The sequence below is a fragment of the Canis lupus genome, chromosome 8 (genome assembly GCF_003254725.2).
Source record: "Canis lupus dingo isolate Sandy chromosome 8, ASM325472v2, whole genome shotgun sequence".
NCBI lineage: Eukaryota > Metazoa > Chordata > Mammalia > Carnivora > Canidae > Canis > Canis lupus.
The window spans coordinates 72,031,009-72,172,699 of record NC_064250.1 but is presented as its reverse complement, the minus strand read 5'-3'; positions in this window follow the sequence as shown (position 1 = coordinate 72,172,699).

Below are 141,691 nucleotides of genomic sequence, written 5' to 3'. Positions count from 1 at the left end.
GAGCAAATGATGGGCCAACACGCCTTTGTCTTTAATGTGGAAAAATGACGCAAAGGGGAGCAGCGGGGCGACGCGGGCCGAGGGATGGGCGGTGGCCGCCCTGTGGCTCCCACGCTGCTCTGACTAGTGCTGCCCCGATGAGCCACGTCTCTGTCTGTGCAAGCTACGTCCCACGGAGAACACATGTGCAACCCCACGCGACCACGGTCTCGGAGAGCCAAGTGCACAGCCGCGCTGCAATCGGCTCGTTCACGGAGCAGAGCGTGGGAGAAGCGCGGGCAGGACGCAGGCCGGAGCCGGGCGCGGGATACTTTGCCACCTCTGGGCCCTCCCTGCTAGGCCACAGAAGCAGCCGCGGACCGCCCGGCCTACCTTCCGCCTCCTCACCTCCAAAGACACTTTCTTCCACGCGCCCGAGGTGTCCACGCCCACGGTCACTACCAGCACCTCGACGTCTGTCTCTCAGGCAGACACCGGCTCTGACCGCCCCCGCCAGGAAGCCTGCCCACTCTCTCAGGTACATCCTGTGGCCTCCACTCTTCAGGAGTATTTCCAGAATCTCACCCCTGCTCACCACCCCGACCTTCGTCCCTGGGTCCTGGACTAAATCAGTAGTGCCCTCACTGGGGCAGTCCTGTTCGATCCACGCTGCGCTCAGCAGCCAGAGCGACCCTTTCATGAGATCCAAACCTCATGCCTCCCCACTCAGAAGTGGAATAAAATCCATGCTGTTCAACACTTCACAGAACCCGAGAGATCAGGCCTCCCACGCCCCCGCAGGACAACAGAGCATCCGCCACTCACCGCACCAGCCACACGGGTCTCCTTGTGCTTCACACGTGCTGAGCTCCTGCCACTCCAGGGCCTTTGCACTTGCTGTTTTCCCCGCCCTATGTCCTTCTCTAGACTTTTTTTTTTTTAAAGACTTCTCTAGACTTTCACAAGCTGCCCTCCTTCTCTAGTCTTTGTTCAAATAGCACCTCCCAAGAGAGAGCTCCTCTCAAATCGCAGCTCCCAAATCCTGAGCAGCTCCTGTCTCCCCACCACTCTACATTCTTGCCTTGCTTCGTTTTTCTTCATCCTGCTCATCGATACCAAAAAATCTGTTCTATTCTATTCTCTTGTTTTCCTTTCCTTTCCTTTCCTTTCCTTTCCTTTCCTTTCCTTTCCTTTCCTTTCCTTTCCTTTCCTTTCCTTTCCTTTCCTTTCCTCTCCTCTCCTCTCCTCTCCTCTCCTCTCCTCTCCTCTCCTCTCCTCTCCTTTCCTTTCCTTTCCTTCCTTTCCTCTTCACACCACTTTGCTCTATGTGGAGACTGTCACCTGCCCCCAGAGCTGTCTCAGATACACAGTTAACAAGAATACACATTTGAGAGAAGAGACAAAAAAAAGGGAGACTATCAATAGTGTGATATGCTGGAAGCTTCCGTGTGATTCTCCAGGCCTACTTACCCCTCTCCACCCTCCCCGGGCCCCCGGAGGCTGACCTGCCTGGACCACGTCAGTGACCCCTGTGTCCTTGGCTAGTGTGAGGTGTGGCCCCACCCCGGCTGGACAACACTGAGCTACTTGGAGCTTGAAATTCTCAGACTCCAAGGCCCTAAATGCTTCCTAAGCCGCCAATTCTGAGAAGTTAGTTGGCAGGTTGTTTCCAGCTAATTTGCAAAGATTTTAGACGTTAATCCCATTTTTTCCACTAGGAATAAGCAAGCTTTTAAATTAGCTTTGCCTTTTGGGGTGGTGACGTTTATTAATCATTTTAGCTTAAGTGCCATTTCCTAGAGTTAGTGGAGGGAACCTGGGATGCGGAATTTACCAGAAGAGTTCAGAGGCCAGGGATTCCAGGGAACCTTCAAGGACATCTGCTTGCCTTATTTCCAGGTATGACCCTTCCTCGCCCGGCCAAATATGAGAGGATAAGATCAGTGCAGGGGAAAGCACCAGCAGGTCACAGGACCAGCCTCTGGCTCTGCCCCTGCCTGGCTGCGGAGCATCTGACACATGTGATTAAAGCCACCTGCAACCCAGGCCCACCTGTGACCTGACCCACCTGTGACCTTGGCCCACCTGTGATCTTGGCCCACTCGTGACCTGACCCACCTGTGACTTTGGCTTACCTGTGACCCGGCCTATTTATGACCTGAGGGACCACCTTCCCCTTTGCTGTCAGGACCAGTCAACCAAGTCCCAGGTCCCCTCCCCTGCAGGGTGAGGGGTATGAGGTGGACAATGCTCACAGCACCTGGGGGTCTGAAGGCACACCCCAGAGCTGGAGGGGGTGGCAAAGGCCCAGAGGGCTAACCAAGAGCCCCAGCAGAGCCGGAGGGTAGGAAGAGGGGTGTGGGAAGATCTCCCAGGGAGGCCACGGAGGGGTTATTGTGAAAGGGGGTCTCTGAAGACCCTCCATACACCCAGGAAGGAGGAGTCTGAGTTTGGGAAGGGCACTTGGCCCTGGCCCTGTCGTCAGTCACAGTGTCTCAGGCTCAGCACAGGTGGGGGCTGGGATCGGGAGCCTATGTCCCAGCCTCAATCCCCCACCCCCCCTCTATATAGGGACAACCACCCCTCAAGGCTTCTCGGGGATTGCAACAGCCCCAAAGCCCCCACCACTTGTGGCTGGAGCTCAGGGTTCGCAAGCATGGCTGAGGTCACATCCTGGGCCCAGAGCAGACTTCCAGCTCGGGAGTTCCCGTTGGGGCAGCCGAAGTCTGGTCCTGACCCCGGGCTCTAGACTGGACGGGCCTCTCTGGAGCCTCAAGTCTTCAGGCCCAGGCACCTCTGCAGTTGCTCAGGATGCCAGCGTGGGGCGTGGAGGGTGCCCCAGGCTCCGCTGACTGTCTGGTCCTCCTGCAGAGCGCCCGCCTCCAAGGGGGGGACCCAGCCGGGAGGGGCGAGGTGGGCGAGGTGGGCAGGGCAGCCCGGGCTCTTCCCACAGCAGAACAATGCGCCTGTAGCCCTCGTTCCTCCCCTGCTGGGCCAGCCATGGGGGAAGGTGACACTGGGCGCTGTGCTGGCACCCAGGTCCAGCCGGGCAGGAGGGAAACAGGATGTGGGCCCGATTCACTCTGCTGCAAGCTGTGGACGCACTGGGATCTGCGGCGTTCAGCAGGGCTGGAAATCCAGGCTAGGCCAGCTGTGGGCTTCAAGGGTCCTGTAGGTCAGCCAAGGCGGCTGTGAGGTGGGGGGCACCCAAGACCCCCCCTGCCCCCGGTGCCCCCCCCAGCCCCACACTGGCTCCTGTCTGCTTGCCCAGACTAACCACTCGGCTGCAGGCCTGGAAGCTTCTGGCGTCCAGCTTACAGGGGCTAGGAGCAGGAGGGGGCTGGGGAAGGCCGCCTTGGTCAGGGGGTCAGAGCTCTGGGGCAGAGATGGACCTTACTCGGATCTGCTTCTGGCCCAGGTCGCATTCCCAGGGCTCCCCATGGCCCGACTGCACCCCTAGAGGACCTCATGGCCTGGGTCACACCCCCAGAATTCCCCCATGGCCCAGGCAGTACCCCAGCATCCCCAGACCACCTGGTCTTTATTGAGGAGCACTGTGTCCCCGCTTGCCCCAGCCTCCTCTCACACCCAGCAGTGAACCCACCCCCACCTTCTCCTCAGGAGCCCCTCAACACCCCAGGGACTTTGCACGGCTGCCTCTAGAGCCTTCTCTGCTTGCGGGCCCTGCTCCGGGTCACTGGTTTCTGGAGACTGTCTGAGCCCTGCCCGCTAGGGTTCATGCAGCCCTGCCCCTCAGAGCACATGTCTGCAAGAGACCCTGCTCACCCTCCCCTTTAGCCTGTGACCACCTCCCCTTCCATCGTTGCCTGGGTGCCCAGCGCAGAATGAGGGTGAATGTGGGGCACAACCCTCTCACTCCCAGCGGGACCTGGCTGCCAGCCGTGGGCAGGAGGGGAGCCTGGGCAGGGCCGGGGCCCTGCTGGGGGGAGCGGGCGGGTGAGAAGCCTTCAGGGGAACAGGGAGAGATGGGACAGGGAGAGATGGCCATGCAGCTGGCAAGTGGCAGCCGTGGCGCGCAGGAGGAAAGGCCCCTCCAACCCTCGCCCTTCCGCGCAGCATGAGGCTGGGTCTGCAGGGTCTCCTCAGCAGTGTAGGCTCTCACGTCGTGGACAGAGCCCTGGGACCAGGGACCCCAGTGCCCTGAATCCCAGCTGGCCCAGCCCAGAGGAGACCCTCACAGGCACCGGGCCTGAGCATCCCTTTCAGGGCAAGGTGTCTGCTCATACAGAGCTTTCCAGAAAAAGGCTGCAGGGCTGCAGTGACCATGACGACGGCCACACCAGGTCGCCCTGAACCCCGCCAGAGCTCCCTCTTCCCACAAACCTCCCAGAGGTGAGCTCACAGCCCAGGCCCCATGTAGCCTCCTGGAGCATGGCACAGGTGCCCTGACAGATCCAGCCAGGGCCGAGGTGCCAGGCCCAACCACAGCCTGAGCAACCCGGCATCCAGGGGGTGACCCCTCAGATGGGGATCCCAGGAGGACCGCTGCTGGCATGCATGGAGGGTGGGGTCCACCTCTCTCTGGCCACCCCCGATTCACCTGCAGTGTGAGAGGAGGCTGGGAGGGGGCCGGGCCGGGTGTCAGGCCAGGCGTGAGGTGCGGCAGCTGCATGGCTGCTGGCGGGCCGTCCCCCAGTGGGGTACAGCCGGCCTGCGCCCGGGACCGGGGCGGCCAGGAGCCTGCCCGAGCTCAATCCTAGGTGTGGACAGCCCTGCATGCAGGCGACCCTCGGTGGGCGCCAGCGACGGTCCTCAGAGCCTGGAGTGCCTGGTGCCTGGACGCTGCAAGCCTGGTTGTCGCTAATTTATTGCAAATTGTTTGGGAAAGCCAGTTTAATTAAAATCTAAATGAGCCTCCCAGGAGGGCCCGCTCCCCTGGCCCCAGCCGGTATTAATGAGGAGAGACAGGCGTCTCAGGATTGGAACGGCTTTCATGTTTTTGTGATCCCGAAGCCCCTGAGATAATACAATTTATTCATGGAATTCACACTCCAGTGGTGTAAATAAATGGCGGGCTGGGGCACACAGAGAATCTTGCAGAATCCCAAACCGGAACCGGGCAATGATGCAGGGGCAGCTCGTCCGATGGTGAGCCAGGGCGCAGGGGAGCCGCTGAGCGGGGGGCAGGCCCTGGCTGGGGGGCTGCTCGGGTGCGGCTGCTTTCCGGAGGTGCAAGGTCTGCAGAAGCTTCGGGCCAAGGAGCCAGGGCCCTCCCAGTGCCCCGGGACAGAGGTAGCCCGTGGACGTGGTGCTTTCCCTGCCGGGTGCCCTGGGCAGCCTCAGGTCCGCCACCCGCCGTAGGAGACCCCAGCGTTGGCTTGTGGTCCCAGCTCCAGAGCGGACGTGGCCCTGAGGATGCACAGCCCCCACGACACCCTGGCGGTCAGGGCATGGCCAGGGGAGCCAGGGTGGACCGTTCCTGGGACAGACAGCCGGGCACCGGGCACGGGCGCCAGGAGCCTCCGCTGTCAACTGGGCAAAGTCTCCTGGCTGGAGGCCCTGACGCGCTCTTGCACAAGCACCGTAGGGGTCACTTCATCGTTAACGGTGCCTGACTCTTTCCCAGGCTGAGGGCTTCCGCAGGCGGTGCCGGGTATGACGTGCCTCTGCCTCGCTCACCCCCCGACCCCCGTCAGAGCTGCAGCAGAGCAGAAGCACGGACGGACAGGTGCACGGGACACTGGCTGGCTGGGTCCCAAGGCTGGGGAATCTCTACGAGCCCCAGAGGCCCGGCCCCCTTGTTTTCTCCTCGGCCCCAGATGATTTAAAAGCTGCAGCTCCTGAGAAGAAGAAACCAGGCCACCAGCTCCCTCTTAAAACCTCCTCAGCAGCTCCAAGTTTCCGGGGGCTCCTCAGCGCTGGAACAAGATGTCATTTCTGCGTGTGGCGGAGCGTGGCGTGTCCATCACCGTCCCGGTGGCAGCCACACCCCGGCCCGGCCCAGCCCGCTCCCCTCCCCGGGCCCCCCCAGGCCGGCTGCACCTGTCACCGTGCCGTGGCTGCGGTGAAACACACTTCGGCGCTTTTATCGAGGCCTCTCCAGTGTTATGATAAATAATTGAAACTAAACCACATGTGTCAAAGTAGATGAAGCTCTCGCAGAGAGGAATGAATGTGCGCAGCTTGAGCCATCTTTCTCCGGAGACGCCATAAAACAAGGACATAAGTGAGGACAAGGTCTGGCTCCCGTGCTGCAAAAGGATGTGGGGGGGCAGCCCCGGAGCAGACGCCTGCCCCATCCCGGAGACGACAGACAGGCCCCTGCTTCCCCTTTCCTCGCCTGGAAGACGGGGCGCTGCGGATCTGCTGGTGGCCGCCGGGCGCACAGGACGCACGCCAAGCGCACAGCTGGCTTGTCTCCCGTCGGAGCCGGGACCCGATCTCAGGACCGGCCAGGCCCGCTGTGGCCGCCGAGCATCTTGGCGTGGTGGCCCGGGAGCCGCCTCCGTGGGAGAGGGCCCGCACCCTGCGCAGCCGTGGGGGCGGCCGTGGGGGCGGCCGGGGGGCAGCGCGGTGGGCGGGCGCGTGTGAGGCTTTGATTCACACTCGCCGCCGGGTGTCCAGGTGCCCCTCCGTGGTAAGCACACTCACCTGATTTTGTATGCGAGATTGAACAACTTAACGGCCGGAGCGAGTCGGATGACAAGACTTTAATTGTTATTTTTCTCCTCCGGCCCAGGAGAGGAATACGCGGCGTCCGGAGGAGTATTTCGTCAACCGGGAACGGCGGCAATTCACGAGTCCTGCGCACATTTGCTTTCCGAGCTCCCCACGGGAGACAGCAGCGCCCTCCCGCCTCCGGGCAGGGGTGTCACCGTCTCCAGGCGCCCCGAGGCCTTCCGGGGCGTGCCCGGGGCGCTCAGAGGGGAAGCTGACGGGGGACCCCGGCCGGGCACCCCACTCGGCGCGCCTCCCGGCTCCTCGTGCCCGGATCCGTTTCAAGTCACACACGCTCGCCCAGGCTGGCACCAGGGGTCCACAGAGCCGCCACCGCCGCGTGCCAGGGCGGCCCGCTGACCCGAGGACGCAGGGCCCCGGCGGAGGGCAGGGGCCCCCGGAGCCAGTACCTGGCGCCCTGAGGACTGAGCCCCCCTCTGTGAGAGCGGTTCTGTCCGGCAGAGGCAGAAATCCTGGTGTGGGGATGGGAAGGGCAGCACAAGAACAATGGTCATGGGGGGTTAGCCAAGGACCCCACCTCGCCGCGGGACAGGCGTGCGGCCCAGCCCCTGGGAGGCCGCACATGGGGGGGTCAATCCCGCCTCCCTCTCCAGCTCCCCGGGTTCCGAGGAGCCCCCCCACTCCGCGCTCCCCCTGTTCCTGCAGGATGTGTTCAAAGGACTCTGTGAGGTTAGGATTTCCCTTTTAAGAAATCGCTCAGGGCGGCAGGTTCCCGGGAAGAGCTGCCCAGCTGACACCTCTCATTAGTCACCTCCTGGGGGGCCTCCTGTCCTAAGTGGAGGGGGACATGCACATGCAGGGGTGGGGGGCTGGGACCACCCTGAGGCCAGGTGGCCTCACCTCCACTCCTCCGGCTGTGCACTGGGCGCTGGCCTCGGGGAGGGACACGTTTGTACAAATGCGGACACCGAGTGTGGCGAGCTGCATGGGAGCTTAGAAACTCCTCCCCCCACACCTGACGTGCTCCCCGCCCCCAACCTGGCTCCCCCCAAGCCCCAGCCAGGCCCTGGCCCCGGAGGGTCAGCAGAAGGCATGAGCACCCAGTTGCTCAGAGAGAAACGAGAAGAACCAGGCTCAGACCTCAGGGCTCCCAGTTGAGCAGGGCTCACACACAGACGTGCCTATTTGTGCACACGCACAGATACACATGCAGCTCATGCACCAATATGCACACGTGGACATGTTCACAGTCACGCTTATACAACCTTGCACACACACATGCGTGCAAGGCACCCATACACGTGTGTGCACATACATGCAGAGGTGTACCCTCTCTCACGCATGTGCACTCTGGCACACATGTGAAGTGTGTGCACACACTCCTGCACAAAGCAGCACAGAGTACCCACTTGCACAAACCCTCAGGCATGCACACGCATGCACAGGCATGCACACACCAAGAGCAGAGCAAGCCAGGCCGGGTTGGAGCCCACACAGGGTGGTCCAGCGAGCAAAGGACACTCCAGAGAAGGACGGAGGTGCCCGTCTGAGGTCGTGTCTCCTGGGCGGCTCCTCACAGCGCCTGGACCTGCCCGGGCGGTGGGGGGGGGGGGGGGGCAGGACGGGAACCGCAATGCTGCGGGCGCAGGGGGAGGACCGAGGGCTGGTGGGCAGGAGGCCAGGCCGGCGGGGCGCGCATGCAGCTGGTGGCCAGCCGGAGCCAGGCCGGGCGAGCAGCCAGGGGGCCGGGCACTCACCCAGCGCCCCCTCCACTGAGTGTAGACCCTCAAACACTGACGCAGAATGAGAGGGGAGGGCAGGCGCTCCTGAAGGGGGAAGGGCTGAGCTGCAGATGAAAGTTCTTTGAGGAGGGGGGTGTCATGCTAGCAAAGGAAATATTGAAATGAAATCATTTCCCAGGGTTGGGGGAACTTTCCGCCCTAATTAAATAGCCAAGACTCTTGCGGCCTGCTGTCAGAGAAACGCGCCAGGGGGAGGGGAGGAAGCAGATGCTGCCCTTGGAAGAGGGGGATTAGCAGGCTGCTGCCCTTTGATGCCCACCCCCCCGGCTCCCAGGGGCCGAGGGAGGCAGTCATCGCGCACTAATTAGGGCCGGAGCCTGCCACCTCCTGTCCTTAGGCACAAATCCATATTCACGTGCTGGGGCGAAGAGGCTTTCCCGGGACGGGGCATGGAGAGAGAGGAGCCCCCCCATGCACATCCCTCCCACTCCTGGGCCACCAGCTCCAGCATTGGTGCCCCCCTCACACTCTCTCCTGCAGAGGAAGGCCCACGGTGGGGAGGAGGGGAGGGGGACGGGGTGGGGGGCGGCGAGAGAGGAGGCCAGTGCAGACCCAGGAAGGGCTGAGCCCAGGAGGGAGGCTGCAGAGCTGCAGGTGTGGCCTGCAGGGGCCGGGAGCTGAGTGCTCTCCCCTCTGGCACCCATGTAGGGGTGCTTTGCACCAGGCACAGCTTGGGGAGGCCGCCCACCCCTCCCCGGGCCTGCACTCGGCCTCAGGCAGCGCGGGACAGTCATGCCGGCTTCCTGCACACCGATCGGTGCCCTTGAGCGAGTCAGGCTTGGAAGTTAGGGCTGGACGTACCGGGAGTCAAAGAGGCAGGACGGGATTTCCAGACCCGGTCAGAGCATGGAGAGGGGGGCGTGTTTACAGCAGGTCTGGTCGCAGTGAGTGGGAGCTACGAAGGGAAGCAGGTGTGCAGGGAGCAGAGAAGCCTCTCCCCCCACCTCTGATGCCAGAGCCCTGACCCCAGACACAGGGCGAAAGCTGGGTAGCCAGGACCCCACAAACCCACTCTGAGAACAAGAGGCTGTGGCAGGGGCCGAAAACGACTCTTCCTGCCACACGGATGGGACGAGGGCTCAGACATGGGCCTCCCATGCTCGGCTTCTCGCCCTCGTGGGATCCGAGATCCCAGAACCCCAAGCGAGCCATTCCCAGACCTCCAATATCAGAGCTGCTTTGGGGCCCAAGTCCTCATAGGGTCCTCATATCCTACACACAAAGGCACAGAGACCTCTGGGCCATTGGCCCAAGGTGGCACAGCTGGGCCGTGGGGCTAGTAGCCCCCCATTCCTCACGCTGGGCGCCAAAGCCCCAGAGCCCCCCGCCCCATCCCTCCGTGAGCCTCTGACATGGACACACATGCTCTGAGGCTGGCCCTGGGCCTGGCCTCCCCGTCCCCACTCCCCTCGGACATGAGAGGGTGACACAGGCTCTGAACTCAGCAATAGGAGCCGCCATATGCATGGACCACGTGCTGCAGGGAGGGAGACAGCGGCGCCCGCCAGCCGGGGCCTGTTTCCGTGCTCCTCACCCTGTGGCCAGCTTGAGCGTGCCCGCATGTGTGACCCGACCCCTGGGCACAGAGGTTCCCAGCCGGGCGGGGAACCAGTTCCCAGCGTCTGGTGTCATCTCTCCCTTTGAAGAATCTCCTTTAGCTCCTGTGTTGGTGAAAAATTCTTTTTGTTCTCTTTAAGTGAAAATATCTTTCACCTTCATTCTTGAAGAATAATTTTTCTGTTTATAGGATTTTTTTTCCCTTTTAATACATTAGTAATATTCTCCACTGCCTCTGGCTCTCTTCGTTTCTCATGAGAAGTGAGCGTTTACTCAAATTATCGCTCCCCTGAGTGTCGTGTTGCTTCTCTATGGCTGCTTTCAAAATTTTCTCTTCGTCTTGCAGTTTGACTATAATGGGCTTTGGCACAGTTTCCCTGCACTCGGATTGAGCGGGGCTTTCTGAGCTCTTGAAATCTGTAAATTGGTGTCTCTCGTCAAATTCAGGTATTTTAAAACCACAATTTCTCTAAAAAATAATTCAAAGGTAAACATTTCTGTTCCCTTTTCCCTCTCCTCTCCTCGCACTCCGATATCACACGTCAGACTTCACGTGTTATTCTATGGGTCCCAGAAGCGTTCTGTTTCTTTTTTTTTTTTTTTTTAATTTTTTTTTTTTATTTATTTATGATAGTCACAGAGAGAGAGAGAGAGGCAGAGACACAGGCAGAGGGAGAAGCAGGCTCCATGCACCCGGAGCCCGACGTGGGATTTGATCCCGGGTCTCCAGGATCACGCCCCGGGCCAAAGGCAGGCGCCAAACCGCTGCGCCACCCAGGGATCCCGCGTTCTGTTTCTTATTGGGTTTTTTTTTCTTCCCTATTCTTCAAATTGAATGCTTTCTATCGACGTCTCTTCAAGTTCACTACCCCAAGTTTCTATTGCTCTTTCCATTCTGGCGTTAAGCCCATCCTGGAGCTTTTCATTTCGGATTTACATTTTTCACTTCTAGAATTTCCACTTAGCTCTTTCTTATAATTTCTATTTTCTACTGCAATACCCAATCATTTTATTCATCATGAATGTATTTTTCTTTTGTTTCATGGGGCCTCATCATAACGGCAGCTTTGAAAGCCTTCTCTGCCCAGTGCAACATCCTGGGCTTCTCAGGGTTGGTCTTCATGGATTTTTTTTTTATTTCTATTTATTTATTTATTTCGAGAATGGGCTGCATTTTCCCCTCTCTTCCTGTCCAGTCCTTTTGGATTACATCCTGGAAGTTGGAGCGTTCCCTTGTAGAGCCTCAGGATTGAAGGGCATTGGTTTCTGTTGTTCTAACAGGCAGTTCATCTGGTGTGATTCAAACTGAAAAATGTGCCTCTGGGGTGGCTCCCGCATCTAGGCTTGGTTTCCAGCCGCGGCTGGCTGTTCGGGGTCCGCCCCGCCTGAGCGTGGTTCAGGAGCCGTCCGTCTACCCCTTTCTGGGATCATCCCTCACCTTTCTGTGGCTGACGTTGTCCTCCACTCGGTTCTCTGGTTTTCAAGCCATGAACACTGCACACGTTCCGTTGGGCTTTGGGTGGTGTTGGTGACCTGCGTGGTGCAGACTTGAGGCTGCCCTCGGGCTGGAAGCTGTGAGAAAGCGAGTTCTGGCACCTTCTCCTGCAGGTTGACTCCCGTCCTGAGTCTGCCCAGATCCCACTGTTCTCCTGTGACTTCAGCTACGTGCTCTACTATGGCTTTGGCCCAACGTTCGTACTTGTTATCTCTGGAAGAGTCGGCCTCCTAGGAGCTTACTTGGCTGCTTCCCGAGTCAGAACCGTGGGGCTTGTTTTAAGTCGTTGTCAGTGATTGTGCACAGAAGGCTGTGCCCTGGGCTACTTTAGTCGTACAGGGATGGTGGCCCTTCCAGAAACTCTACTGAATGCCTTGGGTGTTGCCACGGCTGAGTCGCATCCCCCGCAAAATCTGGAGGTGGAAGCCGTGAGCCCCGGTGTGGCCGGATCTGGGGACAAGGCCTCTAGGAGGCAATGGAGCCATAAGACTGGGGCGGCCTTACAGGAAAGGGAAGCCCACGTTTCCTCCCCCGCCCCCGCTCCCACGCGTGAGGACCTAGCGAGAAGTCCGGCCATCGGCAAACCGCGGAGAGAGCCCTCACCAGAACCGGCCGCCCCAGCACCCAGAGGTGGGGCTCCAGCCTGCAGAGCTACGAGGAGCCAAGGCCTGTGCTGCACACAGTCCGGGCGGTTCCTCGCCGGCAGCCCGAGCTGGTTAGCACGAGCGTGCACAAGTTTCCTCTCTCTGGCTGCTCAGAACTCCGGAACGTGCCCGGGCAGATTTCTAGAGTGCTCCACGGACCTGAGGCTCTCTTTCCGCACATCATCCCAGGCTCCCGGCCTCCCCAAAGCCCAGGCCGCACTCCTCGCCTCAGCAGACTGCTGGGCGCCCCCCGCCCCGGGCGTGCACTTACCGGGCTCCCCTCCCGTCTCCCTCTGCTACACCGCCCGGTGTGCAAGGTCTGGAGACAGTCATTCGCGCTTTGTTTGGTTCCGTGATTGTTTGCACGAGGCGAAGTGCCCGCGGCCTCATCCGTCAGGGTCACAGCAGGCGTCACACGTGCCTTCTCCGAGCCCCACACACAAAGCAGAGACGGGAAGTGAGGCTCACTGTGTAGAGAGGGCCCGCCCGCAGCCTAACCCCGGGGGGGCAGAAGACACCCCTCCTCGCTCCGGGTGCCCCCAGCCCAGCCTCAAAGGCAGACGCTATTTTGACTTCCGCCGCGGACTCCCGGGTCATCCCTTGTTCCCAGCCATTGAAAACTGCTCCGAACCGTCGCATCCGTGCCTTCCGGGAGAAAACCACGTGTGGGGATCCCTGGTGGCTCAGCGGTTTGGCGCCTGCCTTCGGCCCAGGCCGTGATCCTGGAGACCCGAGATCGAGTCCCACGTCGGGCTCCCTGCGTGGAGCCTGCTTCTCCCTCTTCTGTGTCTCTGCCTCTCTCTCTGTGTGTCTCTCATGAATACATAAATAAAATCATTAAAAAAAAAAAGTAAAAGAAAACCACGTGTGTATGTTCCCGTTGTCCATACCCAAGGGGGACACACAGGATCATACAACGTGCGTGTGTTCGGCCTTCACGGACGTGTGTGGCCCCACGTCGCACCCCGATTCGCCACCCCTCAGCCCTTCCTCTTTCCCATGGGCCGTTCAGGGGGAGGTGACGCCGTGTTGTGTTATGACCACGTCCCTGCTGACCCGTGAAATCGGGCGTTTCATTGTTTCATGTGCTGAGCGGGCATTTGGGCATCGCTTCCGTGAAATGCCGGTTTAAGTAGTTGGCCTACTTTTTTAGCACTTTTGTCTCACCCCCTTTTTTAGAAAATATTGAGGTGCTGGAGGATTTTACGTGGTCATGTCTTTCGTCGGATCTCTGGAGCACAGATACCCCGCCCCTTAGTCGTACCCCTGGTGAGAGGAGCTCTTCATTTTAACGCGGGCAAACCCATCCGTTACCTGCTTCATGGGCTGTGCTATTTCTGTCCCGTTCGGATTTTCTTGTTGAATCCTAAACCACGTCCACATTGAAACGATTCTGAATTACGATTTTTCCTTGCCGTGTGCTTCCTGCCCTTTGTTTCCGCAGCCATTTGACAGGCAGGTCTTTTATTTCTCCGTATAAATCATTGATAAGAACGTTCGACAGCGCAGGCCTGATGTCAGAGCCCTGTGGGAACCCGCCCGTGCCCTGCCTCCGGGTGACACCGGGCCATTAGCTAACTCCCTTTGTCTATAATTCTCTGTAACAGGCAAAATGCACCTAATGGTTCATCTGGGATGTGCTTCCCATTTCATCCTCAAGGATAACACGGCAGACTTGGCAAACGCCTGCTAAAATCACAACAATAACGGGTCCCCGTCCGCCGGGCTAAGGACCATGACAAGAAAAGAAAATGAGGTTAGTCTCACACGGTCGCCTCTTGGAAAACCCGTGTAGTCCGAGGGCAGAGCCCAGGGGGGCCTTCCCGCGCCGTGAACGGGCTGGAATTTCCTCTCTTCCCCGGGACCAACCGGCTCTGGGCTCCGAGGTCTGATATTTTAAGAAATCGGCAGCGCCCTTCGAACCACAGAGCAGACGCCCCCACTGCAGAGGCCGGTTGCCTGGTAACCACGTCGGATGGCGTCAGCGCCACCAGCAGAGTCAGGCACCGGCCCACCACGGGCCCTGAGGGTCCCAGTGGGGGGGTCCGCCCTGGCAGAGAAGGGAGGGGTCCCTGCGGAGGCCGGCGCAGGCCAGGGCAAGGCCCCGGGAGGCCCCAGGCTGTGATCTGAGTCCACACTGGCAGAGGCCCGGAGGAGGGGTGTGGGCGGAGGAGGCACAGGGCACCTGGCTGGGCACCGGGGGTGGAGGAGGGACCTCGGCCCTAAGGAGGACCCCGGAGAACGGAAGGGGGCCCCAGGGAAGGACCCCCCAGCTGGCAAAGGAGAGATGCTCTGAACAGCAGAGCGGGTGACACTGAGCACCCCAGTTCCCAGGAGAGAGCCCCTGAGGCCTTCTGGGTCACGTGGCTCTTGTTCGTGTCCTGATCGCCCTCCCAAGGGCCGGGCCTGGGAGATGAAGAGGGGGTCCCTGTACTGGGAGTGCCGAGCACGTCCTGAACCCCCAGCTGTGGGGTGCCCGAGGCAGCCCTGCGTCCTAACGGGAGGGCGGGACGCAGGAGGGCCGTGGTGCACGGGGAGAGAAACGGGACAGGGCCTCGCAGGTCGGAAGGGCACCCGGGGCAGTGGGACACGTCGTGGCGGGGTGCTGGGGAGCTGGTCTCTGCTGCTGCCACAGAAGGTGCGGGGGGATGTGAGTGGGGCCCCGCCAGCAGCTCTGCAGACAGACGTCCGGGCAGACACATGGCCAGGCCCGCGAGGCACGTAGGTGACACGGAGGCCGATAGGAGACACCTTGTGAGCAGGGCCGCCGGCCCCCATCCTGCACACGGGGACCTGGGTGGCACCAGACCGGGCCAGGCTCAGAATCCTGCAGATTCTCCACTTACATCCGGCAATTTACTGACCAGACAAACCAGAGGGGGTAACGGACACAGGAGAGCGCGTCCCCCATCACCAGGGCCTCCCCCCTGCTTCGCCCACGCCCCCTCCTTCCAGGGTCCCACTGTGCCCTGTCCCCTGTCCTGTAAGGGGATCTCCATCCCCTCCTGTGCCCTGTCCCCCATCCTGTAAGGGGGCCTCCATCCCCTCCCGGTCCCTGTCCCCCATCCTGTAAGGGGATCTCCATCCCCTCCTGTGCCCTGTCCCCCGTCCTATAAGGGGGACCCCCATCCCCTCCCGCTCCCTGTCCTCCATCCTGTAAGGGGGCCCCCATCCCCTCCTGTGCTCTGTCCCCCATCCTGTAAGGCAGTTCCCATTCCCCCTGCACCCAGTCCCCCGTCCTATAAAGGGTCCCCATACCCCCCGTGCCCTGTCCCTCCATCCTGTAAGGGTGTCCCCATCCCCTCCTGTGCCCTGTCCCCCATCATGTAAGGGGGTCCCTGTCTCCCTTGCCCCTGGTGAGCTCCTGGAGGACTGAGCTCTGCTCTGTGCCCCTGAGTCCCAGCCACCCCCATAATTGCTAGTGGTTTTCGGGTGCTGAGGAGGCACGAGTTTGGGATGGGCTCTGACAGGGTCTGGACATGCAATAGCCCCCCAGGCCCCGCCATGCATGGCCATGTGCGCACACTGGGAATTGGGGCTCCCTGCACCCGCGGTGTCCAGCCAGTCCCAGGCCCTGACGTGCCCTTGGCCCCCCTGAGCTGGCTGTGACCGCCAGCATGGCCTCCCGTCACCCCTGCCCTGTCCAGCCTCCTGGGAACTGTGGGACACAGTCTGAGAGTCGCCCGCACCCCCTCTCTGCGAGGCCTGAGTCTGCGCCCTCTGCCTGGCCTCCCGCGCCCACCCACTGCCGCCCCACAGGGCGGGCGCCCTGACCACTCCCAGCACCCTGAGCCGAGACTCCGCTGGGTCCTGCGTCTGCACACCCTCTTCTCAGTTCTTCTACTTCAGGGGTGCCAAGCCGTGGCCCCAAAGACACCCCGTCCCAGTCCCTGCCCCAGGATTGCGGGATCCTACGAGGGTCCAGGATCCGCGGGGTGGGCCCTCGGGAGGCAGGCGGAAGGGGTGAGGCCCGAAGCAGCGGTGCGCGGCAGGGCTGGGGCCGCCACGCCGCGGGCTCTGAGGAGGGACGGTGGGCCTCGGGCCCGGGACGCACGCGGCCTCCCGAAGCCAGAAAAGGTTGGAAATGACTCCCCGGGGGCTTCGAGAAGGAACCGCACCAACATCCTGATCTTAGCCCCGCCAGACCCCGTCTGACCTCCGACCGGACAGCAGGGCCGTAATCCGAGAGGGCGGCTCTAAGGCTGAAAGTTTGTGGCAACTCGTTAGGGAGGCTGCGGAACCTCACACAGGACGACCCAGTGTCCCCCCGTCACTGTGCTCCCAGGCCCGTGCGGGGCCACCCCTCGTCCCGTCCCGCGGAATCCTCGGGAGGCCGCGGGGCCACCGGGTTTCCTGCCGGGGCCGCTGCTCCCCACGCAGCCCTTAATTGACGGCAGCAAAACAAACATTTGCTTTGGTGATGTGCGCCGAGTTAGATGCTCAGCGTTATTTTAATTAAGCCTTGTGACGGATGACTCTCAATAAAGCAGCTGTTCTGGAGTATCCAGGTATATAAATAAAAATAACATTAGGAGGGGGGCCGGGCTCGCCGAGCTGCTGCGCACATGGCGGGAGCCACCCTCCGAGAGAGGGATCCATCCGGGCTGCCAGCGCGTGTGCGGGGTGGGGCCGTGTGCAGGTGTGGGGGTCATGTGCAGGTGTGGGGGCCCCTCTGAGGATTAGGGCCGCGTGCAGGTGTGGGGGTCATGTGCAGGTGTGGGGGCCCCTCTGAGGATTAGGGCCGCGTGCAGGTGTGGGGGTCATGTGCAGGTGTGGGGGCCCCTCTGAGGATTAGGGCCGCGTGCAGGTGTGGGGGTCATGTGCAGGTGTGGGGGCCCCTCTGAGGATTAGGGCCGCGTGCAGGTGTGGGGGTTATGTGCAGGTGTGGGGGCCCCTCTGAGGATTAGGGCCGTGTGCAGGTGTGGGGGTGCATGTGCATGTGCGGGGGCCCCTCTGAGGATTAGGGCCGCGTGCAGGTGTAGGGGTCATGTGCAGGTGTGGGGGCCCCTGTAAGGATCGGGGCCGCGTGCAGGTGTGGGGGTGCATGTGCAGGTGTGGGGGCCCCTGTAAGGATCGGGGCCACATGCAGGTGTGGGGGTACATGTGCAGGTGTGGGGGCCCCTGTAAGGATCGGGGCCACGTGCAGGATGGTGGGGGGAGATCAGAGGAGACTGGATAGGAGGGTGCAGGGCCACCCGTCCTCCTCAGGTGGCTCAGAGCCCCCGGCCCAGCGACAGCCCCGCCGTGGATGGGCCCAGAGGGTCTGAGAGCAGGACGCGGCCCGCAGCGGAGAGGACGGTGTCTCCGCTCACCAGGCCCTGGGCCTGCCTACCCGTGGACTCCGGCCGGGCTGGGCCTGCAGAGACCAGGCAAGGGGACAGGGGAGCGGCCAGCCCGCGACGGGACGGCTGAGCCCAAGGCTGCATGCAGCCAGGTGTGCGCTCGGGCCCCCACGGGCAGGGGCCCCAGCACGCACGTCAGTACCAGTCGCCCACCCACCCGCTGTGGAGAAGCCCCTCCCCGAGGCCACCCTCCCCGCCTCCTGTGGGGAGGGGCTTGGTAGTGCAGGGCTCAGGGATGCCCTGAGGGAGGCGATGGAGGGCTGAGCAGGCCTGGGCCCTGCCGCCCTGTGGGGGTGTCCCGGGTAGGGGGGTGCAGCCAGGCTGTGCCCCAGGATATCCTGGTAGGTGACCCCTGCAGAGACAGGCAATGGTGGGGCCACCGAGGGAGGCAGCTGGGGGGGTGGGGAATCCACACCCTGACCCCACCCTGTGGCCCATTCTCTCTGACGGGCAGACCTCGTGGTCACCATCCCCTCCCGGCCAGCAGAACCCACTCATATGGGGGACCCGTGCCCAGCTCAGAACGAGGCTGAGATCTAAGCCAGTCGGAGGAATCTGTTGTCTTTGCTGTGGACAGGCCCAGACCAGCTGCGTGACCTTGGCTGGACCAACCACAGGATGTGTCTTGAGATCTCCCCCCGCCGCCCATGACAAAATCAATTAGAAAGAGCCCCCCACAGCCTCACCCTTCATCCCTTCCTGCTTTGGATGCTGTCCTGTGAGGATGTGATGCCTGGAGCTGTGGCAGCCAGCTTGTGGCCATGAGGTGACAAGCCAGGGGACACATAGCCAAGGTCCAGGGGTGGTCGGGGAAGGGAGAGAAGGAGCCTGGGTCCTTGATGGCATCTCGGCCTCCTTCCCAGCGCTGGTGCCGCCCACCTCCCAACTTGCTGTTCCAGGAGCACCCTGGTTTCCCATCGCTGCTGTAAGAAATACCACCAGTGTGTGAGCCTAAACCACAGGAATTGTGCCGCCCTCGAGGGCAGAAATCTGAGATGGGTCCCCGGGGCGGAGATGACGGAGTCCACAAGGCTGCGCAGAGGCTCTGGGTGAAGTGTGCCTCACTCTGGGCTCGTCCCCTGCCCTCCAGCCAATCCCCTCCGCCTCCCTCTTCTAAGGACACCGGTGACTGCATGTAAGTCCCGCCTGAGTACCCCAGGACTGCGCCCCCGTCCCAAGCTCCTCCACGTGATGGCATCTGCGGAGTCCCCTCCTCCGTGTCAGGCCACGGCTCCCAGGGATCAGGACCTGGCCGTCTCCGGGGACCCCAGCGGCTGCAGGGAGCCCACACTCGCCCTGCCCAGGGCCCTGGGCTCCCCCGCCGCGCGCTGCACGGTCTGAGCTCCTCCGCCGCGGCCTGGATCAGGGCGTATGGGGAGCAAGAAAAAGGAGATGCAGGAAACAGAAGGTCCCGTGAAGCAAGAGTGTGGCCCGAGGCCCTGAGACCTGCTCTGGACTCGTGGGTGACCCGCCCGCAGCGAGGTCGGGGGATCGGAGGGCGCACGGGGCCCTGTGTGGCTCTGGGCCCCCCACCTCCCCACCCCCCACCCCTGCAGCCCGGGAGCAGCGGGGCTCGGAGGCGGGCTGGGGCCAGCCGTGTCCCGGGGGCCGCAGGGAAGCCCGGGGCCCCCCGCCTGCACTGCACATGCTCACCCGCGTCCCGCCACCGCCAGCGGCCCCGCAGCCCGTCCTTAATTACCTCCCGCCCGTTAACTGCAAAAATAATGATTTGCAAAATTGGGCGGAAGTTATACTGAGTGGTTTGGCGGCTGGATGTGACGCCGTGGCCGTCCCTGCTCGCACAGAACCGCAGATGAGCCGGGGTGTCCGCTCACTAGTTGATCGCAAGCCCTTTAACCCGGGGTCTCGCCGGAACCCCTGCGACGCGCGAACCTCGAGAGACGGGCCGGCCACGCGGCCCTGTGGGGCCCCTCACAGTTCCCGATGGCAGGTGGGTCCTGCAGCCGGCGCCCCAGGCCGCGGGTGCTGCTGATAACCGGGGCTGATGGGTCCTGGCCCTGCTGGGCCCGTGGGTCCCGGAGCCGCTGCCCTGTCCACTAACTGGGGGACTTGGAAGGACAGACGTGCGCTCCCTGACGCTCTAGAGGCAGGAATGCGAGGTGCAGACGCTGCGCCTGGGCTCCAGGACAGAGGCTCTCCTGCCTCCGCTGGCCTCCGCTGGCCCCAGGAGTCCTGGGCTTGTGGCCACCTCGCTCCAACCTCTCTGTCCTGACGCGCTGCCTCTGCTGCATGCGTGACTCTCATAAGGAGGCTTGTCATTGGATTTAGCGCCTGCATGACCTCAGCTGGGGGTCCTTACCTTTTTTTTTTTAAGATTTTACTTATTTATTCATGAGAGACACAGGGAGAGAGAGAGACAGGCCGAGGGAGAAGCAGGCTCCATGCAGGGAGCCCGACGTGGGACTCGATTCCGGGTCTCCAGGATCACGTCCGGGGAATGAAGGCAGGCGCTGAACCGCTGGGCCACCCGGGCTGTCCAGGGGGGTCCTTACCTTAACCACACCTACAGGGACCCTCTGTCCAGATAAAGCCACATTCACAGGCTCCGCGTGTTGAGTTGCGCGGACACTGACGTCTGGGGCCACGGCTGAACCCAGTGCAGGAGAGGTGCAGGGAACAGTCGGGGAACGAACAAATGAGTGGACAGGAAGGGACCGGCAGGGTCCCCTGCTGGCCTTGGATTTCTGAGGCTCCGTGATTAAAGACAAAAGAAAAGTTAGTCCCACACTATGGGCGGAGAAACTGAGGCTCCTTGAAGGGAAGGTCCTGCTCATGGTCACTCTGCAAACAGAGGTGCAGGCAGGGCCAGGACAGGGTGCCCCACCCCGCAGGCGGGCCCTGTTCCCTCACCGCGGCCATGGGGCCCAGCTCGGGTCTGCCACAGAAGGTGAATCCCCCTGCCCGCAGCTCGACCCTGACCCGGAGGTGCCTGGCTGGGCCACCCCCAGCTTCCTGACCCACAGAACAGCTTCTCCAGCCGCTAAGTTTGGGGCAGTGTGTCACGGTGCAAGGCCGCAGGCCGCATGTCCCTCAGGCAGGCCCGGGCCCCAGGGCCACAGGGCACGCTCAGGTCACTGGGGGAGCCGGAAGCCAGGACGCGCCCCCCCTCCCCCCGGGTGCCCGTCCTGCTTGGTGAGACCCGGGGCCCTGCTCTTGCAGCGTCTGCATCCCGGCACAGGGGGGTGGCTGTCCCTCCTGCCACCCACCACGCCCCTGCCAGGAGCCCTCGCTGAGAGGCCAGCACAGGCTGCCCCCACTTCGGCCGATGGTCACCCGTTTCGTGGTCACGGGGTCCCCCGCACAACCGCGCGCCTCTGTCCATGCCGCACGGCCCAGCGCTGCGCCTCTGCACACCAGCGTGCCCCCCCCACATGTCCCTTTGTCCCTGACACATCGCTGCTCATCCTGGTCCTGGGTCCGAACCAGGCACCGTCACGGTTCAGCTCATAAACTCATCTTGCAAACCCGACGCTCAGGGCCTTGGGGGAGGGAGCGCCGAGCCCAGCGGGAGCCCGGCCCCTCCGGGCAGGGGCCCCGAGCCCCAGGGGGGAGGACTTGCAGAGCAAGTGCTCCCAGGGCCGCCTGCCGCAGGACGGGGCCGCGAGCAGAGGCCCCTGGCCACGCTGCCACACACCTGGGCGGCCCGACAGCGGGGGCCCGGCGGCCTGCTCGGGGCTGCTTCCGGGGGAATGAGCCCTGCTCCTTAGGAATGAAGTGTGGGGGACAGAAGGCCGCCTGCGGACTGTGCGGCGCGGGGGACGCTCTGCAGGCTGATCATCTGTGTGATGACATCTGCCTGCGCTAAGAGCTGTGCTTGTCACCTTAGCCGGCCCAGGGGAAGCAAACCCCTGTCACCCCTGTCGCCGCTGGAGTCAGCTTCTCCTGCTGCTAGGGCCCTGGGCAGGGGTGCTGGGGGGCAGGGGCGCGGGGGCAGGCATGGCTCGGGGAATAACACAGCCCCGTCCCACACAAGGGGGCCACCCACCCCCCTGGGGTTCCTGTTGCCCCACCCAGGTCCCCGCCGTCCAGGGAGCCGGGCCTTCCCCAGGCAGACGCGGCCTGTGCTGGGCACCTGCTGCTGGGCACCCGTCACCCCCGCTGAGCGGCCAGGAACAGCTCCTGCTCCTGCCTCGCGGCGTCCATGCTCAGGACCCAGGGTGTCTGGGGCGGGGGTAGACGCGTGTCCCCCACCCAGGGCCTCTCGGGCTGCAGCCGGGTGTCCCTGGGGCTGTGGCAGCTGAGGGTTTGGTGGGGCACCTGCTTCCAGGCCCCCTGCCCCTCCTCCTGGTGGCCTCAGCCCCCCCCCACCAGACCACTGGCCAGAGACATGTGTTCCTTGTCACGTGGGCCTCTCCACGGGGCTGCCTCATGTCACGGGGGTCGGGGGTCCGAGAGACAGAGAGACACAGACACAGAGACAGGGAGACACAGAGGGAACACGCCCAGATGGAAGCCACACGCTGGAAGTTGGCCTCAGAAGTGACATCCCGCAACCTCTGCCCTGTTCTGTGCTCTGGGAGCGAGCATTCAGGTCCTGCCCACACCTGGGGGGAGGGATGACACCAAGTTGAAGCCCCGGGAGGTGGGGTCACGGGGGCCTCTCCTGGGGACCGTCTATCCCGGACCTCGGCACCTCCTTCCCAGGGAAGCCCCCTGTCCGTGGGCAGGCGCCCTGCACCTGCTGTGGAGGGAGGCCCCCCGGCTCTGCCACGGGCCACGGGCCACGCGGGCCCCACCGTTGGCCTGTCCCTCCCACCGCCTCTCCGGACAGACGGACGGTGCTGAGTGCTCTCTCCAGCAGCCCCGGGGGAGGGAGTTCAGCAACCAGCACCAGAGGCAGAGCCAGAAGTGGGACCTGTCAACCCAACCCAGGGTCACCCGGCCCCCAAGTGACCCCGACAGTCAGATGACCAGGCCAGAGGAGGCCTGCCAGGTCCCTGAGACCCACACCCTCCCCTGGGACGCCACGAGGGGAACAGGGTGACCAGGCCTGGCCGCTGCCTCTGCCGCACAGGGGAGGGGGCTGGGCCCCTGTTGAGGCCCCTGTTGAGGCACCGGGCCTCCAAGAGGCGGGCCGGGGGCTGGGAGGCAGGGGGAGCCCGCGTCTGCCTTGCCCCTGCCTGTCCCTCAGCGTCTGCAAGGCCAACAGTACCGGGATCCTCAACGCTCCAGCTAGGCCTTCCCCCCACCCGGACTGGGAGAGCCCCCCAGACCCGGGTCACCGTCCTTCAGGGACGCAGAGCCTGTCCACGTGGTATGGCGCAGTGGGACGGGGGCACTGAAAGGTGCCTGCCCCGGGGCTGACGGGGGCGATGGGGACTGCCCTTGACCCTGGTCCTGCCCCTCTGGTCCGGTGAGTCCCAAAGCTCCGAGGCTGAGCAGGTCCCTGATGCAGCAGGGCCCGTTTATGCAGGGCCTTACCCATCGGGGCCTCCCCCACTGGGGCTGGGGGCAAGTTAGCCCTTCCCCGAAGGGTGGGAGCCGCAGTGCCTGGCGTTCCTGGCACCCCCACACCCCGACCCCTGACCTGACCCCTGGGTACCGCTGACGTTCCCAAGGCCTGGCCTGTGGGCCCGGAGACACTGGGCTCCGTGGACCTAGGGTGGTTCCCTAATCATTTAGGACCGTGTCGGCTCCTCGAGCTTGGCTCCTCTGGCGCACACTCACGCGTGAACACACACGCACACTCACACGCGTGTTCTGCGGTTGGCGTGGGGAGGAGGCGGCGGAGGCTGGCCCCTGGGCGGCCGGCGGTCCCTCACCCGCTGACCGGCTGACCAGGCGGCCGGGCCATGCGGGGCCCCTCGCCCTGGGGAGTTTCAGCGCTCGCCATGGGTTCCGGGGCTGCCAGTGCGCTCAGGTTTGGGGAGCGGGCGTGAGCTTCCCAGGGAGGGAGGGCGATTGTCTGCCCTTCAACCTCTGCAGGTCACCTCGAGGGGAGCACGGCAGGGTCACCAGCAGCCTGGGACCACCAAGGGACAAGGGGCTACAGCAGAGGGCGGTGCTAGGCCGGCAGGGTGCAGGGCTTCCCCTGGGGTCCCCCCACCCCTCCACCCGCGGGCCTCCCTGCCCTCCTGCCCCCATGCAGGCCAAGAGCCCCGCCCTGCCCTGAGGTCCAGAGACTCACTGTCTCCCCAGTTGTGGGGCCAGAGAAGGAAGAAGAGGGTCCGTGGAAAGTGCGGGGCAGGGCAGAGGCCAGGCGCTTTAGGGGTGGCCACCAGCAGGGACGCGGGGCCGGCAGTGTCACCGCCAAGGAGCATGGGCTCTTGCAGAAGGAAGCAGCCAGACAGGAAAGGGCTCATCAGGTGGCGCTGCTGACCCGGCCCCACTGTCCTCGGGCGCCGCACGTGCTCGAGTCACGCCTCCTGTGTCTCCATCACATCTCGGGTGACAATGGGATGTCCTGCGTAGGCTGGCCGGGCTCTGTGCTGGGCTTAGGGAGGACCGCTGTCGGGGAGATTTATGAACACTTGGCGGCCAGCAGCCACGCGCCTCTCCCACCTGTGTGTCTCCTGAGGGCACCCCGCTCACCTCGAGGCTGTCTCTGGGAAGGTGCCTCGTGGGAGGGGGGCACCCAGGAGCCCCACTGACTTTGTTCAGTGCTCCCAGAGGTGGCAAGAGGGCAACGGCATCTGCCACCCACGGGGCCTCTCGGGATCCCCACCAGGGGTCTGAGGCAGAGCTGGAGCCTGGCAGAGATTCTCAGAAGTAACGGAGGAGTTGGGGGGGGCAGGCCCTTGAGGGAGGAAACTGAGGTCCCCCATGGGAATCTGTCCTGGCCAGAAGGGCTGATAGGTCACGGCGTCCAACAGAAGAAGCAGGGACGGTGGGGCCACCGGCCTGGGGGCCCAGGAGGCCTGAGGATCGCGCATGCAGGATGCTGTGCTCCCTCGGGGCCTGGGCACCCCCTCCCCGGGCCCCAGGCCACCTTGTCCTGCTCTCTTACAGGGTCCACTCCCGAGTCAGTGCTCTGGGAACGAGCAGGGGTCGAGGACAGAAATGGCGCGTGGTGAGTGCGCATGAGAAAAGCTGACGGTCTGGACAAAGGCACCCCGTCGTGAAGAACGAGCCCCCCATCACCACGGCCACGGCCACGACTCCAGGGCGGCTGTCTGCTCTGCAGAGCCAGCCCGCCCCTCGGCTCCAGGGCGCAGACGGGTCGGCTTCTCCTCCCTGGCGCCTGGACGTGCGCCCTAGCTTGACCAGCCTGGTTCCCCGCGGGGCGGCGGGTGGGAGATGCCCACACCCACTTCCAGCCTCCGCTCACGGCCTGTTATTCCCGGTCCTTTACTTTTTTAAGTAAACTGAAGAATTTCCTTGTCATGTCATGCAGGGTAGGGGAGAGGGAGAGAAATCTACTGGGATTTCGGGATCTTGAGTAGCTATTGTGTTGAAACAGGAGAACGATTTCTGGGAAACCTAAGTCTTGAAAATACTGTCTTGCGATCCATGACCATCATTTTCACGGTCTTAAATTTTTAAAAATTTCTCTCAATAATACCATAAAGGCTTTTGAGTAGAGGTTCTGTCCTCGTCGTGTTAGGTTCGTCCTAGATACTCAGCGTTTCTGGGGCTGTTACAAATAATATCTTCAAGGCTCTTCCTACCTGTGGAAGCGACCGTAGAACTACCACCGAACGCTGCGCCCCGCTGCTCACGCAACAGCCTCGCTGACTCCTGCGGGTCCCTCACCAGAACCACGTCATAGTTACTATGCGCCCAACCGTTCACTCTGCAAATAGATGGCAGTTCTGCGTCTTCCTTTTCAGATCCTTCACCTTTTCTGCTAAATTCTTGCAGACCCAGGAGGACCTGTGGACTGGGGAGGACCTAAGGAACCAGGAGGACCTGAGGACCCAGGGAGGATCTGAGGACCCGGGAGGACATGCAGACCCAGGAGGATCGACACAACCAGGGAGGACCCACAGACCCAGCAGGATCCACAGACTCAGAAGGACCTGAGGACCTGGGAGGACTTGGGGACCTGAGGAGGACCTGTGGACTGGGGAGGACTTGAGGACCCAGGAGGATCTACAGACCCAGGAGGATCTACACAACCAGGGAGGATCTGCAGGCCCGGGAGGACCTGCAGACCCAGGAGGACCCACAGACCCAAGAGGACCTGAGGACCTGGGAGGACTTGGGGACCTGAGGAGGATCCATGCACTGGGGAAGACTTGAGGACCCAGGAGGATCTACAGACCCAGGAGGACCTACAGAACCAGGGAGCATCTGCAGACCCGGGAGGACCTGCAGACCTGGGAGGACCCACAGACCCGGGAGGACCTGAGGAACTGGGAGGACTTGGGGACCTGAGGAAGATCTGTGGACTGGGGAGGATTTGAGGACCCAGGTGGACTCACAGACCCAGGAGAACCCACAGACTCGGGAGGACCTGAGGACCGGGAGGACTTGCAGACCCGAGGAGGATCTGCGAACCCAGGAGGACCCGAGGACCTGTGGACCTGGGAGGACCTGGGGGGAGGATCTGAGACCCAGGAGGACCTGAGGACCTGGGAGGACCTGCAGATCCAGGTCGGCACGCCCCCCTTCCTTGCTCCTACTCACCTTCAGTGTCCAGCTTTTGCGTGCTTTGTAAAAACATCCATCATCATAGCAAACATTTCCCCTGTATTCCAAGTTTACTGATGAGTATTTTTATTATAAAGGAATGTTGAATTTTACCATTTTTGATGTGTCTTTTGAGATGATGGCATAGTTCCCTGTTCATGCATCTTTACAGGTAACTGCACAGATGGGCTTTTGGACCCTGAGATAAACAGGACGAGGGCATGACACTGAGCCTTCCTAAAAGTTGTAATGCTTTACTTAAGATACTTGCGTCTGTATTTATTGGTGAGATTTTCCTTTCTTTGCTTTCCTTGCAGGTTTTTGCGTTAAGGTCACATTCACCTGATCAAGTAAGTCGGGAAGAGCTCCCTCTTTTCCTGCCATCTGGGGAGCCTCTGGGCATTGGCATCAGCTTTTGCTCAAGCGTCAGGTAAAACTTGCGAGTGGCACCATCTGGGCCTGGAATCTTCTTCAAGGGAAGCTGTTAAACAATAAATCCAATTTCTTTATGGTCAAAGGTCAAGACTTTTAGGGTGTATTTCTTCCATGTTAGTTTTGTGAGCTGGATTTCTCAAGAAATTGTCCATTTTATCAGGCGTCGTGTCATGAAGCAATTTCTGTCACTAAGTCAGTCGAATATCTCTCCGGTCTGTAGGGAGACGCGATCTTCCCAGTCAGATGCACCGGAGTGTGTGTGGGGGAGGGGAGGGGGCTTCATAAATCCTCTCCAAGATCAAAGGTTGGTGTCATCGATCCCTTTGTTGCATATTTTTCTGTTCCATTAATTTATGCTCCTATTTTTATTATGTCCCTCCTTCGGTCTTTGTTCTGCTTTTCCTAATTTACGGAGTTGGATGCTTGGCTCATCGATGACGCGCGCCCTTGACAGGGGGGTCAGCTCCCTAATTCAGGGTCTGGTGAGAGGCGGGGCGTCTTCTGGCCTCGCTGTGCAGTCGGACCATGTTTGCCGCACGACTGCCTCATCCCAGCCTCGCTCCACGGCCCCAACAATCCCTCCCCCTCCCCATGGCATCGGTCCCCAAAGGCATAGCTCGCCACGGGGACACAGTCGGGCGACTGTCCAGCCTGAGGCCTCTCCCGCTCCAGCCGCCACGGGCTCAGCAGCCAGTGACTTGGAAGAGCGGCAGGCGGGAGCTGGCTGTGGGGAGGAAAGGGCGGAAGTGCCCTCTGGGCCCCTCTGCATGGGAAGAGAGGGACGCCGCCTGTGCAGGAGTCGGGCGGCCCCTGGCAGAGACCGTGGGTCTGCTGCACCCACGCACCGCGCACTCCCGGGTGGAGGACGTGCCCCGCAGCAGCAGGAGCCAGTGTGGCTTCACGGCTGAGCCTCCCACCCAGGCGGCCACAGCCCTGCATGGCCCAGCGGCATGGTCAACACTCACTCCTTCCTACGTCCCGTCCTCAAAGTCCTCCTGGAGCCGGCTCCGGCCCTGCCAGCATCCCACGGAATTGTCCCCAGACGCGCCCCTGGACAGAGCCGCAGAATGAGGCCCGCGTGACCCGCCGCATCTCCTAACGGGACCCCCCTTCCTCAGTTGGCTGCAGAGAGAGGAAGGGACTGGACGTGACCCAGAGGGAAGGCGGGGGCCGGCGGGGAGGTCCCTGCGCCCCGACCCACGCCCCCAGCTCAGCTCCCCTCACCAGAGAGCCCCCCACCCCAGCCGGCCGACTCCCCGAGGCACAGCTAGGACTCCTCTGTCCCCCGCACCAGGTGCACTCCTCTGTCCCCCGCACCAGGTGCAGCCGGATCCTGCCTCCCTGCCCCCGGGCCCCACAACAATTGAGCCCAGTAAGTAATTGCTCTGCACTCACTTTTATTGCCCGCGTTCTGCACCATGAAGTCTGGCCTTATAAAACACCCGGCAATTCCTCCGGAGGACAAGATCCCACCTGTGAGAAGCGGGAGCACAGATGGCCGGGGCACCGCAACAGGGTCGGGAGCGGGGCGGGGGGGGGGGTCCCCGCACAGTAGCTTCCCCTTGGGAGGCAGCGGTCTCCAGGCGAGGCCGGGATCTGCAGGATGCCCCCAGGGTCCAGGGCACGACCCCTGACTTCCTGGCCGGCCTCTAGGCCTCTCCTGGCTCTGGGCTTCCCGCGGGCGTCCGGGGGCTCAGACAAGCTGCCGGGTGTCTCTGAGCCTGCTCCCTCTTTGCACCAATCTGGGGACTGACGGGGGCACGATGCCCGCCCAGCCTCTGGGAGCGCGACGCCGTCTGGAGGGCCGAGCAGGTCCCTTAGGGGGCCGCGCGTTCTCCCGTGATTGGTGATTGCCGTGGAAGCCGGCTATCCTGTGAGAGCCAGTCCGTCCCAAAACTCGGCCTTCAGCCCCGGCCAATGTCTCCTGGAAGCCAGAAGCCCCAGCAGAGGTCACAGCCTTCTTCAGAGCTCCTGATATAGGGCCAGCCCCAGAAAACGGCAGGAACCCTCTGGCCTCGGAGCCCGTCTCCTGCACACGGCCCTGCGAATCCCAGAGGGCTTCCCAGAGGGGGCAGAGGCCCCGCTGACAAGCTTCGGCCCAGCGAGGGCGTGCGGGCTTCCAATCCTACAGCCTGGACACACAGGAGGCTGGTCTGCAAGGCCCCGCTCCCCTCCGAGGCAGCCCGGCGACCACCCCAGGCCCCAGAGCCCACGGCACGGCCGCTGTCCGGCTCCACCTCAGGCGAGGACACAGGCTTTCCTTCTTCACAAGGCACTTCTCAAGGGGCTTCTGGTCCCAGAGGCCCAGGGGCTGGGACCCCTCCCCCGCCGACCCCGTCTGCCCCCGTGGACACCCAGGCCCTCTGGTTCTGAGCAACGTGAAGAAGCCCCACCCTGTGGCCCCCTGAGAACCGGGTGTGACAGCTGGTCCCGGGCTGGTCCCCAGAGCTTGCTCCGGGCGGGGGCCCCTGGGACAGCCGAGAAGCCTCGGAGTTCAGGGAAACAGGGGCACGCACGGAAGGCCCTCCCCAGACCGAGACTGTTAGGCCCTCGTCCTGGCTGGGATGCGGCTCTCCCTCAGGAGCAGCTCAGGTCGCGGGAAGGGCCGAGGAAAGGCCGAGAGTCCATCAACCCAGACGGCCGGCGGCCTGGGGTGGGCCGGGGCCAGGAGGGGCTATGGCCCAGGCAGCCAGGAGGCCCGGACAGCTCCTCCCTGACCCCTGGGGGACGGGGCGGATCCTCTCCCAGCCCCGCACCTCAGTTTCCCCCTCTGCACATTGAAGGGCCCCGTTCATGGTTTCAGGGTACATCATGGAAAAGCCCCATGTTTTCCCAAGAAGCCTGAATTGCCGCCGAGACAGGTGGAGCCCTAGAGGGGAGAAGGTGGGAAGGAGCCTGGGGCCCCGTGCTCATCCCTCGGGGACCTGGGGACCCCGACCCTCAGAAGCGGTGCAGTAAGGGTGGGGCTGACACTACTCAGGCCCCCACCCCACTGACCTACTGACGTCCCGCGCCGGGCACTGCAGGCGCCCCCCCAACACCATGCAGGGAGGCAGACTGAGAGCCATCTCCCGGCCCCGGGGATGTGGGGCTCGGAGCTGGACGGAGGGCACCCTGCCCGGGAAGCCCGGGGAAGCTCAGCTGGTCCGGGGCGCCTGGGCAGTGACCCACGGTGACCTCTTGGCTGAACTGCGGGGAGTGTGGGGTGGAGGCAGCACCAGTACAGGGCAGGCCGGATGGGACAGGGCCCTGGGACCCCAGCTCAGGGTCCGGCCGGGGGTCCCCCCACCCCTGCCCCCGGGCCCCTGTGGTTGGAAATGCCATATTTCCCAGGATAACTGCCATTGTCTGGAGCCCTGGAAGGCATTGGGGCCGGAGCGTGGGGAGCTGGGCATGTGCCCCCCGGCCTCCTGCCACGTGAAGGGGCCCTGGGCCATGGGGGCTGCTGGGACGGGCACAGCAGGCCTCCAGCCCAGCCCCAGCACTGCCAGCTCCCATCTCCCAGGCCCAGGGGGACGCAGGGTCCCTGTCACCGCTCTCCCGGGCCAGTGAGCAGGGGACACCTCACTCCTCCGGGGGTCCCTGTCGCCCCCTCCCCTGCAGAGCCCAGCAGGAGTCTGATGCAGGCCAGGGGCACCCCGAGGCCTCGAAGCAAAGTGAGTTTCCAGCCAGAGCAGGAACACACGCATTCACGACATGGCCCTGGACGAAAGGCCCCCAGCACCCCTTGCGGGCACGCACCTGCCGAAGCTGCCGCCCCTGCCTGGCCCTGCCACCGGCCAAGGGCCCCTGGGGTGGGTGAGGCAGAGATGACACCCCTGTCCCAAGGAGAGGCTGCTGGGCCCAGGTCAGGCAGGGAGCAGGGGAGGGATGGTCCCCAGAAGGAGGGGGCCAGAGCCTGTGACCCCCAGCTGCTCCTGCCCCTCGCCCTCCTGCCGGTGCCTCTTTGGGGGGCCCCTGAGCCCTCAGAGCCCCTGTACTTCATTGGTGTAATGCAGATGCTCACCTGCGGCCCCCAGGGGCATTGGGAACCCCGTGGAGGTCACCATCCCCCCCACTCCATCACGGGGCTCCGGGGGCGGGACCGCTGCCCCAACCCGAAGCTAGAAGCTCCTCGCGCCTCCCAGCCCTCGCTGCAGCCAGGGGCCCTGTGCCCCCTCCAGGTGGCCCCGCCAGCCCCGACCCAGTGCCCTCGTCCCACCCCGGCCACTCGGCGGCTCTGCAGCTAGTCCAGCGCACAGGCAGCCGTACTGCGCGCCCACGCCATCCTCCACGCGGATCTCGTCTGGGAGCCCGCTCCGGGGACACCGGGGACTGGTGTCAACGGCTGTGAGCTGTCAAAAGCCTCCTCCCGCAGCTGTTTGCAGAGCCAGTGTCCTCACCGGCACATCCAGACTCCGCCGACGCCTTGGCACCCCCAGTACCCCCAGAGGCCCCAGGGGAGGCTCCTTCCTGCCTCCCCCAGCTCCCAGGAGCTCCAGGCTTGGCCTCCGTCCTCACGCGGCTTCTTCCAGGCGTGTCCTTTCTGTCTCTCATATGGACACCAATGTCTGGATTTGGGGTCCACCCCGATCGTCCAGGACGATCTCATTTTGTGATTCTTAACTTTTTTTTTAAGATTTTATTTTATTTACTCATGAGAGACACAGAGAGCGGCAGAGACACAGGCAGAGGGAGAAGCAGGCTCCAGGCAGGGAGCCCGACGTGGGACTCGATCCCAGGACCTGGGAATCACTCCCTGAGCCGAAGGCAGACGCTCGACCACTGAGCCACCCAGGCGTCCTGTGATTCTTAACTTAATTGCATCTACAAATATGCTTTTTTCCAATAGGGTCTCATCCATAAGTACCAGGGCTTAGGGGGTGGACATCTTGAGGGACCACAGACAACCCACAGTGACATCTGGGGACCAGCTGTGCTGGGTGGGACCCGGGGCCCGGCCTGTGGGCGGCACATGGCTGCCTGCCGGCCTTGGAGGGCGTCTCTAGGGAGGCTGGTGGCAGAGGATGCTCCCCAGACGGCATCTGGCAAGGCCTGTATTGCTGCCCTGGAACACCCCGAGACTGTGCAGCACCCAGGGGGTGCCTGGCCATGTCCTGCATCCCCGGAGCTGTGGGGCCGCCCTGCTGCACACCCCGCAGGCCACGGGAGACCTCGCTGTGCAGCCGGGAGACTGAGTCAGGAATGCCTTCCACGTGAGCTTCCCGGCAGGAGGAATGGGTGTCTGCAGACAGGCCCGGCCGGGACAGCTGCTGGGGGCCGTTCCCTCCCCACAGGGCTGAGGACCGGGGGGGGGGGGGGGGGGGGCTGGCGGGACGGGAGGAGGAGGGGAGCATAAAGCCCTCCCGTGGGGTGTGACCATGCAGCCGGGGCCCAAGGACCCCCTCCTCTGAGTGCTCCCCCTTCCATCCTCCCCCTGGGCTATGGTGTCGGCACAGCTGGGGAGCAGGGCTCCCCTTCAGGGCTGGGGGGCTGCAGTCCTGTTTTGTGCACACACACACCCTTGCGGCTCACCCCGACCTCCAGAGGCCTTGTGCCCCGGCCCTCCAGCCCCCACAACCACAGCGGGGGGGCCGGGGAGGAGGCAGCAGGTGGACGGGGAGCAAGAGGAAGGGGCTTCTCTCCTGGGCGGCGTCCAGGGGGGCCGGAGCTGCAGCCCAGGCAGGGAGGGAGGCAGAGGGCCTGGCAGCAGCCAGAGAATGTGCTGGAACCATGCCACGCCAAGCCCATCTATTGTCCCCGAGCAGGGACCGCATGCAATTGGGACCATTGTAACAGCTTTCTCTCTGTGATGATAAAATGCGCTTTTAGCAAAAAGCTCTAAATTATGTTTGAGTAATGTCTTTCTTTTCTTTTTTTTTTAAAGTGGAAATGGGAGAAAACAAAGTATGAGGAAGAAAGAAGCCTTTTCCAGCTGCCGCTCCCCAAGATGGTGGCGGCCTTGGCGACTGTGGCCACGCGGCCCTGGTGCCACCCGTGCCGCCCGGGGAGTGGGTGCAGGCTCCAGGGGGAAGGGCCCACCCGGCCGCCCGCACCTGCTGCCCCACGGCCGACGGCGGTGACCGCGGTGACCGCAGGCGGAGCCCAGCTCACCTCTGGGACGGGGGGCAGGAGCGTGGCTGCCGCACCTGCCGGGTCCCAGCATCCGCTCCCCAGGGTCGGGGGCCGTGGGGGGCTGGAGCTCTCACTCCCTGCATGACTCTGTGTGACCCCTGGGCTGCAGTCTGTGGGGCCACTGAGTCAGGGCTGGCGAGGAGGGGTGCAGAGTGGGTGGGGGTGAGGATGAGATTGGGGGGGACTGGCCCTCCAGGTTGGTGGCCTGAGCTGCGTGGCATGAGGGCACCGGGCTGGTCAGGTAGGTGGCCTGAACACCCATGGCGGGAACCTTGGTCCTCAGCTCCTTTCTGGGGCTTCCCCGAGTGGGCCTCAGTGAGGGGGCTGCAGCCTCAAGCGTCCCCCAGGCCAGCTTGGTCCCAGCATGCGTGAGCCCCGTGCCGGTGGGGGCACCTCGCTCGTTCTGGTGGCCATCTGGGCCACAGGTCCCCAAGCCCATGGACACCGGGACAGGCCCAAGGAGGATTTCCCAACCCAGACAGCTGAGGTGGGTAGGGGGCCAGTGAGGCGCAGGAGCTCCAGCACCCCACCCCCACCGCCCAGGATCCCCCTCCCAGCCCACCCAGGGGAGCCAGGCGCTGGGCCCCGCTGCAGTCACCTGCTGCCTCATGGTCCCAGACAGTCCGCTCGTGGGCACCCCCCCACCTCCCCTCAGCCCTCCTGGGTCTTGTGGCTTCCACATTCTCGTGGATAATATCTTAGCGGCTCCCCCGCCAGCAGGGGTTCATTAGTGAGCAGCGCGTGGCAGTAGCAGTGCATTTCCTGGGTACTGAATGTCACGACCAGGGCCCGCACAGCGTCGGGACCAGGCAGGCCGACTCCTGGGTAGACCAGGCCACCACTGTGCGGCGGCGGGGATGGAGCCCAGGGACCGGGCCACCGCCTCCCGGCACAGAGGACCAGTGGTGTTGTGGGGAGCGGCGGCAGCGCGGTCCACAGCAGGGCCGACAGCTGGCCGCAGGGTCTTAGCACCGCTGATGCCCCGTGTGCCGCGCCAGGGCCCGCTGTCCTGTCCCCTGTCCTGTGCACAGACCCCCCCCCATCCCCCCAGGTCCTACACGCCCACCCACCCTCCAGCCTGTCTCCCCGCCTCCCTTCCACCATCTGGTCCTACAGCCCACCTGCTCTGTGAGCTTTGAGAAACCAGACTGGATGTCAAGCCCCCACCTTAACCCTGACCAACCACCTCCCCGGTACTCCAGCCACCAACTTCACACCTGTCCCCCAGCACCCAGAGCACCCAGGCTGTGTCCTGCCTCTGTGCACACGCCCTCACGCTGCCCTCTGCCTGGAAAACCAGTCACTCGAACAAGTCATCTCTGATCCCTCCCGAGGACCTTCAGGTTTATGGTGTTGGGACCTCCTGACACTGGGTGCGTCCCTTTCAGCCCTCCGGGCCAGAGACATAAACTGAGGCTCAGAGAGATGGAGTGAGTCGGCTGAGAGTGATGCCAGCAGCCAATCCCGCAGCTAAATGGGGTCCTCCCAGGCTGGCGCCGCCCGGAGCCTCCTGCAGGGCTTTCCACCGGCCGGCCGTGTGCTGTCTGGCATCCTCCCCACCGGGCTCTGAGTGCTCTGGAAGTTCACTGCCGTTCCCAGGTGAGGGCTGGATCTGGCGCTGCCCCGAGTCACTCTGCAGAGCACAGGAATCCGCAGAGATAGGGACGAGTGCGCGCTTTTGCTATTGGGGCAGCAATATTGGCCGGGGACCCTGACCAATGGGTCTGCTGGGAGGAAGGGTCCTGCAGCTACACCTGCACCGTGCATGCCCTTCCCCAGCCCAGCACCTCCCAGCCCCACCCTCACCTTCACCTGCCAAGTCCCCAAGCCACTTGTTCATGCTTAGGACCCCCTGGCTGTCCCAATTCCTGCCTGCTCAAGAGCCACTGACCATGGGCTGCCCGTGCAGGCACCTGGGGCCCAGAGCTGCCCAGGTTGGGAGTAGCTGGCTGGGTCCCCCCACCCGACACCCAAGCACACGGACCTGGAAAGTGCCACCCTTATTGGTTTCCTGGTGGGGGCTCGGAAGGGGCAAAGGCCTGCCCTCCATCCCGTAGAGCGCCTGGGAAGCACAGAGCAGTCCAGAGCACACGGGGCTTTGGGAAACAGGGCAGAGTCGGGGTGGAAGCATATGGTGGCTTCTCTGCCTAGAGGAATGGGGTCTGATGTGCCTGACCCTGGAGTCTGCACGGGCTTAGTGACTTGAAACCAGCAGAAATGTAAAGCCTGTTTCTCAGAGACCGGTTTCCCCCTAACCAGCAGCTGTGTCTTTCCAGACCCACTAACAAACCCACTAGCTGTCTCTGCAGCGGCCTGGCCCCAAGGTCACCCACGTGGCTGCAGCCTGAGAACAGAGAAGGCCCTGTGGTCCTTCCCAGGGACGAAGAGCCTGGCCCACCCAGGCACGCCCACAGCCCCCTCCCAGTCCTGGGAAAATATCCTGGTGGCTGGGGCAGGGCTTTGCCTCATCCTGGTGTCAGCCCTCCACCCGGAGTGAACACCTTGCTTCGTATGCGTGCTCCATCAGTTCCTCACACATAGTCATAAATTCCCCGACCCTTTCATCAACATGTGTGTCACCTCAATCCCAGTTAACATCACATGGACCCCAGAAAAACCATCCCCACTGAGCCCTTTCCAAAATTCTGACCCACAAAGGAGTAAAGTTAAATGGGTTTTTTTAAGCCACTACATTTGAGAGCATTTATTACCTGAAATGGAAAAGTAGAACTGCATGGTAGCTGGAACAGAAACTCCAAGCAGGGGTTACTGGTTGGGAGGCCCAGTGGTCGGGGGTCTATAAGGGCATCCTGTCAAGCACACAGATGGTGAGGCCTCGAGAATGGATCTTGCTGGAGACCGGAGGAGGGCTGGGTGACCCTTTGCTGTGGTCACATAACAAAGAGAACATGCAGCTTGGGAGCAGCAGGTCTGGCCAGTGAAGCTTCCAGGCAACAGTCGGCAGAGCCCTCGGCTTCACTAGCTGCCTACGGGGAGGTACAGAGAGAGAGACGTGCTAAATCAGGAGCGGTGAGGCCTGAGCAGAGTGCAGAGGAAATGTTAAGCATCCAGGACTGGCTGCACTCAAAAATAAAACTCCGCCAAGATTCTCACTGTGAAAACACGATGCTGGCAAAGACATGTGGCTGTCGCCTGGGGCCACCAGACATTTTTTTTCAGACCTTAGGAAGTTTCAGGCTGGTGTCTTGGCTACTCTCCCAGCTAAACAAAGGAACCTCTACAGACCTCGAGGATATGCCCCAGCCCTCCGGGCCAGACTCTGAGGCCTCTGGGAATGGAGAGGCCACGTCCCCCAGCAGGCGACCCAGGCCAGGAAAGTCTTGCCTTAGGAGGCAATGTGGACTGCCTTTTGTCCCATTGAGCTGATTATCAACTAATCCACCCAGAACCCTCAATGCTTCTAGAGAAGTTTTACCATCTGGGGCCACAGGGGACCCAACCTGCATGGGCAAGATGCAGGTGAGCAGCAAACTGGGAAAGAAGAGTGGCCCAGAGGCACACCGGGGCCCCAGAGGGTGAAGTGGAGCAGGAGCCGGCTATGCAGGCCAGGCTGGATTTTGGGATTGCTAGGGGCAGACTGGGTGCTTTCCCATTTTCTGCTGTGCTGAGTGGGTGTGTTCATTCTGGTGACCCCACCCTGGGCACTGGTTGGGAGGTGGTGGTCAGATAAACTAGGTTCCAATTCAGGTGTTCAGGTCAGAGCATTGCACTAGGGAAGGCCAAACCTGGGACCCTATATGCACATGGAATGGACTCCATGAGGTGCTCCTGGACTTTAAGCAACCCAAAATGAAGTGGGACCAGTGGGGTCTGGTGTGTTTTGCATATGGAAGGAATATTCACGGTTGCGTCCACTAGGCAGACCGTAGGGGATCAAAGTTGCGTGAAGCTCCTTTGCTTGCCCCTCACTGACAACGGGTGTTTAATCCAGCCAAGCTTGCATTTGTGCTGGCCTGGGTGGCAGCTGGACCACAGCGCCACAGGCATGATGTGCAGGGACCTCCTGAGACTGAGTCATGAGACGTCTTGGAGCCCTGCCTTCCTCACCAGATCCCTCGCCTTGGAGAAGCCAGCTGCCATGTAGGAAGTTTGACTTTCTTATCATAAACCTGTTGGAAGAAGCCCAAGCCTCATGGAGGAGCCACAGAAGGGGAGACTCCCTGTGGGGGCAGGTCGGAGGCTTCAGGTGTGGGTGGGCAGAAGGCATCTTGGAGGTAGAATGTCCAGCCTCAGTCACCCCAGCTGACACGAGCTAGCTGACTGGCAGATGAACCATCCTAGGCCAGCCGGCCCCTGGCTGACCATGGACACGTGAGTGAGCCCAGCTGAGATCAGTCAGGCCAGACCAGATGAGGAGCACCCACAGAATCATGAACAACATGGATGGTTATAAACCACAAGAGTATGGGTAGTTTCTTTTCTTTCTTTCTTTTTCTTTTCTTTTTTTTTTTTTTTTTTTTACTTATTTATTCATGAGAGACACAGAGAGAGAGGCAGAAACACAGGCAGAGGGAGAAGCAGGCTCCATGCAGGGAGCCTGATGTGGGACTCGATCCCAGGTCTCCAGGATCAGGCCCTGGGCTGAAGACGGCGCTAAACTGCTGAGCCACCCAGGCTGCCCTATGGGTAGTTTCTTATACAGTAAAAGTGACCTGGTGGTGAATTTTATGGTACATGAATTAAATCTCAACAATTGTTGAAAGACTGTATGAGACAGTGTCTGCCTGTCAAGGGTGTGCGTTCCGGCCTTCAGACCACCAAGGTGGACAGAGCCAGAAGGTCATGTCCTGCCCACAACCACCTCTAAGGAGAGATATCAACAGACCTTCATCTGGGCCATGTGGCAGGTTGGATATGCAAAGACCCAAAGTGATGTCACATTATTAAGCATACTTTAGTATGTGAGAAATTAAGGGAAACAATCAGAAGTCAGGAAAACAGAATTGTGAGATGGAAATTGAGCACAGGCACTGGTGTTTGATCCAAGGGGACCCACTGGGCCTGGATGGTCTTCACCCTGGGTTACAGCGAGCTCGTGTGTATGTATCCAGATGGGGGAGTGGGCAAAGGAGACAGAGCCCACAGCCCCAGCAGGATGGAGGCTGACCCAGCAGTCTTCTTCGTAAAACCAGGATCCCAAGATCAACTTTCACAGTGGACAGTCCCTAGTTTATCCTCATGCCAGGTTGGGAATGTCACCCTCCTAAGACCCAGGTGACATGCTTGACTTGGCGTGAAGTCTCCATGGAGAGGAAAGGGGAAAATTCTTAGCCATCATCCCTCATTCATGAGGATTTGAGAGCTGGAATCCACACCAAACAATAATTTATGTAAAGTGGTCCTGGGTTGGTGATATCCCCAGACACTTAACAATAACAACAATAACAACAACAACAACAACAACAACAACAAAACTCAAATCCTTTCTGAGAAAACCATACTTTGAACACAAACATCAAAGAATTTCTCTAACTAGACTCCAGTGAATATAAGCTCACAAATAAAACTCAAAAATATCCAAGAAATTTGGCAACATGAGTAAGCCTCAGCAGAAGAGCAAACAGCAGAAGCAGATCTAACAGGGCATGAGGTTTTGGAATTTATCAGATGTGAAATGTTTTAAAGTGTGATCAATACTTTTGAGAGAAGTTCTCAGGAAAACCGAAGACACAAATCTGTGAAAAAGGAAAGTAAAAATGGCCAAGCAGGGCTGAAAAAAAAAAGAACTCCTAGAAATAAAAATTATTGCAATTAAAAATTCAAGAGAAGGGTGCAATGGCAGATTAGATGCAGCCAAAGAGAGAATTACTAAATCAGAAGATAGATCAGAAGGAATCACGGAATGTGGCTCAGAGAGAGAAGAGGCAGAAACCAGAAGCCCTGAAAGGACACGGAGCATCTCCAGCCTCACAGGTGTTTCCCTCTGCTGTGAGCCATCTACTGATGAGGCATACGTCGTTTCTGTTTAGTGGTTTTTATTTCCAGAGTATTCTTTCCACTCTTTGGCATTTCTGTCTCTGCACTTACATTACTCATCATTTTTTACATGTTGTCTTCTTCCATTAGAGACCTTAATCGTATTAATCATAGTTATTTTAAATTCTCTGTCTGGGGGCACCTGCCTTCAGCTCGGGTCATGATCCTAGGGTTCTGGGATTTAGCCCCACATCGGTTCCTGGCTCAGCTGGGAGTCTGCTTGTCCCTCTGTCCTTCCTTCTCTAATTCTCTCTCTCTCTCTCTCTGTATCTCTTTCTGTCTCTCTCAAATAAATAAATAAAATCTTTAAAAACAAATTTCCTGTCTGATCGTTCAAACATCTATGTTATATTTGAGTCTGTTACTGATGGTCACATTGTCTCTTCAGACAGTGTGTCTCTTATCTTTTGGCATGCCTTGTTTTTTGCTGGAAACCCAACATGGTAAATTGGTTAGTGGGAACTGAGGTAACCAGGACTTTAGAGTGAAATTTGGTGTTGGTAGAGCTGGGAGTTGGCCTGTGTCTAATGTTTGCCATGGCTGAGGGGCCAAAGGCTTCCAATTCCGCTAGGGTCCTTGTTTTTACCTCCCCTGTTCCCTCTGGTTTTCTCCTCCTTGGAGAGAGCCTGTGCCTTTCCCAGCATCCACCGTGACATTGGGGAGCCCTGTCAGGGGAAAGGGAACACTCTAGACCCTTCCAGCTAAATGTCAGTCTTTTCCTGGGCCTGTGACCCTGGGCTGTGACCTTCACAGTGTTTCCCATGACTCCTACTCCTCTGCTACAATGTTCTCCATCTATGTCCTCGAAGTCCTGGCCATTGCTTGCTATTTGTTTGTTTTTCTCCTGAAGTGGAAGAGGGTGGGGAGCTGGAGGGGAGCAATCCCTTCTCCTGGGCTGGGGTAAGGTTGAAACTTGTACTCTGGCAAAGCCTTATTCCTGGGAGGATGGGCCTTTGTTACAGGGAAGGCTCTCGGCACATTTCACATGATGTCTGCTCTCCACCGACTGCCAAAGATGCTGGGGCTTTTCTCAGATCTGCATGTGAGAACCCAGTCGAGGACCCACAAAAATGTGGGGGACTCCCTAGGACTGCCGGGCCCTGTGAGCCTGAGTTTCCATTCAAGTGTTTTAGGAGTTTATGGTTCTAGTGCTTTGGCTCTGGGTGAGGAGTTCTCAGACTTGCTCTTCTTCTTCTTCTTTTTTTTTTTTTAAAGATTGTATTCATTTATTCATGGGGGACAGAGAGAGAGAGAGAGGCAGAGACACAGGCAGAGGGAGAAGCAGGCGTGGAACTCGATCCTGGGACTCCAGGATCACACCCTGGGCCTCAGGCAGGCACCAAACCACTGAGCACCCCAGGGATCCCCACAGACTTGCTCTTCTGTATTTCCCTCTGTCTCCAGATTTGGAAGTGGGGGTTTGCTTTGCATCCTCCATGTTTCTAGTGGGTCTGAGGAAAGTCAAATTTTCATCTGTCTGCCTTTTTCTTATTACAAGGACAGAAGTGACAGCTTCCAAGCTCTTTACTTGTTGAACCTGAAACTGGGAGTCCTGATGACTTCTTTATTTTTATTATTTTGTCCAGAGGGTATCTACTGTGGGGTCAGTCCAATTGATGTTTAGCTGGATGATGGAAGTGGATCTGATCAATAACTATTTAAAGTGTCAACTTCTCTCCACTCAAAAGAAGATCAAGGCTGGCCTCCTCTGGTTCCCCACCAGAGAATGGGCCACGTACAGCCTGGATGGCTTATGCTGGAGCCTGTCATGCAGCCGCTCTGAAGAGCAGGTGTGTTCCTTGTCCTGTCAATGGAGAAACCGCAGCTGGGGAGGTGCGTGATGGGCTTCACTGCAATCCCCACTCGAAACGCTCTGTGCTGCCCTCGGGATAAAGCCAGGCTTAACCCCTTACTGTGGCTCCAATGGCACTGGGTGCTCCTCCTTTTGCAAACCTCTCACTCCCTTTTCCTCAGTCTGGTGTCTGTGAGCCACGTGCTGTCTGGTAGGGACCAGAAGGAGCCAGCCCTGTGATAGGAGACCCTACAGGGAGTTGCTGTTACACTCCAAGAGAGGAGAGGGAGGCCAGGCCCATGAATCCTCAGGTGGTCACTCAGTGCAGTGACCATAGGCCTGCAAGTCTTCTCTTCCAGTTCCCCATCCTTTGTCTTTGTATCTTGCTCCTTTTTTTAGAACGTACTCTTGGGTTAAGCTCATTGCTGCCAACCTCCTCTGTTAGGGACATAATGCTTCCCTGCACCGGTGTTTGATTCCAGTGGGAACTACAGTCCTCTTCACCCACCACAGCCTCCCCTCAAAGTTCCACCATCCCCTATACCCTCGATCATGCCTTCAGGTGTCCTGCACTGAAACCACAAACCTCCTAATGGCACATTTCCTGAGTGGGGGCAGGTCATAAATGTCTTTCCTTTGCCTTCATGGCCAAGCTGCACCCTTTGGGGTTTGGAACTCAGTCTTGGGCTCCCTATGGGTAGATGCAGCTTGGCTTCACCATGTCCACCCACGCTGGTGGTGGTCCCTTGAGCTGAAATATAACTTCCAGAATGCAATTTGCAATATGCAGTGAGAATTGCTCTCATAGGGTTCTTATATCAGCAAATCTCAATTCATAGGAACCATGAAAAAACCTCCACTGAATGAAGCAAGTTTGCCACTGAGGTGCCCCATGCTGCAAGTCCTGCAACCTTCTAGCATGCCAAGTTTCCAAGGGGCAGAAAGTGTACCCCAAAGATCCAGATCATCCTACAAAGAGGAAACCCAGGCCCAGAGAGGGGAGGCTCTAGTTTGAGGTCACACAGTAAGCCCACCAGCAGAACCTGTCTTAACACCATCTCTCCATCCTCCTCTTTGAGGCTGCGAGGCCAAGCCAGTTCCCCTCTTCAAGCCTCAGCTGATTCTTCTGGAAAGTAGATGTCAGGATAATGGTGAGCTGGAATGAGAGGATGCAAGAAAGGGCCTGCCAGCATGCGTGCTCTCCCTTGGCTTCATTCAGCAGTGTGCTTCTATTCTCTCTCCTTTTGACATGGAGTGACAGACTTGGAGGTGTGGGTACCCTGACACCTGACACGTTGCCTGGCAACAACAGGCAGTGAGCTCCCCACCCCCCACAGGTGGCAGAGTGCCTCTCGTTGGGAAAAGGGTGCTTTACTGATCTGGGGGCAAGTGACCGCCGTGGGCATGCCTGCCACAGGCTTGCCCAGCCTACACTTGCCTTTCCTGACAATTGTGCCCGGGGGGCTGCCATGGCCCATTGGTGAGCCAATGGGCCTCGCCAGGGCTGCTCACCCCAACTCCCTGCTTCGTTAGGCAGCTGCTGAGCAGCCATGTGGTCTGCCCCAGCATATTGACACAAATAGCCTTATTGCCTAGCTAATTAGAGCCCAAAGGCTCAGCCATAGCACCCCCACCCCCGGCACTCTTGGTGCGTAATCACTTGAGCAAGCGCTTTGAAGGGAGAGCCTGTAGTACATCTTGTAGCAATTGCCCAGGCAAATTTCAAACCAGCTTTCATCCCTTCCTCAGAGAGAGGCCTCGTGCCCGGGCTGCCCCTCCTGCCAGGGCTGAGCCCACTGTGCCATGGGTCTCTATGACACCACAGGTTCAGCACCTCCTGGGTGGACAGCGCCAGGTGATTCCGCTCTCTGAACCCGGGGGGACCTGCCTCGTGGGGTGCTTACACCTTTCTCACAGGCCTGGGTGTGGTGGGAGCATGCATCCCAAGCACCTGGCAGCGGGGTACACTGTCTGAGAGCAGGTACAGGAGACCGCTCACTGAGAGGTCCAGGAAGTAAGCCCTGAAGGGCAGAGCATGGGGCCGGCAGAGGCAGCATTGGAGACACCCACACGAAGCCTCAGACTTCTCATCAGGGAAGTGAGCACAACGATTGTTCCCCTTTCCGCCTGTGCAGCAGAGCAACATAGGAGCACCACCCCAAGCCGACTGGGTCTCGGGGGACCCAGCGGGCCTTTGTAAAACTTGACTTTACCTGACCTGAATTTTGGATCCCCTCAGCTCTGACAGTGTTCAATAAATAACTCCATGCTGCATGAGTGATGGCAAACCCCAGAACGGCTTTAATTTTGCAGAGCGATAAATTAAATGCAATGTCTGCCACGTGTGCACGATTAAACTCTTTTTATAGCGTTTCATGTTGCTTTACGACTGGTCCACTGCACCTCTCGGAATCTTTGGCAGAGTCTTCTGCAAGCAGGCAGCTCTTCCAGACCTGGACCCTGGTCATGTTGATGGCGAGGCTTCTGCAGAGTCTAGTTCTCTGAAACCAGAGCTGGACCAGCGAATTTTGCAAACTCCCCACCCCCCACTGCTGCACCCACCCACCTCCCACCCCCCTACCCCCAACCCGAACTGGGGATATACCATTAGCTCCTCCAGCCTACAGGTGGTGCTGCAGGCAACTGCCACAGGCTCCATCTGATGTCCCCATCATGTTATTCCTACCTTGTACTTTTCCTGTGCTTTTTTTCTTCCTTCTCCACTCTGCCCTTTGTGAAAATTAAACTTTTTTTTTCTTCCTCTACTGGTTTGAAAGTTATACATGCTACCTACTTAATCAAGTCTAACATGCTGATCTGCAGAGCCAGTAGTTAACCAAAGGACGAACACTGTATGAATCTACTCACACGTGGTCCCAGAGGTGTCCAGTTCAGGGGCAGAAAGTAGGTCTGAGGGAGGGAGCCTGGGGGGGGCGGGAGGCTAGTGTTTAACAGGGACAGCGTTTCAGGTAGGAAGCATGAAAATGTTCTGGAGACGGTCGGGGGTGAGGGCTGCACAACAGTGTGAACGTGCTCAATGCCACTGAACTATACACCTAAAATTGGTTAAAATGCGGGGCGCCTGGGTGGTGCAGTTGGTTAAGCAACCAACTCTTGGTTTTGTCTCGGGTCATGATTTCAGGGTCATAAGATAGAGCCCTGCATTGGGCTCTGCACTAAACATGCAGTCAGCCTCAGTTTCTCTCTCCCTCTCTCTCTGCCCCTCCCACTCCTCTCAAATAAATAAATAAATCTTTTTAAAAAATGGTTAACATGGGGCAGCCCGGATGGCTCAGCGGTTTAGCGTTGCCTTCAGCCCAGGAGGTGATCCTGAAGACCTGGGATCGAGTACCACGTCGGGCTCCCTGCATGGAGCCTGCTTCTCCCTCTGCCTGTGTCTCTGCCTCTCTCTCTCTCTCTCTCTCTCTCTCTCTCTCTCTCTCTCACTGTTTCTCTCATGAATAAATAAATAAAATCTTTTAAAAAAATGGTTAACATGACAAGTTTGATGTTATGTATATTTTACCACAATAAAAAAAGTTGGGATGCCTGAATGGCTCAGTGGTTGAGCGTCTGCCTTTGGCTCAGGGCGTGATCCCAGGATCCATTACTGAGTCCCACATCAGGCTCCTTGCATGGAACTTGCTTCTCCCTCTGCCTATATGTCTGCCTCTCTCTGTCTTTCATGAATAAGTAAATAAAATATTTTTTAAAATAACATAATAAAATAAGTTAACTGAAGTTCCCAGCCAATTCAGTAAAGAAAGGGAGATAAATACATAAGAGATGAAAAGAATAAAAAAAATCACTGTTTGGGATCCCTGGGTGGCGCAGTGGTTTGGCGCCTGCCTTTGGCCCAGGGCGCGATCCTGGAGACCCGGGATCGAATCCCACATCGGGCTCCCGGTGCATGGAGCCTGCTTCTCCCTCTGTCTGTGTCTCTGCCTCTCTCTCTCTCTGTGACTATCATAAATAAATTTAAAAAAAATTTTTAAAAAAAATCACTGTTTGTAGAAAATATGATTGTCCAAGAATAAACAAAAACAAACAAATATATATACATATATATATTTAATAAGAAATTTTAACATATTTGCTGGATACAGAATCACCATCCCAAATCCAATTGCATTTCCATACATCAATATCAACCAAACCAGTCAAAAAATATAAAATTTTAAATGCCTTTTTTTAAAATGCCTTTTATGTTAATAACAAATATATGTAAAAGTACCTAGGAATAAAACTAAAAAGTATGTAAATTTATGGGGGAAATTGTTAAAATTTTATTTAAATGCATTAAAGAAAACTTAAGTGAAAGGAAAGGCCGTGGATTTCATAAAGATGTCAATTTTCCCAAAACTGATTTAAAAATTTAATACAATTAGAACAAAAATCCCAATAATCTTTTCATAGAATTTGACACACCGATTTTAAATGTTATATATGAGCAAGTGACCAAGATGAGCCAAGAAAGTCCTAGAGAAGAGAAGTAAGCTGGAGGACTTGCCCCACCAAGCACCAATAATTATGATAAAGCTTAAGTCATAGGGCCATTTAGTATAAATACTGGGATGAATGAAGAGAACAATAAAAGAGAACAATACAGTTAAAATTCATATTTATGAAACCTTGAAGTATACTTTATGATAGAGTAAACAATGCAGATTGGTGTGAAAAAGATGGAATTTTCAATAAGATGCTAGGAAATTACCTATCCATATTAAAAAATATTGAATATTAATCCTCACCTCACACCATACAGAGAAATAAATCTCATATGATTAAAGGCAAAAAGTTAAAAGCATAGTTTAAAAGACCATAAAATTAAAAAATAAAAATAATAAAAAATAAATAAAAAATAAAAGACCATAAAATCTAAAATGATTTCCCAAACAAGACACACAAGAATAAGCCACAAAGGAAAATATTGACAAATTCAACTACATCAAAATTAAGAAATTCAATTCATTAAAAGAATCATAAAGAAAGTGAACAGAAGAGTCACAGAATAGGATAAAATATTTGCAATCCAATTGATGTGAGATAGCATATAAAATATATAAAGAATTCCTACAAATCCATAATAGAAGGCAAATGGTTCTATACAAAAAATAGGCAGGACCCATGAACAAACATTTCACAGACGAGGAAACATAGAGCTCATTAATGTTTTGGGGGGGGAAAAAAGTCCAACCTCACTATGTCAAGGATATACCTCCTAAGAATCTTGTGGGGAATTTGGGTTCAGATCACAGACTGGGTGTATGCATCCAATTATTTTCTCCCCAAACTCCCACTAAAACTATATATATAAGACTTTTTAATGACATAAACCATGAAGGATGAGATGAACCGAACAGGACACCAAAACAAGATTCTGGAAGTTGAAAAGTATATGAACAAGTGGTAACTGCCTTAGCAGGCTGCAGAAAGATAAACCCTAGGCTGGCAAGGGAAAAGCTGAATTAACCTGATTTGTTCCCAAAGAATATTCAAAGACTTGGGAAGTGGTAGTAACAGGGTTCTCTGTGGCTGGGGATTCAAGAGCGGAGGCAGATCAAGCAAAGGAGTTGCCAGAGTAAAAAACTTAAGGAATTGACATCACAGCCATTAGAGAAATACAAATTAAGATCACAAGGAGGTATCATTGTATACCCAACAGATCATCTGAAACAGAAAATAACGACATCACCAAATACAGGCAAGGTGCAGAAAACTGGGTCTCTCCAACATTGCTGGTAGGAGTGTAAACTGGTAAAACCACTCTGGAAATTAGTAACATAAATTGTTTTTCTTAAAAAAAAAAAAAAGAAAGAAAAAGAAAAGAAGGGATGTCTGGATGGCTCAGTGGTTGAGCTTCTGCCTTCAGCTCAGGGCATGATCCTGGAGTTCTGGGATCAAGTCCCACCTCGACTCCCCACGAGGAGCCTGCTTCTCCCTCTGCCAGTGTCTCTGCCTCTCTCTGTGTGTCTCTCATGAATAAATAAATAAAGTCTTAAAAAAAAAAGAAAGAAAGAAAGAAAAGAAGAGGAAGCACTTATCCTATGACCCAGCAATTGCCCCCTGGGCATTTGTCCCAGATAAGTGAAAACTTATGTCTGTGCAAAACAATATGTGCATAGTTGTTCATAGCAGCTTTATTTATAATACTCAAAAGTTGGAACAAACCAAATGTCCTCTGATAGATGAGTGATTAAACAAACTCATCCACCCATACCATGGAATACTACCAGGCAATAAAAAGAAACAAACTATTGACACATGCAACAACTTGGATGGCTCCTAATTATGCTGGATTTTTAAAATGGCCAACCTCAAAGGTCACTTACTTTATTATTCTTTTTATCTAGTATTCTAAAAATGACAAAATCGTATAGAAGAAAAACAAAATGGTGCTTTCCAGGGTTAGGAATGATGATGGGGAGGTGGGGAGAGGAGGTAATTTTGACCTTAAAGATGTAGCATGACAGAGGTCTTTGTGATGATAGGATCGTTTTGTATCTTGATTCTAGTGCAATGATGGGCATGTTCAAAGATCAGGAAATGGCTCCAGCCTTGAGAACAGCAACACAGAAGCAAAAAAAACAACAGACTGATGCCTTCATAATGCTAAAGGAAATTGATTTCCAACTCACATTTCCATACCCAAACCATCAATCAACCATGAGGGTGGAATTAAATTGTTTTCAGACATGTGCATCTAAAACAATTTACCTCCTGTGTGTCTTTTCTCAATGAATCATAGGTGGATGTGCTCCATAAAAACAAGGGAATAAACAAGGAAGACACAGGACCCAGAAAACAAAAGAGAAGTAAAAGGGTTCTCAGGGATCATGAGGAAAGGAGAGCCCAAGCACACCGGGCAACCAGTCCAGATCAGAGGAGCATTTCCAGGAGACTAGAAACTTGATTTCTACTGATGGACCACCTTTTTAACCAAAAGAGAATGGTTCCTACCAAAACAAGAAAGTAAACCGGTGAAAAGGAAGGTATGGATAGGATTCAGAAAACAGGATTCACACCCAGGAGAGAGGCAAGACATCAGCAGAAGTGAATCCCAAGGTGACAGCATCCATCTCAGAAGATGGCCAGTCCAGATCAAAGGAGAAAGAGACCTAGTCAGAGGGTCTCCAAGAACAAGTGATGTGGGAAAGTGCACAGAAAGAATATTGGAAAGTGTAGGAAGAATTAGTAATGGGTGAGAAAATATTAAGCAAATTAAAAATCAAGGCAACAAATAACTTTAGGAAACACAAAGGGTAAGAAAGGAAACAATAGGAGTGTACCCTAATGCTAAGTTAAGCTGTGAAAATTCTACAGATATAATGTGATCTGTACCAAAATATTTTATTTTATTTAACCAAAAATTGTAATATAAATATATTGGGAGAGTAGAAAGGTGAAGGAAGGGGATGGGAGACTTCAAGGCCTTAATCCTCATCTGCTATAATAGGAAATCTTTTTTTTAATATTTTATTTATTCATGAGAGAAAGAGAGGCAGAGACACAGGTAGAGGGAGAAGCAGGCTCCATGCAGGGAGCCTGTCGTGGGACTCGATCCCTGGATTCCAGGATCACACTGTAGGCTGAAGGCAGACACTAAACCGCTAAGCCACCCAGGGATCACCCTAATAGGAAATCTTAAAAATTTGTCTTATATAGAAACAAACTGATTAATCAAAAGGTAGCATATATATGTATATATTCTATTTAGAAATATATGGATGTAAATGCAGGAAAAAAGTTTTAAAAGCTAATAATGATTGATTTTGGAGGGAGACTGGAGGGATCAGGGGAACAGGGAATTAAGAAGCTACTGTGTTTTCACACAAGCCTTTTAGTACTATGAGTTTGGTGTTTTGTTTATTACTATAAATGTGTTTAATAATTTATTAAATTATTCATTCATTGTATTGAATTTAACTTGTATTTATTTGTTAATTGAAAACAAAACAATAAGATGCCATCTTACTACAACTGAATGTGAACACATTTAACAGCAACCCAGTTTCAGGTACCAGAAAGGATGTGGGGGCAGCAGAAACTCTTGGCCATAGTGGTCAGAGTTTGGTTACTTTGGAAAATACTTAACCACACCTAGTAAAGGTGAGTTGCATGTAATCCGTGAACCAACAGCTCCCCGCCTGGGTGCATCTCTAGAGCACTACTACCCAAACTTTCTTACATCATGGCAAAAAATTAAAAAAAAAAAAATCACGGTATGCGTGTGGTACAGGGAGTAGATGGGCAAGACCGCTCCAGGATGTCAAGGTCAGCCAGGAATCCAGGGTCCAGGCTGCCCCAGCCACGGCCTGGATGCTCAGGTGCAGACGGACTCTGTTACTCAGCCACACCAGCACCCCAATCCCGGCACTCCAGCGGGCTCCTCCGCAGAAGGGCTCCCACATGTGCACCTGGGCATCTATCCCAGCGTGTTACAGCAGCATTGTGACAGCAAAAAGCCTGGCGACAACATAAATGTTCGTCAACAATAGAACTGATAAACAAATTGTGATATATTCACACAACAGAATACCGAGCGACAGTAAAGACTAATGAAGGGCGCCATACGCATTAAAATGGATAGAGCTCATGCACATCACGTTAAACAGAAGTGAGACGCAGGCGCTGTATATAAAGCAAGGCTCTATTTACATAAAGTCCAGAGAACAGCTAAAACTAACGAAGATATTATTCGGGACTACGAATAGAAGTGGCAAGATGATAAAGAAGTGCAAGGGAAGGATTCATATAAATGCGGGTTTGCGTGACCAGGCAAGTGGGGGATTCGGGGGGCGGGGGGGAGGACGGTGGGGAAAAGAATGTGGTTGCAAATGAGCAACCCGTGCTCACAAATAAATTTTATTCTTTAATCTGAGTGGCGGCTACACAGAAGTTCACATCATTGTCGTTGTCGTCATTTTGTTAGTATTCTTTACGCTCCGGACGCGTGCGCACCGTACATCAAACACTGGCCAGAGAACGGGATAGTCAGCAGTTTGCTGCACTCTCCCACAGCACGGGACCGAGCGCCCACCTCCCGGTTACATGGAATTGTTTCCAGGCACCTCATTCCACGTTGTCTCTCCAGCCCCCCCATTGGACATTATCATCTTTGTTCCATATTGCCGACGCCCACGTGCTGTTTGCTCACCATTCCTTCTCTTACTTTGGGACTTCCTTCTGGATAGCTTCCTCCCTCCTGAAGGGGGGTCTGTGGCCGACAAGGTTTTTCTGCTTTTATTCATCCTAGGTCTTAAAAATATTTTTTTTCCCCAGGAGTAGGATTCTAGGGCACATGTAGACACTGCATTTCCTAGTTCCATTTGCGATGCTGTCCAGCCAAGTTCCTCTTGGAATGAAATGTGACTCCCAGGAAGTGTTCTTATTGGAGAAGGGGGGGGCACGTCACCCCCTTCCTTGTCACTTCTTCCTCCGTGTTGGTTGGTTGGTTGGTTGGTTGGAATGCGGTGCAATGGCTGGAGCATCCGCAGCCCTCTTGGACCACGCCGTGACCTTGGGAAGGAGTCAAACACAGTGGAGCAAGACAGGAGAATCCGGGGTTCCTGACACAGGGTGCACCACGGTAGTCCTGGGTGGACCCTTCGGGACTTCACAAATGTAAAGACAAACATACTTACATCACATGAATTTAAGATTATTTGGGGGCTTTCTGTTATATCCTAATTTGGTATTGGAGTGAGATAGACCAGAACATTTTCTAGAATCAAAGCAGAACAACAAAGGGTCACTATTGGGCCCCCTCCTTCAGCTGTGTACCCTACATTTATTGGCTATTCAGTCTTCAGAGAACTGCTACAAGGAGAGCACATGTCCCTCCTTTAGTAAGAGGGAAAACCGAGGCTCACGGAGGGTCTGTGGCTTGCCTGGCAACTGCACACGGCGTGCCCTGGGTTGTACATGGACAGCTCTCTCTGTTCCTCTCCAAACAGATCCTTTCTTCCATGTTCCAGAAGTCCAGGGTCTCAGTGAAGGTGGTGGACACCAGGACATCAGTGAGACGCCATGGGGTGTATGAGGGGGTGTCTCCCTCTGAGGTCCTGGCATCTGGTTGCAAGGTCACCAACACCCAGAGCTAGGCCGGTTCTGGCCTCAGGACCCCCGACTCAGTCTCAGGGTGACCCCAGTCTGAGCTCCTCATTCCTCAGGCCTGGATCGGGGGATGAGGTCCACAGCGTGTGACCACTTCTGGCTGGCAGCACGGGCCCCGGGAGCCGGCCTGGGGGACGGGAAGAGGGCGCAGAGGGTGGAGCCTGCAGAGCAAGGTGAGGTGGGGGGTGGCTCCTTCAACACTGTGCTCCCCGAGGTGTGACCTCACCTACCTGTCTGTCCTGGGGCCTCTGTCCTCCCTTCTGCCCTGCAGGGATGGGGCAGGGCTATTGTCACCTTCCCAGGGCTTCTCCTGCCCCGAGGTGTCCTGGCCTAAGCCAGGCTCGCCTCTGTGCCAGGAAGAAGAACCAGGCACGCAGGAGCCCAGGGCTGTGACCCGTGACCTGGGGAGCCCAGGGCTGTGACCCATGACCCAGGGAGCCCAGGGCTGTGAGTTGTGACCCTCAAGATCCTCTCTGAGCTGTGTTCCAGGGAGCCCAAGGCTGTGAGCTATGACCCCCAAGATCCCAGGACTGTGAGCTGTGACCTGGGGAGCCCAAGGCTGTGAGCTGTGTCCCGGGGAATCCTAGGAGGGCCAGGGCACTGGGCTCTCACCAACACACCAACTGACTGGCTAATGTGGGGCAAATCCTTGAGGACTCTGAGCCTGTTTCCTGGTGTCGGGACATACCCCAGACCGCAAAGTACCCCGTGGGGAAGCCCCGGGTTAGTACCCAGGACTCTGTACGGGGCAGGACTGAGTCAGGAAGCTCCCCCGGAAGTGCCCATTGTGGAACACAAGATGCCCATGGCCAGGTCTTGGAGGGCATGGGAGGGACCCCGGGGCTGGGTGACGGCCTGAGCCCGGGGCCGGAGGCGGGACAGACTACGTGGCAGGGAAGCCAGGCTGGGGCCGCGCATGTGTGCTGGGGGCCACCGACTGGCATGGCGATGAGGTAGCCCACGGGGAGGAGGAATGGGGTTGGGGAAACTGAGGCAGCCAGCCTGGGTCGGCCCCTGATGCCACCGGGCGCCCAGACACAGTCCTGCGTCCCTCCTCCGCCTCAGATGTCGCGCGGCCCGGCCTCGGCTGCCCAGTCGCTGTGAACACCGCACAGCTTTTGTTCCAGGATCTATTTTTTTCCCTCAGATTGATATTAGAGTCGCTTCACGCAGTGCTCTCCAGCGTCAGCGAAATAAAGATGCAAATAAATCCCCTGACCCGGCTCCTGGGGCCGCCAAAGAACGCCCGGCCTCCCGCCACCCTCGCCGCTCCTGGTGGCTTTGAATTTTAAATTTCATTTTCCCATCGCTTTTCAATAAATGCTTTTCCCCGTGATGTCTCGAGTCCTGACCTTATAATGCCCGAGTTAAAAGGCAGTGTCTTGTTTCCAGCTGCAGATAATTTACTTTTGAATGGTCCAATTACACGGCAGCCGCGCTGTGCCTGGCCGCCCGGCCGTCGCCACTTGCCCGGGAGATAATGGTGTCGCGGGCGACAGTTCTGTGGGCTCACCCGGGCCGTGGTCGGGGCGGCCGCCGCGGGCAGCACAAGGCTCTGTGGAAGGGGCCCTGCCGTGTCCCACGGCCGTGGGGCTGAGCAGCCCCAGAGAGGCAGGCGGCCTTGGCTGTGGGACCTCGGCTGCAGGGCCTCGGCTGGGGACCTCGGCTGCGGGGACCTCAGCTGCGGGGACCTTGGCTGGGGACCTCGGCTGGGGACCTTGGCTTCGGGGACCTCTGCTGCGGGGCCTCGGCTGCGGGGACCTCGGTGCGGGACCTCGGCTGCAGGACCTCGGCTGTGGGGCCTTGGCCCGGGCGCCCGCAGCCCTGTTCTGACTCCGGCCTGGGAGCCGCCCGCCCAGGAGATGCTCGAGGAGGCGTGAAATACAGCCTGATGTTTTGGAACGAAGTGTAAAATCCGCCCAATCACTGGCGCGGATTCATTACCATCGTAACAAGGTGGCTTTGTGAGGTTGATGTCCCCGTAACACAGAACCGCACTCGTGTAAACTACTGCGCCTTCGGATTCCTTCAAATGAAACACTTGGGCGGTTTTGCTCTTCTGTAGTGTTTCCTCCCTGAACGGAAGATGCTCATTTCTAAGTGGTTTTGCTTCAAAAAAAAGAAAGAAAAAGCCTAGCTCTAACCGATCTCCCTTTAAAGCCAGAACAAATATCCCTAATCGCTCTTACAGGAGTCAAGGGGTTGTCGAAGCAATCCCTCCGCCCGTCCATCACGCAAGAGCGTGTCCATCACTGGAAACCAACGGGAACCCCCAAATTTTAAATACTTTTCCCTTCAAATTTTCTCTTATAAATAAATCTAAATTGTTAGCAATTTAAAAACAACACAGAACTGCCCAGCACACGGGAAGTGTGTGATGGGGCGACGCCGCCCGCATCAGTCCCCGGACCGCTATTTCTGTCCCTCGACATGGGACAGCCGGGCGGTCAGCAGGGGGACCGATGGCCTCTTAGTCAAAGGGAAGCCCGGGCCCCGATCTGGCTCGGCTCCCTGGACACCGGGGTCTTCCCCAGAGAAGCTGGGGCCCGGGAGGGGCAATGAAGGGTGCACAGGGGGATCACGGGGTTGGGGGGCTCAGAGGGGTGCCTCGCCCCTCTTTCCCACCCCCCTCTCCTTCCCTGTGCCTCCTCAGCCCCTAAGATGCAGCCGCCCCCCTGCAAGCTGTCCGCACACCTGCTGGAGCCCCCGGATGCAGGGGTCCGGGGGCAGCTCTGGGTCTCCAGGCGCAGCACCGGCTGTGTGCGAGGCACCGAGTCCCGCATCCGAGATGCTGGCTGCGTCCGTGGAGTATTCTCGATGCCCGCATAGCCCTGCCACTGCCCGCCGGCCCCCACCCCTGCCCGGGAGGCCGCGTCTACTTCCCCATGGCCTCTGGTCTGGGCTGATCCCCGAGCCGGCTCGGACCCAGGGACGCAGCAGCATCCGCGTTCAGCCGGCTCCTGGGCTAGACCCTAAGAAGACAGCAGGGTCCCCGCCTTGTGCAAAGTATGGCCACCTGCTGGCGAGGCCACAGGGGGGACAGGGGACCCGACGGGGGGAACCGGGGCTTGGCCCGCAGGAAGCAGCAGAGCCCTGGCACCTGAGCCAGGCGAGCTGCCCGGCGTGCCCAGGCCGCACCCGCCCCCGACCCCTGGCGCCCCAGCAGACCCCGCGGGGCAGAGCAGTCGCTGTGTCTTAGCTTAGTCCCTGCCCTGAGAAGCTTGGGGCTGGCCGAGGTGCTGACCGGGACACACAGAGGTACAGAGAGGTCGCACGACCCAGACAAAGTCACAGGTGAATCAGGAAGCCAGTGGGGGTCACCGGTTCCCGGGTCGGCGGCGGCAGGGACACTTAGTCCCCATTCTGGATGTTTCCTTGGTGTCCCAGGAGGGCAGCAGGAGAGGCCCTCACTCAAGGTCCCTCTTGGGACCCCGGGAGCATTGTGTGAGGAGAAGCTGCCTGTCTCCCTGGGGGGTGGGCCGCCCAGGGAGGAATGTCTGCCTCGGGGCGGGCAGCTGCCGGGTCCACGCTGGCTGGGCCGGGACGGTCAGTCGCCGATCTGGGGCTCGGTATCTGCAAACCCTCTCAGCCACAGGCCCTCGCCTCCTCCAGGCTGGCCTCAGCTCCACCTGCCTCGCAGGACGCATCCGTCCCCCCAGAGCTCGGATGGGAAGGAGGGCCTGAGGAATCGGAGACGCGCTGCAGGCCCCAGACCCCGCCGTGGGAGTGAAAGGACACCGGGCTCCCTGCAGGCGGGCAGGCTGCTTGACTGTCCTTCCTCAGCGAGCAGCCCGGCTCCGGGGGACCCCAGGGTCCGTGCAGAGTGTCCGAGGCCCCGGCCAAATGCTCACATTTGAACAGAGAAGAAGAAGGGGCTTTTCAAACTATAGGGGCGGTGAGCGCCAGCCTGGGGGGCTCAGCTTGGCCACGGGCTGAGGTCTGCGGGGCGGGTGTCCCCCCGACGCACCGTGCAGGCCCGGACAGTAGAAAGAGCCACTGGACTCTGTCCTCCCTCTGCTCTGCTCTCGGCCATGAGGAGACCTGTCAGCTCAGGTTCCTACCCCCTCCATCCCTCCCCCCAGGACCTCGGATCTGAGCCCTGACCCCGGCCTGGACCTGGGAATGCAGTCCGCTTGCTAAAGCCCCGCTGCCCACAACACTGCCCAACCTCAATCAGCCCAGGGTCGTCCCCGACCCACCCTGACCCTCCCCAGACCTTTCCCTGACCCTCCCCTGTCCCTCCTCTGACCCTCCCCGACCCTCTTCTGTCCCTCCTCGTTCCTCCCTGACCCTCCCCCTGTCTCCCCTGTCCCTCCCCTGTCCCTCTCCTGTCCCTCCTCATCCCTCCCCTGACCCTCCCGCTGTCACTCCCCTGTCATTCTCTTGGTCCTCCCCTGACCCTCCCCTTATCCTTCCGAGACCCTCCCCTGAAACTCCCCTATCACCTCCCCTGACCCTCCCCCTGTCACTCCCCTGACCTTCCCCTGTCACTCTCCTTGTCCTCCCCTGACCCTCTCCTGAAACTCTCCTATCCCTCCCCGTCCCTCCCCTAACACCCCCTTGTCCCCCTCCCCAGCTACAATACCCACCTGCCTTGCCTTGAAGATGCAGAGCTGCTTCTCCTCGGGGAACCTACTGGGAAGCCCCTTCCCCCAACTCCTCCTGGGGTCAAGTCAGGCCATGTCTCTCCTCAGAGACCCCTCCATGAGCACAGAGGCTGAGACACCCTTCCCCAAGGACCCCCCCCAATTTTACACTGGCCCCAGCACCTCCAAGGCTCACACCACCACCTCTCCTCCCGCCGCTGAGTGCAGGGTCCTTGCCCTCCCTGGCCTCCCACCAGCTGAGCTTCAAAAATAAATACGCCATGTCCTGACTCTCCTCCCACGGAATCTGACCCCTCAGGGCAGGGTCTCCCGCCTGGTCACCAGCAAGGTGCCATGTGCACACCCGGAAAGTTCTCTGAACAAACCCCTCTGGTCTGGGCCTGACATGGGCGAGCTGGGTGGGCTGCGTACCCCAGGAGGGGCCTCACACACGTGGGCTCCATGACTGGGGCGGGGGCTGGGGGGCTGGGGAAAACATCTCTCTACGCCCCCTGCTTCCCCCTGGGGACCTCAGTGGCCTTATTTCTTTTCTTTTCTTTTCTTTTCTTTTCTTTTCTTTTCTTTTCTTTTCTTTTCTTTTCTTTTCTTTTCTTTCTTTTCTTTCTTTCTTTTCTTTTCTTTTCTTTTCTTTTCTTTTCTTTTCTTTTCTTTTCTTTTCTTTTCTTTTCTTTATTTATTTTCTCTCTCATTCCACAACCCCTCCACTGAAGAAAGCCAGCCACCCCCCCAGCCCCCCACATCTCGAGGCTCTGCCCTCAGAGCAGGGGCCTGGCCTGAAGCAGTGTGTGGGGCTGGGGCTGGGATGGGCTTTCTCACCTTCCAGTCACCTTTGGGTTTAAACATCTGCTGTGTCAGAGATATGAGCACCCGCTCAGGGACGGAAATGCAAATGGCCCCACGACAAGTGCAGAGAAGTCCACCTCCCCCGTAATAGGGGAATGCAAACGACGAGCAAACTCATAGCATTTTCCACCCATCAGATGGGCGACATTCCAGAAGTCTGAACATTCTGCGGTGAGGCCATGAGGAAGGGGACTCGTCCACAGGGCTGGGGGGACCCGACGGGTCCAGCTCCCATCTGGGGGGATTGGCAGAAGCCAAAAAGTGGGACACCCGGGTGGCTCAGCGGTTGAGCGCCCGCCTTCAGCCCAGGGCGTGACCCCGGGGTCCAGGGATCGAGTCCCGCGCCGGGCTCCCTGCGTGGAGCCTGCTTCTCCCTCTGCCTGTGTCTCTGCCTCTCTCTGTGTCTCTCATGAATAAATAAATAAAATCTTTCCCCAAAAAATCTTGTAACTATTTCAAATAATAGTAAAACAAAATGAAATCATAACACGTCTGCCCTGTGAAAAACACTGTTTAGAGAAAGAAAAGACAAGCCACAAACTAGGAAAAAAAAAAAAAATCTTTGCCAAACAGGTCTCTGATAAAAGACCAAAATCCAAAATATACAGAAACATTTAAAACTTAGTAGTAAGAGGAGAAAGAACAGGGGCTAAAGACCCAAGCAGACACCTTGTCGGAGAAGATGCACAGATGGGAGGGAACCGAGCACGCGTGAAGATGCTTAGTGTCCCGTCATCTGGGGACTGAAACTTCAAGCAACAAGATCGCACCACGTCCCCGTCAGCATGGCCAAAACCCAGAACACGACAACACCAAATGCCGGTGACGATGTGCAGCGACAGGGCCTGTCGCACGTCGCCGGTGGGGATGCAACACGGCGCGGCCACCTGGGAGGCAGCCTGGTGGTGTCTCACAAAACTAAGCACGCTCTCACCGTATGATCCAGCAATCGTGCTCCTCGGCATTTACCCAAAGGAGTTGAAAGGTTATGTCCGCACAAACCCCGCGTTACATGTTGATAGCAGCTTTAGTCATAATTGCCAGGTTCTGGAAGCCACGGAGATGCCCTTCAGTAGGTGAATGGGTAAACACGCGCTGGGCCGCCCAGACAGCGCAACGCTGCTGCGCACTAAAGAGAAATGAGCCGTCAAGCCACGGAACGTCACGGGGGAGACGTAAATGCATATTACAGAGTAAAAGAAGCCAATCCGACTCCATAAAAAGACTATACATGCATGACTCCGAGTGCATGACATTCTGGAAAAGGCGAAACCAGAGAGATAGTGGAAAGATCCGTGGGTGCCAGGGGTTGGGGAGAAGGAGCGATGAAGGGATGCGTAACGAGGATTCTAGGGCCCGGACACTATTCCGTGTGGAATTGTGACAGTGGGTGGGCATCAGTACGCATTTGTCTAACCCCACGGACTGTCCAACACCAAGAGCCCCCGATGCAAACCATGGACCTTGGGTGATAACAGTGTATCAGCATCGGTCCCTGGGTTGTGTACCCCAGTAACGCAGATGCTAATTAGAGGAAACTGGGAGTGACGGCACCCTGGGATGCTCTGTACTTTCTGGTAATTTTTTTTTTTTTTTGTAAACCAAAGACTACTCTTTAAAAAAAAAAAAAAAACTTAAAAAAACGGGGGGGGATGCCTGGGTGGCTCAGCAGTTGGGCTGCTGCCTTCAGCTCAGGTCATGATCCCTGGATCCTGGGACTGAGTCCCACATTGGGCTCCCTGCATGGAGCCTGCTTCTCCCTCTGCCTGTGTCTCTGCCTCTCTCTGTGTCTTTCATCAATAAATAAACAAAATCTTTTAAAAACAATAAATATAAAAATAAATAAATAAACAAATAATGAAAGCAATAAGCAAACTCTGCCTACAGGTTGAGCAGTGCCTTCCGTATCTCATCATATGCAGCTGGAAGAAGCCAAGTGACACTTGTAACGTCCTGTCTAGCGGTCTCCTCAGCCACGTGCAGCCAGCGTGTTAGGAACAACGTGTATCTTCCAAGTTACCGCAGTCAACAGCTTGTCATTTACACTTAAGTGACAAGGGTCACCCTTTCTCCAGCCTCCACTAGTCCCTGCACCACCTTCCCAGCCTTTACACTCAAAACCACACGTCCTGCGTTCCAAGCACCGTGCCCTGTGCTACGCCTCTATTGCAACATAACAAACCACCCCAAAACGTGGGGGCATCAAGAAACAATTTGTACTTCTGACAGTGCTGTGGACCACCACCTGCCTCACCCGGACCCCCTCACCCGCACTCACCTGGTGGGTTAGCTGGCTGCCAAGCTTACCTAGAGTGACCAGAACGGCCCGTCTACACCCCCCCCACTTGGTTTTTCATCTGAGGCTTCTTTGTTGCAGGATGGTCCCCGATGCAAGAAAGCGAAAAAACGAACTGCAAGCTCCTTAAGGGCTTGCCTTGGGAGTCACACCCCGTCACTCCATTGCATCGTCGATCAAAGCCTGTCAGAAGACCAGCCCAGTTTCAAAACATGCAAAAACAGACTCTCCTACTTGGGGGAAGCATAGCAAAAACCATGCGTCCAAACTGAATCAGCTATAGTACGTTCTGGTTATACGGCCCCTGTGCGGGGAGATAATGCAAGTAAGGGATTGTGTAAATGCCATTAGGAACCGAGATCTTCAGGGTGAGAGGAGAGAGAGGCAAATATAAGGTCACAGAAGTCATGCAAAAACACTGCAATATCTTACACTTAAACTGGAAATACTAGTGTGAACTCGTGACACATTTCTCTTGCAAAAAAAAATAATATGTATTTCCCGGGCTTAGAGCCCATGACCGGTCCTGTAGCGATGACCAACGTCCAGCTCCCAGACTGTGATCACGAGCTGCCATCTCCCACTGAAAGGAACCAGAGCTCCTGGGAGGAACAGCCAGTCGGAGATCTCGGGATGAATCTGGAACGTACCGTCACGCCGACGGTACACATGACGGGAGCAGCCTCCCCCCCGGCCGGAGACGGAAATCTGTTTCCGTATCTTTACCTACGTCCCCGTCATCGATGCCTGCAGGGAGCTGAGACCAAATTCGAAGGCACCATCATGGTGCCAAGTGAAAGGGGATTTCCTGAGCATTTTGGGAGCTGCTAAGGCCCCTTCTCATTCCTGTGAAAAGTGCCAAATGGAGAGACTCACGCACCGACTCTGCCTTTCTGGGTGCACTGTGTGTCAAGGTAAGGGAGCGGCTGCCGAAGCAGATCTCTTTCCTGGAAGAACGTCAGCGTGTTGGGACACGGGCTAGCATCCACAGGTGGCTGCGCACAGCACCCGGGGGAAGCTGGCAGGAAGCTGTGCAAAGGGCGGGCCAGGCTGGCGCCCTGGGCCCGCCGATCAACCCCGACGTCCGGTCCAGGGGGACAGCAGGTCTCGTGGGCCACCCAGTGAGACCCTGCAGGAAGGGCCTGGCATGTTTGGGAAACGTTCATGCCAGATGTTGAACCTGAACCTGACCCGGCCTCCAGGGGTGGCTGCTGGTTTAGGAGGCACAGGGGGGCGGGGAACGGGGTAAATGGCACCCCAGGGCCGCAATTGCCAACCAGCTGTGGGGAAGGTGTGCGGAGTTCTGTGGGTCAGCGGCAAATGGCCAGATAAAAAGGAGGCGTGGGGGACCAGGATGTAAGAAGGCTCACAGCGACTTTGCGCCCAGACGCTGGGTGCACTACGCCGGCCTTTCTCACGGAGCTGCGTCTGGACACGATTTGAAAGCTCCATGTTCAAAATTTAAGAAAGTCTGTTGCACAATTAGAGATGCTGAGTCCTGAGTCGGCTGGCACGTTCCAGGGAACAGAGCAGAGGTCTTCTCTGAGGCCGCAGGCCGTGGAAGAGTATGAGCCAGCACAAGCCAGCTGGGGACCCCCGTGCAGGAATTCGGGGGGGTCCTGACCTGCCCGCACATGGTGGGGCCGAGGCTTTGGTGGCTGCTGGGTATCCCCACGGACGCCGTGCTCCGCAGCTCCCTCTGATGCAGTAGGCAAGGCAAGCCACATCCTTGGAGGTGCATTTTGCTTGTTTTCCTGATTACCGCCCTGGGATAAATCATGGGAGGGTCCTCTGCCACAACCTGTCTGCCCACCGGCAGTCACGTGCACTTCCCAGCTGCCCTTGGGATGCGGGGCAGGTGGCCCACCTGCTGGAGGGGCCCCAGGAACTCAGCGGGCAGCCCAGCTACGGTGCTACGTGTCCAGAGCTCTGGGACCAGAGGCCCGTTGAGCCACCGGAGCCCGTCCTCCCTCGGCCGACACTGCTCTGTGTCCACCTCCCTGGCCCAGCCGTGGACCCGAGCGGAGCCCCGTTTCCCAGCCCGCGTCAGAGCTGAGCCCGGCTGGCCCATCTGGGAAAGACCCCACAGTAGGGCCCGGAGCTGGGGGTCCATGCTGGGCTGGGGGGCGCCTAGGGGGACCGGCAGGGCCGAGCAGCAGCTGACCTCATGGAGGTGGGAACTGCCCATCAGCAAGGAAGCCGGGTGGGAAGTAGAGGCTGGGCCCCAGCACTGCTCCCCCAGACGCAGACCCGGACCCAGACCCAGACCCGGGCCGTCCTGAGGAAGACAAAGGTGCCTCCAAGCCAGAAATCAGCGGTCCTGCCGCCGCTGGTGGGACAAACCCGAGGTGCGTGGGCTGGAAGGCTGCTCTAGACCAAGGAGAGCATGTGCTGATTGAGCGGTAATATCATAAAGCGCAAACCTGGTTGCTATGTAATTAACTCGAAATGTAATGAGCAATAAAAATACAATTATATTCCTGTAATACATTAAACTCCCGTGCTTTCTTAATCCACTTAAAAGGCCCCGTGCGTGTTCCCGAGGCGAGGAACACAAAGAGGGTCGAGGGGAAGAGGCGCTTCCCCACCACGTGGCCTCGGACGCGGCTCTTGCACCCCTGGCACCACCCAGGGCGGGGTGTGGAGCGTTGTGTGGGGGCCCCGGAGCCGGGCTGAGCCGTGCAGCCCCCGATTGCACAGCTGGGCGCCCCTGAGCGATGCAAACTGCAGGGACGGCACCCCGTTCGCGGTAGCCCCCGGGTGGACACAACCCTCGTGTCACGGACGGAAGGGTGGATAAGGATGTGGTCCGTCCGCATGATGGGCTGTCCTTCCCCGGGAAGAGATGAAGTCCCCCCCCACCCCGAGCCACAGTGTGGACTTGACCCGGGCGCCGGGTGAGAGGCCAGACACTGACGACCACGGGTTTACGACTCCGCTCATGGGAAAGGTCCAGAAGGGGCAGATCCACAGAGACGGACGGGGGAATGGAGGGTGCCAGGGCTGGGCAGGGGAGCAGGGCGCGGGGATACTCCCCTGTAGGGGGACAAAAGGGGTCCAAACGGGTGAATGGGGCTGCACCGTGACTCCAAGACAAACCACGGAGCAGCACCCCTGAAATGGGTCCATTGGATGGTGTGTGAACGTGAAATATGTTTTAAAGAAAGGCTGTGGGGTGGGGGGTGGACGGGCTTCTGGGTGCAGCTTGGTGGCCCCGGAGGGCAGGATGGTGCTTGTGGCACCTCCTCTCACTCCCTGCTGTCAGGGCGGAAGCGGTCACTCAGCACTGACCTTGGGGTGACACGGGGGTGGGAGGCAGGCAGCCAGGAAGTGGGTCACCCGCCCGGACGCTGCCTGAGGCGTGTCGCACCTGGGGGAGCCCTTGCCCTCCGTGTGCACCTGCTCACGTCTGAGCCGGACCCTCGGGTGCAAATCCCCACTCCTCCACTGACCACCCGTGTGACCCAGTGTGACCACGAGGCTTGACAAGCCTCGGGGCATTGGCACGGTCCTGCCAGGCAGGTGGTCAGGAGCTAGGGCCCTGCCCGCTGGGCGGAGGTCACCACCGCCAGGGGCACGGACGGGAGGAGACACGTCCCTCCCCCTTGCCGGTGACATTGGGGGCAGCCGCTCCGCTGTCGCCAGGGAGGATGACCATGCACGGCTGCTTCTCAACCGCAGCCCCGCCACGCTCCCCACCTCCCGAAATGGGTAGGACGAGCAGCGGTGACCCCAAGCTCCCATCTGGGTCGGGGTGGGGGTGGCAGCCCCGGCAGCCCCGGAGGTGCAGGGGGGTGCCGGGCAGGGTGGGAGGCCCCAGCACGGAGGAGGCCGGCCTGGGGGCGGGCAGGGAGGGAGGGGGCCCGAGCTGCGGGGCCGGGCTGTCCGAGGGAGCTACTGATGAAAACCTTCGGCTGCAAAACATCATCGTACAAGGTCATTTTCACAAGAAAGTTGTGCTTCGTGGATTTATTGCTGTGTGCAGAGAGGATTTTAATTACCACGTTTTAAGAGGTGTTATTATCTCTGCGGCAGGCTCTGCAAAGATCGCGCTCCGAGACCCAATCACCGCCTCGTCGCACAGAGCCCCCCGGGACTGGGAACCGGCTGCGCCCCCGGCCGCCGTCCTCCACCTGCCCGGGCCTGCCTCTGCACCCTGGGCCCAGCCCGGCCTGGGGCCGCAACACGGCTCGCCCCCGGCGGGGAGCCCGAAGCCTCTGCTCTCCCCGGGACCCACGGCTGGCACCTTCTCTCTCCTCCCAGCCCGGCACGGGGCGTCCCCGGCCCCCGGCCTCCCTCCTCTGAGCCCACCCTCCCGCTAGCAGGACCGGCAGCTCCCACAGCGTGGGCACCCTGCTCCTAAGGATGCAGCCTCGGGCTGGGCAAGCCGGCCCTGGGCGCCCTGGAGTCTGGGTCAGTCCGGCCCCTGGAGGGATGGGCAGGGGTGGAGGAGTACAATAGGCCGGGTGGCCAGCTCTCTCTGCCCTTCCCCTGCTGTGAGCCAGGACGCGCAGCGCCCCCTCCACACAACCGGCTTGCAGAGGGGGTTTGTTCTTTTTTTTTCTTTTTTTTTTTTGCAATTAAAGAGTATCCTTGACAAATGTCCCCTGTAAAAAGGCCTCACTAATTTAAAACCCATTCTTTTCTCGTAGCATTTGAAAGTGCAGGGAACCTGATGAATTCTAAAAGATCCAGCGGGGGCTGGGGGGCCCTGGTGGGGAAGGGATGGGTCTGGAAGGCAGGGTCTCTCTCCAGCCCCCAGGCTCCCGGCACCGCCAGGTGTCCTCCCTCCCAGGCTGTGTCTGGGGAGAGTCTGAGTCCGTCTGCCCCCTGCAGGGCTGGGGCAGGGAGGGGTCCCTCAGCCGGAGGGCACGCCTCACCCCTGATGGGCACAGGCTGTTGCCGGGTAAACATGAGACTGCGCGGTGGGTCGGCGCTGGGGGGGGCTGAAGGGCCAGCCCCGAGATGGAGCAGGAGAACCGGAGTCGGCGCCTGCCGGGTGCACAGCAGCCGTCTACTCAGGTTCTGACTGGTGGGGGAGGGGCTGCAGATGGGGAGCCGCCTGGACCCCCAGCAGTCCTCCGGTGACCCCAGGTGAGCCAGCAGGGCCGCCTCTAACTGAGGAGGAGGACCCATGAAGAAGGGGGAACAGAGGGGTGCTTGATGGATTCACAGGAGAGGGGCTAAAGAGCTGGAATTTCCTCAGCACCATGGGCCCTGGGCTCTGCACACCGGCCCCAGGCTCTGCACACTGGCCCTGGGCTCTGCACACCTGCCCTGGGCTCTGCACACCAGCCCTGAGCTCTGCACACCTGCCCTGGGCTCTGCACACAGGTTCTGGGCTCTGCACACCTGCCCTGGGCTCTGCACACAGGTCCTGAGCTCTGCACACCTGCCCTGGGCTCTGCACACAGGTCCTGAGCTCTGCACACCTGTCCTGGGCTCTGCACACAGGTCCTGAGCTCTGCACACAGGTCCTGAGCTCTGCACACCTGCCCTGGGCTCTGCACACCAGCCCTGAGCTTTGCACACCTGCCCTGGGCTCTGCACACAGGTCCTGGGCTCTGCACACCAGCCCTGGGCTCTGCACACCAGCCCTGAGCTTTGCACACCTGCCCTGGGCTCTGTACATTTCAAGCCCGCACCACCACCCTTGTGCATGGCAACAGTCACCAGAGGCGGAGAAGCTCTGTCCTGTGCACCCAGAGCTCCCCACCCAACTGGAGGTGGAACCGTGAGACTCAGGTGCATCAGAAGCCTGTGGCCCCGGCTTCCTCTCTAGGCTGGGAGATGTTTCCAGAAGTTCAGCTCTCAGACTGAGACTCTGGCCCACCCTCCCACAGCGCACTGTGCCTCCAAGAGAGGGTGCAGGGGGCAGTGTCGGGGCTGCGGGGAGGGCTGGGAGCCCAGGGAGGCCCGTGAGCCGCTGCCCACCCTGAGCCCACACCCCGGGACGCTGGGGGCCAGGAAGGACGGAGCTCTGACAGCCGGGGAGCACGGCGGCCACTCTGATGGATGTAGTATCGATTTATAACATGTAACCTTGTCAACTCGTGTCGCCTCCCCACCAGCCTGGGCTCTGGCTGCAGACGGCCTGGGAGCTCCATGGTGCCTCTCTGCTGCGCGTCATGAGCACGGGGGGACGCAGTGTGGGGGTGACAGCCCCCCGGCCGCAGCCGGCCCACCCCACCAGCTCGCGGAGCGCCCTTGGCCCCATAAGTGCACGTTCCAGGTGTGAGGGGGAGGCCAGGACGTGGAGCCACTTCCCCACCCCGCGCCCCTCTCTGGACCAACACAGGCCACTGCTGAGAGGCCGCCCGGTGGGGGACCGGCCACCCCCAATGCCCCAAGTGCGGGCAGCTGCCTGGGCCTTCCCCAGCCCATCTATGACCTGGTCCCAGCTCCTGACGGACCGTCCGGCTCAGCTCCCAGGGCAGGGCTGCCCGGCAGGCGTGGAGAGGCTGCAGGCTGTGCCCTGGGGGAACGGCCGCCACCCCCTAATAAAGTCGGGGACCCAAGTCTCTGGCCCTCCCCAAAGGGTCCCACGTGGTCGGCACGCTGGGGAGCCTGAGAAAGGGATTCGGTGCGAAACCCTGAGGCCACACACGGTTTGGGCCTTCGTTCCTCACACGGAGGCGTCCGTGCCTTAGACGGCACAGCACTTAGGGAGCTGACCGAGGTGTCACAGGCCCTCGGTGCCTGCTGGCGCTCGTCCCCAAGCACGGCGACTCTACAACGGGACGGACACGCGCACGCACACGACCACGCCCTGAGCTCCCGCGTTGCCCGTACTCAGGCATCCGCAGCCCACAGAGCAGGTGAGCAACTTGCCCAAGGTCACGGCACGAACCCCAGGCCGTCTGCTCTTAACCCCCCGTCTTCTCAGGGGCCACAGAAGCAAGGCCCACACGGCCTTGCCGCCACGCGTGTTCAGGGAGCCTGGACCCACAGTGATCAGTCTGGAAGCCCCCCCCAAAAGGGCCCCACTAAGCAGAGCTGCCGAGTCGCCCCAACATAAACAGACTGGGTCCCTGAGGGCCACCCCTGGGTGCTCCCCACGGCCTGTGTCCCGGGGGTGCTGAGGTGGGGGCTGTAGAGCAGGGGCTTCAGCAACAAGGACGGGGGGGAAAGGGTGAGGGGTGAGGCCAGAGCGGGGAGGCCGGAGGCTGAGACAGGGTGGGAGACCCTCCAGGTGCAGGGCAGACGGGCCTCTGGGACCCCAAAGCCCCTCCATCTTCCACAGCTGCCCCAAGAGCTGCCCACGCCGGCCCATCCACTCTGTCCACGCCGCGACCGGAGCCAGGGAGGTGACCCCAGAGCCCCAGCCTCAGGCCTACCAGCCCTCCCGAGGAGCCTGCAGCCTCTTCCGTCTCCCATTCCGGCCAAACCTGCCAAATGCCCCCCTCACTCCTCCTGGCCCCAGACCCTTTGCACAGGCTGCACCTTGGCCTGGAATTTCTCTCTGTGGCCACTTTGTCACCCTGTCTGCCTCGAACCGTCTCAGGCCCTTGTGGGGTCACCTGGATGCCCTCCTCGTCGCCTGCCACCCCATGTGGGCAGGGCCCCAGCACACTCCTGTTTCTCCCAGCGCGGGGCGGGCACACGGCAGGTGCTCAGCAGACCCTGGCAGGCCTAGTGAGGAACAGAACGCGTGAGCACCCTTAAGGCCGGCTCTCCAGCTGCACCCTTTCTGGCCCGCCACGCCCCCGCCTCCCGAATTTCCTCCAGGCCCGTGATGCATAGACGGGTGCGCAAGGGCCCCCCGGAAACTGCGGGGCACCTCACTTGTCCTCACTTAGACGCGCTCCCCGGCGGCGCGGTGGTGGGGGAGTGAGCCTGGCACGTTATCAGGGATTTGCTCCTTTGATAAATAAGCAGTAAATGCTCCTGGACTCCTCCTGCCCATAGGCCAGCCCGGATCACTGATAAAACCGTGAAAATACTTTAATTACCGAAAAACGTCGCAGTCTGTCGGGAAACAAAAGGCTTTCTGATCCTGAGAGTCTGGGACGAGGGTGGCAGGTGGGAGGAGGGGCAGGGGCGTCTCCTCCACCCTGCCCCGGGGCGTCCCTCCCAGGAATCTTGGGGGGCGCAGCGCCCACTCCTGAGAGCAGGGGCGGGGTGCGGGCCCCCCCAGCGGAGGCACCAGCAGGGCCCCAGGCCCGGGCTCCTCAGAATTAACTCTGAATTTCCAACCCGGAGGCCAAGTCCAAAGGAGGTGCTGACAGGTGGCCTTGCTGGGCAGTGGGCCAGCCCCTCCCGTGCGCGCACACCTCCCCCCACAGCCCACCGCCTCCCGTCAGGTCTCATTACCTGCGCCTGTCACCCAGTCCCCCGACCTTCCACCTGCAAGCCCGCGGCCTGGCGCACTGCCTGGTGTGCGCAGGGGCTGTCATCCCGGGCTCTGCAGGGGCAGAGCATCCTCGGAGTCCCAAGGACAGGTCAGGGCCTCCTGGGCGCAGCCAGGCTGGAACAGGCCCTCCAGGCACCTGCTGACCCTCTGGGCCACAGGGCGCTCACCACCTGTCCTAACGTCCGCCCTCTCGGTGAAGACCGGGCCCCAGCGGCAGGGGAGGGAAGTGTGGCCCCTCAAAGACCGGCCGGCTGCCCCCGCAGGGCCCAGGAGACCCAGCCCCGCTGCTGGACGGCAGGAAGGATGCGTCAAGGGACGTGGGCCTCTCGGGGGTGGGCATTTGGGGTGGCCCGGGGACCCTCCCTTGGGAACCACAGAAATTTCAGACGCGGGAGCCCCGGGCTGCTGGGGGAGCCCTCGGCCCCCTCCCCGGTCCCCGGCCACCCCTCCCCACCCCTGTCCCTGTCCACCCCCGCCAGCTGGCTCTGCCTTTCCAAGCCTTGGGTGCTTGTGCGGGGCCGTCTGTCAACACGTGGACCCAGCCTGGGGGGGACGGAGGCCACGGCACAGGCACAGGCAGGCTGGACGTCGGCAAGCCGCCCGGGCCTGGCCCTCCCGGGGGACACGTGCCCAGGACCTGGGGCCAGATGCTAGAACGAGGTCACCATAGCCGGTCCTCAGTACAGAATTCTAGTTTTTCAAAAACACTTTCCCGGAGAGAAGAAAGAAGCCCAAAGAGCTGGCACCCTGGCCCGTCTCCAGGTGGGCAAGGTGGGCAAGGCGTGCGGTCAGGCCCGGTGGGGCGAGGGGCCCCCCCAAGCTGGCCTCACAGGGACTCCCCGAAGCCTGAAAAGCCGGACCAAACAAGCGGGATGTCCTGATTCTAACAGCTGCACCTGCACGCGGGGGTCAGGGGCCGCCCCCTGTGAGGGTCGCTGGCCCGGGGCCCGGGCGCCAGGGGTCCCAGGCGGCTGCGCGCAGGAGCGGGTGGCTGCCCGGCACGCCCAGGCCCCACGAGGCCGTGCTCACCATCAGGGACCCCGCCGGGCTCCTCTTTGTCTACATCCAATCTCTTCATCCGAGCCAGTTCTTTTTATTTTTCAATTTGCTTTGCAAATAACCCTGAATTAAAAACCATATATATCTATTTTTAAAAACCCAGTCTTTTACTGCCTTAATTAAATTTCCACAAGATATTTTTCCCTAGGAAAATTCAATTAGGCTTTAATTTTAGTCATCTAAAAGGCACTGGTGCTTTGAGTATTTGATTTTTAATTTAAGCCCTTCATAGGGCATTGCAATTAAAAAGTCCAAGGTAGATGCTGCAGCACAGCCAGGCTGTCGCACGGCGGGGAGCTCCCAGTGGCCGGGACAGGGCGGGCAGGAGGTCACCCAGTGAGGCAGGCTCCTGGTGGGCAGCTAGGACCACCCCGGCCTCTGTTCTGGTCCCTTCATACGAGCAGCCCACAGGACACTCAGATCCGCTCTTGCTGGGTCCGGGTGGGCACAGAATGTCCAAGAAGGGCCCACCAGAGTCCCCAGGCGCTCCCAGGGGTTGGTGTCAGCGGCCAGCAGCCCTCATGCACGTGAGTCCAGCTGTCCCCTCTCATTCTGCAGGAAAGGTGAGTGTGCACCTGCAGGTCCTTGCTGGACACAGGGGCCGGGCACACTGGGGGTGGTAACCCCATGCCGGTCTGCCTGGGGCTAGTCCTGCAGCCCCGGGGTCTCAGGGGCCTGGTGCCTGGTGAGGAAGGGGTGCTGCCCCCGGCTGACCGCACCTCCTCCCTTCCTGCCCAGTAGAGGCCCACCCCAGAGTGGTGCTCGGACACACAACCAGTGTGACCCTCAGAACTGCTTGTATAGCTTGGTCAGGAACCGGGGAGGCCCCACGGCCCACCTGCCATGCATCCCAGCCAGGACGGAGGGGGGAGCAGCCTCTACCTCTGGAGGGGCAGAGGCGGATGGAGCTGGACGGACATGCACGGGGGTCCCTGAATCTTGCTTGCTCACTTGCCCTAGGTGTTTCCCTTACGGATGTCCAGTGGCTCTAGTAACATTGCTTTAAAGGCTGCTTTTCCTCCATTGAAGTGTTTCTGCACCTCTGTCAAAAATCAGCCGAGCACACCAGGGGCACCTGGGCCACTCAGAAGGTGAAGCGTCTACCTTCTGCTCAGGTCATGAGCCCGGGGTCCTGGGGTCAAGTCCCTGCATTGGGCTCCCTGCTCAGTGGGGAATCTGCTTCTCCCTCTCCCTCCCCTCCCCTGCTCATGCTCTTTTGCACACACACACACACACAATCTCTCTCTCTCTCTCTCTCAAATAAATAAATAAAATATTTTTTAAAAATCTGCTGAGCACACGGGTGTGGGTCTGCCCCTGGGCTCTCTGTTCTGTTCCACTGATGGGTCTGTTTGTCCACTGTTTGCCAAGAGTACAGCCTTCATCAATGTGGCCATCTAAGATGTCCCAAAATCTGGTAGACCGATTCCTCTCTTCTTCTTTTCTAAAATTATTTCAGCCAGAGCAGCCCGGGTGGCTCAGCGGTTTAGCATAGGCTTCAGCCCACGGTCTGATCCTGGAGACCCAGGATCGAGTCCCACGTCGGGCTCCCTGCATGGAGCCTGCTTCTCCCTCTGCCTGTGTCTCTGCCTCTCTCTCTCTCTCTGTGTGTGTGTCTCACGAATAAATAAATAAAATCTTTAAAAAAATAAAATAAAATTATTTCAGCTATTCTAGTTCCTTTGTATTTTCTTGCAAATTTCATAATTATGTGGTCTATAGAACAAAAAAAATCTTGTTTGAATTTTGATAAGATTCACGTTAAACCTTCTTCCCATCAATCTGGGGGAAAACTGACCTCTTTACGGTGTTGACTCTTCCCACCCATGAACTCAGCTGTTCTGTGCATTTATCGAGCCGGTCCTTGACTTCATTCATCAGCATTTTGCAGAATTCAGCACAAGTCCTCTATGTGTGTTATCAGATTGACACCTAAGTATTTCATTTTTTAAATGATCACAAATGGTGGTGGGTCTTTAGTTTCTGTGTCCACATGTTCATTGTCATGATATAGACACACAACTGTTTTCTGTGTATTTATCTTGTATACTGCAACCTTGCTAAATTCCTATATCAGTTCCATGAGTTTTTTGTAGATCCACTGGGATGGTCTGTATAAACAGTAATGCCCTCTGCAAGCAGGGTCAGTCTTATTTCTTCCTTTTAGATCTCTACACCATTTATTTCTTTTTCTTGCCTTATTGCACTGGCTGGAACTCCAGCACTATATTGAATAAAGTGGTAAGAGTGGGCACCCTCGACGTGTTCCCGACCTTGAAGGAAAGAATTTAGCATCAATTACCTACTTGTTACAACATTAAGTATGATGTTAGCTGTAGCTTTCCTGCAAACGCTCTTTATCAAGGTGAGAAAGCTCCCCCCCGCTCCCGATTCCCATTTTGCCAAGAGTTTATCAAGAACCAGTGTTGAGGGACCCTGGGTGGCTCCGCGGTTGAGCGCCTGCCTTGGCCTCAGGGCATGATCCCAGTCCTGGGATCGAGTCCCACATCGGGCTCCCTGCATGGAGCCTACTTCTCCCTCTGCCTGTGTCTCTGCTTCTCTCTCTGTCTCTCATGAATAAATAAAATCTTAAAAAAAAAAAAAGAGTCGGTGTTGAATTTTGTCAGCTGATTTTTCTTTTTTTTATAATAAATTTATTTTTTATTGGCAATTGATTTTTCTTCAAAGATTGATATCGTCATATGACTTTTCTCCTTTAGCCTAAGACAGTGGATCAGTTTAGCGCCACCTTCAGCCCAGGGCGTGATCCTGGAGACCCGGGATTGAGTCCCGCATTGGGCTCCCGGCATGGAGCCTGCTTGTGTCTCTGTCTCTGTCTCTCTCTCTCTCTGTGTCTCCATGAATAAATAAATAAATATTTTTTTAAAAAGCCTTTAAAAGACAGTGGATCACACTGGCTGATTTTCAAATACGAAATCAGCTTTGCATTCCATTTGGTCATGGTGTGTAATTCTTTTTATATTTTGCTGACTCTTCTCCGCCAGAATTTTGTTAAGGATTTCATATATATATATATGAAATAAATTTGTGGCTTTCCTTTTTTGTACTGACTTTGGTTTTAGTATCAAAGTAAAACTAGCTTTGCAAAATAAGTTGGGAAGTGTTCCCCCTTCCCCTGTTTTCTAGAAAAGATTTTGCAGAATTGGCACCAGTTATTCTTCACTTCTTTGCTAGAATTCTCCACTGAAACCATATGGACTTAGAGATTTGGAAGGTTTTTGTGAGCTTTTACGTTATTAATTCAATTTTTATTATAGTTGTAGGGCTATTCAAATGATCTATCTCATATTGGGCAAGTCGTGGTGGTTTGTATTTTTTTAGGACGTGGTCCATTTCACCTAAATTGTCAAATTAATGTATGTGGAGCTGTTCATGCCTTCGCTTTATTATCCGTTTGATGTCCGCAGCCTGTAGTGACATCCCCTGCTTCGTTCCTGATATTGGGGAGCTATGTCCTCTTTTTTTTTGTTGCTCTTACTAGAAGGTTATCCATTCTCTTAATCTTTTCAAAGAACAAGCTCTTTGTTTCACTGGCTTTCTCTATATTTTTTTCTTTTTTCGGTTTTATTCAGTTCTACTCTTTTATGATTTCCCTCCTTCTGCTTATTTTGCTCTTCTTTTCTAGATTTTTGAGGTAGAAGTTTAGATTATTGTTTTGAGACTTTTCCTCTTTTCCAACAAACGCATCTGACTCTAAATGTCCCCCTCAGCACGGCTTCCGCTGTGTCCCATGATTTTTGATACGTTGTGTTTCATTTTTACTTAGTTCACAATAGATTTTATGGCCTGAGAAACCCCCTTATGGACAATGGGCCGGCTAGAAGTGTGCTGGTTACACATGGGCGCCCTCTGCACCCCGGAGCCTCCTCTCGCTGTCCCGTGGCCCCTTCGGCCCCGTGGCCACACCTGCAGCCTTCAGCCCTTGGCACTGATCCTGTTCTCTCCCACCTCAGGGCCTTTGCACTTGCTGTTCCTCTGCCTCGCCTGCTCTTAACCTCCCACCTCAGTTCCAAAGTCACTTCCATGGAGGGGCCTCCCCATTCCGTCAATCTGTTCACTTCTCTGGGCTTCTGTCAGGGGATCCCCTGCCCAGCCCACATCCTGGTAGTGCTGAGTGAGAGAGGGCTTCGGGGCTGCTTGTTACCCCAAGAAAGTCCAGAGTAACAAAGAGGAACAAAGAAGAGGGGGCGGGGCCACTGCCCCAAAAGGGAGAGGAGCGTCTGGACCCACCTGGGGGTACCCAGGTCACTCCCTACCCCTCTCCGCACTGTCCCTCTCATGGATCACACAGGGCTGCTGGGCCCCGAGGTACCAGCTTCCTGCGGAGCTGTGTCGCATGCAGGGACGGGCAGACAGCGAAGCCCAGCCACCGCGCGCCCACGGCGGCCTTCGTCCCGCCCCCACAGCTGGACACGGAGGCTGGCCCAGAGCTTCCGAGTGGCCAGGAAGCAGCTCCCTGGGCCTGGCACTGAGGATGGAGAGCCAGCCCCACCTGAAGCTGGGGAGGTGCCCACCTGTCCCCGGTCACTGGGCAGCCCCTCGTCCACCCGAGCCCTGCAGGGCCTCCCGTCCCTCTGGGCCTGGGCAGGTTCCCAGGAAAGGTGCAGGGGCCCGGACAGACGTCTGCAGCAGCCCCAAGCGCCATGAGCTCCCCGTCCCCAGGCTGTCTGAGCACAGGCAGGGCACCCCTCCGGGCACGCTGCACCGCAGCCTGGGGGTGGGGGCGCCTCTGCCAGCCCTGTGGTGACCCCTCGCCTCCAGAGTGCCACACAGTGGGGCTACTGCCAACGTGCCAGCCACCACCCCCAGGCCACGGGGGATCTCTGGGACCGTGCGAAGTCCTCCTCAGAGAGGCATGGTGTCCGTGTGGTCCCCGGGGTTAGAGGGTGCACGGGGTACGAGAGCCCCCAGACAAGGGTCCCGGACGACCACAGCCCAGGAGGGGGCACAGAGGAGACCAGGCGGGGGACACCGAGCAGGCACCTGTGGGGTGGGGGGAACCCAGGCCTGTCTGGCCAGCAGTGGTGTCCCCGCACCCACCGAACATGCCCCCAAGATGCTGGGACCCGTCGGCCGGCCCCTGCCCAACAAGGCAGGTGGCAGGATGCCGTTTGACACGTAGCAAATTGGCCCTCCTCTGATGAGAAGAACCCGATTATTTGACGGTGTTTCTCCACCACGGGAACATCTGTCTCTACCGTCTAATTACTAAAAGTTAGTGACGGCGGTCTCGGCCTGTCAGGTGCCCATGGGGCAGGGGCTCGGACGGTGCGGGATGGGGTCCCCGTGCCCTCTACTGGCAGTGACCGCGACCCCGGGGGGGAGGGGACGGTCGCAGGCCGGCAGGGCTCCGGGCCTGGGCTCCCTCCCCCAGGGTTCGGTGGGTGGCCATCGGGCTGCCCGGAGCTGGCCGCCGCAGGGACGCTGCTGTCTGGCCGCTCACTGTCTCCTTTGTGTCGGGAGGAAGAGCCTGGCCCCGGGCCTGCGGGCCACCACGTGTCAGGATGTGGCCTGTGTGGCTGTGGGGTCTTGTCCACTGCGTGACTCGGTGCCCCCGGGCCAGGTGACAGGAAGAACCGGCCAGTGGGCAGAGCCCCAGGACAGCAGGCCCCGGGCGGGGGCTCCACGGCCAGCAGCGACCAGTCCGGGGGGGGGGGGGTCCCCGGCCGTGAGTAACAGCAATGCCCGGAGCCCCAGGCCATGGCCCCTAGACCGGACCCACACTTCAGGGCTCTCTGCTCAGAGCCGCACCTCCCCAAAGTGGCTGTGCGCCCTCCCTTGTCCCAGCGAGCGTCCACCCGCAGGGCCCCCAGGTGGGCTCAGGCTCAGCAGCCCCCCGCCTGCCCGGTCCCCCTGGAGCACACGTGGCTCCCGGGGCTGCCCGGGCAGCGGCTCCAGAGCAGTCGGGCTGGGGCGGCAGGGAGGGGCTGTGTCCCCGCCCCAGGGCCTGCCAGCGGTCACCCGGAGCGCCCCGGTCCATCCGCCCTGGCCTCCCCAGAGCCATCCCCAGCGTTCGGGTAATTTCCAGCCTCCGCCCCTGATTAACGGCTGCTCTGGGGCTCTTTCCTCCGGCCCCAGCTGGATAAACAGGCCCAGCCCTGATAGGCCCGAGGAAGGACGGGAGGAGGCGGGCGGAGAGGCCAGGAAGCCAGGGAGGGGCCAAACTGGAAAAACGAGGTGCCGGGCCAGGGGCTTGTGCCAGGGTCAGTGTCCAGGGACCACCCCGGCAGATTACCCCAGGGTGGAGGGCAGCCCCTCACCCGCCCCTGCCCTGCTCAGGCAGCCGGGCAACCCGGGGTGGGGTGGGGGGCCCAGCCTCGACCTCCCCGCCCCTGGGGCCCCAGCCTCAAAGCTGCATCCTGCACTCGGCCAGCACCCCGTGGCCCCCGCGTGCCTCTGAGACAGTGGCCATCCAGCCGCGGGTCACACACGACAGCTGCAAACCCCAGCCCCTCCCTGGGTCCCTGTACTGCAGACACCCTGGGGAGCCCGGTCTCGGCCCCCACTTCAGAGATGAGCCAACATTCACGTGCCCGGGGATCCCAGCTGGGGAGCTCCAGGACGAGCCCCCGGGGCCCCCGGAGGATATGGTCTCTCTGCCAGCGACTCAGCCCCTCTCACCAGGACACTGATGCCCCCTCGGCGCCCTGGGACTATGCTCCCTTGGGCACCTGGGGGCTGCTCTCCCGCGGGGCCTCCCGCTGCCCACCCACCTCCACTGCCCCCACAGGTGCTTCCAGAACCTTCTTCCTAAGTCCTTCTTGCAGGGAGCCTGCCGAGGTCTGCTTCTGGGGAACCCAGACTCGGGTTTGCGGGCACTGACCTGGACACCCCTGTCCTCTCTGCGGGGTGCCGGGGCACAGTCTCCCCTCTTGCAGGAGCACCACAGATGGAGCCACGGCAGCCGCCCTGCCCAGCACCGAGGCCCGCGGTCTGAACCAGCGACCTGACCCAGGGGTGCAAAGCCCAGCCTCCGTGACTGAAGGAAGGGCCTGTTCCAAGGCACCACACACTCGCCTGCCTTTTATAAGGAGAGAGACGGATGGGAGACCCTCTGTGATCCGGGCACAGCCGCTGCCCCCGCTGCCCAGCCTCACGCCGGCCCCCGGCGTCCTGACAGGTGAGCGGCGCCTCTCTGCTCGCAGGAGCGGGTCTTCGGCAGCTGCGCCCGGACGGCTGCTTACGGCCCCGTGTCCCCGTGCCAAACGCAGGGTGCAGGTGCGCGGCTGGGGCTCTGTCCACACGTGCGGTGCACTAGGCCCATCACACAACGTGCCACGGAAGTGACCACCCGCCCAGTGCAGACGGAAGCACCTGGCTGTCCTGAGCAGGCAAGGAGCAGGGTGCCCCCCAGGGGTGGGCTGCTGTCTCCCCATGCGCCCCCAGGCCTGGCCTCACCCTCATGCCAGTGCCATGGCCCCAAGCCCCTGCACTCAATACCAGCTGGGGCCTCCCACCCCCTCTCTTTGGCACCCAAGGACCCCTCCTCCTGTCCCAGACCCTAGGCTATTTCCATGGTCCCAGCCAAAGCTGAGGCCCCAAGGGTTTGCACTGGGTCTGGGGGGAGGCCCCTTTGTGGGTGGGGGGGCAGGGGGACATGTAAGCTGGCGCCCGAGGCAGGGAGCTGGGGACTAGCCCGCAGCACGGGAACCAGGGACTAAGTGGAGCGCTGGCCTAGCGCACGGTGACGTATGTCCCCGGAGGCTGCGAGGGGCCCGCGGCACTCGCCCAGACACCTCCACCTGCCTCCCCGGGACGGCGACGCCCGCGTGCAGGTTCCAGCTGGTGCCGGAGGAGTGGCCTCTGCACTTGAGGACAAGCACGTGCGGCTCATCCTGGGTAAAGGTGCTGGGCACCCATGAGTCGTATAAAGCCAGCCACAGGGAACGGGACACAACGCCGAGGGGGTGGGGGGGTTCTAACGTCGGGCTAAAAGTCAGCCTCGTCCCCGTGACAGTGCCTCCCCAGGCAGGAAGGGGCCCCTGGGAATGTGCAGGCAGCTGACAAGGACGTGGAAGGACCCCGACGTCCCTCCAGAGGCGCGACGGCGCAGCCCCTGCCCCGCAGGCCGCTCAGAAAGGCGAGTTCGGAGGGGAGGAAGGCTTTCTGTGCTGTGGGCCGGGCTGCGTCCTCCCCAGCCCCGGGGGAAGGTGGGGGCTCCCCTGTCGCCACAGGGCTTGGAAAGGACCCCGAGGCCGGGCTGGGCGGAGGTGACCATGCTTGGGGCAGGGCTGTGTTCCTCTGGGCACCAGTGACCCGCAGGCCAGACCCGAGCGACAGCAGCTCTCAGGGCCGTGCCCGGGTGTCCGTCTCCACGCCGCGCTCATCCCCTCCTCGGTCCTTCCCCCGAGCACCCTGAGCACCCCCGGGCGGCCCCGAACAGGCCCTGGGGTGGGAGGGTCTCCGCCGCCGCTCAGCCTCCAGCCAGGGCCCTGATCCGGGTGCCTGCAGCTCATGTACGAAGGGGAGATCAGGGCTCAGACACGCGGGGAAGAGCCGCGGGGCTGGAGCAGAGACAGTAGCGGGGCACCTACAAGCCAGGAGCCCCCAGAGCCCCGGACCCTCCAGAAGGAACCCGCGCTGCGGCACCTGCCGTGTCCCGTGGACTCCAGCTTTGGGTGCAAGAGAGGACCTGGGAGGGCCCCCCTTCCGGCCCCCAGGCGTGTCTGGACGGTGGCGCTGCTCGCCCTCCTCCCAGCACGGAGCATGGCTGTGCTGTACAGGCGACGGGACGACAAGCCCTGCCTCAGCCCCCCAGCCCGTCCCAGCCCGGGCGGGGGACAGGCCGGGGGTGCTCGGGGCTCAGACACTCCGCCCCTGGCCCGCGGTCTGCAGGACCCTGAGCGCTGCGCAGCCGCTCCCCGACGCCCCACTCACGGCCTGCAGCTCGTGTCCGCGGGGCCGAGCCGGGGGCCACCGGGGCTGGCACCGGAGGAACTGCTGCCAGCCTGGAGGCTCGGTCTGGCCGCCACCCGAGCCCGGGGCCGCGGCGTAGGCTGCGGGACAGAAGGACACAGACAGCCCTCCTGGGGAAGGTTCCGGAAGCCCAGCTCCAGCGTCCTCATTAGCAACAGCTGACAGTCCATGTAGCTGCTTCTCCCAGGTGCTGCCGGAGTGTTTCTGGACCACTGGGGAGGTTTAATTGACTGCATATTTAATGTCAGAGTTATTTAGATTCTGGACCATGTGTCTGCAATAATGTTATAGTCACACTGAACACTTGCCGTGCGCCTTGTCCTACCGGGGAGCGCGTGACCTCACGCCAACCTCACGGGGAACGGTGCCGCCGTTTCCCTCGTCTGACGGGGGAGCAAACGGAGCCTCAGAGAGGTCAAGTGATGCGCCTCAGGGCACACAGCCGGCGCCAGACAGAGCAGGGGTGGGCCCGGGCGTCTGGGTCCAGTCTGTGCTGCTCCCCGGAGCTTGCCCTCAGCCCGACCCTGGCCCGGGCCGGCTGGCAGGGCGCCAGCTCTCTGTGCGGGTCCGTTTGGGAAGAGAGGGGGGCAAAGACGGAAAACTTGGTCCCACGGGGTTCACACCGCCTGTTCCCCCGGCCCAGCTCCTGTTGGATGCCTCCCTGGGCTTCCTTCTCCCTCGCCTGTCCACCAGGTGTGGTGCAGTCAGCTGACTTCCCAGCACCCCACCCATCCCCCACCCACCCCATCCCCTATCCCCCACCCCAGAACATCCCTCACCTCATCCCCCCTCACCCCCCACCCTCAACCCCCATGGGGTCAGGGCTCCCACTGTCAGACACAAAAATTGAACCTACAGGGACGCCTGGGTGGCTCAGAGGTTGAGCATCTGCCTTCAGCCCAGGGCGTGACCCCGGAGACCCGGGATCGAGTCCTGCATCGGGCTCCCTGCAATGAGCCTGCTTCTCCCTCTGCCTGTGTCTCTGCCTCTCTCTGTGTCTCTCATGAATAAATAAATAAAATCTTTAAGGAAAAAGAAAAAAAGAACTGAGCCTACAGCTGTCTGGGGACCGCAGGGTTGCAGGGTGAGGCTGCCTCCCCTTGCACCCCCGCCGGGGGTCACTCTCCCCAAGGGCCCTGCCATCCTTGGCCCACTCTGGGCTCCTCTCCATGTGGCTCCTAAAAGCCAGAAGTTGCCGAGCAGAAAGTGGGAAACCCCGTAAGCAAAAGCGCCCTACTGCCGCGGGGAAGCTCCGCTGGGGCCCTGGGGCACCTGAGCGGAGCCTGGAGGCGGAGGGGGCGCGGCGAAGCCCACGGAGCTCCAGTGCACAGGCACAGGTGCCCGCGAGCTGCAGGACCCCCTGTGAGATCAGGCGTGGGCGTGGACCTGGGTGGGTGTGGACAGCGTGTGCATCGGGCATGCCCACACCCACATGCGACCCACGGGCGACCGAGCTCCATACTCACCAGAGCCTCAGCGCCATGTCGCGCGGGGTAGGAAATGAGCGCTTCCCACGTTGCGTGACACCTGCCTGAACGTGCACACGTTTGGAGTTTTCAGAAGGTGGTTCAGGGCCCGCCCTGCAGACAAGCCACCCCCGGCTCAGACCCCCCCGGGCCCGGGGCTGAGCAGCACAATGGGGCACATGCCCGCAGGCCCAGCTCTGCCCAGCGGGACACAGGCTCGGGTGACGGCTCACCCGCCCCCAGTGCCCACGTCCTGGGCCTCGGGCTCCCCGGGAGGAGTGCGCTCCCATGCAGCAGCTCCCTGATGCCCTCAGGAGGGCGGACACCCGACGGCCTGCCCTTGCGCTGGCCCTGCCTGCAGCAGCGACTGTCGTGTCAGGGTGGCAGGCCCAGAAATGTGGTGGTAGTAATAGTGGTGACAATAGTTACTGTGGAGGGGACAGTCACGGGGAGAGGAGGGGAGGAGGGGACAGTCATAGCCGTAGTAGTGGAGGCGGCAGCAGTTGTCATGGGGGTGACCAGTGGGTGACATCGTGCCGAGTGGTACTCTCGCCCTGCAGAGGAGACGGGACAGCATCTGCCTGGATGGTGCGCATCACAGCCTGGTCAGCACGCAGGCCCCCCTACCCCCGCCCCTCCCGCTGCCATCAGAGACCCCAGACCTCTCGGCTCCTGCCCACTGCCGCCGGCCTGCTCGGCCCGGAGAGGAGTGGGTGCTGGGGAGGGCGGCCAGGGCATCCCGGTCCATGGGCAACGAAGGGCGGCTCATTACGGGGAGACAGTAAATATTCTCTACTTAGATGTGATCGCTTTAAAATCAGAGTGTGCTGGTCCCAGCTGTCACGCCCATGCCCGGGCGCTGGGTCACTCGTTAAAAGCGAAAGGTCACTGTTGCCTCTTGGTTGCGTTTTAATCGTTTTAATCGGATTCGGCATCTCCGGCTTCCCGCCATTGCCTGCCAGGGCTCGGGCGCCTCATTAATGGGAACCAAGGAGGGAGATGACATCATTTACATTTAATTGTCTTGTTTATCCGCGTGGCTCTGTGGTTGTTTTAATAAAGGGCAGAGGCAGATAAAGGCTACATTTGCATCCTGCAAGGGGAGTCTGACAAGGTCTCCTGCTGTTGACATTTATTGTTTGCAAATGAGATAATCCAATAACGGGAGAGCCAGCTCCCCTCCCAAGCCTCCCGGCCTGCCCTTCTCAGCCGTGGGCAGTCCAGAGACTGGGGATGGGGACGGCTGGTGCACCTCAGTCCCTCTCCCCGGACACCTACGCACACCTACGGCGGCCCCCCAGAGCAGCTTCCAGGCCGGCCAGAGCCTTTAACACACACCACGTACAAGCACCTGTTGGGCCCAGCCACCTGCAAGCTAGAATTAGCATCTGCAGTTTGCCGGAGAGGAAGCCGGGGCTCAGAGAGGTCAAGTCGCTCACCCGGTGTCACACAGCTGAAACGTGAGCAGGGCTAGGAAGGCAACGCAGCACGCTCTGAACCTGCCGTAATGGCTCTCCCTGCCCGTGCCCCCGTGCTAATGCACAGAGTATGTCAAAACTTAGTAATGTGGGGTTCCTACTCATCCTGCTTCTACCTGACTGGGGACCCAGCTCTGATTGTCAGAACATCCAAGGAACCTCACAAGAAACCCCTAGAGCTGCATGAACTCTATTTTCCAGACCCGGATTAGGGGTCTAACAAAGGATTATTGATTAGTTTCTAAATCTCACCCTCCTAAAAGGTCTTACAAAGGATTGGCATTATACCGGGTCTAATGACACATTTTGTGGGTGGCTTTATTTGAAAGGAATATTATTATTAGCTAGCTGGGGTCAGGAGCCTCCCCTGAGCTTCCACAGCCCACCATGCACCTACCCCAAAACTACCCTCTGTCACATAGTTCAGGATGCTTTGGGCACTGAATTGTCACTAGGTCTGAGTTCCTGAAAAGCAACAGGATCCAAATAATGTTGGATGGATGGATGGGAGGATGGAAGGAAGGGTGGATGGGTGCATGGATGGGTGCATGGGTGCATGGGTGGTTGGGTGGATAGGTGGGTGGGTGGATGAGTGGATGGATGGACGGATAGATGGATGGATGGATGGATGGATGGATGGATGGATGGATGGATGGATGGATAAATGGATAGGTAGATAGGTGGGTAGGTGGATAGATGGATGAATGGATGGGTGGATATGTGCATGGGTGGTTGGGTGGATAGGTGGATGGACAGATAGATGGACGGATGGATGGATGGAAAGGTGGGTGGGTGGATGAATGGATAGGTTAATGAGTGGATAGGTGGGAAGGTGGAGGGAAGGAAGGAAGGAGGGAAGGAAGGAAGGAAGGAGGAAGGAAGGAAGGAAGGAAGGAAGGAAGGAAGGAGGGAGGGAGGGAGGGAGGGAGGAGGAGGGAAGGAAGGAAGGAAGGAAGGAAGGAAGGAAGGAAGGAAGGAAGGAAGGAAGGAAGAGAAGAAGGGTGAGTTGGTGGGTAGATGACAGACAGATGGACAAACATCCTTAGTGCTGCCTTTGGTCTTGGTAGGGGACACGGGTTGTGAGCATCCGTGAAGCATGAGCTCCCTTGTTCCCATCCAGCCCACGGGCATGGAGGAGCCTGCCTGGTGTCCCTTGCCCACACACCAGAGCACAGCCACCTGGCTTGTTCAGGCCCCACAGCCCTAAGCCAACAGCAAAGAGGACTTGGAACATCACCAGGGTTCACGGATGCTTGAGGTCAACCCTAACACAGCCTCGGTGGCCATGTCTGGGGAGTCTGAAGTGTTAAGATCCATCCTTCTGAAGATAACCTGATGTCCCAACACCCCCAGCCTGTGGGCCACACTGGCCTCCATTCCCCGGGTCAAACGTGTTTGCCACCCCCAGCATCCAGGTGTTAGAGGAGACACATCCAGGCCGGGAGCCAGTGTCCTGAGCCTTCACTGGACCTCAGGCTGGGCTCCGGGTGCTGAGGCCACGGCTGCTGTCAGGCCATGCAGAGAGCTGGCACAGCCCGCCTGCCCCAGCCCCCCACCCCTGCATCCCGCCACAGCCCAGAGGGAGCTCTTCTGTGCAAACAGTGCCCGGAGCCCTGCACGGCGGGGCCCGTGGTTCTCATGCAGATCCCATGGCCCCACGCCTGGGCACAGCCCCACCCTCAAGTTCCCAAACTTCAGCTAAACCAGACCAGAGTTAAGAGACGTTACAGTGACCACCAGAAATTTCTGGCAGATGGAGCTACCAAATGGAGGGAAACCATATGTGGGTGGAGGGGGTGAATGTAACCCGAAGTCATGTCCTCTATGGCCACCTCTCTTCTCCCCGGGCCTGGGCTCTCTCCTGGTCCCCAAGGCCTCCAGGACAATGAGAATGGAGACACACACAGGACCCCGTGAGGTACAGTTTCCCTGAAACTAAGCAGCCCTCTGCCTCCAGCTTGGGCGGCAAGGAGCCACAGGTTCTGACAGCACCCTGCCCCCCTCCAGCCACACAGCCTGCCCCCCAGACACCAGCACACGCCATCACCAGGACCCCGACCTGCCTTGAAGCGCAGGCCTGGCCTTTGTCCTGGGCCTTAGATATAGGTGCGTCCCACCCAGTGGTGTGAGGCAAGGAGAAACGGCAAGCCCGCACCCTTCTGGAATGTTCCAAGGGCTGAGAAAATGCCAAGTCCAGGGGTCAGGTCCTCACCCACCACCCCCACCCCTGTGGCCACCCGCAAGGCGCAGCAGGACACGATGACGCTATGTCTCCGTTAAAAGGGTCCTGCTTCCCCTCTAAGGAGGGGCCGCATGTTAATTCATCCACAGCCAGGGATCAGTCATCGGGCAAATGAGATTAAATGCCCTTGAAATGGAATTAAAATGACGTCAAACAGCAGAACATCATTTCTTAGCAAAGCCCTGCAAGACGCTTCCTGCTTTAACCCCTCCGTGGCTGTGTCTCAGCCGTCACAGTGGAGACCCCTCTGCATTCCTGCATCCAGCCCAGGACCAGAGCCAACCAGGGCCAGCCCCCGCCCAGGACCAGCCCCCAGCCCAGGACCATCCTCCCCCCAGAGCCAGCCCCCAGCCCAGGACCATCCCCCAGCCCAGGGCCATCCCCCAGCCCAGGACCATCCCCCAGCCCAGGGCCATCCCCCCAACCCAGGACCATCCCTCTCAGTCCAGGATCATGCCCCCAGGCCAGGACCATCCCCCCAACCCAGGATCATCCCTCTCAGTCCAGGGCCATCCCCCCAGCCCAGGGCCATCCCCCAGCCCAGGGCCATCTCCGAGCTGGGGGCCATGCCCCACCCCACCTGGAGTCATCCCTCAACCTCTTAAGTCCTTGAAATGGCAGATTCCGGGCCTGTAGCCCCTGCGGGCTCTGGGGACACAGGGCAGAGTCGGGGAGAAGGGAAGGAGTTGGCCAAGCTTCTGAGGGCCCGTCCCTGGTTCCCGCCTGTTCTGGTTCATTCGCACGGCCAGACCTTTGCTCCCTGTGCACACGCAGCCGCCTGGGCTCCCTGGGGATGCGCAGGCCCCCACCCCGTCCACAGCTTTGCAGCCTGGGTGCCGGAGGAGCCGTGTCCTCCTTCGTCCTGATGCTCCAGGGTCCCAGGGAGCTGTGGCACGAGGACGGCAGCCCTAGGCAGGCCACCTCTCCCAGGGGGCCGAGCGCACACATGCCCCCGCTCCCCCGAGCCCGCCCGACGACCGCAGCTCCCGGGAGCCCCCGCCCGGCCCCAGCCCCCCACCTGCGGGTCCCCGACGTCGCTGCCAGTCTCGGTTAATAATCTGCTTCTGGCCGCGATCATGATTTCTCATTTTCGAGGAAGCAGCCGCTTGCCAGAGCGCGTGGCCGGTGATCCGCCAATTTGTCACGCCGGCTGCGGCGGCCTGGCCGAGCGCACGTGCCGCCGGGTCGATGGCCCACATGCGCGCCCGTCAATAGCTGTAAGTAGCGAGATTTACGAGATAAGCCGGGACAGCCCCCCGCCGGGCCGGGCGCGGGGTCAGGGAGGCGGGTGCGCCCGCGCCGGGAAACCGGCGTCCCCGAGGGCCTGGCCTGGCCTGACGCTCCACGGGCCGGGGCTCCGCTGCCCCCACGCATTCACCCTGCCTGGTCCTCCCCCGCCGAGCCTGGCTCCACCCAGGTCTGCGCCCCAGAAATGACCGCTGGTCACGGAGCCATGGAAGGACCCTCCTGCCTGCCCTGACCACATGCCCACCGAGCAACAGGCCTCGCAGCCTATCCCACTCTCCGTGACTCAGAACGGGGCCTGCGTGCCCCAGACCAGCCCCCGCCCTCATCGCAGCCTCCCCCCCCTTCGCTCACATGACCTCTATAAACATCTCCCCCCGCCTGCTGCCCCGGGACCGCCCGGCCCCCCCAGGGAGCTGCCCTCTGCTAACCTGTGTCACTCTCAAAGCCCCTTTGGGAACCGAGCTCTGTGTGGCGGGCCCCGTGGCAGCGGCTGGGGTGGCCAAGTTCACCCAGACCGTCTCCCTCCACTAGAACGAGCCTCACCTCCCACTACGAGTCCAAGGCTTGTCAGTCGGGCTGCTCCGGAGAGACAGAACCAAGAGAATTGTGCCTATATACGCAGTTCATGAAGAGGGACCGGCTCACGCAGTCGAGGTCAGCAGTGCCCCCAACGTCCCCTCAGTGATCGAGAGACCCAGGAAGAGCCGATGTTTTAGTTCAAGTCCAAAAGCTGGAAAAAGCTGATGCTTCGGTCCAAAGGCTGTCGGGTGGGAAAGTCCCTCCTGCTCAGGGAGGGTCCGCCCTTTTGTTCTACCCGGGCCTTCAACTGATTGGACGAGGCCCACCCACACCGAGGAGGCCATCTGCTTTGCTCACGCTACCAAGCTAAACGCAAATCTCATCCATAACTACCCTGGCAGACACACTCGGAGTAATAGCTGACCAATCTGGGGGCACACTGTGACCCAGTCAAGGTGACACGTAAAATTAGCCTGGGGGCGCTCAGTAGGTTAAGCATCTGACTCTTGATTTAGGCTCAGGTCATGATCTCAGGGTGGTAGGATCGAGCCCCATGTCGGGCTCTGTGCTCATCGAGGAGTCTGCTTCAGTTTCTCTCTCTCCTTCTGCCCCTGCCTCCCGCTCATATGTTTTCTCTCTCTCTCTCTCTCTCTCTCTCTCTCTCTCTAAACAACAACAAAATATTAGGGGACCCCTGGGTGGCTCAGCAGTGCAGCGCCTGCCTTTGGCCCAGGGCATGACCCTGGGGTCCCGGGATCGAGTCCCACGTCTGGCTCCCTGCATGGAGCCTGCTTCTCCCTCTGCCTGTGTCTCTGTCTCTCTCTCTCTCTCTGTCTCTCATGAATAAATAAATAAAATCTTTAAACAACAACAACAACAAAATATTAGCCCTATCAACACCTCTCCTGCCTAACCAAAACACGCAGCTGTTTAATCCTTCCTGACCCTGTCCCTGCAATCAGCCTGTGTCCCCCAACGCAGCGTGTCCTGGCCACCCTGGTCACACTCCCTAGGACAGCAGCAGAGCTGTTCCCACCCCCTCTCCTTCTTCCAACCTCGGGGATCGGCCCTGGGAGACACTGGACACTGGACAAAGCAGTGCCAGAGGCCACCCTAAGCATTCCAAGCTCTCCCTGCTGGCCCTGCATGGCCCATTCGCTCAGCCTGGTGCCCCCGGACTCGGTGGGACCCTCCCGCAGTCCTCTGCTGCGGAGTGAGAGACAGGCTCTCTCGGGGGACACTCACCCCCATCATGACCAGAGGTGCCTGCAGAGACCGGACCATTGCAGGGAAGGGTCCTCTTCTCACCGAGCCAGCACAGCCCCACTGCCCCCACGTCCCTCCTGGGAGACCTGCCCCAGGCCACTCGGTGAGTGGAAGCTCAGGGTACCCTCTGCCACAGCGCAGGACCTGCTTTTGCTGTGGGAGGGGCCCCCAGTGGGGACAGGGCGCTGAGAGCCCCGGGGGTGGGGGCATCCTGGGGAGTCCAGGCCGCGGTAGCAGGACCCGCTACCCCCCAGGACTCACCCAGGGAGGTGACAATAGCTGATGTGTGTGACAGCTAGCTTTGCTGAGCGTCCGCTGAGCCCCAGCGCGCCAGGCACGGAGCCCTCACGGCACCGGTTATCTTCTGAGCCATTTAGAGATGAGAAAACACGGGTTTAAGATTCGAACTTTGGGGGATCCCTGGGTGGCGCAGCGGTTTGGCGCCTGCCTTTGGCCCAAGGCGCGATCCTGGAAACCCGGGATCGAATCCCACATCAGGCTCCCGGTGCAGGGAGCCTGCTTCTCCCTCTGCCTGTGTCTCTGCCTCTCTCTCTCTCTCTGTGACTATCGTAAATAAATAAAAAATTAAAAAAAAAAAAAAAAAAGATTCGAACTTTGGTCCCGTCCGTGCTTCTAGGACCCACCCGCCCCCGTGAGGAGCCGGCCTGACAAGGGAAAGGTCTCCCCTGGGCCTGCCCCCGCACCCACCCCCACCCCCAGACTGGGGTTTCTGCAGAAGCGTGACCCTCCCACGGGAGCGCAGGCGTGAAGGTCGGACCCAGCTCACGCTCCGCACCGGTTGGTTTCTTGAGGATGAAACACAGCAGCCAGCAAACCGCCCCCCCCGCCCCCCCCCGGGCCTGGTTCCTCCGGGAATCCAGCCGGCAGGTCCAGCTCCAGGCTTCAGCCCGGGGGTGGGGGGCCCAGGACGCCCACGCTGCCTGCCCCCCGTGCGTGCGCTCCCGGGGAGTCAGGTGAGACTGCCCCCGTCTCCTTCCATAAGGAAACCCGAAGGGAACACAGAACGGTTTGACACGGGGAGCCAAATATTTATGAAACATTTCAGGATCCACCAGAACCACAGATGCTGAGTAGAACAAAAGCCCGTTTTTAGGAGGAGATGACAGATCGGGGTGCAGGAGTGAAAGTCTGTGGAGCCCTCGCAGCCCCCAGCACGGCGGCCCCCATGGCGCAGGAGTGACCCCAGCTTCCCTCGGTGCCGGTGGACCAGGTCGTCTCTGACCCGCCCGCGGGGGCCATGCGGGCCCGACTCCAGGACAGGCCGAGGAGCCAGGCAGCCAAGGCCACTCGCCCCAAAGGCACAGGGAGCCAGGAGCCGGCCCCTCCGTGGGCCCCAGGCTGACCCCGAGCCGGCCCGGGACATTGAGTCAGAGCGACCACACCGCGCCCAGGACGGGGATTACCAACGAAGGGGCTGTCCTGGCCTGTGACCTCTGCCACAGCGTCACGGCCTTGCATGGGTGGGACGCGGGGATGCCAGGTAGGAAATCCCGCCCCCGCCGCGACACACTCTGCAGGATCCCGGGGATGTCACAGAAATGGGCGCTTTCTCAGCTCGTCGAGAAGGTTCTCTATAAAGCCAGGGTTGCTGGGGGCAGCACGCAGTTGGACACGTCGGCCGAAGCTGGAAGGCGGCCCAGCCGGCTGGAGGCTCCTAAAGGCTCTGGGTAAACCTTGGTGATCCGGGCCTTAAAAAAAAACCCGTATGAGGAAGACTCATGGGCTGGGCACCCTTCAGGAAAGTGGTGGTGTTTGCACGGGCAAGGGGCTGCCTGTGGTGCTGCCGGGCGCCACGACCGCCCCGAGGCACAGCGAGGCGCGGCGGGACCGTGGGGCTGCCCCCCAGGACCGGGCCCCCCAGAAGGAGGCCCCCAGGACCTGCAGGCACACCCCTTCCCTGTCCTGGTGATAGAAAGAGGGGCGGGCTGGCAGGAGCCCCGCAACGTGGCGTTACGTCTGCCTCCAGACTGGGGGCCGAGGCTCGGGCTTCGGCGGGGTTGACAGATCCCTGGGTGCCATCTGCACGGTCACCCCGTCACCGGGGTCCCCCAGACACCTGGCGTGACGAGCGCCTGGACAGACCACGTGGTGGGAACCCCCCACCCCCTTGGCGACAAGTGTGCCTCTCAGAGAGGCCCGGCAGCCCCTCCACTGACCTTGCAGAGCCACAGCCCCACCTCCCAGTGATGGTCACCTCGACGTCCCCCCCCAACGCCAGACTCAGCCTGGGCGGCACAGGCTCCTGCTCCGGTCCCAAGACCACCTCCCCCAGCCCCCGACACTTATGTCACCCCGTCCTCCTACAAACCACCGCAACAGAGCAGGGTTCACGGTACAGCGAGAACTTAGGGACCCGCGAGAAAAAATGGGCATCCGGACAGAAAAATGGGCGAAAGGTCAAAATGGCAATTCACAAAGAAGGACAAATGACCACAGTGAAGCGAAGGAAATGCAATTCCAGATGGTGAGGGTTGCTGCAAAGAAGGATGTGGGTGTTGGGGCAGAGGAATTGCCCGAGGTGGGGTCCATCTGGGCGGGCCGTGCTCAGGAAGGCTCTCTGAGAAAGTGGTAGCTGAGCAGAGCCCCCAGCGATGTCATGGATCAGCTAGGAGAATGCTGGGAGCCGGGGGGAGGGGCAGACACTACAGTCAAAGTGGGACGTGCAAAGGTCCTGAGGCAAGAATGTGCTGGTGGAATCCGGAAAAAGCAGCAGGCAAGAGGAGGGGGCTGAGGTGGGGAAGTGGGGAGACGCTGGGCCATGTGTTTGGGGAGGGGACAGAGAACAATCATCACAGCTGGGGAGACGTGGAGGGGACCACGTCACTGTGAGGGGAGCATCCAAATCATACAATATTAAACAAACACCAGACGGTGTTCTGGGGCACAGATTTAGTTACTGCGTGGGCGCTCCGCATCCCCAGAGATGGGAGGGGAGAGGGCCGGGCCCAGGGGCCTCCTGTGAGCGGCCGAGGGCCGAGGGCCAGCCCTGTCCTTCTGGGAGCAGACGGGGACTCAGGGAGCCCGCTCCTGCAGCCGCAGGGGGAATGTCCTGGTAGCCACTTGCCCGTCCTTAGACTCGGCGGGGTGCCGGAGCGCGGTGGGGACGGGCGGCCCCCAGGACAGAGCCCTTGAGCCGCCACCCACATCTCTGCTGGCGGTGAGCGGGCCCGTGCTCTGCGCCAGGCGTGTGACAGGTGCACCCTCCCCTGGCCCGTCGAGGCCGCCACCCTCGTGACCCCATCCCACAGAGAGATGAAGGCCCAGCCAGCGGAGGCAAGGGCCACGCGGGATGTGGATGCTAAGGCGACTCGCCCGAGCCCAAGCCTTGCTCCCACAGGACGTGCACACAGGGGCTGAGCTGGGGTGGCCCGGCTCAGGTCAAGGCCGTGAGGTGCCTGGAGGTCTGGGTGGAGCCGAGCCGGGCCAGCACGTGGCACGCAGGCTTCCCCCGGGCCGGGCCAGGGCGGGACGCCCCACACCCACCCGGCCCTGGAGCCCCGCATAGGGTTGTGCACAGTAGGTACCCGGCAATTGCCGAGCGCCCCCCCCGCCCCGTTATTTATCCCTTGGACCCCGGGAAGAGGTACCCCCCCTGGTCCTCTGTAAGCCCACATGGCCGGGGGGCCCGTGCACCGGGGTTCGGCCCCGGAACAGAACGGGGAGCACTCCGGCATCGGCTGAGGGACGCACGTGGGCTCCGGGGCCGGCACACCCCGACGGCTCGGCCTGCCCGGCCCCTGCTCCTCTCCTCGGGGCGCCCCCAGCCCCCAGCCTCCCCAGGCCCCAGCCGGGCAGCAGGAAGGGTGCCCCTCGCCAGGGCCTGGCAAGCCGCCCGCAGACAATGGGAGCGCGACGCCTTTTATGGGGCGTTCGGCACCCAAGGAAGCTGAGCGGAACAAATGAGATTGGAATTTTACGATTCTTTTATAGCGTCACACTGCAGATAGCTTTTTAATTAGCTTCTAACTCAACACCTTTGGCAACTCTCAATAATTCACCAGCCCCCGCCCCTCGTCCCAGCCAGGTGTGCGGAGCACCTGCCCCTGTCCCCTCGCCAGCGTCGCCGGCTCCGCGGGCAGGATGGGCCGAAGCAGGGGCCCCGCGAGGGACAGGCACGCAGTGACCCGTCCTCCCGGCGCGCAGGGCCAGCTCTCAACGTCACCGCCGCGTCCCTACCTGGGGACCCCCCACAGGTGTGCTGGGCCCCCTGGGGGCTGTCACTCGACCTCCCGGGGCCAGGTGGGACGACTCCACCTGCACCACCCATGTCGCCCTCCGCCGGGCAGGCAGCAGGCCTCCTGACCCCACAGCCTCTGCGCGGGCCTGGCCGCCCCCGAGGCCTCTGCTGTCCGCTCCGGGCTCCCAGCCTCCCGGGCTCAGCTCTGTCCAACGCCGCCACGGCAATCCCGCCGCCGTCCTGGGGCATCAGAGGCGGCAACCCGGGCCAGCACGGGCCAGCCCCCAGGCCGCGTATGTAGCCTGCCCGCGACCACGGCCCAAGCAGCGGGCCCGCTTCAAGAGGCTCGGGTCTGGGGGAGCGGCTTCAGCCCCCCGCCTGCTTGGAGGTGCGCACGCCGCGGCTCTCCAGGCTGGCTCTCCTCGTGGAGGGGCCCTTGCATCCATCCCTCGCCCCAGCCCCCACCAGAAGCTCAGCCCTTGCCTTTCCAGAGAGGAGGTGGGGACGGGGAGCCATAAACCCAGGCCCATTCCCGCTCCTGCGTTTAACGACCCCCGTCAAGGACTCCTGCCCAGACTCCATCACGGCCGCAGGTTTATAAGCGCAGCAGCTGAGCGCACGAGCCGCCGGAACAACGGACCCCGTGCCAGCTGGCCGGGAGCTCCCCGCCCTCCCTCCACCCTCGGCCCTCCTGTGACTCGGGGCCGGGGAGCCAAGGTTACCACCAGCACGTTTTCCTGGGAACCGCAGGCCCGGTGCAAGGTGGCCACCGGGCTCTAGAAGCAACACAAAGACAGATGGGGATTTTCTGGAACCTCAAAGTGCACTAAATTCAAAGTGAGCGTGCTCACAATCGGGCCTGGGACCCGGTCTGCCCGGCCAGCCTGGACGTGGGCTTGGTGTGGGAAGATGCCCCACAGGACCCCCGGTGTGTGATGGGAGAGCCCTGTGGGTGGGGCTCCAGCTTGTGGCCTCCCCGGACACCCCACCACACCCACACTGGGGCTCCCGCCCACCCCCGGGGGCCACAGGCCTTGACATCCTGCCCCCTGGCTTTGGTTGAGCGTCTGGTGTGGACACGTGACCACGGGGTGGCGGGAAATGCAGCCCCGTCCAGCAGACAGCACAGGGCGAGTGCAGGGGTTTGGGACAGCCTCGGCCAGGACGGTCAGAGAGGGACCATGTGTGCCCGCCGGGGGCCTCGCCGTGGCACCGGGCTGTCACCCCGTGGCCGTGGGCACTGGCTGATGGCCAGCCTCAAGGGCAGAGCTGGAGATTTGTGGTGACACTGGCCGGTGGAGACAAGAGCCTCGCACCCAGGACCCACCTCCTGCAGCAACCAGAGCGAGGCGGTGCCCCTGAAGCCTCAGCGGGCATTGGGCGGCAGGCCCGAGGTCCGGGCCGGGGGTCACACGCCCCCTCCCATGGTCACATGACCAGGAGGCACCCAGGAGAGGCAGGCCCTCTGGCATCTGTGCCCAGCGGCTCTGAGCAGGAGGGCAGGGACCAGCTGGCCCTAAGTCGAGGGTCCTGGGCACCCTCCCTCCACGCCCTGCCCTGAGCCCGGGCCAACAGGAGGTCACACTGACTTCTGCCTTCCCAAAAGCCACCATCAGCGGCCCAGAGGGGCAGAAATCCAAGCCACACACACACCCCCCTAGAGCCCCGAGCTGGGCTGCCTGCTGCCCCCAAGGCTCTGCCCCAAGGCGCTGTCAGGGTGCCCTGGGAGGTGGGCTTGGGGCCTGTCGCTCTGGGCCAATGCGCAGCCTATGGAGCTCGGAGCCGGAGCTGGTTGTTCCATCCACTGGTTGTTACTGTCCTTCAAGGCATGAGGCACAAAACGGTGGTGGGGTCCTTGGCGATGGACATGCTGGGTGGGTCCATCCGGGGCCAGCGAGAGGTGGCACTCAGTCTGGGACGAGAGGCAGAGCCAGCCTAGTGTGGGGCGGAGGCCAGGGGTCCCCCACACCCTGGGGCCAGCGTGGGGCAGGGCCCGGGGTCCCCCACACCCTGGGTCTCTAAGACAAGCACGTCCAAAGGGAGCTCCGGGCAGAAGAGAGGAGGCCTCAGGTCACTTCCCTGCGTCCTGCAGCATCTGAAATCCTCGTCCTGACCACCGGGCTCCTCCGACCTCTGACTTCCCAGCAGGCGTGCCGACACCACCCCTGGCCCCCCGCCCTGAGGCCTGAGTGCTGGGAGCCCCCAGGGAGTCCACGGTGGCCCATGCGCCTCCCCTCAGCCCTGCGCTCCCTCCAGCTCCGTGCGTGGCAGGTGGGCCCCTCACCGTGCTGGCCACAGGCCACCTTCCTCTTCTGTGGGCACGGCCTCTGTGCGAGGTGCCCTCCATCTCCAGGAGGAGAGCCGGGTGCTCGGCCGTGCTCGGGAGGGGGGTCGACCTGGTAATTCTCTGGGACCTGTGGACTGAGACCATCTGTGCCATCCTGGGGTGGCCGGCTCCCGCGCCAAGGGCTCTGGAGGCCGGCCCCAGGCTTGGGCCCCCGCCCCTGCCTGCCCTGGGTGGCACTGAGCATGCAGGTGCCCAGGGCCTGCCGGGGCTGCACAGCACTGCAGTTCACACTGGCGGCCACCCAACGGCCAGAGGCCCAGCTCAGGGTTCTGATGCCAAGGGACCCGCTCGCGACCTGGGCATCAGGCCACCCTGCGTTTCCCAGGGACCCTACGCTCAGCATCCCTTCCCCCAAGCCCTGCGCGCTCCATGAGCCCCAACGCCCCCCTGAGCCACACTCCACCGTCGCGGGCAGTGAGGAAACAGATCCGGTATCACATGCACCAGGCAGACCCACATGCGTTCACACGGGCACACACTCATGCACACGTGCACACCCTCCCCAGCCCCTGGCACCCGGCACCCCATGCTTCCCCCTTCCACTGGACTGGACCACAGCGGTCCCTGGGGCTTCCAGCTGTCCTGAGGACACCGCCCAGGGTCCTTGGGGGGTCCACACAGCACCTCGCTGCCCCCCCCCGGCCACCCCACGGCCCCCAGCCCCAGCCTCGGAAGGGGTCCCGCCCCAGCCCTCCTGCGGGCCCCTGGACCACTGGCGGCGGTGACCCGGCTCGTCGTCACAGTGGGATTCCCACACCGGGAGCGCGGCGTTTGCACCCGGCCCGCTGAGGGAGACGCACCTGGATGGACGCCCGCCACCTCCCAGGTGCGGGGTAAATACTGTGGGGTGACAGAGCGGAGTGCCTGCTGCGTGCCACCGGGTAACCTCGCTGAGGAAATGGTATCTACGCAATAACCCGCCCGGCCCGCAGCCGCAGCTGGGAGCCTCGCCGGTTCCCGGGCGGGGAGCGCGGAGGACACGGGCCTGCCCAGGGTCGCACAGCCCCGTGCGCGGGCTCCGGCCCCGTCGAGGCCGGCGTCGAGTCCCGGGGCCTGCAGGAACGCGAGTCTCCCACGTCACAGACATGGAAGCAGGGCCTCGGGGCCCCTCGGAGCCTGGCCCACGGCACGCACCTGGCGTCAAGGGGCGCTCGGGGGGCCCGCAAGCCGGCCCGCGGTGGCTCGGCCCCAGCGCCCCCCAGTCCCCCCTTTCTCGGCCGGAGGGAGGGACCGCTACGGTCTGAATCTTCTCCTGAAGGCAGCCTGCCATCTACGCCCTCCTGCAACGTGACTTTCAAGAAATATCACCTAATTAACGGATTGCTGGCTCCCGGCGCAGCCAGATCCCCCCACGGCGTCTGGCCACAGCCTGGGTGTCCCATATGCCGGCGGCCCTGCCGGGGGGTTGGGCGCCCGCCCCCTGCTCAGCTCCCCCCCCCCAACCCCGGCTCAGCACCCACGCCGCCAGCCTCCCGCCCGACCGCGGCCCGAGAGCTAGGGTGCAGCCGGGCCGGGCCCTCCGCTGCCGGGCCCTGCCGCGGGGCGCCCACCGGACCCCCAGGCCTGTGGCCACAGGGTCGCTCCCCCAGGCGGCACCGCCAGGCCTCCCCCGCCGGTCCTCCGTCTCGCCCCCCACACCTAGCCCAACATCCTCATTCTCTTAATTATTGAAGAACAGATTTTTCCCCCAAATAATTAGGCAATTTAAATCATACGCTCTTTCTCTGAGAACTATATTTAACCTTGATTTGGATGTAATTTACGCGAGCAGCTCCCTCAAGCAGCTTTGGAAGCCAAAACATGGATCAAATATTTTTAAATGTCAAATGCTGCCTGGTTGTGGATTGCGCTGAATCTATTTGTACAGATAAGCGTTTGATCTTCTGCTTTCCTTCCCTCCCAAAGCCTTGTCTCCCTAATCTATACAGCATCCCAACCGCTCTCGTAGCTGGGGGTGAAACAACACGTGAGGAGCCCTCAAATTTGGCAAGCATTGTAGAAGACGTGCATGCAATTGGAGCACAAAGCCTCCAACCGAAGGCTCCAGAAGGATTCGTTGAAACAAATGGAACGCGGGGTCCCAGAAGGGCTGCCCCCACACCCGCGCAGCCCTGCCCCACAGCCAGATCCCAGGCCGGTGCCCCCCAGCTCCTGCTCTTTCTCCTTCCTCTCCTTGTTTAAAGCAGGTCAAATGGGGAGACGGCGGAGCGGGGTGTGGACAGTGCTTGCACGGCCAGGGGAGAGGACCGGGCCCAGGGCAGGCAGGGCGGAGAACAGAGGAGGCCCGTTGCGCTCGTCAAGCTGGAGGTCAGCCATGAGGACATGATCCGTATCAGCCAGCTTGTGCTAGATGCTGCTGCGGTAACAAACATCCCTGGAATCTCGGGCCTGACGGCACAGAACGGCGTTTCTTGGTCATGTCACCTGTAGACGATAGTCCAGCTGTGGTCCGCGCCACGTGCCCTCCTCCTTGGGGGCTGCAGCTAGTGATGCAGGCCCTCTGTGAGTCATGCCGTGCTTGGGGCCGAGGGGAAGAGAATGCGGCAGCCCCACATGGAGCCTTTAAAGTTTCTGCTTGGGTGCGGTGTGCCCTGCTCTACTTGTATCTATTTGGACCAAGCGTAGTGTGAATAAAGTGGGGGGTGTCACCCCCTCATGAGAGAGGAGTCAGCACAACCAGCCCCCCAATCACAAATGTCTGTCTGCCCCTCTCCACACCCTTGACCCCTGGGAAGAACCCCAAAGCCCCATTCAGGGACCTTCAGAGTTGAATTGGGGAGGCTCCAGGCAAACCAGGAGGGGTGGGCCAAGCCTGAGCTCTTCCCGGAGCAGGTGGCCGCCGGGCCCTGCTCTCCAGCCTTAGGGCCCTTCCTTCCCCACCACCCTCTCAGCCACATCAAAGCCTTTGGAAATGTCTTCTTGGGGCACCTGCATCGTTTCTCTCCGGCTTCCTGCCCGCTGAGGCCACCTTTGGTCTGGTCCGACACAGTCGCAGTCCCTCCAAGGTGGCTGTACGAGCCATCTGCGCTCTGTGGGCTCTGTGGCTGCTTGACTTGGGGCCCATCCAGTGTCCATCTCAAAGCCCCCAGAGTTTCTGGAGATCCGCCTCGTTCTCCAGACTTGCTGGCAGCCACCGAGGGCCACTGGGGCTTCCTCAGAGAGCAGTGCCCTCCACCCTCCTTCCTGCTGGACTCTGCCTGCAAGAAGGTTTGCTGGGCCGCCTCCCTCACCTGGGCAGAGGTGCAAGGGGAGGCTGGCTCTGTGCCCTCCACCTGGCCAGGCCGAGTCTACTCGGCCTCTGTGGAGTGAAACACTTCAGTCTTATCTTTTACTGGTTAGAGATAAGAAACAGTTGCTTCCTTCAACGCTGTTAGGGAACCAGACCGTTTCTGTGCCTGCTTCTTGTACCACCTTATCTATTGGATCCAGTCGAGACATGCTAGTCACGTTTGGTTTCCAAACCCCTTTGCCTGCATCGATATCCGCTCTGTTTTCTGGCTTTAAGACACTGCAGAGGACAGCGTGGAAACAGTTCATGGCCTGGAGTCACTGCTGCCTGCTCTACCCCCACCCGGCCTGAGCAGTAGGTGCAGGCTCCCTCGTGGTCAGCAGCAACAGGTGGTGCAAGCTAATAGCTCCCCACAAACCCGAATCTTTCTCACCCGACTCCCACAGCGGCTCTAGGTTGCAGCATTTCCTGGGCATCAGGACACAGGCTAGAGGAAGTGCTCCTGACAGGGTGGGCCCATGCTCATGGCAGCTTTGAGAGCTCTGCCATCGAGACAGGCTAGAGTAAGTCCCTGCGAGACTAGAACCATAAACCAGCAGCACAGGGCACACTGGTTGTCACCGGCTCTTTGCACAATCTTGCGAACCAAGAAAGGACTGCTGGCAACGGGGAGGGAAGCCCTGGGAGCGGAGTGAGTTTATCGAACCTGCTTATAATGTCCCTCCTAACCTCGGGAGGCCCTGCACACCCCCAAACAGCAGAGCATCACAATATGTGAGGCCAATGCTGGCAGTATGGCAAGGGGCAGTAGGCAAGCCCACGACCATAGGAGGGGCGTCCACACTGCTTTCCAGCCGGTGACGGATCGTGTAGTTGGAAAACCAGCAGGGCCAAGTTGTGAGGAACACCATTGGTCTATTTCATCAACAGACATCTTCAGAGCGCTCCATCCAATGGCACCAGAATATACGATCTTCTCACGCAGCACCAGGAGTGTGGCCATAAATGCACCGTTACAAATTTAAAAGAATAGAAATCACATCATGTATGTTGCAGAGTATGGTGAAATTGAACTAGAAATCAATCATGGAAAAGAGAGCTGGAAAATCCCCAAATATTTGGAAGTGAAACAGCACAAGTCTAAATAACACACATGTTCAAGAAGTCTTGAGAGGCTTTTCAAAGTATTTTGGATGAAAGGGAAGTGAAAACAAAAATTATCAAAACGTGTGGGATGCAGCAAAGGCCATGCTCAGAGGGAAAGCTGTAGCGCTAACGGCACATGTTAGAAAGGAAGAAAGATCTAAAATGAATAATCCAGGGGTGCCTGGGCGACTCAGTTTGTGGAGAATCTGACTCTTGATTTCTGCTCAGCTCATGATCTCGGGGTCCTGAGATCAAGCCCCACATCAGGCTCTGTGCTGGCGTGGAGCCTGCTTAAGATTCTCTCTCCTTCTCTCTCTGCCCTTTCCCCAGCTCACACTCTCTCTTAAAAAAAAAAAAAAAAAAAAAAAAGGAAAATAAAAGAAACTTTCTTAAATATTAAAAAAAATAAACAAAATGAATAATCTAAGCTTCCATCTTAGGAAACTAGAAATAGAGAAACAATTTAAGACAGAAACAAATAATAGAAATTAAAGGAGAAATCAATGAAATGGAAAACAGGAATGCAATAGGGGGGAAAATCAACATAAACAAAAGCTGGTTCTTTCAAAACATCAGTAAAATTCACAAATCTGTAGCCAGGCTAATCAAGAAAAAAATAAAAGTGATGACACAAATTGTCACTATCAGAAGTGAAAGCGGACAGTCATCCCTACTGATCCCATGGCCATTAACAAGATGATGGAGGAAAACTCTGAACAACTCTATGTCCAGAGATCTGAAAACTGGAGATAAAATGGGCCAATTCCTTGGAAGGCACAAACTACCAAGACTCACATAAGAAGAAACAGATAACCTGAATAGGCCTATATCTATTTTAAAAATTGAAACAATAATCAAGAATTAATAGCTTTCAAAAAAGAAAGCACTAGGCCCAGTTGTCTTCACTGGTGAAATCTACCAAATATTTAGAGGATAAAAGATACCAATTTTCTACACATCCCATGCAAAACAGAAGCAGAGGGAATATTTCCTAATTTATTCTTTAAGGCCGCCATTACCCTAATAGCAAAACGATAAAGATATTGAAAAAGAAAAAAGGAAGCTACAAACTAATGACTTTCATGAACACAGGTACAAAAATCATCAACAAAATACTATCACATCAAATCCAACAATGCATAAAAATAATTGTATGCCATGACCAAGTGAGATTTATTCCAGCTGTATTTCCACATTCAAAAATCAATCCTTGTACGCATGAAGAAATCTGTCTGTCTGTCTGTCTATCATCTATCTATCTCCTGGAACTAATAAGGAAGTACAGCAAGGTTACAAAATACAAGGTCAATATATAAAGGTCAAGTGCTTTCCTATATATCAGCAATGAACACTTGGACTTTGAAGTCCAATTATAGCAGAACCCCACAAAAATGAAATACTCAGGTGTAAATCTAACAAAATATGCACATGACCTATATGCTGAAAACTATAAACTCAGATGAAGGATATCCAAAAGGATCTAAATAAATGGAAAGATACTCCATGTTCATGGATAGGAGAAGTCTGTATTGTGAAGATGTCTGTTCTTCCGTATGTGATCTATGGAATCAACGTGGTCACAACAAAATCTCAGCAAGCTACTTTGTAGATATGGTCAAACTGATTCTAAAGTTTATACAAAAAGTCAAAAGGCCCAGAATACTCAACCCAATAATGAAGCACAAGGTTGGAGGATTCACGTTACCAAACATCTAAACTTACCAAAAGGCTGCAGCAATCAAGACAGTGCGATATTGGTAAAAGAAGAGATCGATTAATCAATGAAACAGAACAGAAAGCGCAAGAGTAGACCCAACATTGCCAACCAATCTCGGACAAAGGAGCAAAGATAATCCATTGGATAAATAGTCTTTTTAATACATGGTGCTGCAGCAACTGGACATCCATATGTAACGTTTTAAAAAATGAATGTAGGCAGCCCCGGTGGTGCAGCGGTTTGGTGCCGCCTGCAGCCTGGGGTGTGATCCTGGAGACCCAGGATCGAGTCCCACATCGGGCTCCCTGCATGGACCCTGCTTCTCCCTCTGTCTGTGTCTCTGCCCCTCTCTCTGTGTTTATGAATAAATAAATAAAATCTTTAAAAAATAAAAAATAAAAAATGAATGTAGACACAGACGAAGGACACTTTTCACACAAATTACCTTGAATGAACCATAGACATAAATGTGAACCTCAAAACCATGAATTTTCTAGAATAAACTTTTATAGGACCTGTGTGACCTGGGCTCAATGATGCATTTTGTTACAGAAACAAAAGCACAATCTATGGAAGAAAAAAATTGATGTTAGACTTTTTAAAATTAAAAATATCCATCCTGGGGCGCCTGGGTGGCTCAGTCAGTGACACATGCCTTAGGCTCAGGTCATGACCCCAGGGTCCTGGGAATCAAACCCCACTCCAATGGAGAGTCTTCGAGCCCCTCTCCCTCTGCCCCCCACTTGTGCACATGCGCATATGCTCTCTCTCTCAAATAAATAAATAAAATATTTTTTAAAAGATTTACCCTAAAAAAAATAAATAAATAAAAAATAAAAGATTTACCCTGCAGAAGGCACCATTCAGGGAAAGAAAAGATGAGCCACACACTGGGGGAGAATTTTTACAAAACACATGTCAGGTAACAGACTTGTATCCAAAACATTCAGAGATTTCTTAAAACTTTACAGTTGGTAAACAAACACATTGAAAACTGCAGCAAAGGTCTGAACAAACACTTCATTAAAAATATAAACAAATGGCAAGCGAGTGCATGAGAAGACTCTCAACATCATTCATCATTAGGGAAATGCAAATTTAACAAGAAAATACCACTGTATACCTAGCAGTGGCTAAATTCCAAAAAAAAAAAAAAAAAAAGTGATAATACTAATTGCTAGTGAGGATGTTGAGCAGCAGGGACTCTCATTCATGGCTGCTGGGAACGCGAAATAGTGCAGCCGCTCCAGAAGACAGTCTGGCGGTTTCTTACAGAGCTGAACGTAGCCTCGCCACACGATCCGGCCGTGAGAATTCCTAGGTGTTTACCCAGAAGATTTGAAAACGCACATCCGTGTGCAAATATTATAGCAGCTTGATTCGTAACTGCCCAGAGTGGAAGCCGCCAAGACGTCCTCCAGCAGGCGATCGGGGAAGCGCATCCTGCTACGCCCATACAGCAGAGTAGCGTTCAGTGATATAAACTACCGAGCCGTCCATACACAGAAAGACACAGATGTCCTGACATGCAAAGAGAGAGAAGCCGATCCAAAGAGGCTGCATAGCATGATCCAACTGTGGAATATTCTGGAAAGGGCAAAATGATGCACACAGTAAGCGGCTCCGTGGTGGTTGGGGGTCCCTTCGGAGGGGGAGGCCGAACAGGTGATGCGCAGGGGATTTTTAGGGCAGTGAAACTACTCTGTAGGACACCACGGTGGTGCATCTATGACGTTACGGCATTTGTCACAACCCATAGAACTTGACATTGAGACAGTGAAACTTCACACAAGCAAATTAAAAAAAAAAAATTATAGAGGAGATTGGGGTTCCCGGGAAGAAGTGCTGAGGGTGGCAGGATGAGCCTGACTGCAGTGGGGACAGGTGAGAGCCCCTCTCGGGGACGGGAGGGAAGAGGGTGGGACCGTGGGGCCCCAGGCAGACAAAACCGTGGGTGGCGCACCTCGCAATGGTGAGGGCGGGCTCTCCTTCCCCCGCGGAGGGCCACCGGCGTGGTCCTGACTTAACACCAAGTGAACGGGTGGTGGACGGCGGGCCAGGTCCCTCCTGTTGCAGAGGGAGGTTCCAGAGCAGCGAGGGGAGGGGAGGAGTCCGGAACCATCCATGTGGTGTGGACTCGAGGTGAAGACAATCACCACGGACTCAGGATTCACGTAACGCAGATGGAGATGAGGTGAGGGGCCCCTCATGTGTCGGCACGACCGGCCGCAGGCGCCCAGATCACACATTCCTTCTGGGTGTGTGTGGGGGTTCACGGAGAGACCAGATGGGGGCTCGGTGGCGCAGGTGGCAGTCCCGTGGGGGGCCCCATCCAGTCCAGGGCCCGGACAGAACTAAGGTGGAGGAAGGACGGATTCGCCTCCTTTCCCCACCTCACAGCTGAGGCCAGGAGCTTGGTCCCCGTCCTGTCCTCAGACCCCGTCTTGCACCACAGGCTCCCCTGGGCCCCGGCTTGCAGACGGCAGATCGCGGGAGTCCCCCGGGCCCTGCGGTCACAGGAGCCAGGTCCTCAGCATCTGGTCTCATGACGAGTCTCCCCGCACGTGTGCTTCCTGCGGGCCTCGTTGCTCTGGAGACCGGGTGCCACACAGTCACGTGAAGTACACACGGCTACGCGCGTGGCAGGTGTCAGTGTCCACGCGCTCGGACAGCGGGGAGGGCAGGAGAAGCAGCAGCTCCCAGGGGGCAGCCACACACCGAGCGCCCAGGTCCGGGCCGCTGGTGGGACCCTCCAACGGGAGCAACCGGGGGGCCCATGGACAGACGCGTGACTCTGGGGCAGGACCAGTGTCAGAGGCTCTGGGGGCTCCTCACGGTGCCAGAACCCGAGATGGCGCAGGACGCACAAAGCAGCAGACGCCCGTGGGCCGGCGCGGGAGCCACGGACAGGCGCCCGCCACCAACACCGCCGAAACGTGAGCGGCCAACAGTAGCGCTGGATTTTAACCCAAAATGTGAAATTAATACCCAGGGTCTGTGCTGATAGAAGTTAACAATCAGACAAATGAAGGATGGGGGAAGGGATGACAAATCTCCCAAACAAGAATTCCAAATAATTTCTGTAGATGCCTGGCCCTCGAGAGGGTGTCAGGTGACTTCCCTCCAGGGACGGTGGCTCGTGACATGCACACACCTGGCGCCACCCCAGCCTGGTGAGCGGGGCGGTGCCCGCATGGACACGTCCTGCTGGTAGTCGCACCCTTGCTGCCACGCGATGAAAGCCCCGCTCATCTCTGTGCTCCGCCCTCCCCGACGCCAGCCTCATCGTGAGACTTCACACGCACCCCCGGAGGGGAGCCTTCGACGAGACCCCCGACCGGCACTCCTCAAAACCCGGGAACCCCAGGAACCGTCAGAGCCCGGAGGAGGCCACGTGGCGGAGAGGCTCGGCCAGACAACGCACCGCGCGGGCTCCTTCGCGGGGCGGACGCCGCTGCACCCTAGAAGAGGCCCGGGCGCGGGGCGGACACAGAGCTCGCCGCACCGTCTTCACCATCTTCCCCGAAATCTAAAACCGTTCCAAAACACAGTTAGTTGGCTTTTAGTTGTACATGTTGTTTCGAAATTTGAAATGCATGTATAATTCACACGCATTGGATTTGCATGTAAATTATACCTCGATCAACTCGGCTTGGAAAGTTTTCTTAAAATGCATCCCGTGCTCTCTGGAGCTTCCTGCTCACAAAGGAGAAAGATAGTAAAGATGAGAAAAACGTGCGTATGCGATCTCGGGCCGTTGTGCTGCCTCTGAGTGGAACGGGGGGGGACCAGCGGGGAAAGCGAGGCCGGGAGGTTCGCGGACCTGCCCCGAGAGGAGGCAGTGCGGGGCTCGGGGCTGCTGGCCCTGAAGGTCCCCCCTGTGCCCCGAGAGAGCCGGGCCCCACGGGCTCACAGACGGGCCTCAGTGGGGCTCAGTGGGGCTCAGTGGGGCTCAGCCGGCTCGGGGGCGTTTTCTTGGAGAAAGACAGTCATCCCCCAGCGTGCAGATTAAACTTGCCCAGCGTCCGGCCGTGGCCAGAAACCGTAACCAGGCCATCACTGTTCGCCATCCCAGCCAGGTTTCTGGAAAAACGGCCGGTGGCCAAGCAGGGACCAAAGCCTCGCTGCGGTGAGGGGCCCAGGGCCGGCCGCTTCAGCGTCTCCCCGCCTCCCAAACACACTCTGCGTTAAGTGTAATGGGTCTTAGGGAATTTATTTTGCCAATTTTAGAACCCACCATAAAGAAGAAATATGAGAGGATTTTATGAGGTGTACTGTATATCTTTAATACTCGTATTTTTTCTCGAAATGCTGAGAATATCAATTACGTTTATGGCTTTATGAGGAGACGCTCCTGCCCCACGGTCGGCAAAGCAAGTTTTAGCAGCAAATAAACAATGGGGGGCATGGGGTTCTCTGGTGCCCCGTGGGCGTCCAGGTTCTGGGACTGCAGTTTGAGGGGCGACCCGGCCTCAGACAAACCAGCTGCTACTGTCTGGGGCGCTGAATGTTCCGGGAGCGTGCATCTGCGTGTGTGTGCACGTGCCCCCCCCATCGTTATTGTTTGTGGGGAGGATGGTTCAGGGGAGAGAAGGGGGTGAGAAGGAGTGTGGGAAACGGAGAGAAGCCCCCAGCCCCTCAGGGCAGCCAAAAGCTCCATCAAGGGCTCCCACAGACCTCTGGCCGCGCCCCCCCCCCCCGCCCCTCAAACCCTCATGGACCCTCTGCTTCTGGCCCAGGGCTTTCTACAGGATCTGCCCATCCATCCTGCTCTGATCTCCCCAGTGAGGCCTGCAGGAGCTGGGGGGGACCTTTGGCAGCAAGTAGGCTGGCCAGAGGGGTTCCAGGCTCAGGGCAACAGAGGGGTGCCTTTGGGAGTGCAGGGGCTGGGGCCCAGGGGCAGCCCCCACCAGCCACTGGACAAGAGGTTACGTGACCGTAAGAACTACAGATCGGGCTCTGGCGGCTGCAGCCACAGAGGGCACCCCAAGGCCCAAAGGGCAAGACTGCTCTGGGCTGGGAGCCTGCAGAGATGCTACTGCAAATGCACCTGCACACACACGCAGGCACATGTAATCCCACACATACACAGGCACACACTCATTCACAGATTGCACACACGCATGAGCGTGCACATACACACCTGTGTCCGTATCCACACATGCACACTCATTCATAAGCTGTGCACACGCATGGGCATGCACATACACACACATGTCCAAACCCACATGCACACACTCATTCACAGATTGCACACACACGAGCATGCACATACACACTTGTGTCTGTATCCACACATGCACACACTCATTCACAGGCTGTGCACACACATGAGCATGCACATACAGACACATGTCCATACCCACACGTGCACACTCATTCACAGGCTGTGCACATGCATGAGCATGCACATACACACCCGTGTCCATACCCGAACACACTCATTCACAGATTGCACACACGCATGAGCATGCACATACACACCCATGTCCGTACCCCACATGCACACTCATTCCTAGGCTGTGCACATGCTTGGACGTGCACATACACACCCGTGTCCATACCCACACGCACACTCTTCCACAGGCTGTGCACACGCCTGCACACTTGCCAGCCCTGGTGGGCCTCTGCCCTGATGACTAAAGAGCCCCCTTCGTGCCCGTGTTCCAGGGCAGGGAGGCCAGGGCCCCGGGCGGCCAGCTTCTTCCCGAAGGTCAGTGGCTGCTCCCCCTGGCCGCCCTGCAAGGTGGCGCCCACCGGCTCTGCTTAAAATCATTTACGGCTCCAACGAGCACATTTGTTTAAAACCTGCCGCAGAATCCATCCCCTCTGCCACTTACTCAGCCATTATCGGCCATCGCAAAAGTGCCGAAGAGAGAGTCATAAACGCGTGATTTACGAGGCAGCAAGAACACTGCAAGGAGCGAGAGGAAATTAAATCCTTGCCTGTGAGCTTATTTACAAGCGCTGCTGACACGCGTGGCCACGCCGGGGAACAGTGGCCGGGGCGCGTGGGTAGGCGTCCATCCTGCCTTGGAGCCCGCTCGACCCTCCGGCTGGCCGGGCCGCTGGGGAGGAGCCGGGCCGCCCCACTGCTGTGTGCTCTCGGGGGTCTCGGAGGGGAGGACCATCCAGGGGGCTCCCTGCAGGCGCTGCCATCCTGCTCCCGGTGCCCGTGCCCCAGCCCGCCCGCCCCTTGGCCACGTCAGGCCCCCCCCCTCTTCTGCTGGGGGGATCCCCACACCCTGGACCAGAGAACAGGCACAGCCACTGTCCTGCCCTCTACGGGGGCCTGTCCTTCCTCCTCTGTTGTCTCCCCAACCCTGTCCCGGGGACGCCTCTGGCTGCCCCTGTGTCCCCTGCAGAATGGGCTATGGGGGGGGTCCCGGTGACTGACACCCCCCAGACAAGAAGGGGCAGGTCAGAGGGCTGGCGCTCAGATTTCCTCAGGCCTCAACTGGAAATCCCCAGGGACGGAGAAGGGAGTTCTGGCTCCTTACTGGGTCGACAAGAAATCCTGCCAACCAGGCCCCTCGGCCCCTCCAATGCGCGCCTCTGCCAGGGGCCCGGGAGGACGGCAGTGGACTGCGTGGGGCAGGGCCTGGGACAGCCACCTGCCTCCTGGGAGACAAGGCGACATCCCAGCCTCGACCGACTATCGAGGAGCCTGTCCCAGAGCCGTCTGCAGGCACAGTGGGCCTCACGGGGTCTCACAGCTGGCCGCCGCCAGGACAAACAGGTGACCCCTACTGTCACCGAGAAAGCAGCTGGCCCTGGTCACCCAGCCAGGTCAGGGCTCAGACCCAGGAAGGAGGCTCCCTCCCTGAGAGCGTCTCGCTGGGCCCCTGCCCTCCCCGGATAGAGGCTGAGTCCCCGAGGCCCTTGTCCCTGTGCCACCTGTGCTCCCGTTCTCCGGGGTGGACATCACTCTCGAGCACAGGGCAGGCCAAGCCAGGGCTCTTACCCGTAGCTGCCCAGGAGACCCGCCAAAGTCCAGACACCCCGCACCCGCTGCTGCTCCCCGGGGCTCCTCTGGGCTGAGGCCAAACCCCAAACAGAAATGGGAAATGGGGCTACTTCAAGGTGGAGGTCTTTGCCAGAAAACAGGATCCTAATCCTGCGGGGCTCACAGCACAAATGAGGGATTGTCCCTGCGGACAGGGACAGTCCCATTTGGTTCTGCCCCCCAGACGGCCCACCCAGGGCTCAGAAGGGCATGCACAGAGGGACCCCGAGCTGTCAGCCTGCAGAGCCACCAGAGAATCCCACGGTGCCTTCCTTTCAGGGTCCTGGGTCACGGGACGGACGTGGCACCCACACCCCAGGCTCGGATGCATGTCAGGAGCTCAGCACAGCTGGCCTGGGGGGGCTCCGCGGCGCCGGGGGCTCCAAGCAGAGGGCGGTGGGGCCCCGTGTGCTGTTTCGTGTGGTTTCTGCTTCTTTAAAATAGAAAAAACACCGGGGAATGTGATTGCTCATAAAGCTTTATGTGGGCTTAGAAATGACCAGAGCACTTTCGGAGAAATAAGAATTTGATGTTTCAATTAGAGCCCAGTACGGTGTCTGAGCCTCCAAAGGGGCCTTCGTGTTCTGCAAACAGCGGCCGACACCATCACCGCCCCGCGCTCCGCACCCCACCGCGGCCGGCAGGTGCCACAGAATCTCATCCTTAGTCAGACAGCTGGCCCCTCCAGGTCCAGCTGGGGGGCCTCCCCCTCCAGGAAGCACCCCTGGGCTGCACCACCCCCGTGAGCTCGGCTCCAAGGCTCAGAGCCCGCTCTTGCCCAGCCTCTCCACCTGCCGGGGGCCCTGGGACCCCCCCAGGCCAGCAGCTCCCAGGCTAGCTCATCAGCGTCCTGGGATCCTCACGTGGGCCAGGGCAGGCTCAGGGACCCAGGCTCAGCGAGAAGGGGAGGTGTCCGAGCAGAGAGGGTGACACCCACCGGCAGCGGCCTCTCTGACCGCTCATCTCCTACCTCCGCATCCCTGCCCGGGACCCCCCGACACCCGCCCTGAGCCCGTCCCCGCCCTTAGCCGGGGCTGCTGCGGCTCTAGCCACACCCCCACTTCGTGGCGTCCCATCCGCCACCCACCGCCACCTCTGCCACCTGGCCATCCCGGGGCCGGGAGGCAGACTGAGCTGGCCAGAGCCTCGGGACCGTCCCCCACCCCACAGCCCCGGGCTGCCGTCCAAACCAGGAAGGGGGCAGAGGGGACCCGGAGGAGACACTCGGGCCAAGTCTGAACTTTGGAGGGAAATAGAAGAGGCCGACACCCCGAGGGTCACCCAGGGCAGGGCGTCCGGACGTGGGAACGTGTCTGCAGGGCCTGCCCATCCCCACGTCCTCACCTGGGCGCCTTGCTCCCCAGGGGCTCCCCAGGATCTTCTCACCAGGGCAGAGCACAGGCCTGACTCCCTCTGTCAGAGATGCAGGGATGCACGGGCAGCCCAGGATGCTCTCCTGGGTGGTGGCCCTTTGACCAAGGACTCCCAGGGTCAGGGGACACACCAAAGTCAGATGTAGGGGCCGGTCCCTCCCCTGCCTCTGGTTGCCCCCGCCCCTGGGCCTCCGTTTCCCCAGTTGGATGAAGGACTGTGTCTGAGGGCCCCCGTGGCTCTGAGGCTCCGGGGGGATGACCAGATCCTGGCCTCTGGCCTGTAGGGCAGCGGCCATCCCGGGTCACCCGCCACAGCCCCCAGCCCGGCGCTCAGAGCCTCCCTTGGGATAGGCTCCCTCCAGCCCACACTCCCTTTCTTCCCGGCGTAATTGAAAAATCAATACGTTGCAGAATTCTGTGCAAACCACAAATCCACGTATTTCCAATCGCACCAGGAGCGAGCAGACAAGAGCAGCGGCCGCCCCGCCGCGTGGCCCCGCGCGCCGGACACCGCGCTCTGGTTTAATCGAGTCTTCCCTCCGGTGACTTCGCCCGATTGTGTGGAGCCCGGCCTCATAAATAATGGAGCTTAATGAACGGCATGAAAAGTTAATTAATTGTTAAGCACAGTTACACACGGCCACGCCACACCTGTCGTAAAATATATCTTGTGTTGGAACTTATTACATTTTTATCAACTCGGCCTCACGAGTCCCGACGCTGTACCTGGGCCGTGGACCGTCCTCTGCAATCAGAGTCATTTGGCTTTTATGGGTTTTCTCAATTTCGCCCAAGGGACAGATGGGACAAAGCAAGGGAGAGCGCAGCCGGCGCTGGTGTTTCCGCGTGGAGGACGTTCGAAGGCCAGGCCCGTCGGCCCCATCTGCCCCCACCCAGGGACAGCCAGGCAAGGCGAGGCCACCCCCCCCCAGCTTCCTGCCACCCTGACCCTGACCCCACGGCCAGTGGGACGGGCTCACCCACTGCCACCCCCAATTCAGCTGCCCTTCCTTCCCTCTGGGATGGAAGCCCCCCATTCTTGGGCTGACTACCTGGCCTCAGTGTCCCCCCATGAAGGCCAAGCGGCTAGGCAATGACCACCACCCGCCCTGACACTTGACCCCAGAGCTGGTCCTGCTCCCCAAGGGGACCATAGGGTGTAGGAAGCCAGGTGCCCGAAGTCCCAGCCAGGACTCAGCCTCTCCTCCTGAGTGGCAGGGTTCACTGTGAGATGGAGGGAGGACCCACAGGGGCTCCCCAAGGATGAAGCCCACCCTGGGCTCCTCATCCGTCCCCCCAGGACAGGTGCGGGGGCGGTGCCTAGATCTGCTCCCACTGTGAATGCCACTCTAGTGGGATGGGCTCACCGCCCCCAGAGACCCTCCTTGTATCCTCTCCAATTCCCCAAGGGTGAGCACAAGGGGTGTGAGTCTGAGGGTGTCGGGGGGTCACCTCTCGTCTGCACTGACCGAGGCCAGTCCTCCTAAGGGTAGGATCTGCGCCCCATCCCCAGGCGGCGCTGCCCTCCTGTCTGGCCTCTGTCCACAGCAGCCCCCACGTGGGCCCTTCGCCCCAGAGGTCAGCGTCTCCACCACCCTATGTGGCGGGGACCACCGCACGTCCGCCCTCGCCAGCATCTCCCAAGGGCCTCCCGCCTCTTCCTTCTGCTCGCTCTCCCAAGGGCTTCCGCCCCCTGCACTGACCACACCCCACTCCACGGTCCACTTCGTGTGCTCCTTTCCCTCCAAGGGCCTGTCCATATGTGTCCCTGCAAGGCTCATGATGTCCTTTATGGGATCCCTGGGTGGCTCAGCGGTTTGGTGCCTGCCTTCGGCCCAGAGCATGATCCTGGGGACCCAGGATCGAGTCCCGCATCGAGCCTGCTTCTCCTTCTGCCTGTGTCTCTGCCTCTCTCTCTCTCTCTCTCTCTCTCTGTGCATCTCTCATAAATAAATAAATAAATTCTTTTTTAAAAATTAAAAAAAATAATTCCTACCCCCTGGCAACCAGCAGTGTGGAGCATCTTTCCACGAGCTAGCTTGCTCTCCGTGTATCCCCCGAAGAGCATCCGCTCAGTGGTGTCCTTCCCCTCGAGCACTCGGTAAAATTCATCAGTAAAGCCTCTGGGGCTGGGGTTTCCATTGTAGGAAGGTTTTCAACTACAGATTTGATTCTGTTCGCAGACATAAGGCACGCAAGCTATTTCATCCTGCGTGTTTTGGGTAACTTGTGTCTCGCAAGGAGTCGTCCACTTCACTCATGCAGTTGAATTTATCGGCACGCGGTTGTCCGTAATATCCCCCATCCTCGTCGTGTCAGTGGGATCCATCCTGATGTCACCTCTTTCATTCCCGACGCCGGTGATCTGTCTTCTCCCCTCTCTCCTGATCAGTCCCGCCAAACGTTGGCTGTTATTGATCGTCTCCAAGGACCAGCTTTGGTCTCATTGATTTTCTCTATCACTTTTCTGTTTACTATTTCACTGATTTTCACTCTGATCTCTATTACTGCCTTTCTTCTTCTCACTTTGGGATTTATTTGCTCTCCTTTTTCTAGTTTCTTAAGGGGGATGCTGAAGCCATTGATTCAAAGTCTGTCTTCTTTCCTAATATAGGAGTTGGATGCTACAAAAGTCCCCCTAAGTAGTGGTTTAACTAAATCCACACATTTTCTCTGGGATTTGCTATGTTTTCATTTTGATTTAGTTCCAAATGCTTTCCAATTTCCCTTTTGATTTTCCTTTGTCCTGTAGATTATTAGAAGTGTGTTCTCTAATTTCCAAATGGGGTTTTCCAGAAATCTCCCATTTCTAATTTAATTCTATTATAGTCAGACAACAGACTTTTATGATTTGGATCCTTTTATAGGTTTCAGACTTGTTTTATGGTACAGAATTGGTCTCTCCTAGTAAATGTCCCATATGTGCTTAACAAAAATGGCTATTCTGTGTTGGGTGAAGGGTCTCATAAATGTCAGCCACATCTGGCCTTCCACCCTGTCACAGCCCTACCAATGCTCTCGTGACTAGTGGTAGGAATTTCCGAAAGACGAGTATTAAAATTCTGATTGCGCTTGTGGATTTCTCCGATTCTCCGTGTGACTCTGTTCCTTTTGTTTCACGTGTTTTGAAGCTTACGTTATGAGGTACATAAACATTTAGAATTATTATATCCTCTTCTTGAACTGACCCCTTTAACAGTATGAAACTTTTTAATTTTAATTCCTGGTAATATTCTGGACCCTGAAGTCTATTTTGCCTGGTATCATTCCAGAAGTCTTTGCATGAGGGTTAGCATAGTACGTCCTTTCCATTTCTTTTACCTTTACTTATTTGTATCTTTACAAGTGAGTTTCTTATAGACAGCATGTGGTTGGATCTGGTTTTTCTATTCAGTTTGTCCTCTGTCTCTTATTTGAGATATTTAAGCCATTCACATTTAATGGATTATTCACGGAGTGAAGTCTATTACCTTATCATTTATTTTCTATCTGCCCCATCTGGCTTTCTCTTTTTCCTCTCTTTTCACCTTCTTGTGGATTAATTAAATATATTTTTACGATTCTGTTTTGTCTGTTTTGTTGGCTTATTAGTGCTGACTCTTTTTTATTTTTTGCAATCTCTTGGATGGTTTAAGGTTTATCGTACACTCTGCCTTCAGGTGATATTATACTGCTCCATATACAATGTAGTAACATTACAATAGCTTATTTCCATTTTTTCCCCCTCAAAACCTTTGTGCTGTTGTCTTCATGCATTTTATTTTTACATACATCATAAACCCCACACTATGTGATTATCATTTTTGTTTAGACAGGTATCTGTTATATATGCTTCCATAATGAAAATAGATCTTATATATTTAGCTATAAAGGTGTCTGCTCCAGTATTTCCTGTTCCCATATGTAGATCTGCATGCCCACCTGGTGTCATCCTCCTGCCTGAAGGACACCCTTTAACGTTTCCCACCCTGCAGGTCTTCTGGAGAGAAATCCTTTCAGCTTCTATATGTTTGTAAGTCTTTATTTTGCCTCTGCTTTTGAAAGACATTTTTGCTGGGTATGGGATTCTAGATCGATAGATGTTTTTCTATCGGGACTTTAGAGATGTTGCCACAGCTTCTGGCTCACATTTCTCACCACAAGTCTGTTGCCATCCTCACTTGTTTCCATGGTATGAATCTTCTCTTTTATTTTCTGGCTGCTTCTAAGAATTTGTCTTTATTGCCAGTTTTGAGCAATTTGATTAAGGTACGCTTTGGCGTCAAAGGTTTTTTTATTTTTCATATTTCCTGTACTCTGGCTTCCTTGAGCTTCCTGGATCTGTGAGTTTATAGCTTTCATCATACATGGAAAATATTTGGCCATTATCTCTTCTCGCATTTTTCTATCCCTCTCTCTCTATCTCCTTCAGATACTCCAATTACACATTTGAGGCCATTTGAAGTTCTCCCAAAGCTCACTGACACTCTGTTCATTTCTGAATTAATATTCTCTCTTCGTGCTTCATTTTGGATTGTTTCTCTTGCTACATCCCCGAGTTTGCTAATCACTTCCTCCTCCACGTCTGTTCACCATTAATCATTTCTGCTGTGTTTTTCATCCTGGACATTGTCTTTTTCATCTCTACAAGTTCAGTTTGGGTCTTTTTTTTTTTTTTACATCTTCCATGTCTCTGCTTAACTTTCTGAACATACGGAATCCAGCTGCAATAACTGTTTTAATGCTTTTGTCTGCTGATTTTAACATCTGTGTCAGTTCTGGGTTGGTTTTGGTGATTTATCCCCTCATTATGGGTTGAATTTTCCTGCTTCTTTGCTCACTTGTGAATTTTTTATAGGATTACAGACACTGAATTTTATTTTGTTGGGTGCTGGATTCTTAAGCTTTTTTCTTTTCTGAGGTACTCACTTGGAAATAGTTTGATCATTCAGGAATTGCTCTTAAGACACTTTCAGGAAGGACAGGAGCAGTGCTCAGTCTGGGGCTGGTTATCTCCACTGTGAAAGCAAGGCCTTTGAGAGTATTCTGGCCAAGGCCCAGGAGTCCTGATTTTTCCAGCCTGACTATTGGCGACAGGGGATACCCTTCCCCTGCCTTGGAAAGTTCCATCACTCACATGAGCCCATTAGCCCTCAACTGAATCACCTGAACCCTCTGCAGTCCTAGAACTTTTGGGGGGTAATCCTCTTCTCTCCAGTCCACTAGCCACACATTCTCAGCTCTTTGGTCCCCTCCTTGGCTCTACATCTCATCGCAGGGAGTCTCTGGGCTCTGCCTACACCCCTCCTTCCTGCATGGACATTCTCCCCAGCAATGAGCTGGGCCAGTTGCAGGACTCCCCTCACTGGTCTCCAGCCTCTCTCTACCCTCCACTTCTTGACGTTCAGGGCTTTAACAACAGATTTTTCACATACTTTTGTCCATCTGTCGCTTACTTTGGGCGGAAGGGTGATTCTGGTCCATGGTACTTCATCTTGGCTAGAAGCAGAAGTCTCAATTTTATTTCATTGTCTTTTATTTTAATTTTAATAGCTATGAGTAGCTAGTGTCCACCAAATTGGACAGCACAGCTCAAGACTCTGGGCTCCATTGGGTCAGGAACCTAGTGGGCTGGCTCCCTGTGGGCACCCCAGGCACTGGCACAGTGAGCATACCCAGGAGTACCTGCTGAGGGAACAGTTGGCAGGACAAGTGTAGCAAGCATAAGCGCTGGGCCTGGAGGTGGTAAGAGAGCTCTGGTATAACTGTCCCCAAAGCCTTCCCACTGCAGTCAGGTCCCTAATGCCACATGCATCTCTTCCTTTCAACACCTGGGGCTGTGGCCAGGAAGCTATGCCATCACTCAGATCACTTGCATCCTGATGCCCCCAGCCTCCCAGAGCCCCAATCCCCTAGTTCTCAGCATGCTAAGATCTAGGGCTCCTACACCTTACACCAAAACCTACAAAACATGGCCCGCCCGGCAGCATTCTCACCCTTTATGATTTAAAAAGAAAGACCTCAAAAAGCCTCATGGTCTCAATTAGAAAATGGGCAAAAGACTTGAGCAGACATTTCTCCAAAGAAAATACACGGCCAACAAGCACATGAAAAGATGCTCCACATCATTAGTCATTCAGGAAATGCAAATCAAAAGCACAATGAGATCCTACCTCCACCCAACAGGATGGCTACTACCAAAAAAAAAAAAAAAAAATTAATGCAAGTATTGGCGAGGATGTAGAGAAATTGGGACCCACATGCACCATCAGTGGGAACGTGAAATGCAGCTGCTGTGGAAAACAGTGTGGCATTTCCTCAAAAGATTAAGCATAAAGTTACCACAGGACTGGGCATTTCCATCCTCAGGAATATACAATTGACCCTTGAACAACGCAGAAGTGAGGGGTGCCAACCCCCAACACAATCCAAAACCTGCACATAACTTTTGACTCCCCAAAAGCTTAGCTACTAGCACCCTACTGTTGACCAGAAGCCTTATTGATGACATAAGGAGTCGAGCCACATGTATTTTGTATTTACATGTATTATATTCTGTGTTCTTACAATAAAGAAAACTAGAGAAAAGAAAATGCCATTTAAAAATCATAAGGAAGGGACACCTGGGGGGGCTCAGTGGTTAAGCATCTGCCTTCGGCTCAGAGCATGACCCTGGGGTCCTGGGATCGAGTCCCACATCGGGCTCCCCGCGTGGAGCCTGCTTCTCCCTCTGCCTGTGTCTCTGCCTCTCTCTGTGTTTTGCTCATGAATAAATAAATTAAATCTTTTTAAAAAATAAACAAATACAAATCATAAGGAAGAAAAAAAAAAACACAGCACTGTACTGCATTTATCAAAAAAAAAAACCATGTCTGAGTGGACCCGCACAGTTCGCCCCCATGTTGTTCAAGGGTCAAGTGTGCTCAAAAGAATTGAAAGCAGGGACTTGAAGCGATCTGTGCATTCCCACGCTCACGGCAGCACTATTCACAGTGGCCAAAATGTGGAAGCAGCCCAAAGCCATCGACGGGTGAGTGGATAAACAAAATGCGGTCTGTCCGTTCAACAGAATGTATCCAGCCGTGGTCAGCAATGAGGGCCCGACACGCTACAACACGGGGGAGCCCTGAGGACACCACGCCAAGTGAAGTAAGTCGGTCACAAAAGGATGAATCCCATACGCCTCCGCGTGTGTGATGTCGCTAGAATAGGCGAAGTCACTGAGATCGAAAGTAGAATAGAGGTCACCCGGCGGCGGGGATGGGTGTAGACGGCGGCGATGGGCACGCACACTGTGAATGGATCTAACTTCGCCGAACTGTAGATACGCGTGATGTTGGGTACCTTTTGCCAAAGGCTGGAGGTGCCCACGGGGCCCGGCCGCGTCTGGCCAGGCGGGCATCGCGGGCAGGTGCCCAGGCCCGGCGCAGCAGGGAGGCCCGAGTCTGAATCTCAGCCCCTGAAGTGTTGACGCCAGGGCAGCGGGGGCTTCTCGCCCCTTCTTGCGAACGTCGCTCAGCTCTGGCTGAGGGTGTGCGTCTTCCCAGAAGCATAAATTTAGCAGATTGAGTGGGAAACAGCAGCTGCCTGCGGCTAATAACATCCTGAGCACCCATATTTTAGAGGATGGGCTGGTGCCGTGGCTGGGGGAGGGGGGCCGAGGGAGGGGCTGGCCCAGCACCGTCTCCTCCACCTCGGGTTTGGGCTGTTTTGCAGCTTTTCGTGAAAAGAGACCAGCCGGACCCAGATGCTCCCTCTTCTAGGCCTGCTCTCAGCACTCCTCTCCTGCCTGCTGCCTCTGAGCTGCCTCAGTTTCCCACCTGCACCGCCACCAAGGCTGGCCACTGCCCCCCAGCCGAGGGCCCCTCCATCCTGACCTTCCCAAACCCATTCTTGCGTCCAAAGTGGGCAGACACAGCCTCCCAGGCCAGCCTCCCCGCGCCCCTGTGCCAGGCCAGAGCGACAGACGCCCGTGGGCCCCACCCACTGCTGACAACCCTGTCAGAGGCATCATCGCACAGACAAACACACACCAGATACACACGGACACACACTCAGAACACAGAAGCAAACACCATGGACACAAGGAAACACACGCACACCCCGGCAACCCCGCACGTCCAAGTGCACCTTGCAAAAAGGAGCAGCGTGCACGCCCCCACCCTCCTTTGGAGGGGCGGCTCTGGCACCCCAGGGGCCTCGCCCTATAAGCCCACAGTGCAATGTGCAGGCACACCAGGGGGCTGCCGCCCCTCCCCAAAGCTGATGAGCACGGCTCCCTCGTCCCAGGGGGCTGCCGGGATTAAGTCTGAAATTGCCTGCGCGAAGCCAGCATCTGGAGTCCCCTTCAGGCTCTGCGAGCCCAGCAGCACGAGGACTCTCTCCTCCGAGCCCCCACCCCACCCAGCTGGTCCCGGTGACCTCAGGGGGCTTGCCGGCACCCGCCGCATCCCGGCTCCTGAGCCAGCAGAGGCAGGCGGGCCGGGGCCAGGTGTCAGTGAAGATTTCCAACACGCGCACTCACAACTCTGCGCAGCCAAGCTCGTGCCAAGACGCCGGATGCCCTTCTGTCTCGACGCAGCCCTTTGTTTGCTTCCCACACCTCCCTTCCCCTGCGCCCACCGGGACCCCCTCGCCCCAGGTATCCGCCGCCACCCCGGTGTGTTTCCTTACACACCCTCCACCTCACTGTGCTTCAGAAACACACAATTCCTTGTCAACAAGTATACGTGGATTTCAGATCAAAGCCCAGGTTTCCGGCCTGTCTTGAAATCCTGGAAGCTCCAGCCCCCCAGGGCCATCCTGAAGAGCTGGGGCAGCTGGCACTGAGCAAAGGTGGTGGCCACCCTCTGGCAGGACACTGACCCCTGGCCCGTGCTCCCTCAGCCCACCTGTCCCTGTAGCCCCAGCAGGGAAGCCAGGGTGGGAGCAGACACCTCTGCCATCCTCTGCAGAGCGTCAGGGGAGCCAGGCCGTGAGGGACCAGGAGCAGAGGCTGAGCTGGGGATGCAGGGGAAATGGGCCCAGGGCCAAGGCTGGTGGGCAGGGGGACAGGAGCCCACCCCAGGTGGAGGCCTCTTTAGGGGGGCAGGCTCCATCCTCCCATCCCGGGAGGATGTGCACCCATTTTAAGAGTAGAAAACTGGGGAAGTGACCTATATGCCAAGCTTCCCCAGCCAGTGGGTGGGAGAGCTGGTTTGAATCAGTTGGAGTGACCCCCACACCAAGATCTACCTGCAGCCCCACTCCCACCCCACCCCCATTACTCCCTTCCCACCTCCCCTCCCACTCTATCTGCACCCCCCTAGGCTGGGCTGCTGGCAGAGTGGGGCCCCAGGGTGAAGGAGGAGGGGGCCAGGCTGGGGATCCTCGCGAGACCTGGGCCCTCTGTCCTTCCAGCCCCCAGCCCCCACCAGAGCTCCGCAGCTTTGCTGAGTTCTGCTGACCTCCTGTGAAGCTATAGGGGGGTAATGGGTGGTCGCTGACAGGCCAGCCCCTCAGGGACGCAGCTGCACCCCACACGGGGCATGGCCTGCGGTGGGAGAGGCAGGCTTTGGGGGAGGGGGGGGTGTATGCAGCCAGACATGCAGTCTGAGACCCTCAAGGGCCACAGTGGGCTGGAGATTCTCTAAAAGGCACTTCTGGTCCTAGGAATTTTCCTAAAAATTGGCATCCTGAGGTCCCCAGGGCGCTGGTGGCCCCCCTATGCTCAAGGTCAAGGACCAGGCGGTGCATGGTTGGGGGGCAGGCGTCAGGGAAGCCACTCCTGCTGCCCACCCACCCCCATGCCTGCCAGCTGAGCCACCAGAGCCACACTCGTCAATGGATTTAATTAGAGCCCAGAAGTGGACCCCAAACCCGCGCTGGCCTTCATCTCAGCTCCCTGAGGTTAAGTAGCAGCCAGCCGCTGCTGCTAACGGGGCGGGCAGGGCCGGACACGGGGCTGGACAAAGGGCTGCCTGCAAATTGAGGGCAAATTGAGCTGGCCTGCCTCTGGATGTGATAATTGGGCCTCGCTTTAAGGAGTCTGTGGGAGCGAGAGGCCTTAATGGGGAAGGCGAGACAGAGCGGAGAAGAAAAGGAGCCGGGGGCTGCTGCCGGGAAGCAGTGGGAGCACCTTCAAACAAAGGCCAGCAGAGCAGTGGAGAGACCCACTCGGTGCTCAGGCGCCACCTCCAGTGGGTTTGTGAGAGCCCCCCTCCCACTGCCCGACACCTGTGACTTCAGGACTGAGCCCAGCAAGGCCCCAGGGCAGCTGTTTCAGGGGACAAATGAGGTCTGTGGAGGGGGATCCTGAGCCCCAGACTCCCCTACAGCAGAGGCTGAGGACCATCTTCACAAAGGCTTCAATAAACACTGTGAATATGAAAGAAGGAAAGATGGATGGATGGATGGATGGATGGATGGATGGATGGATGGATAGGTGGATGGATGGATGGTGGGTGGGTGGGTAGGTGTATGCATGGATGGCTGGATGGGTGATTGGTGGACAGATGCTGGATGCTGGATGATGGATGGCTAGATGGATGATAGATGATGATGGGTGGGTAGATGGATGATAGATGGATGGGTGTTGGGTGAAAGATGGCTAGATGGCTAGATGATGGGTGGATGGATGGATAATGGATGTTGAATGGATGGACACACAGATGGATGGATGGATGGATGGATGGATGGATGGATGGATGGATGATGGGTGGGTGGGTGATGATGGATAAACGGTGGATGAATGGGTGGATGAGCTGCCTAATGAAGTGAAGGCTGGAAGGGTCCTCAGGATACACAGTCTAATCCTTTGCCCTAATCAGGGTCCCCTCTGCCCTTACTGAGGGGACTTCTACTTATCTTCACCCCTCCCCTATTCCATCCCCCCTCCCCCTCCTTGTCTTCCTTCCTTCCTCATCCCCTTATTCCTACCCTCCTTTTCCCAGTGCTCTCACCTCCTCACCCAGAACTCCAGCCAACGTTGCCCTCTGGTGACCCAGTTGCCTTCATGTGCCCCCACCTGACAGGCCCTCAGGGTCAGTCCAGGCTTCCTGTCTCCTGGAACAACGAGGCCACTGTAGAACCACACAGGACCCAGTGCTCCGGGCCCCTGGTCTAGCTGCCCAGGTGGGGGGACATGTGGCCACCCCAGGCTTTCAGACTCCCTTGTCCACCATCCCCCGCCTGGCCTCACCCCACCCGCTGCCCCCCACAGGCTCCAGGTGGCCCATGCCTCACTGTGCCCCACACCTCGCACACCAGGCAAGTGTCCCTTGACCCACGAGGCCCTCCTGACAGTCCCCAGGCACCTTCCCCACAACCTCTAGGGGAGCTACAGGGTCAGAGGAAGGAAAGGAGGTGAACTTCAGGGCCGGCAGGGCCTGGGCCCCCATCCTGGCTGCACCTCCGTCCTGTCCCGCTGGTCTCCCTGGGCGGCAGATCCCTTCCCCCGCTCTCCGTTTCCCCACTGAAAGGTGCAGATGACACAGCGCCCTCCAGGGCCGGGCAGGTGTCAGGGCCTGTGAGGTGCTGGGCCTGAGACCCGTGCCAGCAGGGGTTTGGGGGGCAGCCTCGGTGTGGCTAACCGAAGCACAGAGGCCCTCAGGAGAACTACGGTGGGGGGAGGCGGGAGCCCCCGAGGACGGGACCGTCTCTGCTGTCATACACAGTGCTTCCCCTCCACCGGACACGGCCCTCTGGACACAGGACCCCTGAGCTCGGCGGGGGGCGGGGGGCACCCCTCTGCCTCAGCCTCCCAGATCCTTCCACCCCATTTGGGGTGGGTCCCATGGGCGCAAATCCCCCAAAACAACCCTTGAGCAAGCGGCTGGTTTATCTCTGCCCCGAACACTTGAAAGCGCTGAAGTATTCTTTTATGCACATTTAATTTCCTTTTACAAAACTCAGACCACAATTGAGTCTGCAGGCACCTGGTGGGGAACAGAGGGCGGCTTATACCATCAGGTGCCGCCCCTCATCCCCCCTCCGGCTGGCGAGGTTGGGAGGTGGGCAGGGAGCCCGGAGGCCCAGCACCGAGCGCACCTCCTCCTGGGGGGCCCGGCTGCCCTCACCCCAGCCTGGCCTTCGGGGCCAGCTGCAAGGGTCCAGCGTCTCTCGAGGTCGGAGAGGCCAGCCGGGGTCCCAGTGCTGCCCCCCCACCCCGGCTGGGTCCGTGTGGGCAGCACGTCCTCCCAGGACTGAGTTTCCTGCCCGGGCAGTGGGCCCAGCACCCCCATGTCCGGGGCGGTGGGGACCCAGATGACATCACATACAGGAAGGAGCCTACGTGGGCCCCGGAGGCCGGGCCCGGGGTGTCGGGAGGACCCACGGTTGATTTCAGCGGCATCCAGACGTCCAGGCATGGCCAGGAGGCCCCGTGATGCAAGCCCTCAGCTCTGGGCCTTCCCTGCCCCGCTGTCACTTGACTGAGGCTTTTAAGAGCCACAGACCTTCCGCGAAGAAACAAACGATGCACAAATAAGGCCAATAAGGCCGCTGCATCTATTGTCCCCTGGAGCCCTTGTTGGGGCGGGGGGGCTGCCGGGCAGACGCTGAAGCTGGAGAGAGCCACCCTGCAGGGCCCCAGCAGAGCCGCCTGCTGCCCCAGCTGTCCCCAGCCCGCCCCCACCAGGGACACCCTCCAAGGAGCAGGCACAGGGGAGCCCGCAGCTGCTGCCGGCACCTTCCCGGAGGGGCCTGGCCACGCATCTGCCTCCGGCCACACCGGGGCCACTGTCCCCTTGGTCCGGCCATCCCGGGACACCTCCCACACTCCACCCTCAACTCTGCATGCTGGAGCCCAGCTCCTCCCTCGGGGTGACTGCAAAGGCCATTTGTCACCCTCCCGCCTTCCCCTGGGGGCCCGGGGGCGGTGGCACCAGATTCCCCGTGAAGCCCACCCAGCAGCCCCCAGCCTCGGTGCACAGAGCGTCGTCCGAGGCCGCTTCTGGCTTTTCCAGATGGTCTCTTCCCAGCTTGGCGAGCCTCAGGCCCCAGCACAGGACCGGGAGCTAGGGACTCAAGGAGCAGAGGACACAGCCCCGGGGCCCAGGCCCGGCTCTGCAGAAGGAGCAGGTGGAGGACCGGAGACGCCTCCGAGAGGAGACCCTCTTAGAAACGGGCCTTGAGGCCTGCCGGGCCCGAACCTCCTCACCGCGGCTGCAGGACCCGCTTGTAAGTCCTGCTCTGCAGGGTTCCAGGGTGGAGGGGGCCCCCAGGCCCCTGTGCCCTCCTGGGGCTCACACCCCTGGCCAGGCCACCCCTTAACCTCAGCTCCACCAGAGGTGCTGCCCCTCACTGGCCCCCAGGTCCCGATGGCACCCTGGAGGCCCCAGGCTGCTGGGCACAGGACTGGGAGCTAGGGACCTGGGACCAGGGACCGCGTCCTGGGAGCCCCAACCGCGAGCAAGCCCAGGAAGCCAGCTGTCACCTGGGTCCCCTGGGAAGAGGTAAAATGCACACATCCTCTCGCGTCACGGTTCCCTCTGTGCCTCTGCAGGCCCCGGCGGGCCCCGAGGCGACACTGCGGCGGCCTGGGCTGGCTGGTCTGGGTCGGGACACGGTCTCAGCCCGGGCTGCGGCCTGGCAGCGGGATAAGCTGGGACACCCGGGGAGTGGCACGCAGGCAGGGCCCCCCGGGAGCGGCTGCAGGGATCTCGCCACGTATGTTGACACTCCGTGTTGACAAATTAAACAAGCTCCGCTCGCGTCCAGCCTGGGGCCGCGGCGCCCTCAGAGGCCCGTGAGCGTGAGCTGCGTGTCAATCCGGGGGCTCCTGCTGAGGTCACACGGCGCTGACGGTGACCCGCCCGGGGGCGGCCCCTCAGCTGAGTGAGGGTCCCAGGCCAGGGCCCGGCGGGGACTCAGGGAAGGGGCTCCAGCTGCCCCTCGTCCGCTGCCCGGGGCGCGCCCCTTACGCGCTGGCCCCCCAGGGCCTCTGTCCCTCCGGAGGCCTGGGAGCCAGGTGTCCTTCCAGGGGCCAATGCCAGGGCCTCGGGATCTGCCCGCCGCTGGACACGAGGCCAGAGATCCGGGTGGGGAGCGCGGGGCCGGCTGGCTCAGCGACAGCGGTGAAGGTGACCGCGCCAGGCGACCCCTGTCCCGGACTTCAGGGACGGCCGTGACCCCGAGAGGGCTACTTCCACCCCAGGCCTCGCTTCCTCCTCCCACGACCGGGACGATGGTGATGAAGGCCCTGGGCTCCTGGGACACCGGCTGTGCCCGCGGGGTGGACACTGCGGTGGCTGCGCAGCTCTTGTCACCGCAGTCCACACTGCCGCTGCGGAAGGGGGTCGTCTCCTCCCTCCAGGCCGCTGGCCACCAAGGGGTGAGGAGGGTGAGTATGAGAGGAGGAAGGCTGCGGCCTGCCGGGCTGGTCTCGCCGCTTACCAGAGCTCGGGGACAGGCCACCAGGGAGAAGCCCTCACCAGCCCTTGCTGGTGCCCCCCGCACCCCTCCCTGCCTCCTGCCCTGTCCTGTCTGCCCAGGTGACAGGGAAGACGTCCGTGGAAGCCCCGTCTCGGGGCAGTGACCACCGCTGTCCGGGGCCTGAGCAGCTGTCCCGTTGGGAGGACCAGCACGCTTGACCCAAGTCCCCACCTGGTGGTCTGTTCCACTCCCACGGGGCCAGGGCGCAGGCCACAGCCCTTGGGGACCGTGACAGGCTCCCTCAGCACCAAGGGCCCCACGAGGCACAGCCTGAGGCCCCGAGCAGCCACCGTGCCTGCCACTGCGGGGCCCCCCAAGACCCCACCGTGCCCTCTGGGCCCCTCTGCCACCTGCCGCGGCCCCCAGGAGCGCAGAGGGACACGGTGCCGCCAGGCCCGCGGTGCTGGCAGCCACGGCGTATTTTTGGCCTGGGCAGGAATCGGGGTCACAGGCACGCGCTAATTATGGCTCGAGGATAAAACGGGAGCCAGGCAGCTGCGCGCGGTGGAAAGAATGCCGCCCTCGGAGACACATTTTCCGATTCCTGGGCTGCTGAAAATGCATTCTCTGACATTTATGAGGCTCAGGCTCCCCATAAACCCAGGCTTCCAAAGAGGCCAACAGCTGGCCCGAACCCTGGAATCCAGGGTCGCGGGGTCTGGTGCCCACGGCCATTTACAGCACGTTTGCATTTGCTTGGTTCATAGGGACGTTCCCCAAGCAGCTTCCGTGTCGGCGGTCGGAGGGATGTGGGGGACCGTCCTCTCGGCCACAGACCCCGGGAGGCTTAGCCGCGGCCGCGAGCCACGGTCAGCACTGGCCTCACCCTGCGCTTCTCAAACTGCCGCCCTGGGTGCACAGGCCAGGCCGGGCGCGGGCTCTGCTGCGCACAAAAATAATATTACGATTGGAGAAAATGTCCCCAAAACGTCCAGCGTTCTCAGTGGGTAGGAGCACTGTCTCTTGCTTTTTCTTCCATATTCTCCAGCTCTTCCTGCAAGGACCACACGTTATCCTGAAAAGAGAAAGCAAGAGATGTGCGTTCACAGGACGAGGCTGGGCGATCGGGACCAACCCTTCCAGGGAGCCGTGGGAAAGGCTGGACGCGAGTGGTTCCATCTCCTCCCAAGCGCAGGAGGACAGGCCCGTGAGGAGGCCAGCGGCCGCAGGGAAGCCCGGAGGTCAGCTCTGCTTTTGCTCCGAAGGCCTCGGCTGCCTGGGCGAAGGCAGTCGTGCTGCCCGGCCCCTGGGGTGGCAGGTGCGGGACGCCCAGGGACAGCGGCTGGAGCGGCCGCCATGGCTCCCTGACGTTCACCGTGATGTGCGGCTGGCTCCGAACCAGCCTCAGCGGGGGCGTGTATACCGTGGGAATCGGCGGGTGCTGCAAACCGGGGTTTGAGCTTCTGGGGACCTGTGGTGTAAGAGCCACCAGCCCAGCTCTGGGGACGAGCTCGAAGCTATACCAGCAGGCAAGGGGGGCCAGAAGCAGGCCAGCCCCGCGTGGGCTCCCACTTTGTCACGGTGGCCGGAACGGACCTGGCCCAGCAAACCTCAGGCCTTGAACTTGGCCTAAAGTCGTCCTTAAAATAGACAGAGTGCTCTTGCCAGGCACCTGGAAAAGCAAACCGAAACCATCCCTGAAGACAGGTGCTTCGTCCGACAGCACGAATCATTCCTACCGGTTCTTTTTCAAACGCCACCCCTGGCTTGCAGGGACAGCCCCACCCGCTACTAACCAAACTCTGGGACCAGACCGTGGAAACAGGTGTACAGACGCCCTCGGCGCTGGAATTAGAAGGAGAAGATGCAAAACGGCGGCCCTCGAAGGGACAAGCAAATTCAGACATACCTGCAAGAGATTGAAGCTAGAGCACCCGTCAGAGCAGATCCAGGAAAAACAGGAAAAAATGACTGAATCTGAAAAACAGGGGTGCCTGGGTGGCTCAGTCGGTGAAGCATCTGCCTTGGGCTCGGGTCATGATCTCAGGGTCCTGGGATCGAGCCCCACATCAGGCTCCCTGCTCGGGGTGGGAGCGGGGAGCGGGGGGTCTGCTTCTCCCTCTGCCCCTCCCCCCACTCATGCTCTCACTCTCTCTCTCAAATAAACAGAATCTTTAAAATTTAAAAAAAAATGGAAACTTCTGAGGCCAGAATAAGAATTTTCCAAAAAAAAAGTTTTAATAAAAATAAATATGAAAAATAAGCAAAAGCGAGCACTAGCGGGACCAGTCCGACAGCAGCTGGTGCAGCTGGAGAGAGGAGTTAGATGGGGACCCCCCCCTTGTGGGACCTGCAACGGGGGGGGGGGGCGGGCCTGCACACGCTCAAGGTGCATCTCTCCATCGACGGACAAGTAGACGCGTAATTTTAAAGCATCAAATAATATAGGATATTGAGGAATACATCTAACAAAGCTACGCAAGGCCGCAGTGCAAGACTTAAAATCATATTCCAAGGAACTGAGGCACATGATAAAGGGACATGATAAACCACACTCACGGGCTGGAAGACACAAGGTTGTAAAGATGCCTGTCCTTCCCAGGTGCCATAAAATTCCCATCAAAACCCCCAGGGGGCTTGTTCTGTGTCTGGGGGGGAGCCCGACAAGCCGCCGCTGAGCGGTAGGGGGGATGACAAGGGGCCCGGAACAGCCCAGACCCCGTACGGAAGGGGAGGGGAGTTCAGAACGTGGTCTACCAGATACCCGGGCTTGTTTTAGGGCCACCAGGGTGTGAGGCACTAGTGCAGAGGCGGACCAGTGGACCCCTGGAACAATACAAGGGACCCCAAATCCAGGCAGACGGCCGCTGCACGTGCGGCCGAGCGAGGTCCCCCGAGCTGTGCGGGACAGATGAGCTCGCAGGTGACCGCTGCTCTGTCAACGGGCTCCCGTGCAGGGAAAGGTCCGGAGCTCTGCTCACACTGTGACAATATCAACCTCTAGCAGATTTGCAGACCGCCGTGGAAAAAAGCAAGATTCCACGCTTTTGGAAGATACTGCAAGGTAATGGCATCACGACCCCTGAGCGGGGGCGAGACATTTTAAATAAGACACTAGAAGCTTTAACCAGCGGGAAAGATTAATGAGTGCGGCTGCATTAACCTCAAGAACTTCTTTCCTGGGGCTCCCCTCTGATAATAAGAGTGAAAACGTGCTCCGTGCGCGGGGGGAAGACGGACCCCAGCGAGGCCGCCCGCCCAGGACCCGCGAGGGGCACCGGCAGGAAGAAGAGAGGCAGTCGGAAGGCTTGATAAGGCTCCGCAGGCTCCATCAGGCGCTCCACAAAAGGGAAAGCTACGCAGCAAAGGAACATATAAAAAGGTGCCTTATCTCATCAGAAGTCCAGGGAACGCACAATAAAATCACGATTGCGAGATCCCGCCCCCTCGACCCGCCAACCAGGCAGAGACGATAGATTCCGAGGACACCGGGCACAGCGCGCCGGCAGCTCCCGTGGTCGCTGTCGGGAGTGCGCACCGGGACAGCCAGGCTCTGGAAAGCAGAGTGGGTGGAGCTCGAGGCGCTTTCAGGGCAAGGAGACAATTCTGGATGACACGACGGAGGTGGGTTGGTGACGTTAGACACCTGTCCGCACACACAGGGCGCACCACGCAGAGCCTGAGCCCTAACGTGAGCCGGGGACTGTAGCTAATAACGTCCCAATACGAGTTCACCGATCGTGAGCAACGTAGCCGGTAAACGTGGCGAGATGCTCCCACCGGGGAGGCCGTGGAGGGCAGGGGGTACATGAGAACACGCCGCGCTTTCCACCCAATTACCCTGTAAACCTGAAACTTCTCCAAATACATAAATAAGACCTGTTAGTTGTCTGAAACCCGGAGCGGCACCACCCAGAAGGGCCCATCCTACGAGGCACCTCCACTCCCTGGAGGACGTGGGCACCAGCAAAGACGCGCGGGGACGTTCAGAGCAGCGTGGGCCCCGGGGAAGCCCAATGTGGAAACGTCCTCATTGTTCCCCGGCAGGGGGATGAGTGAACAGACGGTGGTGGCCTCGTGCAACCAACAGCGCACACCCACGCGTGCCGGCGGACGCCCGCCAGAGACGCCAGACGGCACACAAGACTGGCTCGCGCACTATCGCGGAGACGGGCTGCGTGTCGAGACCGGGTGACGGGTGAACAGAACAAGAAGCAAAGGGGTCATGGCGTTTCGCTTCTTTTATATAAAATCCACCACCAGGGCTTGTGGAGGGCTGCTGGCGCCGTGGGGGGGGCCGGGGAGAGAATGAGGGCCCGGAGGGAAGGGGGGCCGCGGGCCTGGGGCGATGCTTGTCCAGATGCGTGCCCGGGAGCTCCTCGCCGGAGCCTACGGTTATGATGTGTGCACTTCTCTGCGTGTGGGGGATAGTTTACAGTGAAATAAGGATCTAAAAAAAATAAGAGGGACGCCTCGGTGGCTCAGTGGTTGATCCTGGGGTCCTGGGATCGAGTCCCGCATCAGGATCCCCGCAGGGAGCCTGCTTCTCCCTCTGCCTCTCTCTCTCTCTCTCATAAATAAATAAATAAAATCTTAAAAAAAAATAAGAAGAATGTACTTTGCTCTGTTATTCTGCTTTGACTCAAGGTACAGGTCACCAGCCACTGTCACCGTCCTGGGTGCCAGCCCTGGGCACTTCCGGGCAGTTTCTGGGCGAGTGGGCTGGCCAGCCGCAGCTCCGGGGCCCCTCCGGACACTGTCCCCCACTTCGCCGGCCTGGGCGGGCCTTGGCCCATGGCCACCGAGCGCTGTCCCAGGCCAGCCGGCGCCGCGGGTTCTACGCAGGGACACTTCCCGTGGCCCGGCCACCCCCTGCGCGGAGACGCCCGCGTGTCAGTGCCCTCACCCTGTGCCTGGGCTCCCCTCCCACGCGGGCAGGGGGAAGGTGAGTAATGGGGTGTCACCACCACCCAGGGGGCCCGCGGCTCCACCGGCGCCCACAGCGGGAGCCCTGCGTCAGCCAACAGGAAGCAGCAATCAGGCACGCGCTGTGCTGATCAATAATTAATCTGAACATTAAAAAGCATTTTCTTTGCCTGACAAGGAGCTGATTGCTGAAGTTGCTCCGAGTCCCAGAGTCATTTTTCTCCCTCCTCCTCCCATGAAAATGCGTCCTCCTGGCTGGAGGGGAGGGCATCGCCTGCCAGCCGGGCACGGGGTCCTCGCTGCCTGTCCTCCGACACGAGGGCGGCAGTGGGCGCGCCTGCTGGGGGCCACCACCCCACACGGCACCCCCCCCTCACTCCAGCTCCCTCGTGTCCCTCCGACCTCCTCCTTGCAAACCGCCCCGGCCCGGCTGGCCCGACTCTGCCCACCCCCCGACCCAGGGACCCAGGCACACCAGACCTCTGCCCTCCACTGGCTTCAAGGACCAGCTCTGAGCCCCCCACCATGTGCGTGGCCCCTCTCGGGTACCCTGTTGGGGCAGCTCTGCTCCCCGCCCGCCCATCTGACCTGTAGGCATCGCCCACAGCCCCCCAAGCCCCTGACCGACCTCTGGCTGGACGTGTCTCCCTATGAGGATGGGATTTTCACCCCTGTTTTCAGACAGGCGTTCTGGGGTCAGAGGAGCAGTGCCCCCCCCCCGCCCGACTGGCCACGTCGGGTCCCCTCAGGGTCTGGACCACCTAGACGGGCCTCCGTCTCTGACCGGGTGGGGCTCCTGACACATCCTTAGATGTCAGGAAATGACCCGAACGCGTCCCCTGGGAGCACCGCCAGCAGCGCTGGGGCAGGTGGGAGCTGGGGACGGAGCAAGGGCTCTGGACGGGGCTCCTCCTCCCAGCGCTCAGCTCGCTCCTGCCTCCCCCTGCCCCTGAGCCACAGGTGGGGGTGCTGATGGCACTTGCTGGGACCCGAAGGCTCATCTGAAGCAACTCAGAATTCAGGCCCAGCCGGTCGTTTCGGGACCACCGGCTCAAGCAAGGGGATTGAAGGCCGTGTCATGGAGCCACCCAAGCCCCCAGCCAGCTGCAAGCGGGCCCCCAACCCTGGCGCCTTCCCCCAGCAACCCCCCCCCCCCGCAGGAGTCACAACCGGGCACCCAGGGTGGCTTCGGCCTTCGGAAATACCCCGCGGCGTTCTGACCTTGGACAGCAGGAAAGCGTAGGGACGGTCACTCCCCCTGTACAGATGACAAACCAGCCCAGGGCAGACCATACACAGGCCATCGCCCTGTCCCCCCTCCTTCCCCCGTCGGGTCTCTGGTCCACAGAGACAGAAGGTCCCTGACGTCAAGAGGCAGCAATGCCGGGGACAGAATTCACCGGGCATCCGGGGTCCCCAGTGCCTGGCAAGACGTCACCACCCTCCTCGGGGCCCCAGGCAGCAGTGCCATCCGCAGGGGCAGCCACGGCCACACATCTCTGTTTCCCCCTCCCCGCCCCAATACAGGAGACCCCAGCTCTCCCGGGAGCCCCAGCTTCCTTCACATCCTCCCGCATCCGGTTCCCCAAGCCCTGCACCCCATTGATGCTGCCATGTGTGTCCCCCCCATGCCCCTCAAATACGCTAGCTCCTCTGAAGTTCACGGCTGAGGAGCACACCCCCCACTGCCCTCCTCGCCGTGCTGGGACCCAGGCCCCTCATCATGTGCTAATGACTTCACCGCCATGGCTAAACTGTGACCCCCAAAAATGCACGTGCTGCAGTCCTAACTCCCGGGACCTCACCCTTTACAGGGGTGAGGAAGTTTATATGAGGTCACTGGGGTGGCCCCAATCCAACAGGACTGTGTCCTCCTAAGAAGAGCAGCTTGGACACAGACACGCACAGAGGGACGACGGTGTGAGGTCACGGGGAGAGACGGCCGTCTGCACGCCCAGGAGTGAGGCCCCAGGAGCCACCAGCCCTGCCCACGCCTGGAGAAATCTGGAGAAAATAAGTTTCTGTCCTCAGCCCCCTGCCTCCCCGGGGTGTGGTATTCACTCTAGCAGCCCAGGCGAAGCAGCGGTTCGCTGATGCATGCGGCGGCCTGTCCGTCCAAGCTCTGACCCCCCTGCTCTGGGGCCCTCGTCCCTCCCACGCTGCAGCCTGGACCCTCTCAGCACCGCAGGCCCACCCCCGGGGACCCTGGCTCTCTGCCCTCCCCCAGCCACCACCTCCCCTATTTCTCACGCACCCTCCACCACCAAGGAGCTAACCACCTTCCATAGCAGGAGGTACAAGTCCCTGACCCGTTGCCCACTCATTCTCCCTGCAGCCCCTCACACCACCAGCCCACCCCTCCTCACCCGGGCCGGTGTCTGCGGCTGCACCCCACATTCTCCTGCCGGAGCCCTTTGTGCCCTTGCCATCGCCGCAGCAGCGCCGGGCAGGACGCGCGAGGCACTGGCTCCCACATGCTGGACGCAGGCCCCTGAGACTGTGACCCTCCAGGGCAGGGAGTGAGGAGAGCCCCACATGTGGCCCACCCTCTGCCCACGGACGGTTCCCAGCACGGTGCAGTCTGCAGAGCCCAAGCAGGGCACGTCAGGCTGAGCACGGCAAGAGGCGCAGGAGCCAGGGTGAGGCTGTTGGAGTGTGCGGGGCAGGGTTCCAGAGAGAAGGGTCTGGAGGTCAGCTCAGGGTCCCCCGAAAACTCCTGGCCAAGGGCTCTGCCGTGCGTGCACAGGGCAGGACACGGTACCCTCATCCTGGGCCGATGCCAAATGGAGGCGTCCCAGTCTAACCATGCTGGAAGACGGGGGTCAAGGGGGGCCCTGGTCAGCTCCCGAGCAAGCTGCTGAGACACCAGGGTGGCCACACCTCCCAGGAGACCTTCTCTAGACTCGGCCTAACGGAGCCCGCACTGAACCCACAAGGCCACAGGGGGACCAGCTGGGGACACCATGACCAGGGCTCCCCAGGACCAGCCTTAAAGATGCATTGAAACCAAAGTGCGCAAGTTCAGTTGAGGAGCCAGTAACCCAACGGCCGGCTATTCTGAACAAAAATCAACACGTGTCAGCGGAAGACAACAGAATCCAGAGTCTACACAATGTATCACTTACAACACCAAGTTCCCAATAACAAATCACTAGGCAACCCGAAAGACAGAAAAATCACTTCAGAAACTGCTATGATAAATATGTCCGAGGTCTAAACAAAAGTACGACGTGGTTAGTTACGGGATCTCAGTAGGAAAACAGAGCTACAAACAACAAGAAGATGATCACTCCAGACTGAAAAATACGATATCTGAATTTTTTTTTTTAAATCCCTAGATGGGTTTAACAAGAGATTAGATTGTAGAAGAGTCAGCACGCTGAAGGTGGATCAATAGAAATGATTCAATCTGAAGAACAAAGCGATTGAAGACTTTTAGAACATGAAACGTGTCTGCAGGAAGCACGTCTCTTCATTCTGATGCTTTGATGTCCGGGACCTGAAGACACCGCCCCCACCCTGGGCTAGCTAATTCTCTGAGATAATAAATGACTCGGCCGCATTCTTTATTTTTATTTTTTGTAAGATTTATTTATTTATTCATGAGAGACACAGAGAGAGGCAGAGACACAGGCAGAGGGAGAAGCAGGGTCCACGCAGGGAGTGTGATGTGGGGCTCGATCCTGGCACCCAGGATCACGCCCTGGGCCGAAGGCAGACGCTCAACCACTGAGCCACCCAGGCGTCCCTCAGTCACTTTTTTATAAACAAACTAACCAATCCAAATTCCATACCCCAGCCACCACCTTTATTGGGCTTTCCAACTCCAGACACTATTCCTCCGGCCCAATCACCCCCAAGGCCAGCCCCAGACAACTAGGAACAACCCCGGTGCCCCAGGGCCCACTGAAATTACTCCAACTAGTCAGTCCTAAGCCTGCTGACCCTGCCTCAGTTTTCCGATGAAAACCACAATAAACGCTCTTGTCTGTGCTTTCCCGCCCACCCTCTGTCTCCTGACCAACCCCGGTGCTTCCCCAGGTGGCCCTGCATGGGATCCCTTCTCTCAGGAAGCGTAACCACCTCTTTTATGGGGTCATCCTCTGATCTGGTGGCCTCGCCCTATCTGAAGAATAATAAAACCTACATTTTATAGCAGCGCCTTAACGGCTCGAGGTGGCCTGAGCTAGGAGTAACTGGCCAAATACTCTTCAAAAGTGTTGAAGGGGAGCGCCTGGGTGGCTCAGTCGGTTGAGCATCTGACTCTTGATTTCAGCTCGGGTTGTGATCTCAGGGTCGTGAGATGGAGCCCTGCATCGGGGTCCTGCGCTCAGCACGGAGTCTATTTGAGGATTTTCTCTCTCCCTCTCCCCCTTCCCCTACTGGTGCCGTTCTCTCTCTCAAATAAATAAATAAATAAATAAATAAATAAATAAATAAATAAATCATTTAAAAAAGTATTGAAGAAAATGTCAGTTACAGGTCTGACTTGCAGCAAACTGCAAACACGATGCATATACACACACGCACATACACACAAACGCACAAATCTCAGCACTTCATAGTCAAACCACTGACAACAAATGATAACTAAAAAATCTTGAGGAGAAACCAGAGAGAAAAAAAAACAATCATTACTGCTCTTACAACCAGCCCCTCCCTCTCCCACACTAACAATATCTTCCTCTCGAATTCTTCATCCTACTGACGTACAAATATTTCTCAATATTATCCTCCCCTGTTCATAGCTGTTTGCTGTTGCCCCCATTTCTCCACTTTCCTTTCTTGAAAGGGATTGCCCTCCAAGATGATAACAAGGATGGTGATGACAGCAACGGCAAAGACAGTGACCACACCGATGATGATGATGATGTGATGGTGATGATGGTGATGGTGGTGATGATGGTGGTGGTGATGGTGATGGTGATGGTGGTGATGGTGATGGTGGTGATGGTGGTGATGGTGATGGTGGTGATGGTGGTGATGATAGTGATGATGGTGGAGGTGATGATGGTGATGATGGTGACAATGGTGATGTCGACAATGACAACGCTGATGATGACAATAATGATGGTCATCTGTCTCTTATTAGCACCAACTGCATGCTAGGTACGTGTCACACAGTGGCTCATTTGATTCTCACCACCATTCAGGAAGGTGTATTTCCTTCCTCTATGCAGTAACAGACATTCCTTGACATTAAATGTTCACCCAAGAGGACAGACACAAAGCTGGAGCTAGGCTCGTGCGTCAGGCCGGGCCCCGTGATGGAGCGTTGGTGTCAAGCTACGTGCACAAAACACTTGTCGCTCTTCTCTGAATTCTGGCAGCCAATCCGTCACAATTCTCATTTTCTAGATGAAGAGGGGGCTTCAGGGGGTCTAGGTGACCCAACAAAGGTCAGCACTCCATCAGTGAGTGGCAAGCATGAGACGCGATCGTGCTGGGGAAGCAGGCAGGGGCCTGACCACTCGGCAGCTGGGAGCCTCCAAATACCAGTGAGCATCATCCACACCTGCCTTACAGGTGGTTGGGAGGATGCACGGAGCGCCAGGTGCCCCCTGGGTGCTCAGTCAGACCCATGGGGCCGACTCTGGCCCACTGGAGCCATCCCCCAGCACAGTGCCTCTGCCCCTTCTGGACGGACCTCCAGGCCCACTGATGGTGGGGTGTCAGCTGCAGACCCAGCGGGAGGTCCTAGGCAAGGGGCCCTGAGTCTGCCCGGGGTAGCGCGGCAAGCCATGAAATGGTTAAGGCCTCCCCATGCCCCACAGAATTGACTCATTATCATTTCTAATACCGATCAATACCACCAAGCACCTGACAAAGCCAGCAGCTCTCAGCCCCTTCTCCGCCCTCCACAACATAAAAGATCCGCTAAGCCTCTGCTGGCCTGGCTCTGGCCAACGCCACGTCCCCAGGCCTCAGAGTCTCCACATCGCTCTGAATCAAATCGAGGGGAAAGATGCAAATCGATCGACCCTCATTGATCATCTCTTCTATCCTGCATCCCGCTGACATTTTGTCACCCCTCCCCCACAGCCAGCCAGGCTAATGGGGTCCCTGCCTCCCACGTAGGTGGGGGGCCTCTTGAAAGCCCCTGATTGCTCCGAGGCCCTGGGCCTCTGCCTCAGTGAGGGGCGGCCTGCACAACATATGCTGCCCGCCCGCCGGCTTTGTCTGCAACAATAGAGACAGGATTTCTCTTCCATTTCAGCCCTGTGTCCAATTTATCAGGCTGCCGCTGGTAATCTGGTTCCCCTGCTGCTGGCCGGACTTGGAGATAAATAGAGGCAAGCGAATACAGAATTACCATGATCAGATCTCTCTGGGCCACGAACAAAAACCGCATTAGGCTTCTTTACGAAGCATCTCCATCATCACAGACACACAAAGGGGCAGGAGAGCAGGGGGGCGGGGCCCCAGAGACTCGGCACTGCCTGTCCTCCCCCGGAAAACCCTGGGGACGGGGCAGTGTGGATCCCGGCCCTCGTTCCCCTGGGCCTGAGTTTCCCACCCAGGCCGCCTACGTCTCAGGGCTGCCACGGGCTCAGAGGGGGTGCACTGGCCTAGCGTGTAGTAGCTGCTCAGTAAATGGCAGCTGGTATAGCTGCTTTGCCAGTGCGACTGTCCGCGCGAAGACGGTACCTCCAGCACCCATCATGTCACATTGCAGATGTCAGGCTGGTGCAAAGCCCTTGGGCCCGGGCCTGCAGGCGGGCCTTCCATGAGCTGCGCGTCCTCTACACCTAAAGATGGTCCCTGCAAACCAGGCGCGAGTGCCCAGGACGAGGGGACGGTCGCGCTCGGGGCCGGGAAGAGCGATCCGCCCATGCCAGGAGTCCCCAGTGGCTCTAGAGAACATCTCAACAGTCAGCCCCCGGGCAGGCAGACCGCGGCCGCAAGCGGAAAGCCGATCAAACCCCATAAATACAGCACGGCCAAGGCCACAACTGCAGCACCGCAAAGTGAGTAAATAACGGCCCCCACCGGAACCGGCGCAGCCTATAATTCATGCCGCCTGCCCCGTACAACGAGGCGAGATGCCTGCCAAGTAACGCTTCGGATGAACAGGTCGGTCGGGGAGGAAAGCACGACCAGAGAGTGGGAATAGCAGCGCGCCGGGGGCAGGGCTCCGGGGCGCAGGCCCAGGCCGAGAAGGGGCAGCGGGGGAGGCCCCCGTCGAGGCCGCACCCAGCGAGGCCTAATTGACACTGCGTGGACAGCCCCTCGGCGGCGCGCCGTCGTTCTCTGATGGCCCCTCCGAGTGACAGAAGGAGGGGCCTCTGCACATTTCAATCTAAATGCAGATGTGGGTCCAGCCATCCACTCAGGTGGGGGGCCTGCCGGGGAGGAGGGAGCGGGGGCCCGGGCGGGGGGCAGCTCAGGCCCCTCCTCGTGCCAGCCACAGCCAGTGGGGGCTGTGGGAGGCACAGGGTGGCCCCGGGAAGGGTGCCTGCCCACCTCGCCTGCACCTGCGGTGTGCCCAGACCCCACCGCTGCTCTGCTGCCACCGCTGCCTCCCCCCAACACCCTCGTGAGCCCCACCTGCTCCCTGCCCCCTCGGTGGGTCTCACGGTCAGACTCCCAGAGAGCCTGGCGATTTGTCCACTGGCTGGACACAGGCCACCGGGACGGGCAGGTGTGGGCCAGCACAGCAGTCGGAGCACAAGCTCAGGAGCCAGACGCACCGGGTCCAAGTCCCGGCCCTGCCTGGCCGGCGGAGTGGCCTGCAGGAGGCACAGTGACCCAGCCCTCTGTCTGCTCAGTCTGTAAAGGGCACACAGTCCCTGCAGCGGCACCTCCCCTGAGGGTGCCCGGGGGTTCAGGTGAGCCACAGCACCCGGCACAGGTAAGTGCCACTGCTGGTGGCCAGAGGACAGAGAGCAGGGCGCTGGGGCCTTCGAGAGTCCCTGGCTGCCACTGGCAAGATGCGGGGAGGGACTGACTGTGAGCTCACAACCCAGAGGAGCCCACGCAGGCGGTGCCCCCGGCCAGCGCGCCACCTTAGGCAGGACGCTCTGCTTCTCCGAGCCTCCGGTCACCACCCACCATCCTCAGGGTGCCATGGGAAGGGCCTGATCTCGTCACTCTGTTAAAGTCCACTGGTGGCTCCCACTGTCTCCAGGTGGAAGCCCAGGGCCGCTGGTTTGAGCACTTGGCCTCCTTCCCAGGCTCTCCCCCTTCCTCGCCAACCTGCAGCTCCAGGTCCACGCTCCAACCTTGCTGACACTGTCCCTCCCAAGCAATTCCAGACCGCCAAGCCTCCTTCGAGCTGCCTCACTTTCCAGCTCTGCCTAGCGAACTCCTATTGATACAGCAAGTCCCAATCCAGAAGTCCCCTCCTCTGGGAAACTTCCCATTACCCTCACAAGTAAAGCTAAGTCGTGCCTCCCTCTGCTCTCCCAGAGCAGACCGGGCTTGGCGAGAGGGGTAGGCCACTGTCACCCTCAGCCCAACACTCCTGTCTCAGAACTGCCCCCGGTTCTCCACCGCCACAGCCACTGCAAAGCTGCTGTGGCCCCATTGCCCTGGCCCTGGAGGAGGAGTCCTGAGACAGTCACCTGACTCAGGCTGGGCCAACCAGCACACTTTGCTGGGATTACTGGGGCTGGCCCTAGTCTCTCTCTGGTGGCCAAAGGAGGAGGACGGAAAATCCAGGAGCCTCCAGGCACAGGAACCAATATGAGACTGTAGGCCCAGCCTGGCGGCCAGAGACGCAGACCTTCCTGCAGACCTTAGGGCCTGGGTCCCAGTGGCCTAGACGCCCAGCTGCCGCCAGCGCTTCCCCGTCCGGGGGTCCAACCATCCTTGGATTCCCTGCCGCCCGGGTCTGGTCCCCCACCGTGTGCCTGCACCCCCAGCTACTGTGAGTGTTTCCACCCCCGTGACAGCCAGAGTCTCATCCCTGGGGATGGGGAGGTCCGCTCTGGGCTGACCACCCCCCAGGGGACCCCCCCCCCCAGTCCCTGGGGAACTCTCACTGCAGACCTTGTGAGGTGCTGGAGCCAGTATGCTGTTTTCATTTTTATATTTTCTTTCCTAAAGAAGACCCCCCCAAAAAAAATTGCATATGCTTCGGACCCCACCCCTGAAGTGTGAGGGTCCCCAGAGACAGGGCCCCATCTCGTGTGCTTCCCTCTTCCCAGTGCTCAGTGCGCAGGAGATACGCAGCAGTGCAGACACGGCCCCGTCTGAGTCAGCAGTAGCTGACTTTGGGGTTCAGGCTCCGCGCCCCCAATAGTACAGGCACGTGAGCCACCGTGGGGACGGGGACCCTGCAGCCGGTGGCATCGGCAGGTCAGCTCCGAGGCCATCGGCAAGGAGCTGGGGATCGCTGTGGGGGTGGCCCGTCCTGCCCCAGGCCCCACAGGGCCATCTCGCCAGCACGGTCCCAACGGCCAGGGAAACCCGCGGGGTCAGCCCCCCGCGTCCATGTGAACGCCCCTCCCCTGGCCCCTGAGGCAGCCAGGGACCCCGCCCCCCTGGAATGAAACCATCGCGCTCACCAGGGTTCCTGCCACTAAATCAAACACTAATAAGCTCCCCCTAATTTCTCTGAGACAATATTAGCCACACAAAATGAAACATAAATGTTAATAAGACGACGGCTGTCTGGAAAGCCAGGAGCGGGCGGTCTGGGAAATGCTGATTTATTGTGTGTTTGCCGAGGCAGGCCAGGCGCACACGCGGGAGAAGTTGGCGTCTCTAACTTTCACTGGCACCGTCTTAAAGGCACAGCAGCCTGCGCCCGGGAACCGCCTTCCCCGCCCGCCCACAGCTTGGCCCTGTGACTCCGGACGGCGAACGGGGTTCCCGCAGCAGATGGGAACCCCTCAGGCCGAGAGGGGCCCCCGCGGGGCCGGCAGGTGCGCGGGGCCATCAGACCCATCCGTGCGGCGCCTCCTTATTGCTCAGCAAACGACTCGGGACCCCAGAGAGGGAGGTAGACAGATGGCCCGGGGTGCCCAGGACAGGAGCGGCTGTCTGCACGGGTCCGGGGGCACGCGGGTCCCCACGCAGCCCTGGGTCACGAGCGCTACTAGCCCAACGCACAGGTGACAAAGCCGGGGTTCCGGAGTATAAGCCCCACGGCCGAGGCAGGTGTGAGCAGGGTCTGGAGCAAGCCTGCCTGGCGCCCACCCCGCCCCCAGGACGCTGGTCTCCGGAGGAAACACGGTCAGGCGATGGCGGGCAGCACCCCGCTGCACCCCGCTGCACCCCGTCCCTCTGCAACACTCAGGAGAACCCCCCGTTAGGCCAGCTTGGGGTGAGGAAGGTCAGGACCCTCCGCCAAGGGCACACGGGGCCTTGCTCTGGGTCAAAGCCAGGTGTGAAGTGGGGCCGCCTGCCTGAGCCCTGCCTGAAAACAGGGCTGGAGCCGCGCAGGGGGGCCCCTGAGGCATCGAGCCGACGCCGGGGACCCCTGAGGAGCACCCAGGCCAGACCTGCAGACCCCAGACCGGAGGCTGAATATCTCAGTGCGACTGAGTGGGTCTGAGGCGGGCGCCCCGCATCCAAGAAACGGGGTTGGGGGGGCTCCGCGGAGGGCGAGCGTCCAGCCAAGCGGCCGTGCCCGCCAGGCTCTGGGCGCTTGGCTCCCACGGCGCCGCCTCACGCTCCGGGGTCGGCGCCACCTCCGACCACGCGCCCATCAGCCGCGCGTCGGGCCCGCGCAGAGCCCACATCCGGCCTCCAGCTGCACCCCGGCCCGCACCCCCCTGCCGGCATCTTTTGCTCCAAGACACTGGACCAAACCAAATCTAAGCCCCGAGCTTCCTGCCGAGGCTGAGGAGGGCCCGGGCCAGGGGGAAGCCGTACATCTCTTTGGAGACACCGGCCCCATGTCAGACACCAAAGCCCGTTAGCAGGCTCGGGGAAGGGAGCGGAAAGAAACCAGCCTGGGAACCAAACCAGCACCCACCGCAGCCTCACCTGCAGGCCGGTCGCACTCGGGATGGGGTGCTCCCCCGGGGCCGTGGGGGAGGGGGTGCCGCGGGGGCTCCCGGGAGGCGAGGCTCGGGTGCAGGAGGCTGCTGCGGCCCAGCATCCCCCTCCGGCCTCGGCGGGCCTGCAAGCTCCAGCCAGGTGGTGCAAACGGTCCCCTCTGTCCCCAGGGACTTCCTGCCCAGCTGAGCCCGGAGAACAGGGCTTCCTCGGGTTCCCCGCAGAGGAGCAGTCAGCAGGGCTGTGGCCCCCGGGGGCTCCAGGAATGACCAAGTAACCGAGTGGGCGGGAAGCCATGCCCCCCACGCCCACCGGGTCACCGGGTCCCCATGGCGACGCTGCAGCCTGCCCAGGCCGGGGGTGGGCAGGGAAGAGAGGCTGGGGCAGGCCAGGTTCCCAGACAGGGCTCTGCAGGGCAGGAGCCGGGCAGGACCAGAACCAAGCCCTTCTACCCCAGGTGGTGGCCGAGGGACCCCAGATCCACCAGGGCAGGAGCAGGGCTTGGTCTGGGACTCGGGTCAGGGCTCAGTCCCCTCGGGGGGTCAGGGAGATGCCAGTCTCTGGCCTCCTGAGCAGGGGCCCCTTGAGGCTTCCCTGGGCTGGGCTGACGGGCCCCACACTCTGGGCCCCCAGATGCCCCAGAGGGACCAGCCTCAGCCGGGGTGCTGCCTGCAGTTTCCCGACTGGCCTCGGGCCGGACCCAGGTGCCCACCACGGCCTTTGCGGTCTTGCTGTTTCGAGGCCCACAGGGGTCTCCATGTCCCTCGTGGACAGCCCAGTGCACCTTCCAAAGGCGGGGGCCACGCTGGGGCCCGCGGGGCCGTGAGAGCAGGTCTCTAACCTGCACACCGAGGTGCACAGGAAAGCCTTCCTCCAATGTCCCCACACACAGGAGTCTGACTCCGCGTCAGGGAGCAAAACTTCTCTGTCGGGGCTCAGAGCGGCTGCTTCTGCTGTCCCAGGAGCCGCTCGGTGTGGAGCCGTCAGAGCCAGGCCCGGGGGCCCCCAGTGACCCTCACTGGCCGCTCCCAGTCAGAGGGCGGCGGCCCGCGGTGCAGGACTCGAGGGAGGGTCCTCACGCAACTCCGGGGAGGTGGGGCCCAGAGGGCTGTGTGGGTGCCACACCTGCCACTGCCCCCGGAGGCCCTTCCAAACCCAAACCCAGACGGTCACTCATCAGCCCGGGGCCTCCAGACTGCCCCCCCCCCAACCTGCAGGATGGAGCCCATGTCCTTGCCTGGCATCTGGCTTTTCCACATCCCCCTGCCCAGGGCCCCGGCCATGCTAGTCCGTCCTCACAGTTTGTCCACGAGGTGCCCTCTGACCCCGCACTGAGCACCCCTTCTGCCTTTCTCTCCCTGGGTGCCCATCACTGAGCCCCAGGACGAGGCTCGAGCCCCCTGGGGACCTCTGCATCCATCCCCAGTCCCCAGGCCTTCCCCCGTCCTGGCCCTTCACCCGCTGGGCCGTGGCTCCCAGTGGGCATATCCGAGCTCTGATTGGTTTCGGGCACCTGCTGCCAGCTGGGGCCTGGTGCATGGCGAGCTTGTGTCCCAGAGTCGCAGAGAGGCTTCGGGAAGGACCTTATCCACCCTCAGCGGTACCCGCTCCACCAGCCAGTGCCCACCCAGGAGCAGAGCGCCCAGGGAGGCCACCTGCTGCCTGCATGTGGACCTCGGAGCAGGGCTGGTGGGGGTGGTGCTGGGGGCTCTGGGAGCTGCATCGGGGGCTGGGAAGCCGCTACTTCGGTCCCTATTTACGGATGGACACACTGAGGTGCGTCGCACTAAGTCACCTGGTCACATAGCCAGCAAGGGGTCCCCGAGCCCCCGCTGCTTGCATCAGTGCTTGGATTTGCACCTGCTGCGGAGCTGGGCCAGCTGCCCGGTCAGCTCCCTCGCTTTGCCTCGTCCTCCGAGGACCCGCCACAGGAACACCCGTTCGCCCTGCCCGGACCAGGGACGGCAGGACAGCCGCATCTGGCCCCACTCGGAAGCTCCCGCCGGCCTGAGCCGATAAGCGTGAAATGGACTTTGTGTCATCAGCCCGAGGCAGCTCCCCGGTGGGTCACTCTGAGTCCTGGAAGATGCAGCCAGCTGGCCCGGAGAAGGCCCCCAGGGCGCCCCGGGGCCGGCACGCCTGCAAGGGAATGCGCCCGCCCCATCTCCTCTGAGCGGCCCTCCAGAGGCGCAGACCCAGGCCTCCTCGCGGCCCCAAAGCCAAATGGTGCGTGCAGCTGAGTCAACAGGACCACCCGCCTCCTTCCCAAAGGGCCATAAGCGCGCGCGGCCGGATAATCCCCGAGCCAGGAGCCTCCGTATATCAAGGATCGCGCTGCCATCCGCCTCGCAGTGTCGCGGCCGGCTCCGGTCCCCGCACACAGGGCCTGTCGCCAGCCTGCCGAGAGGGGCGCGGAGTTATTTATGGACACGGGATCTAGACCCAGAGACACACGGCAGCTGCAAATTGACTCTCTCCTGCCCGCTCGCCTTGTCACCACCCCCCCATTTATCCAGGACGAGGTGGGAAGCTGACACTGCACGTTCGTCTTCGGGCCCCGCACATGTCACCGGGCTGCTTTATTTACCGACAGCCGCCCTGGGTCTCCAGCCGGTGCCACAGTCTCGAGATGCAGACAGGATGAGCTTCTGTCAGAGAGGCTGGAATTCCACAGGGGGCAGGGAGGGGCGGCCACTTGTGCCGTGGTGGTGGCAGGGTGGTGGCAGGGTGGTCCTCGCTCAGCGTGGCCTGCAAAGGGGCAGTGCACCAGGCCTGCTGCGAGCGGGCCTCCTGGGCTCCTTCCCGCTCCGTAACCCCCTCCCGGAGGTCCTCCCGGATGGGCGAGGGCCCAGCCTCCCATCTGGAGCCCCCCAACCCCGCACATCCGCAGGCAGGCCCCTAATTACGGGGCGGCCAGGACTTCATTAAAATTCATCACCACGCTCCCCAGCTCCGGGCCCTCGCCCACCCGGCCAATCACCGGCCACCACGGCCTCGTGAAGGAGGTGACCTGTGAGCTCCGGCACCTGCCAAGACCTCTGTCACTGTCGCCTGAGAATGGGCCGCAGAAGGACTTGCCGCCGACAGCATCCCACAGCCTGTCATTAAATATTGATAAAAGGCAAGAGGGGACAGCGCTATGCAAATTAGGTATTGATCTTTCCTGGCCAGGGCTGAGATGACAGGGGCTGTAGGAGAGCCAGGGGCGGGCAGGTGCCACCACCCCCCGTGCCAGCCTGCAGGGGCAGGACCTGCCATCCAGCGGGCTCTGGGTCCCTGGCACCAGAGGAGGGGGCAGGGCAGGGAGGGACCGGGGCAGACCGGTCCATCTGTCCAGCTGAGCAGCCTCCGCTCCTTAGCTGAGAGAAGGCGCTGCTTGCGGGGCCACCCCCAGGGGCAGGACCCCAGTCCCCGGCGAGAGAGTCAGTCCCACGCTCCTGGATCTGATCTGGGGCTTTGCTGCCCACATTGCTCTTGTTCGGTCGGCCTTTGTGATGGAAGCATTTGAGGTTTGTTGTTTTCTTTTTTTTTTTTCTTTACCTTAAAACCTTTCTTCTTTACCTTGAAACCGGTTGCATAGTAAATGTCCAAGAACCCGCGTGACTCGTGTATCCTCGAGCACCTCCTCTGTAAAACAATCTCAGAGAACTCAACGATATATGACTTTAATGGACTTTCAAGAAGGAGTTTTCGAGAAGGAACGAAAGCCTTCTAGAAGGTTAGAACTAGAAGCAGGCAAACAGCGACAGGTGGGGAACACGGCCTGTGAGGTTGGAGGCTTCCAAGAGATGCTCTGCCTTTAATGAAAGGGCATGCTTCCGGAACCTTCTGGTCATCCATGGGTCTGCGTAGAGGATGGCACTGGGCATCTTACATGCTTGTCGCATTTAATGCACAGAAAGCCCTGGGCCTGTCGCCCCCGGCCCTATCACTCGTGCGTCCTTGCTGGGCCAGTTCGTAGACTCAGGGCAGCCGGGTCACCCCGACAGGGCCCTGTGACTTTGCTTAAGAGATCAGTAGGTCCGTTCTTCGTTCTGGGGAAACTGATGCAAAATGGTTCCGTTCAAGCACGTGGTCTCTTCCGCTCGGCTCTCCCGAGCCCTCTGTCTTCCAGAGACAGGCGTCCTCAATCTGCACCGTGGCAGTTGTGGCCAGGCTGGGGGCGCACGGGGCAGACGACCGTCCTGCTTCCTCAACCAACACTTCCCAACCTAACCCCCGCCGTGACACCTTGCAAGATGTGGGGACTGAAGCGGAGGGGAGCCGGGACCTGCCCAGACAGGGGGGCCAGGCAGGGGTGCCTCCGACCAGTCCCAGGAGGCCAGGTTTCGTGGGCCTCGTATAGAGTGCACCACGGCCGGGTCTCAAATGGGCCCTTGGGACCGAGTGGAACCAGGTGGGACCCAGCCCCTACCCCGGGAAGCCAAAATCGGCTCCTGAGCTTGGGTGCAGGGCTGATCCCGTCGGTGCCTGGTGGTGAGGACGGGTCACTGAGCCGAAGCAGCCATGTGGGCACCGACCCCTCCCCAGCCAGCCTCGTACCCTCCCCGGGGGGGGGATGTCTGCAGGAAGGGGTCAGGCCCTCCTCCCTAATGGCCCCCAAGGGCCCCTTCCCCTCTCCCAGGCCAGGGACAACAGGGCCTCGGATCTGAGCCTTCCCTAGGTCCATCCGTGACTCCCCGGTAAGACGCATCGTTAGCAGGAACCACGGTCCTCACTACGGTCGGGCTCCCCGGCGCAGGCCCAGGTAGCGGGCGCTCACCCGGCCCTTCAGCAGGAGCCTCCCGCCCCTGCGTCTTCTCAGCAACTTGCCCCCTGCCGACGGCTCCGTGCCCTGCGTCCCCCTGACCTGTGCCATCCTCCCCACGCCCCGCAAGTCCCCGCCGGCGCAGCCCCCTCACAAGCACCACTGAACGTTCTGGCAAGAGTCCAGCCCAGCGGGCCTGTCTGCCGGCTGCATGCACGGGGCCCCTGGGCTGATGTCCCCACCCGGCCCGGCCTCTGCCCTCAGTTCCCTGCAGCTCCCCATCACTCAGGGCCGCCACCGCCCTGCAGGCTGCGGAGAACTCAGGGCCAGAGCAGCAGGTGGGGCCTGGCCAGGTCGCGGTGTGCACAGACTGCGTGTGCCAAGAGCACTGGGCACAGCGCGTGTCCTCGCCCGGCGGGGGCAGGGGCTACAAGGCCAAGGTGTGTGTGCGCGCAGCTGGGGCCAGCGGGCGGTGGCTGAGAACGGCCTCTGCAGCCACATGTCGGGGTTCAAATCCAGCTTCTGGAAGCATGAGAAGTTCCCCTGCGTGACGATGGCTATTAGCATCTACTTCCAGACCCGCTTCCTGTGCCTGGCATAGACACTGCACCTGCCTGGTGGGGCCACTGCCCCTGGTGGGGGGCAGCGGGGTGAGGGGGGCATCCGGCACCTTCCAGTGCACAGCTGTCCCCGGGCACTAGCTAAGGAGGGAGGAAGAGGCCTGGCGAGGAGCCTGCCTCCCCTCCCCCAGGCAGGGTGATCCCTGATCTGTGTGTTGCTGTGGGACGGCCTAGGCTCCCCGCCTCACTGACAGGGGCCCGACGGGGGCCCGCGCTCCCAGGGCATCACGCCCCAGCTCTGTGCACCCTCCGAGGCCCAGGGCATCCAGGGCTTTCCTCAATAGCC